General features: G+C 37.4%; 17 protein-coding genes and 1 pseudogene across 25 annotated transcripts in view; 12 read left to right on the top strand and 6 right to left on the bottom strand.

The window, feature by feature from the left end:
* The window catches only part of LOC137940396 (phosphatidylinositol 3-kinase, root isoform), a 10,622-nt gene extending 7,536 nt beyond the window's left edge, over window positions 1-3,086 (bottom strand). The window contains exons 1-6 of the mRNA XM_068785435.1: window positions 2,843-3,086; window positions 1,896-1,992; window positions 1,700-1,796; window positions 1,439-1,621; window positions 1,132-1,341; window positions 777-955 (exon numbers count right to left, since the gene is read on the bottom strand). Of these exons, the coding sequence (XP_068641536.1) occupies window positions 777-955; window positions 1,132-1,341; window positions 1,439-1,621; window positions 1,700-1,796; window positions 1,896-1,992; window positions 2,843-2,954 (878 nt within the window). The 5' untranslated portion in view covers window positions 2,955-3,086. The remainder of the gene's footprint in view (window positions 1-776; window positions 956-1,131; window positions 1,342-1,438; window positions 1,622-1,699; window positions 1,797-1,895; window positions 1,993-2,842) is intronic.
* Window positions 3,087-8,807: 5,721 nt separating this feature from the next.
* On the top strand, window positions 8,808-14,587 carry LOC137940393 (ADP-ribosylation factor 2). The gene is made up of 7 exons (XM_068785431.1): window positions 8,808-8,875; window positions 9,931-10,089; window positions 11,721-11,791; window positions 12,130-12,249; window positions 13,442-13,560; window positions 13,674-13,755; window positions 14,294-14,587. The coding sequence occupies exons 2-7, from the start codon at window positions 9,942-9,944 to the stop codon at window positions 14,297-14,299; spliced, it is 546 nt and encodes a 181-aa protein (XP_068641532.1). The 5' UTR covers window positions 8,808-8,875; window positions 9,931-9,941; the 3' UTR covers window positions 14,300-14,587.
* Window positions 14,588-16,091: 1,504 nt separating this feature from the next.
* LOC137941165 (iron-sulfur cluster assembly protein 1-like) lies at window positions 16,092-18,465 on the top strand. The gene is made up of 3 exons (XM_068786456.1): window positions 16,092-16,522; window positions 17,216-17,270; window positions 18,035-18,465. Exons 1-3 carry the CDS (start codon window positions 16,249-16,251, stop codon window positions 18,174-18,176), a joined length of 471 nt encoding a protein of 156 aa, XP_068642557.1. The 5' UTR covers window positions 16,092-16,248; the 3' UTR covers window positions 18,177-18,465.
* Window positions 18,466-19,585: 1,120 nt separating this feature from the next.
* On the top strand, window positions 19,586-27,374 carry LOC137941626 (shaggy-related protein kinase epsilon). Of its 2 annotated transcripts, none has more exons than XM_068787116.1 (14): window positions 19,586-19,788; window positions 21,372-21,577; window positions 21,700-21,792; window positions 21,870-21,929; window positions 22,022-22,294; window positions 22,824-22,898; window positions 22,981-23,037; window positions 24,754-24,894; window positions 25,007-25,057; window positions 25,157-25,252; window positions 25,347-25,430; window positions 25,617-25,719; window positions 26,294-26,401; window positions 27,050-27,374. In XM_068787116.1, exons 2-13 carry the CDS (start codon window positions 21,464-21,466, stop codon window positions 26,374-26,376), a joined length of 1,230 nt encoding a protein of 409 aa, XP_068643217.1. In that variant the 5' UTR covers window positions 19,586-19,788; window positions 21,372-21,463; the 3' UTR covers window positions 26,377-26,401; window positions 27,050-27,374. The 2 variants fall into 2 exon arrangements, with proteins under 2 accessions (XP_068643217.1, XP_068643216.1); XM_068787115.1 differs by having other exon boundaries at window positions 27,029-27,374.
* On the bottom strand, window positions 26,894-31,616 carry LOC137940894 (probable polygalacturonase At1g80170; annotated as a pseudogene).
* A 1,660-nt stretch (window positions 31,617-33,276) lies between these two features.
* LOC137940372 (coatomer subunit alpha-1-like) lies at window positions 33,277-39,664 on the top strand. Its single transcript, XM_068785404.1, has 4 exons — window positions 33,277-33,804; window positions 34,988-35,482; window positions 36,161-37,490; window positions 37,661-39,664. Exons 1-4 carry the CDS (start codon window positions 33,597-33,599, stop codon window positions 39,285-39,287), a joined length of 3,660 nt encoding a protein of 1,219 aa, XP_068641505.1. The 5' UTR covers window positions 33,277-33,596; the 3' UTR covers window positions 39,288-39,664.
* Window positions 39,665-41,892: 2,228 nt separating this feature from the next.
* On the bottom strand, window positions 41,893-44,876 carry LOC137941627 (uncharacterized). 2 transcript variants are annotated; one of them, XM_068787118.1, is made up of 5 exons: window positions 44,806-44,876; window positions 43,894-44,267; window positions 42,812-42,916; window positions 42,649-42,696; window positions 41,893-42,348 (listed from the first exon to the last, which is right to left on the bottom strand). In XM_068787118.1, the coding sequence occupies exons 2-5, from the start codon at window positions 44,158-44,160 to the stop codon at window positions 42,100-42,102; spliced, it is 669 nt and encodes a 222-aa protein (XP_068643219.1). In that variant the 5' UTR covers window positions 44,161-44,267; window positions 44,806-44,876; the 3' UTR covers window positions 41,893-42,099. The 2 variants fall into 2 exon arrangements, with proteins under 2 accessions (XP_068643219.1, XP_068643220.1); XM_068787119.1 differs by lacking the exon at window positions 44,806-44,876 and adding an exon at window positions 44,655-44,715.
* A 579-nt stretch (window positions 44,877-45,455) lies between these two features.
* On the top strand, window positions 45,456-54,637 carry LOC137941122 (DNA (cytosine-5)-methyltransferase DRM2-like). Of its 4 annotated transcripts, none has more exons than XM_068786389.1 (10): window positions 45,456-45,525; window positions 47,013-47,058; window positions 47,140-47,244; window positions 49,343-49,439; window positions 49,547-49,593; window positions 51,118-51,237; window positions 51,879-51,975; window positions 52,419-52,531; window positions 52,617-53,759; window positions 54,024-54,637. In XM_068786389.1, the coding sequence occupies exons 2-10, from the start codon at window positions 47,056-47,058 to the stop codon at window positions 54,123-54,125; spliced, it is 1,827 nt and encodes a 608-aa protein (XP_068642490.1). In that variant the 5' UTR covers window positions 45,456-45,525; window positions 47,013-47,055; the 3' UTR covers window positions 54,126-54,637. The 4 variants fall into 4 exon arrangements, with proteins under 4 accessions (XP_068642490.1, XP_068642489.1, XP_068642492.1 ...); XM_068786388.1 differs by having other exon boundaries at window positions 45,464-45,525; window positions 52,617-53,926; window positions 54,024-54,110; XM_068786391.1 differs by lacking the exons at window positions 45,456-45,525; window positions 47,013-47,058 and adding an exon at window positions 48,619-48,789 and having other exon boundaries at window positions 47,164-47,244; window positions 52,617-53,926; window positions 54,024-54,110.
* Window positions 54,638-57,228: 2,591 nt separating this feature from the next.
* Window positions 57,229-62,676, top strand: LOC137940285 (probable boron transporter 2). The gene is made up of 12 exons (XM_068785245.1): window positions 57,229-58,547; window positions 58,702-58,784; window positions 58,913-59,105; window positions 59,202-59,340; window positions 59,788-59,953; window positions 60,101-60,267; window positions 60,508-60,681; window positions 60,845-60,940; window positions 61,038-61,175; window positions 61,258-61,577; window positions 61,804-62,074; window positions 62,191-62,676. Exons 1-12 carry the CDS (start codon window positions 58,444-58,446, stop codon window positions 62,518-62,520), a joined length of 2,181 nt encoding a protein of 726 aa, XP_068641346.1. The 5' UTR covers window positions 57,229-58,443; the 3' UTR covers window positions 62,521-62,676.
* A 2,936-nt stretch (window positions 62,677-65,612) lies between these two features.
* Window positions 65,613-75,202, top strand: LOC137940158 (ATP-dependent RNA helicase-like protein DB10). The gene is made up of 9 exons (XM_068785092.1): window positions 65,613-65,722; window positions 66,760-67,378; window positions 68,416-68,601; window positions 69,361-69,429; window positions 70,002-70,271; window positions 70,994-71,344; window positions 71,455-71,732; window positions 73,912-74,313; window positions 74,431-75,202. The coding sequence occupies exons 2-9, from the start codon at window positions 67,031-67,033 to the stop codon at window positions 74,873-74,875; spliced, it is 2,349 nt and encodes a 782-aa protein (XP_068641193.1). The 5' UTR covers window positions 65,613-65,722; window positions 66,760-67,030; the 3' UTR covers window positions 74,876-75,202.
* A 1,947-nt stretch (window positions 75,203-77,149) lies between these two features.
* Window positions 77,150-80,209, top strand: LOC137940892 (uncharacterized). The gene is made up of 3 exons (XM_068786009.1): window positions 77,150-77,694; window positions 78,139-78,265; window positions 79,526-80,209. Exons 1-3 carry the CDS (start codon window positions 77,150-77,152, stop codon window positions 80,207-80,209), a joined length of 1,356 nt encoding a protein of 451 aa, XP_068642110.1.
* A 1,394-nt stretch (window positions 80,210-81,603) lies between these two features.
* On the bottom strand, window positions 81,604-87,849 carry LOC137940352 (triose phosphate/phosphate translocator, non-green plastid, chloroplastic-like). The gene is made up of 9 exons (XM_068785378.1): window positions 87,356-87,849; window positions 85,162-85,284; window positions 84,925-85,077; window positions 84,555-84,640; window positions 83,909-83,993; window positions 83,565-83,684; window positions 83,409-83,477; window positions 82,180-82,309; window positions 81,604-82,080 (listed from the first exon to the last, which is right to left on the bottom strand). The coding sequence occupies exons 1-9, from the start codon at window positions 87,737-87,739 to the stop codon at window positions 82,010-82,012; spliced, it is 1,221 nt and encodes a 406-aa protein (XP_068641479.1). The 5' UTR covers window positions 87,740-87,849; the 3' UTR covers window positions 81,604-82,009.
* A 1,463-nt stretch (window positions 87,850-89,312) lies between these two features.
* Window positions 89,313-93,003, bottom strand: LOC137941689 (probable BOI-related E3 ubiquitin-protein ligase 2). Of its 2 annotated transcripts, XM_068787210.1 has the most exons (5): window positions 92,764-93,003; window positions 91,592-91,653; window positions 91,211-91,320; window positions 90,474-90,826; window positions 89,313-89,943 (listed from the first exon to the last, which is right to left on the bottom strand). In XM_068787210.1, exons 3-5 carry the CDS (start codon window positions 91,314-91,316, stop codon window positions 89,407-89,409), a joined length of 996 nt encoding a protein of 331 aa, XP_068643311.1. In that variant the 5' UTR covers window positions 91,317-91,320; window positions 91,592-91,653; window positions 92,764-93,003; the 3' UTR covers window positions 89,313-89,406. The 2 variants fall into 2 exon arrangements, with proteins under 2 accessions (XP_068643311.1, XP_068643312.1); XM_068787211.1 differs by lacking the exons at window positions 91,211-91,320; window positions 91,592-91,653.
* A 4,697-nt stretch (window positions 93,004-97,700) lies between these two features.
* On the top strand, window positions 97,701-98,719 carry LOC137941379 (uncharacterized). Its single transcript, XM_068786761.1, has 4 exons — window positions 97,701-97,820; window positions 97,960-98,065; window positions 98,135-98,212; window positions 98,478-98,719. The coding sequence occupies exons 1-4, from the start codon at window positions 97,761-97,763 to the stop codon at window positions 98,561-98,563; spliced, it is 330 nt and encodes a 109-aa protein (XP_068642862.1). The 5' UTR covers window positions 97,701-97,760; the 3' UTR covers window positions 98,564-98,719.
* A 105-nt stretch (window positions 98,720-98,824) lies between these two features.
* Window positions 98,825-100,560, bottom strand: LOC137940891 (protein YABBY 7-like). The gene is made up of 6 exons (XM_068786008.1): window positions 100,396-100,560; window positions 99,963-100,080; window positions 99,816-99,864; window positions 99,533-99,608; window positions 99,308-99,397; window positions 98,825-99,005 (listed from the first exon to the last, which is right to left on the bottom strand). Exons 1-6 carry the CDS (start codon window positions 100,558-100,560, stop codon window positions 98,934-98,936), a joined length of 570 nt encoding a protein of 189 aa, XP_068642109.1. The 3' UTR covers window positions 98,825-98,933.
* A 3,801-nt stretch (window positions 100,561-104,361) lies between these two features.
* On the top strand, window positions 104,362-109,342 carry LOC137941961 (uncharacterized). Of its 2 annotated transcripts, XM_068787600.1 has the most exons (9): window positions 104,362-104,641; window positions 105,391-105,742; window positions 106,894-106,927; window positions 107,054-107,281; window positions 107,926-108,015; window positions 108,354-108,419; window positions 108,534-108,625; window positions 108,709-108,756; window positions 108,973-109,342. In XM_068787600.1, the coding sequence occupies exons 2-9, from the start codon at window positions 105,420-105,422 to the stop codon at window positions 109,088-109,090; spliced, it is 999 nt and encodes a 332-aa protein (XP_068643701.1). In that variant the 5' UTR covers window positions 104,362-104,641; window positions 105,391-105,419; the 3' UTR covers window positions 109,091-109,342. The 2 variants fall into 2 exon arrangements, with proteins under 2 accessions (XP_068643701.1, XP_068643700.1); XM_068787599.1 differs by lacking the exon at window positions 104,362-104,641 and having other exon boundaries at window positions 104,847-105,742.
* A 12,846-nt stretch (window positions 109,343-122,188) lies between these two features.
* Window positions 122,189-123,578, top strand: LOC137942244 (uncharacterized). The gene is made up of 3 exons (XM_068787969.1): window positions 122,189-123,178; window positions 123,267-123,335; window positions 123,434-123,578. Exons 1-3 carry the CDS (start codon window positions 122,368-122,370, stop codon window positions 123,460-123,462), a joined length of 909 nt encoding a protein of 302 aa, XP_068644070.1. The 5' UTR covers window positions 122,189-122,367; the 3' UTR covers window positions 123,463-123,578.
* A 1,350-nt stretch (window positions 123,579-124,928) lies between these two features.
* On the top strand, window positions 124,929-129,059 carry LOC137940509 (ATP-citrate synthase alpha chain protein 1-like). 2 transcript variants are annotated; one of them, XM_068785614.1, is made up of 13 exons: window positions 124,929-125,082; window positions 125,374-125,478; window positions 126,194-126,370; window positions 126,500-126,661; window positions 126,779-126,859; window positions 127,068-127,119; window positions 127,232-127,346; window positions 127,472-127,553; window positions 127,854-127,949; window positions 128,061-128,162; window positions 128,305-128,421; window positions 128,503-128,619; window positions 128,768-129,059. In XM_068785614.1, exons 2-13 carry the CDS (start codon window positions 125,380-125,382, stop codon window positions 128,837-128,839), a joined length of 1,272 nt encoding a protein of 423 aa, XP_068641715.1. In that variant the 5' UTR covers window positions 124,929-125,082; window positions 125,374-125,379; the 3' UTR covers window positions 128,840-129,059. The 2 variants fall into 2 exon arrangements, with proteins under 2 accessions (XP_068641715.1, XP_068641716.1); XM_068785615.1 differs by having other exon boundaries at window positions 125,068-125,082; window positions 125,359-125,478.
* The last annotated feature ends 8,602 nt before the right edge of the window (window positions 129,060-137,661 follow it).

The following is a 137,661-nucleotide window of genomic DNA, read 5'->3' as shown; positions in this document are numbered from 1 at the left end:
CTGATGGCGCACTTGAAGAGAAAACAAAGAAGGTTGCTATGATGAATAATACGACATAAAGCACTTGTACGAAGAATACGTGTAAAATGTTTCAGCAATTCACAAACCCTAAAGAATGAAGATTGATGCACAAATTAAAAGAAAAATGAAAAATGTCTGCCATCTGAAGAATCTCATACTTGGAAAAGTCTAGCTAAGAATGCATGATAGCCTAAACCTACGATAACCATTCAAAACAAGGAGGTCCAGGCTTCCTTCACAAACTTAACATGAAACTATGGAATGCCTAAAGCCATTTGAGTATCAGGATGTGAAAATTCCTGAATCGAAAAAGACCATGAGGTCTTAACTGTGCGATTTCAGATTCAAGGTAGCTGTTTTGTACACAAAAGAAACTATGACCTTCAATCATATGTAAATAAAACTAAATTATACAGAATGTCCTAAAAGATCGGAATATAACATTGTATAACTACACTCATAGTATTGATAGAAATACCAGTTGTGCTCTTGACATCACAGATCACGAAAAACATCTCCGAGAACACTATTATAAGCATGGCCCTTGAGCAAGAATGAGACGCATAAATCGAGAAAGAATTCAATTTTTTGTGTTATAACATGCATGTGTGCAAGCGCACACGTAAAAACATATAGGAGATTCTAACTGAATTAATATATGTAATTGGTAGCCACACGATGAATGAAAATGACCACCAAAAACAATCAAACTAGGACATCTAAATCCATATGAATAAAATAGAGATGCAGCTTACTTCCTCTCATTCGAACTTGGTTTAAGATCTCTGTCAATTATACCACGGGTCAAGCTCCTTGCTAGTCTCAGCTGCTTATGCTCGGAAGGATTTATCCTTCCAATTTCTGGGTCCCAGACTACCACAAGCTCATTGGTTGAAGACATTGGAGAGGGAGAGAAAAAGTTTGGTCCTGATTCCTACATGTTCACAGTAGAAATAGAAGAAAATAAAATGAGTCAGACCAAACAGCAGAATTGGAACTACCAATTTCCTAAACAATTTACTTAAATCTTGAATATGAAAGATGCTGAAACATCCTTTCGAGAACACTATGAAAAATAGATAAGTAGTAACAGTTACCACAGTAACTAACCTGAAAAACAACTCTGTGTTCAAAACTGCAGAAGTCAAGAATGAGGTTTAGGTGCGAATTCCCGCTTCTAGAGCTCTCCCTCTCCTTTATCTTCTCCATTGCTTTGAAACTTAGGCGGTCCAGCCAATCAATCTGTTGGATTTGTCCTCTTTCATACTTATTAAGAAGCCTTTCCAAACGTTCCATCTCTCCCCTTTCATGCCGGGGAACCTGTACGAAACTCAAAAATGGTCAGCATGTAAGCTGTAGGACTTAGAGGAATTTCATATCAAACTTCAGCATGCAAATTGAGAGATAAACTTTATACCTTTCCAGGGGTAGTCGTAGGAAATGACCCATCAGCCTCTATTCTCTTCCAAAGCCTAAGCTTTTGCTTTCCAGTTTTAAGTTGCTTTTGCTTTCCAGTTTTAAGTTGCTTTTTGCTACTAAAGAAAAGAATGGTTGCACCACCAATTAATGATTCTTCCTTCCTGCAAGATGCATCCCATACCTAGAAATCTTCAAGCATGTCAATTACCAATTATATTCAAAACAGAAAACTAAACAAATCTGCAGAAAAGGAACCCACAGTTACTGCAAGTTGTGCCTGAGAAGTTAAGTCTCGATATTTTGTACTCAGTGTGATTAGCTCGTTCCAGCAATAAGGAGGTTCTCCTGATTGCAAGCTATCAAATGGGCAAGTCCACAGAAAATTAGTGAAAATTTGAGCCAAAACATCCATGGGAAGTAATGGGTATAACAACATTTTATCTGTCAGAGTATACCTGGTTCTCATTGGAAGTCCAAATGGAGCACCGTCTATATATAGTGCACATTCAACAAATAGTTCTGCATATCTCGGCTCAATTGCAGGGTTATGTTCTATATAGTCATCAAAGCAATCTTACTAAGTTAACAGCCACATAGTTTATGGAATAATTTTGCTCTTATAGATGAGGATAAATTGAACAAACTTATGTGTCAGAACAGGGATCTTAAGTAGCAAAATTTTTGCTTTAACTCTAATTACTACAAATTTGTAGTTTCTCAGCACAGTTGCTTAAACAATAAATTGGAATTTATGGAAAAGGTAATAAAGAAAAAAAATCATGCAAAGAGATAATAAATGGAGCAATGAGAAGATATAAATTGCTCCTGGAGGACAATGGTAGATCATATTTATGTGCAAATACAACTTTTTTCTTTTAAGTGTTCAATGCCTTCTTTGGGAAGCAAAAAAAAAATCCAAATTTAATATAAACATAATAAATACGTACAAACTAATGCACACAAGTAATAAAATAAGACAAACAAAGAGAAAAACAATCTCAACTCCGTTCAGGATGACGCTAACTATTATTTGCTGAAAATAAAAAGGGTGATAAAATTCACATACGCGGGAAAGGATAACTGAGTAAACTTAAAACACTCGGCAGTTAATGGATCTAAGAAAATTGTATTTATAAAGACCCTTAGCTCGATAACACTTTCAGCTGCGTGGATAACTTCGGATTTTACAAGAGTGTATAACCCAGAGGCTACGAACGCGCCAAAAGCAGTGAATACTTCTTTCTAATTGGAACTACTAACTCACTTAAATGGTCGATAACCCTAAATTTCAAAATCCATACGTGAGTTACGACTCTTGGTTCTACATCTCACAGATATTGAACTCAAATCTTAGTTTATCATGTTGTTCAAACGATAGAAACTAAAATTTAAAATCAAGCACCTGCAACTTTCGTCACTGGAGGTAAATTCCCTTCCAATCGCACGACGCGAAAGGTCACAGGAAGGTTAATGTCGCAGGATAGGAAAAATCTGAACTCGTTGCTGCCCATCATGTCGCGAGATTATCCAACTACTATCTCCATGTGTGCTTTTCAGAAACTTTGAAAAGCTCTGAGAGTCGTAGGGACTGGAATTTTCAGGTATAGAAGAGTGGCGGGGAAGAAAACTGGAGATTGGAATCAGAAGGAAGAGGGAAAATACAAAAGAAAAGAGAATGCAAATTCAGTTGCTCCCTTGAAAAGATATATTCCTGCCCACCCCTTAAAAATAGTAAATTACTTATTAACCCTCAAATTTCAGAAAAATCCTTGCTCGACCCCTTATTTATGTATGCAACTAAAGGACCGTTTATGATGATGCTATAGAAAAATAAAAGGATGAAAATATTATTTTCTCTTACACTAATTTTTTATTAGAAAATTTTCTCTTTTATTGGTTTTCTTGTGTTTGTGCTGCCATAGAAAATAATGTAAAAATGTTATAATCCTGGGTTAAGTACTTGGCTTTCCGCTATCTACCAGGCCGATTTTTTGGGTAGTATTAGCTAGGTATTTAACATTTAGTTTATCTCTTATTGTATTTTCTCTTAATGCTTGTCTACTTTCATTGATTTATTCTTTTCTATAGCTTCGTATTGGAGCAATAGGAAACTTGATTTCCTATCTTTTCTAACATTTCTTAAAAGTAAAAGGGAAAAAAATGGCACAAATGCTATAAATTTTTGGTCAACAAGAAAATTTTCTTACGATATTTTTTTCCTATATTTTTCTACCAGCACAAACACACCCTAAAAAGGTAAAAATGCTTCTATAATTTTAGTTAATTCTAATTTTATTTATTAAAAAAAAGATTGTCAGGATGAGGTTGTTGTGGCACATATTAGTATGGGGCATCCTATTATAATATTTCATCTAAAGCATTATATTATATGTCCTATATGTGCTTATGTGTTGGGCAATAACACATATATATCATCTTTTAGAGTTACATTGGCCATATTAAAATCCGATAGGTATCGTTGTAACAAAACACAAGTATACCTGCATATAACATAGACAAAAAAGGACACATTTTATTTTCCGTTTTTCCTTGTCTAGAGTAGGACAAAGTTGACTCCATTCAATCTACCAATGTTGTCTCGTTCTTGTGGTATTTGCAGTTACTCCCAAGTGGTAGTAAAATTTTCCAAGCATTGGCTCGATACTATCAATAGATTGTTAGTTGAATCAACCAACGAGGTTTAAATGTTTTACTTTGTTTTGTACGTAAATGATGTATACATATATATATATAATTTAGGAAGGCTAGGAGGGTAAGGTATCAATTATCGGGTAATTGGGAAAAACAAAACGACAAAAGATTGATTAAAAAAAAGTTGAAACTGATGGCACACCATACAAAATAGTGAAGGAGTTTCTAGTATTTACTTAAAGTCACAAATTGTTATACACCTAAATTTTTTTGTTACTTGTATTTATCATCATTTCAAGTTGTCGATTTTTCCTCCAACGTGACAATATCATAAAATCAAGGTTAATTTATTTTCTAAAAGAGGTCTTCAAAATCTCAATTAGTTTTGACCTTTAGTCGAACAACAAAAAATAATGTTAAAAATACCATAATTTATACTTATTTAGAAAAATAGTTATGGATAGAATCACTGTTTTGATATCAATTCTAATAGTTTTTCACATAATTAAGGCAATGTTAGAAAGGAGTTCTTATTTCGCTAAAGAAACTTTAAAGACATGTTTGGAAACCTCATAAAATAAAATAAAACAAAGGCAACACATATGTTTGAAGAGCAAAGAAAAGATGAGATAAACTTATTTTGTCTATTATTTAATGGATTTTATCTTAAAAAATAGATATCAGAGAGGAAATAAAAGAAAGATAAATAAGAGAAAAAATTTTAATCATCGATAGATTAAAATAGTACTATATTTTATTTTATTTTATTGTTTATTTTCGCATGCATCCAAACAAGAAAAACTATGGTTGTTTTTGGAACACGAAAAATGGAGAGAAAATAAAAAGGGAGAAAAGGAAAGTGTAAAATAAAAGAAAATAAAAGAGAAGAAAAACAAATCTTTGATTTTGTTTGGATGCCCATGGAAAATGAGAGAGAAAATGGAAGAAAAATATAGTTTCTCTTGTTTGGATACACATGGAAAAAAATATAATAAATTTATTAATATTTTAAAATTTTTATTATTAAGATTTTCTATAAAGTTTATATTTATTTTTTTTTATCCCAAAATTTCATCATTTTGTAGGAAAAACAGTTATAAACAAAGAGAGAACTTGTCTTATTTTATCTCAATGATTATTTGTTGCCAAATAACCAAAAAATAATTTTCTCTCCTATTTTTTATTTATTTATTATTTTTTTGTGAGTTCCAAACAAACCCTATATTTTTCTTCCATTTTCCCTCTCATTTTATATGGGTGTCCAAACAAAGAAAATATGGGCCAATACTTATCTCAATGCCCAAAAAATTCCAATTGTCCTCAATAATGGAGGATTTTTTCAACCGCCTCAATTATAGAAGCATCTTTAGCACTTTCTATTGGTGGATTTTAAATGTTATCAAAATTCATCTTAGTCTTGCTCCTTCTATATAAGGAGTTGAGTATTATTTGGTAAGACATCACTTGGAGTTTGCGCTTGTTTTCACAGTTGCTCGTTGTTTGGATATTATTCAACGTGTTTCTTGATCTGTAAGTATTATATTTTAATTTAAAAATATTTCACATTTCCTCTATTCGATTCTATTCTGTTATATTTGGTACCAGAGCCATGAACGGCTAAGTGGAAAATGTCTTTATATGAATCTATGGTATTATAAGTTTTTCATATTTTAATCAGTAAATGGATAATACTTAATGATCCTTACTGTTAGGTTTTAGTATTCATTATGATTCTTGTGAAAGTATGGGACGCCAACCAAGTTGAGTCGAGTTAGGCCATGTAGTCGGGTAGACGTTGAAGGCCGAGCATACTCATAAATCATTGACAGACATGTATCGTAACAAGAATGAAAAGTAAAATCCCGACTAAATGGTTCATTTAGGTTTATTTTTTTCCTGATTCCTATATAATTTGCTTATAATAACACCAAGATTCATATAGGACATTCCACTTCATGTATGACAACCAACAGTAAAAGTACCGGTGGAGGAAGAACAGTTAAGAATTTTCAATCAGTTAGATATAAAGTTCAACAAAAATTAAATGATTTGATGATTCCGTCCATAAAACCAACTTCAATTTACAAGAACGAAACTTTTACCTTTTTTAGCACAATGGGAGTTAAGACCGTGAAACAAACAATTAATATTCAAAATTAATATTCAACTCTAAAATTGTTATTTCAAACCTGCTCCCATTTTTCAGTCAAGAGATAGATAAATAGACACATCACATTGCACTAATCAGGGGTGTTCGTAGTGACTGAGGGGGTCGAAGACCAAGAAGTGAGTTATTAATACCAAACATTCTTCTAATGGCATGATACAATCGAAAAAATTTTGAGTCCTTGTTCTCTCTCCTACAAGGTATTAATTCTATGCAATAGAGAAAAAATAAAAGAAAAAATGATTTAAATCAGTAGGTCTTGTCAATTTATTTACTACTACAATAATATGGACAATGGAAAATGATATTCTATTGAATCATGTAAACTTTAATGTAAATTTCTTTTTTCTTTTGTTAAATCTCAATTTGATATTAATCATGAAAGTAAGTTGTCCATTGTGTATTGAATGTTGTTTGTATCCCATTTTATTTTGAATCATGCTTGTGACATTAGACATGTTCTCTATTTTTTTTAGTTTTTATGTGAATGAGAGTATTAGAAACAAGGGTTGTACATAAATTAATGTGAAAACTTTATATAATTATTCTAATGAAGGAAAGATATAGTAACTAGTACTTGACTACTTTAGAATAGATTAGAATCCAATTTCAACATCATTTTAATAAAGAAATGTAAATGATCTATTTTATCTCTTACGCACCATTGTATGGATCAGTTCATGCTATCACATAGACCAGCAAATCCGTTCTTCAGTTAACCTTAAATTACGGCCTTAGTTAATTTTTAGACTTCTAAAGAAGTTAATTATTAGGATTTAGGAAACCAATAGAAAGTTTGCGTGCATTTTCCAAGTCCAAATAAGAGAAACTATGGCTGTGTTCGGAACACAAAAAATGGAGAGAAAATAAAAAGGGAGAAAAGGAAAGTGAAAAAGAAAAAAATAGAAAAGAGAAACAAAAAAAAGTCTTTTATCTTGTTTGGATACCCATGGAAAATGAGAGAGAAAATGGAAGAAAAATATAGTTTCTCTTGTTTGGATACATATGGAAAATAAAAATTAAATAATTTTTTTAATATTTTAAATTTCTGATTATTAAAATATTCTATAAAGTTTCTATTTATTTTGTTTTATCCAAAAATTTCATCATTTTGTAGAAAAAAAAATTATAAACAAAGAGAGAACTTGTCTTATTTTATCTCAATGATTCTCTGCTGCCAAACAACAAAAAAATAATTTTTTGCCTTTTTCCCTTTTTTTTTTTTTTTGTGAGTTCCAAACAAACTCTATATTTCTCTTCCATTTTCCTCTAATTTTCTATGTGCGTCCAAATAAGGAAAATAAACCTCTTTCATTTTCTTTTCTTTTATCTCTCTTTTTTTTCTTTTTTTTCCTTCACTTTATCAACCTAAATCTCTAAATTATGTTAGGTTGTGTTTGGAACACAACAAGTGGAGAGAAAAGAAAAGAAAAGGAAGAGAAGAGAAAGAGAAAGGGAAAGAGAAAAGAAAAGAAAATAATGAAAATAGGCTTCTTTTATCTTGTTTGGATGCCCATAGAAAACGAGAGAAAAGAAGGAAAGAAAAATGTAGTTTCTCTTGTTTGAATACATGTGGAAAAAAAAAAAATAGTAATATTTTAATTTTGTATTGATTAAAATTTTATCTTAATTTTCTATTTCCTTTATTTTCTCCCCAAATTCCATAGTTTTGTGAGTGAAAGATGTATTAACTCGATTTTCTCTCATATTTTTTTCTCAATGTTTCTCTATTGCCAAATAATAGAAAATACATTATTTTTCTATGAGTTCCGAATATGCCCTTAAAAGAATAAACCTTATCATTGATTAATGTTCAAAACTAAGATTGTAAAACTTAAGTTTGCGAGGTAATAAGCATGATCGAACACAGAGCAATCAAGTTTGGTTGTCGATTATGGTAATTTTTTGCTCTTGTTAGGATTATTTATATCGGAGTAAAACACTTGATTTGTAGGCCCTTTGTTCCTATTGGAGCACTGAAACTTCTCCCCCCCCTCACTTTGACTCACTCGTTACATACCAACACAACCTGGTCAACCGAGTCTTGGATAATTTTTAAGTCTTTGCCCCATCCGGATTTTATATCACTTTAAAAAAAATTAGTGTTGGAATTAGGTTTAAACTATCCATATTACTTTTTGTTCTTTTACCCTTTACATCTTAAATTTTGAGTTAACCGATTCTATCAAATAGTAGGAGTATGTGTACGATTTCGTAATTTTATAGGGGTATAAATCTCAAAGCCTAGGGATATATATATCTAATTAAGTCTTTCCTTCTATGGAAAGAGCTAGAGAAGCCAACGGATAATTACGACTTTTGGCAATTTTACAAGGGTATACTGGTACTAGTCTAGAAACTAAAGACTAAGGGCATGGAGATAATTACGGTCACCCTTCCTTTTTTCGGGAAGTGAGATCCATGGGCCCACACGTTCGTGCCTTCCCATCCAGCAGCACGAGGCCTGTCCCGGAGGGGTTTATTCATAATTTTAACAAAATGAAAGGGCAGTATGGTACTCGGTTTCCTTTTTATTCCGCCTTGTTGACAACATGTTACGCCATTTCTACTGGTGAAAAAGCAGCTCTCGTAGGCTTCCTATCTCTCGGCACCAAGGTACTCATTTCTTCTTCTTTCTTCCATTTCTTTTTGCAGGTTTTATCGTTTTCATCCCCTTCGCTCATTCTTTTTATAATATGTAATTCTCGATGATGTCTGGTTGAACATTTCATTATTATGGCTTTGTAATAGCTATTTTATGTATTTTTCTAGGGTTCTCAAGCGATAGTTTATTTGTTTGGAGCGGATTTCGAATTTTAAATTGACATTTTCATCGTTTAAACGTTATAATTTTGGAAACTAAAAACCTTCTACAGGACGTGCTGTTCGTCGGATCGTTTTGATCGGCGTTAAATTGTGGCTTTCTAATTAATATGATTTTGCGGCGCGTTTGAATTTGTTACTTTTTTTTATTTTAATTGGAAACGTAAACTTGAGATCTTTCGATTTGCGCTTCTCAAAGTATTTTTGTGTAAAATTTAATCATCGTTTGTTATGCCACTGGATTTGGTTCTGCTAATTCACGTTCGGGAAGATCTCTATCTAGTTGTGGATCTTTGGCATATTTTCGTCTTCGTCTTAGAAGTGCATGTTTTGATGTTTGAGAATTCTTAGAATAATTAAAATCTGCAATGAAATCGTGTAGATCTGTACTTAAAATTTCGTCTGCTCGAGAAATTTGATGTTTTCCTCTGAGAAGGTCAACACGTTCATTAGGTAGGTATAGCTCAATGTTGCACGTGGATCAAAGTCCAAAGTTTGTTGGATTTTTCATTATTTTATCTTGATTTACCATGTCATTTGTGGTTTGTCATATGGTGTCCCTTGTACAAAACGCTTCATGGCTACCACTTCTTATAGCATTGGTAATTAGTCACTCGTGTATTAAGATTTATTTAAGAGATTGTGTATTATGTATATCAGTTTTTATGTAACGGACTGTGTTTTCCAGACAGCTAAAACAAATGTGATGCTGAGCAGTTCTGGATCTTATTATTATAGTCATGTATCAGTTTTGTGGTGCTTTTGTTATTACTAGGTTTTATTTTGATATTCCTGCTCTTTAGTTTTCAGTCTTACATATTTTTTCTACCCCTTGGTTTGTTTTTCAGCCAGTCGCAAAATGGGACTAACTTTCACAAAGCTCTTTAGCCGGCTTTTTGCCAAGAAAGAGATGCGCATTCTGATGGTTGGTCTTGATGCTGCTGGTAAGACCACCATCCTTTACAAGCTTAAGCTGGGAGAGATTGTCACCACGATCCCCACCATTGGTAAGTATCTTATGTGAGATTACATTCTATACGAAAATAGTCATGAGAGAAAAATAAGTATAAACACATCATGGGGATTAAGTGGGCTATTACTTGTGATAATTGTTGCAGATAATTGAATTGTTAATTAAATTTCTTCTCAAGTATGATGGATTCATCTATCTATTGATGCACTAGATTTTTCTGGTAGAGCTGTCTATGTTGCTATATGCCCTTTGTGCTGGAAGAAGTATTTAATTGTGGGTTCTAATTAACTGTCAGAAGATAATTGAAGAATTCTTCATTTTTTATGGGATTTTTTGTCTTCCTCTTACTTTGTAACCTAATACTTTTCTGACAATCAATGTTGTTGTTTTTTTACTGTCATCAACGTAGTCATGATCAACAAATTTGTGTCCACATAAAGTTTTAATTTATTTAATATTTTGATTTGTACTGGGATACTATCGTTCGTTCTGCCCACACACAATTTTGCACCGGAATTAGTTTGCAATTATTGAAATGTAACTTCTTGGACATATATTCTAGACCTTTTTTTTTTTGCAAGAATCATGCACTTCTTGAGTAACCTTGTTGGTTGTTTCACCTCTTATTGCTGAAAATGACATCTCATCATCTTGGAAGCTGAATTAGAAAGCTAAAATTATTATAAGAATCGTTTCTTACAGTGATCAGCAGACATCGTAGTATCTGATTTTATTCAAATAGAATTAGTGCAGTCATTTCAAGTGATGATGGAAACCTGGGGAAATATGGTGTTGTCCAAAGAATGCATTTCTTGGTGTTGTGAAAATCTCAAGTTATGTGATATTGGCCGTTATTGGACAAACATAGCAAGATAAATTATCTTATTTTTTATTATAAAGTCTTATGTGATATTGGCTGTTATTGGGCAAAGGTATCAAGATCAATTATCTTATTTTTTATTTTTATATTTTATATGATTGTCAGATCTCCTTAACTTGACAGGGACCGTTCAAAAACATCATATTTAGGGTATTTTTAGGAGGTATACGGAAAGCGTTGAGTTCTCAAACACACAATAAAGTTATCAGCTGCGCTGCTACTAAGATGAATTGCATGCACTGCACCATTATTAGCACCATTATGAGTTGTTTGAATTATTTTGGTTGGCCTTGCAATGTAAAGCACCCGAACAATTATTCCACCTGAGGGATATTTTTGCAGCTTGCTAGGCTCACTAAATATCACAAAAAATTGTCATGTAGTGCTCTACTAATTTTAAATAAAGTTTGTGTTGGAAATTGTCATGTACTGTGCTACTAATTTTAAATAAAGTTTGTGTTGAAATTTGTCACGTAGTGCGCTACTAATTTTAAATAAAGTTTGTGTTGAAAATTGTCACGTAGTGTGCTACTAATTTTAAATAAAGTTTGTGTTGAGATCCCATAGGCATTTCTGTTTATTTTCTACGATTTTTAGAGGACTGATTGCCATAGATTTTGTTGGTTTTAGTTCCATAGAAAGCTATAGATGCCACAAGTTTGGAAATATAGCAAATGTAATATATTTCTTTTCTTTTAACCAGTGCAAACGATATGATCTTGTTCCATTATTTTGTTTTTGTTATCTGCCAATGCCCTACTGAAATGTATATATCATTTCTACAGGATTTAATGTGGAGACTGTAGAATATAAGAATATCAGTTTCACTGTGTGGGATGTTGGTGGTCAGGACAAGGTGATACATGTTCTTTTTTCCATTAATATCTTGTTCTAACTTTTTTAATGGTATTGTTAATTTGTAACAAGAACAAGAATACATACTTTTGCTGTGTGAGTTCTGGCTAGTTTTTATTTTTATTTTTTTGGTGGTGGTGGGGGGGGGAGTATAATTATAAACTTATCCCTTTCAGGCTTGTGGGAAAGCCACTCTTTTGGTCACTTCACTATTCTTTACTTTGATACTATAGAAGTTTTTGGTATATGGTGTTTTAGTTTTTGTCATGTTCATGAGGCTTTGGCAGAAACCTTGTAATTAATAAGTTAGTGACAAGGCCCATTTTAATACTTCTGCAGATCCGACCTTTGTGGAGACATTACTTCCAAAACACCCAGGGTCTCATATTTGTCGTTGATAGCAATGACAGGGATCGTGTTGTTGAAGCTAGAGATGAGTTGCATAGAATGTTGAATGAGGTATTTCTTTTTCCTTCTTTTTTTTTTCTTCTAATTTTTCTGGATTGTGGTATCCAGGTGTGGCTTCTAATTCTGGATATTGTAGTTTATTGTAGCTTGCCATGCTGGAATTTGTTAACCTTCTAATGCTGGCATGTATATAGGTGTCAATTTTGTCCAATTCTTTGTAATTAGCAGTATCATCATGTCATCTATGTCTAGTCAAACAAATGAAGCATTTGAAGCACTACTTTTAGAGTGCTTGTTGATACAATTTGGTTTTTCGTTTTTTGAAAAGCTATACACATTTTTTCTATATCCCTGGAAGAAAAAAGAAATTTGTATACCAATTTACTTATGGATGCATTCTTCATGTTGGCTGTCTATGGTCTTTACTATTAAAGGGTGGCACTATATTTTGATTATAATGAATATGTCTGTGACATCATAATCTGTTTAGGTTCATGAATACTGATCCATGCTTTTGTGGGGGATCCTACAGTAATGCTATCTACGTCTGGAACTAATATTTGCAGTGTTACCAGTGAATTGTTACATATTGAGCATTTGAGAATATAGGGATGTATATTCACACCTTATTTTAAAAAAAAAAGAATATAGGGATGCTAATTTATGGGTTTGGTCTCCTAACACATAGTGGTAAAGATCAAATGTTTGGGTAATCAATAGGGTATCTTATACTGGCTGATACGGCTAATAGTTCCTACTCTATTTATAGATGATTATGTTGTAATTTCTGGGATTTGAAGTTGGGTTTTCTTTTTTCTGCTTGAATCATTCAATTAAAAATTCAAATAAATTTCTTGGGTAGACTTGCTGTGACTAACATACTTCTTCATCCGGTGACAACATATTGAAAGCTTTGCATGGGTGTTTTACCATTTGTTTATTGGTCAACATAAGGAAGAGAGGAGAGAAAAAAGGGAGAGGGTTTAAGAGAGAAAACCAAATGTCCCATCATTTTCTTTTTGATAGTCTCAAATGTCCCAATTATGGGCTGCCGTGTTTGGTTTATCTGAAGAAAAAAGTAGATACTGTACCAAATATTCAATCATAGGCTTCCATGTTACACTAATTTGAAATAATAAGGAGTGGAGTATGCAGTTCCTGTCCTCTATCTACGTTTGGTTCATCAACACTTCACTTTCATTGAGATGAATTGTTTATAGACTTCATAATTGTGTAATGCTAGGATGAGCTGCGAGATGCGGTGCTGCTTGTTTTTGCTAACAAGCAAGATCTTCCAAATGCAATGAATGCTGCAGAGATAACAGACAAGCTGGGACTTCACTCTCTTCGCCAACGCCACTGGTGCATATTTGGATTTTTAAATAAAATCCTTTTAATTGTTCTTTATTTTAATCCATTCTTAGCTAGTCCTGACTTCCAATCTTTTGACTTCCCCCTCCTGCTGCGTTTTTCAGGTACATCCAGAGCACATGTGCAACTTCCGGGGAGGGTCTATATGAGGGTCTAGATTGGCTCTCTAACAACATTGCAAACAAGGCAAGTGTATGATGCCCCATCAGCTCTAGAATAAAGGCTTCACCTCAAATCCCATGTTGCCTGTGTTCTAAGATGGTGGGCGTAAGTGTTGATGGTTTTGAGTAACAAGAGGAAATTATGATCTGTATCGTGATTGACTAACAGAAAGCATGTATCCAACAAGCCAATTGCTTTTGGTGCATGTCATTTAAATTTTAAAAACTAGCAAATGGACCTTACCTATATTATAAAGCTTCTTTAAATTTACAAAGGATTAAAAAACAATGATAAAATCTAGTATTTTCAAAGTTAAGATCTTTAAGTAGGCATATAATTTTCATTTACATGTCATTTATCTTATCTTTGTACCTGTCTTTTTGAGATTTCGATTTTGCAACACTGAAAATTTTATTATGGATTTTTTTTATTGTACCATATCGTTATCCTTGTACCAAAGCCTTTATTTTGGTGTCCTACATATTTATCATAAAATGATTATTTGCTATCCTTATTATTATTGTTGATGTTGGTTTTTTTTTTTTTTTTTTTTGGTGAGCAGGCTTAAAGACTTCTGGAAGCAGTTTTTTCTGGATGCAGGGGTAAATATTATCTAGGTTTTCCATTTTGGGTTTGAAGTTTTAATGGCTTTCATGGAATTAAGAGGACCTTCCTATTTTCACCGTTGTAACTGGTAGTGCAAAACTGTATTAATCCAAAAGCTTAATATTACAATGTTTGTCTGGTAAAAGGTTTTGGCGATGTGGGGGTTGTGGCCAGGGAATGTTGTCGTCTCATTTGGTTCTTTGGAAAAAAACTATCTCGCCAGGTCGTGGGCGCTCCCGATCTTTTTCTATAGTTCACTCTTTGGCATTATGAGCACGAGCATTTTGAAATGTGAGAATCATTATTGAAAAAAGAAAAGTGGAATATGGTGTTTGAGCCTTTGTGCTACGAAGCATTTTTTTATAGACGAAGCGATTTCCGTTTTGATTTCGATGCATGTACACACATAACTATGGGAGCCTTTGTGATTTCGATGCATGAATATTTAGGATTGTGAAAATGTTGATATGATGCCTTGCCGTGTTACATATTGTATTGTTCCTTCTAATTTTATTCAATACTATACCGATTCTAGTAGATAAGGTCACATACAGAATCATGTTTAACGGCCTGTATTGTAATTTTTAAGGATCTGATGCGATACTGATACAGCCATCTTAAATGACAGCTTGTTTTCTTTTATTTCATGAACAGGAATATAATATCCAATTGTGGAGTGGGCTACTGATTTTTTTAGTTTGAGCATTAGATTAAGAATTAATCGATTACTCTAAAAATTGTGACTGCAAATTTTACATTTTAGTGGCTGAAGATCTCTCGAATTTTATGCATTTGAACTACATAAGTTCCGATAGTTATCGCGTTATTTCTTAAATTATTAGAGAATTTGGAATTTTTAATTAAAGTTTTATTTATAGATTTGTGTTTTACGTCGATTAGATGGAAAAGCGCTAACTATTGATAAGTGGACAAATAATGCATATCTGTCGATGTTAGAGAACTTGGATAATTTAATTAAAGCTTTTGTACAGAATTTTTTAAGTTCGATTAGACGGCTATTCGCAAGTTGAGAAATAATGCATACTGTGGATGATGTAACTGGTGGATCTTGAGAGGCATACATGGTATAGAGCTAAATTACCTTTTATTGATACGTATCAGGTTCTAAATAGCTTCTAAAGAGATTTGAATCAGATTAAAACGTAATAAACATGTGAAAGTGAAACAGTTAATAGGCAAGTACGCTACTAAATATGAATCTAGTGTTCTGGTTAAAACTTAGTTATCTAATTATACATTAATGTAGAGTGGCATCAGGTCAAGTTAAGCAGGGAACTTGTTCCAATGTGACCCAAAAAACCTGGGTTTACTTCATCACCTTCCAAGGTAAGGACAGTGTCGGGGAAAATCCAGCGGGCGGAGTGTGAAAGATGAGTTTTACAAAAATTAACGAAGATTTTTTTATTCAATTTATAAAATATAATAATAATTATATAGATTAATTTTTTGGAATTTTAGAATATAAAATGATTGCTAGATTGATTCATGAGTCGAAGAGAGGATGGTCAGGGATAGAGGGACAAGGTAGGGATGGGGTTTTGGGTATTTAGACCGAGTCGAGGTCGGGGTTCAGAATCGAGTCTGGGTTTTAAAAATCCGACCCCAACCTGAAATATATATTCATTTAATAAGTAACAAAATACAAGATAATAACATTGGTGAATAGATGCTCTAGTAAATAATATTAATTTCCTCATATATTATCGGTTAAGTATATCTCTTAGAGGTTGTTGCTATCAGCACCGCCTTCCAGCGTGATTGGTTAAGATTGAACGGAAGAATTCCTCAAGTAGGGAGGGCATCGATTATTGAAGAGAATCAAGAAGCCGAACAAGCCCTAATTACCGCTTCTTCAGCTTGTGTTTTCTTGCTCAGATAGGATTGATAAAGATGTTGAGCATCGGAGGCAGGAGAATTCTAGGGTTGGGACAGCGGACCTCAGTCCGTCTCTACCATGAGCGCGTGGTCGATCATTTTAACAACCCTCGAAACGTCGGATCCTTTGACAAGAATGATCCCTCGGTCGGGACGGGCCTCGTCGGGGCGCCTGCCTGTGGAGATGTCATGAAGCTGCAGATTAAGGTGGATGAGACCTCTGGTAAAATCGTTGACGCTTGCTTCAAGACCTTTGGCTGCGGATCTGCAATAGCATCGTCCTCTGTTGGTATCTTCTCAATCCTTTTAGAGTTAGTTAGTCCGTGATACCATCTGTATTTTATAGCAGTTGCAAATTTTTGGTTTGATTTGTCAGTTATTGGCCGCAAAAATTATTGTTATTTTAAATGCGTTGGTGTTCTTAAGCTCCTAGGGTTTCTGTGTTTTCCGTTCTATTTGATGAATAATATGTTTGATTTGATGGTGTCCTTTTGGTGGTGGTTTGGGGGTACCTGTTCTCTATACATAGTCCATCTGTATTTACCCGATTGATATAAGCTGACACCGAGAGCAACCATTTTATACTTGATGATTGGGTATTTCTAATACTTTTAAATGTTGTTCTATGAACTCCAAGGATGATTCTCACTCTTTATGAGATTATAACTGGTCAATTTTTTTTTTTTTTCATTGGTCACGCCCTAATCCGCTTGGTTACTGAATATAACATATATCTGGTTTGCTAGTTTCCGTGGATTCTACTGTGCTTGTAGGATGGATGATATTAGTGTAGACTGTAAGTATTTATCAGTTTATTGTGTTTAACCTCCTTCAGCATCTGTGGTTTCAATCTTTTGGTGGATTAGGCTTTTGGCTCAATGCTACATGGTGGCTGGATTGGGTTGTTGAGCCGCGATTGTGTGATTGTTAGACTCCTGCTGTTTGTTTGATAATTAACTGATTTCTGATTTTTTACGTGCAGCTACTGAATGGGTGAAGGGAAAGGCTATGGAGGAAGTAATGACTATAAAAAATACGTAAGTTGTATTCTTTAAATTTATTTTATTCTTCAAAAAACCAGTACATATGCTAGCTATTCACATCAATTAGAGGGTGGCTTTTTCATTTAGAACAGTTTACTCAATGAAATAATAGAATTTTCTATGAGAAGGAAGTGTGAACATTTGTGGATGGGAGCAAGGTGAATACATTTGTTCGCATGAAACTTTATCTAATCACATTCGCTACAAGGTTTAGAATTTTTTTTTCTTCATATTCTCTTTGATTAAAGCTGAGCTTTATTGTTCACCATATAAATGGTTGTTCTCTTGGCCATAAAATAGATGAGTAGCTATCTTTTCTGTACTCTCTCATCTCTTCAGGTTTTGAAAACGTTGCAGCAGTTATATTATAGGCAAACACAGAGCACTGTGTTAATGAAGATGGCTTTGTAATCCTTGTTATTGACATCAATGGTTTGGAGTTGTTAATTCCATGTTATAAGGTTCTATATGATCGCTTGGAACCAAAATGGAATGGTAATTTTTGGCATTTGTCATAGCTACTCAATTCCTGCAGCTTGTTTGAGGCGAGTCCTTCAAATTTTGCCTGTGTGGTCTGAATAGACAATTGTCTTTCTTAACTGCTCAGATGCCCTCATTCAGCAAATTTTGAAACATTAGCTGATATTTCTGTACGAGTATACCTTGTCTATGGGAGTGTGCCTAGGTGATTCGAACAAGTCAAGAAATAGGGTGCTCACTGCATACGTTCTTATGCTTGTTTCTCTTGTGCTTTGCAGAGAGATAGCGAAACATCTTTCACTTCCTCCAGTAAAACTCCATTGCAGCATGCTGGCTGAAGATGCAATCAAGGCAGCAATCAAAGACTACGAGGAGAAGAAGGGTAAAGGTATACCTGTTGAAAAAGCTGCGGAGGCTTGAGTGACCCTACGTGTAAGTGAAGCATGTCCCTGGCAGTATGATAGGATAGTGGGGACGTTTATCTGACGAGTGTAAACGAGCCATGTGAATATCTGTCTATTTATATTGCTCTATCATGGGAGGCTCACAAGAACACCCAGAATTTGAACTTGTGCTTTTCTCGTTTTTCGTTTTTGTTCGGTGAAGCCGAATGTCTGTCACTTAGCTGTGTTGTTCTTAACAAACGCTAGATTTGGTCGGCTGTATGACCTTTACTGATAATTTGTTTAATTTGGTAACAACCAATTCATTATTGGGGTATGCGTTAATACGTTGTTTCAGTAGATTTTACCCCTCCAATGTTTGGAGGTAGGAGGTCTCGGATGTTTTAGTAGAGGGAATATATTCTCTGGCAAAAGTAATTAAGAGTTGGTCTAGGTTTGGCCGACTTGGATCTAATCAGGTTAAATCGTGTTCAACTCTAGGTTGAACCAAAGTTGGATGTTATATATATTTTATTTAATTATTAATTTTATATAATTAATAGTTTGGTAAGTTAATATAATGTTTTCTATGTATATGATCTCGACTTCAGGTTTTCCTTTAATAAATGTTTTATATTAATTATTGAATCAAATCCGGTTCGATTGGCCAATTTATGGTTGAATCCACTGTATTGGACCAACCGGTTTACTCTGATTTTGACTCCATTCAAGGACACGTATATGTGTAAATTTATTTGTCGGCCGCCTCTTCTGGTGCTTATCTGCCTCTGTCGTTATCGCAACAGATGCAAGTACATAGTTTTTCATCATGTCACGTGATCTGAGATCTCTGCTCTACACTCTTTGTCTGAGATCCCGTCACCCTCACCACCGCTCGCTTTCTTTTGGGGCAAAAAAGTAAAAAACACGTAAACGTCCGGTCCCTACGCCAATTCCTCCCGTTTAATCGCCCTTCGCTTCCGCTTTATTGTATTAACTTTAATTAGATCTGAGAGAGCTCTGATTCAGCTGGTTCTCAGAGGACGTTCTTTGGCCCCTTTTGGGAATCGACGATCTTGATCTCCTGGTATGCGTGGCGGAAGGGAGGTTGACGTGGCATTAAAAGCGTCTGGTCCAATAAATCCTATTTATTAGGTCGTTATTGCCCTCATGATTGCGTAGAGTCTGAGGGCGTTTCCGTCCCCCTAAGTTCGTTCTACGTATGGGAAGAAGAAAATCAGTGCGACTGCGGCTCGACTCCCTTTGGTTAAAAAAGATGGAGAAGTCGGCGCCCAGTGTAGCGAGTCCGAATCAGTCATCACGAGTTGTTCTCTGCCACGTGTCATTAGCGGAGTTGTCGTCTGTCGTTTCCTGCCACCGGACGTCAAAACCACCTGCCAATCGGGTTTAATATGTCTTTCTCAAGTCCGACCTGCTCGAGCAGTGAGCATTAAACAAGGAAAAAGAGAGCTTTGGAGTACGAATTTTTGGTCAAAGCCTGGACGAAGGATCGTTGCGAAGAAGGCGGAGTTTGTCTCTGCAGGTGCTCTCCTTGTGCTGGAGGACTTTCTCTTGGATCGAGTTGGAATTGGATAGAAGCTCTTTTTCCTCTGTAATGGTGGCAAATACATAAAAATTTCCTATTCGAGGTACTGTATTTCGTTTTTCGTTTTTCGTTTTTATTAATTGCTGCTTTACTTTTGTTTTTACCTATTCGTTCCGTTTTGTTCGTTGTTTCTGTTTGTGCGCATTATTTGTTGAATTTCTTGTGCCCAAGCGGTCCCGCATTTTCGCTGATGTGCTAGATTCTGTCCATAAACTTGTTTCTGTGATGGACATTAGGGTTGTGACTTCGTTCTGCTTTTTTTTTTTTTTTTTTGGCTTGCTTCCTCTCGGTACGTTTTTTTCCATGGTTCTCTACATGTTAGCGATAAATCTAATTGAAGGTTGAGCTGCTTAACTTCAGCTGTATACTCTTTTCTACTGAACTTTGGATCTCATTATCAGAGAAGAAAAAGGATTTGTCATTGATGAGTTGTCAATTGTTGGCTTTCCGTTCGAACAATTATTTGTTGGTACCTGAGTCAATTTTAGTTATAGCTATGTGGAAAAGTTCAACGTTAAGAAAATAAGTAGTAGTACTGGTTTACGGCTTTTAACGGTTTTCATTGTTTGAAAATCAATTGTTTATTCTTCTGCAATATCAGAACCTCATAGCTGGTTAAAGATGGTGTTTTCCGAGTCTTTGTAATATTATATAGTAGTCCAAGAAACTGAAGTAGAGCATGGAAATAAACCGTTAAGAGCAAGGATTGAAGTGAACATTGGACATTGCTGCACTTACCAATCAATAAAACACTACCTGTAAAATAAAATCTTATTGCATGAGTTTGGGATAATGAAATTTCAACATTATCTCTTCATTGAAGTCTGAATTGCGGGATATCTTAGGGTTAGTGGCTGACATGGTTTCCTTCATATTACATGTTGTCTATGGTTTGAAGACTTGCATGCACAAGAGACCAAAATTAATGACTGGTCTTTGAAAGGGATAGCGGTCATTGTTCAATTTCTTTGCGGAGGTTGATGTACTTGCATGAGAATACTTGAAGGAGGTATTCGAGTACATCGGGGATGGTTACAATGGCAAAATGATGTTTGAGGTGGTCATTTCTCGGTTGCTTGGATGACACAGAGAACTGCTTTGTGTGAACCATTCACAACTAACACATATTAGATGGATGTTGTCTCTTTTATGCCTGGAGCTGCTGCTTGTCTTTGAAGAAAGCTACATTCTTACTTTATTTCGGCATGTTAATACGAGTCGGAAGCAGAGTGATGAACTTAATGACTTTTTAGTCTTACAATTTCGTTGACATTCATGTGTCTTTGATAACATATGCTGGAATCTTTTCCTAACAAATGTATGCCTGTAATTGGTGTCTTAGACGGAAAATTTTGATTTGCAGTTGATGTAGATAGTTGGTCACTAGTGAATGTTTATGTAGCTAGTCAATCTCATGTGAATGGCTGAAAATGTTTCTCGTGTCTATGATGACAACAATGTTGTGTGCTTAGCATAACTACATTTGTCCTATTATATCCATACCCACTTTAAGAAATTTCGTAAGGAAAATTCAAATGCCTGATTATTGATGAGGATATGACATTTGGATGCTTTAGTACACTGCAATTTTGATCTCATTTAGTACTTTCTTGGGATTTTGTATAGTTTCCTGTACAGGTTAGATTATTAATTTGCGATTGGGACTACGTGGCTGTGGTCTCTGAAAAGAAACTGGCTGTTTTGGCCTTTTGAAAGTTATGGCTTCTGCGGATATGGTGCCTCCTTCGACAGTCGTTAAAACTGGTGGAAACATGATGTCTGTTGATAAGTTGCCAGAGGAAATTAATGAGATGAAGATTAGGGATGATAAGGTTGGAGAGGCTTACATTTTTATCTAATCCTCTATGACTTTCCTCTAATTTTTTAATGTGAAATATTTACCTCTTTACTACATTGCTCCTTTTCTATTTTAAGTGTTGTATTGATTGGTTAGGAAATGGAAGCTACAGTTGTTGATGGAAATGGCACAGAGACAGGGCATATAATTGTGACAACAATTGGTGGAAGAAATGGTCAACCCAAGCAGGTAAATGTTGTTTAGATGGTTTTGATTTTTCAAAAATGTAGCAGGCCTTCTGAATAATCTCTGTTCATACACCTCAGACTATAAGTTACATGGCAGAGCGTGTGGTGGGACATGGATCATTTGGCATTGTATTTCAGGTAACTAATAGAATTGTGTATGTGTAATCTATTTACCGCATTGATAAACTGCCATGTAAGCATTGAGGCTTCCCCTTGTCTTCATATTACAGGCCAAGTGCTTAGAAACAGGGGAAACAGTTGCAATCAAAAAGGTTTTGCAGGATAAGAGGTATAAAAATCGAGAGCTACAAACAATGCGCCTTCTTGATCACCCCAATGTGGTATCACTGAAACATTGCTTCTTTTCAACAACCGAGAAGGATGAACTATATCTCAACTTAGTTCTTGAGTATGTACCTGAGACGGTTTACCGTGTAGCTAAACACTATAGCAGAGCAAATCAGAGGATGCCTATAATATATGTCAAACTTTATACTTATCAGGTTTGAAAACTTTTATGTGTGGTATTCTTTTTTTTATCATTGAAAAGAACAAATTTCATTTTGAATGGGTGATGACTTTGTCAAGGAGAACCAACCAATATAGAAGTACAACAACAGGAATGTCATTGTTAATGTTGTTCACGTGAGATGCAAATGAGGTTGTCGCATGTTTCATAATTGTCTGAGTTCTGTCAAAACATAGTGGTATTAATTTTTTTATATTTAAAATTTATTTCTTTATTATTTTACGTCTCTTTCTTGTGTTTTCCATGAGATGTCTGATTAATTGCTTCAGTGCAGAGTGTCTTGTGCTTGAGATACTTTTACCCTAAAAATAAACATTAGCAGCTTTCCTGCTCAGATAGCTCAATTACCATACCTGTTTTGTATGTCACCTTATTTACTGCAGATAACACTGCAACCCCTGCAAGTAAAAAACAGAAAGAAAAGACTTCTATAACAAATTTTAAATCACACTCAAAATATTGGGATATGAGGAATTTATCCAACTTCTGATAAACATTGGCAGATCTGCAGAGCATTAGCATATATCCATGGTGGTGTTGGAGTTTGTCATAGAGACATAAAGCCTCAAAATCTCTTGGTTTGTATCATATATTTCTTAGATTTTTGGCTGCTTCTTTATTTTTCATTTGTTTCCCTTCTTAGTCATCCATTTGTTTCAGGTTAATCCTCATACTCACCAGCTCAAACTATGTGATTTTGGAAGTGCAAAAGTTCTGGTAGGTTCTGATTGAAGTTGTTAACTTTTTTTATATTCCCCCCTCTCCCCAGAAAAAAAAAAAAAAAAAGTCTTAAAGAGCCCTAAATTTTCCTACATTTATATGGAATTATAGTCTTGGAGATTAGTTATTCTAATGTGTCTTATGGAATATTTTGAGATCATTTACCCATATCGCCTTTTTCTTTTGTTTTTTAGTTTCAATCCATGAAAACCTGGTCTAATATCCAGCTGTCAAGGTTTTTCCTTCAACTCAGTCGGTGTTTCGGTTTATTTAGGTACACGAACTTGTGTATGTCACTGTTGAGAGTTTTGACTGCATATTTCGTCTATGTATGCTCTCTGTGAATCAGTGATCTGTAAAATATGTTCCGTACATAAGCTTGGGCACCTGTGCAAGACATCTGCTATGGTTCCATTTGATTGCTTCTGTGATAAATAATATGGTGCCAGGCACAAGATTTCACTGATACAACTCAGCCAAATGAACTTCTCCATGGTCGTATCCTGGGGGTTTCTTAGAGTAAGGTCTCATGAGGATTCTTAGGGGAGTGAATGTGTATGGCCAATTTTTATTTTTAAATGGTAATAAATATTAAACCATTACCACTGAAATGTTTGTCCTTCTTCAATATAAAAGAAAAAGGAAACTCAAATGCATTCGAACTGCATGCTTAAGGTTTCTTCATAAAAAAGAAAAACGATTTTGCAAGAGAAATGAAATGATGTTTTAATGTCCTAATTGTTTTACAGCTGAAAATTCTCAAAACTCCTGAACTAGTACTTGATTTCACCGACATTTTGAGGCTTTCAACATATCCACTTTCCACAAAGTTTAAGATGCCAATTTGCCTATCTGACTGACAGTTTTCACAATGAAAATGGACTATATAGTGAGCATTTAGACAGACTGCAGTTGCTGGTTTGCTGTGCTTTCTTTGCAAACCTCCTCTCACTAGTCTTTTGATCTCCTCAGCTGTTTTTTATAGTTCGACTTTTGAACATGCTCATCAGCCTCTTCTAGTATCTATTTCTGTGAAGTTTGCCTAGTTTGTTGGGTTTTTTATGGGAAAAAACAATTGCAAGGGCATGCTTTTTGCTGATGTTTTCTATGCTGTATCAAATCTATTGGTAAATAGTATGAAATCTCAAGATTGACTGATAAGAAAAATGATGAGGGCTTTCATGTTCATTGTGAAGGCTGCTGGTGATAGTTGTCTAGTTTGTTAAAAAAAATTTAGCATGGCATCGGAGGGTACAATTTTTTAGTGTCAAGAGGTGTTTTGTGGATGTATGAAGGTTCTACTGATAACCTTTTTGTGAGGAAAAATTACTGTATACTATATTGCTTTTATGATGGTAGACTTGGTTTAAACGGAATTAATGTATACTCTTGTGGCTCTTAATTTTATGAGGCCATAAAGAATATTATTACTTAGCAAACTTTGGAGGTTAGTGAATACAACTTAATAAATTGATTTCTCAATATGTGAGCTATTTTTTCATGTTTTCCTCTGGTAAATATTATTTTAAATTGCAATATTATTTTATAGAGCCATTTAAAAAAAATAAAATTTAGAGAGTCCCAAAACTTATTTGAAAATGCATGGAAATTTGCATCAATTAACACTGGGCAGATTTGGTGCTTGTGCTTTGTCTTATTTCTCAAATTGTTTTTTGCATAATTTGATAAATTCATTCTGCTGTTCCATAATAGGTGAAGGGTGAGCCAAATATATCTTATATTTGCTCTCGTTATTATCGGGCACCTGAACTCATATTTGGAGCGACAGAGTATACAACAGCAATTGACATATGGTCTGTAGGCTGTGTCCTGGCTGAATTGCTCCTTGGACAGGTATACCATTTGCTATATACTAGAAATGCTGTTAGATGATGTCAACCGAATTGAGAAACATTTTTAAAGAGTTCATATTCCTTTTTCTTCTCTTGTGAAAAAATTGTGATAGCCGCTTTTCCCTGGCGAGAGTGGTGTGGACCAACTTGTAGAGATAATCAAGGTGGACTTTCTAAACTCCTTGAACAAAACAGAATGCTTCTAATGATTGACCTGTATTGTCAACTTAACCACTTGTGATGTCATATATTGTGTATTCAAGGTCCTTGGAACACCAACTCGAGAGGAAATAAAGTGTATGAATCCCAACTACACGGAATTCAAGTTCCCACAGATAAAAGCCCATCCATGGCACAAGGTTAACTCTCAATATCCTTGATCTGTGGCTCAGCTATGTTTTCTTATTTTAGTTGAGAGAAAGTATTAAGCTCTAGTGTTTATTCGGCACTCAGATATTTCATAAGCGCATGCCACCAGAAGCTGTAGATCTTGTCTCAAGACTTCTGCAGTACTCCCCAAATCTGCGGTGCACTGCTGTGAGTACTTTTGTTTCGTCGCTTTATTTTGCCAATGTTCTTTCGTCTACTTACACTGGTGTTTTTTTATCTGTAGATGGTTATGTTTATATTGTGTTTCATTTGTCTTTTGTTATTTTCACTTTCATGCCGTTATATTTTGGTGATTTTTTTTAGATGTCATTCATTGTTCTCTTTGACTTGCAGTTAGAAGCCTTGGTTCATCCATTTTTTGATGAACTTCGTGACCCAAATACACGGCTCCCTAATGGCCGACCCTTACCTCCTCTCTTCAACTTTAGGCCTCAAGGTTCGTACCCTTTGGAAGTCATACTCCTAATTGTTTTCTCTTGCTAGTCAGTTGCTAATGGCTAGTGAGTGGTTTGTGGTTGGGCTTGAGTGCTAACTTACTTAATATTTTTCATTCCTAGCGCTAACTTACTTAGTATTGCTGACATTGTATCTTCTACACATTGTAATTGGAATCTCATTCCTAGATCAGCCAACTCTTTGGCTGATAAATTGGCAAAATTTGGAACTTCCCAGCAATTTTTCATTGTTTGGGAAGGCTTCCCTCTCTTGTAATATGCTCTCTTGAGCTTTTGCTTTAATAAAAATCAGCATCATTTAAAAAAAAAAAACTTAATATTTTTGGAATGTTAAAACGTCATTCTTGTTGATTGGTCTCAACTGACATTGGTGAGAAGTACTCCTAAAAAGTAATTTGTTTGTGGCTACTATGATACAATTGGCCTTGGGTGTAGTGTTACTAACTTTCCATGCTTAGAGGTTCTCATTTATTGGTCCCATGGGAATGTCTATTGCTGTTCTTTTAAAAAGCTGGTTATACCATTTGGTTCATTATGATGGTCTCTTATTTGCAGAATTGAAAGGAGCATCCCTGGAGCTCCTGGCAAAGCTAATCCCAGAGCATGCACGGAAGCAGTGCCTCTTCCTTGGCTTCTAGGTTGTTTACACATTCCTAAACAAAGGTATGCCAGAGTGGTCATGCCAATTGTATCAATATGTCTTGTTTGCGTACCTTGTATCATGAAGACTTCGTGGATTGTTTATTTTCATGTACTTGGCTTCAGGTACTTCGAAACCTTCAACCTGTTGTTGTATTGTTGCTTCTGTCCTCTGAATTATTTGTTTAATCCAGTCATTGATGATATAAAAACATTAAAATTAGACACTGAAGCACATGAGTGCAGATGCAGGCAAAAGCTCCATATGGAGGGCTCATATCTTTAGAAGGTTACTGACATCGTATCAGGAAAAATCCAAAACAATTTTATTGACCTCATTACTAGTATAAAATGTTTAAGTGGTATGTTTTTCACCAAAAAAACGAAGTACTAGAGAAACAAACTCCTTTTTCTCTATGCTACTAGATGTGTGTATATCCTTTTGTAAACTTTAAGATTATCGCTAATTCTTTTATCCATCTGGGATTTTGAACCTGCACCCCTGGATCTCTCTCACGCAGCTCATTTAGCAATACATCTATCTGCCTTATAGTTATCTTCATATACTGCAAGTGGCCTGTGGTTGTGCCAGAAATCTATTTGCTCATTGACATTTGCCGTCTCACAATGGGAGTTCTTGTCATTGCTTAGGCAATCTGCTGTTGGCTGTAGAGTCCCATATGTGAACCTGGTGGCGCTGTTGCAGAAGGTTTCTGCCTTGCCATTCTCAGTTTCTAGGTTGATGTTAGACAACACAATGCTGCTGCAGGGGACAGCATCACTGCATGCAAATTTCATTGCCTTCTGAGTTTTTGAAGATCCATTGATGTTTCTGTACATCACCTGGCTTATCTTCACTGCTGATGTCTAATGAACAAAGGAAATTGTAACTAGTACATGTTAACATTGGGTTGGGTTTTGGAGAGTGGGTAAAAGACTAGAAATATTGTAGGCTTCTGTTTAATTTAGTTGAAGATTGCATACCTGGTTTTGACAAGTAGCTGGTGAATCACAGTAAAATTGGTCAATGATGACTGGATTGGCAACATTAATCATCTTCACATTTTCAAAACGTACTGCTCGAACTTAGCCAGAACCTCCCTGTTTGTAAAAGTCAGAAAGAGTATGAATTGGGTTGTGGAGTTGTTCGCTGCCTATGAGAACTATTCATTATGGATAAGCTAGCTGGTTTCCATGGAGATTGGTCAGTGTCAGAATGATAGATTTGGCTGTGCTGGAGTTGGAACCATACCTGCCAGGTCTTAATCCTCACTCCATTTGTAGTTTCCTGCATAGTGGCAGTGTTCAGAATCACCTTCGTCACTGTAGCTGTTGTGTTGTTCTTTCCCAGGCTCCCAATGCTAATCAACGTGAAACAGGAAGTACACTGAAGCAGTTGTTATCTTATCGTTCTTCTGGTATGTGTAATAACAATTATATAATTTGCTCTTACCTGATTCCATGCCCTGGCCCGCAATATATTCTCTTCATTTTTAAGTTTGAGGTGCCATTAACAATGGAGATGCAGTCATCCCCTGAAAACAAGGTGAATTATTCAGTCTCGTCGAAGATGTGCCAAAAGATAAACAAGTGTGGGTAAAATTTTTACAGGATTTAATTTTAAGTCGATCAAATACCATCTGGTCACTCTTCATGCATGGTTTGAAAACAATGAAAGCGGTACTCTTTACGGGTATTGAAAAATATTTCAGACTTGGAAAGGTATTTTGGATGAAATCTTGCTTGAGATTAGGGCATTGGGCAGGTTGGAAGATAGTTAATAGTTGAAACTAACCTGTACCTATCTTGGAATTCTCGATGACAACCTTAGTGGAGTCACTGATATGAATTCCATCAGTGTTTGGGCTGTCTGATGGTGCTTCAATTCGGGCCCCTGATACACGCACTTTACTGGATCTAGTGATTGTAAAGTGTATTTGCTGGCTATCCTTGAAGTTGAGGTTCTTTACCCTCACGGCAGAGCTCGAGTCAATTGTGAATGCCTGCATTTAAAAAATAAGAATGCATTTCAAAACGTTCCACCGCTCGGTGACCTTGTCTGAAAAACGGAACTGGAGTCTCTTCAGCTTGTAAGAGTGAACTCACCGTTGGAGCTGGTCTACATGGCTGTCAAGGTAAAATATACGAGTGATATCAGCATTTGTTTCTGAAGCAGCACTCCGGAGTAGGTTAAAGAAAAGAACTTACATTTGCTTTGTTCTTCCTGCAAGATGAAGCCCACCACTTGCTGCCGGAGCCGTTCAGAGTCCCTCCACCTTGGAAACTCACCCCTTGCAGTTTGGTAAAATAGAGCCAAACTCTTGGGTTATTTGGGGCCCAGGTGTTTGGTTCATCGGGCGCCATGATGGTTCCAGATATCTGCCCCAAAGGGTTCAACTTCATTACAACAACCTTGTGCAGTGCAATTACAGTATCTGATGCAGATGTAGACAATAGAAGGTAATCTCTCGCCGTAGGCCGGTTTCTGTTCAATGCACCCTTCGACTTATTATGCCCAGCCTTTGAGTCTTATCTTTCCTTTATACGTTAATGGGGAACAATAGAGACTCCAATCTCAACATATTAAAGTACTATCGGCTAAATTTCATAAGCTGCTTATGAAGCTGCAAATTCATTATTAGCCGTTCAAGCAGTAAAGCCTTGAAGCTAAAAATCGAGCAATTGGAGTACCTGGATGATTAACCTCTAAGCGCATGGCCCCTTGATTCTGGTCGCATTAACTAAATATTTACGACCCTCTGGCACAAGTAGTACTGACTTGGTAGTAGAGCAAGCTTTATCCCACGCGTTCAAGAAGGCCTTTCAGTCACAGAGCATGCCGGAAACAATAAGAGAGAGAAACCCAATACACAAAGAATCTAAATTGCCATAAAACAAAATAACGAAGCATTGAGACTAGGATTCGTAAAGATAAAAAACAAAAAAATACAGTTCATTAGAGAATCAGCTGAGTATCATCCGCGACACCATCACCCACTGCTCCAAAGCCATCGACATTCACAACGGTTCTCCCGCTATGCTCACCGCCCAGAGTGGGAAAAAAATTCAAAAACTTCATTGTCATCTTCCCATTCTTCCTCCGATTAGTCCCACTGTTGGCCATCGAATTCAGGCAGGAAAATGTCATAAATGAAGCTGCTTCCCTCGATTCCATGCAATGTGAGAAGTAGAACAACAAGGGAAACGCAGAGAATCTTCATTTTTCTTATGACAAGCATTTTATCTTGTTATTCGACGCTCTTGCTTGGTCTTTAACTGTAAATTTTGCTTTATAATAGGAGTGTCATCCGTAGATTAGCAGTGAATGTTCGCGAGCATATGGCTTGGCTTTAAAGTAGACGAAAGGGCGTAGTGGATTTTTTAAGCTTTTCTCCCTTCCATGTTTAGGCTTTTAGTTCAAGTAGGTTTTTGCTTCACTCTTCTTCTTTCTCCCATGGGAGCGACGGGACTACTTCAGTTCACTGCATGGTTGGAAATGGATTCTCGGCGTATTCTTTGCTTTACTCTTCCACAAGAGAGCGAGGGGCACTTCGACCGCGTGGTTGAGAAATGGGGTTTGTGTCTTGTCTGACACTGCCGGTACTATGTTTCGTCTTTCATGGTGGGTAGGCATGTTTAAGCAATTGTTCGCACAAATCATTATCCTCTCATGAAACAAGTGAAACCAATAATTTGCCAGTGAGAGACTGAGGTTCTGTTCTGGGCACACAGAAAGATAATCGAAGCCAGAGTTAAGCTAAAGTAATTGCTAGGTTGCGAGATGAATAAAATAGTTCTGACTCTTATGTTCTAAAGTTAATTCTTCTGTTCATATCAGCAACTAGGGGTGGCATCGAGCCAAGCCGAACCCGAACCTGCCTATGTTCGAGCCTAGTTTGATTTAAATATTTTGAAATCGAGCTTGAGCCGAGCCTAGCCTCGAGTCTAAAATTGTTATCGACCTCGAGCCCAATAATTTTAACCGAGTTCGAGCCGAACTTGAGCTTCAATATTTATTTAAAATTTTTCAAAAATTACATGTCTCAAGTTCGAGCTCTATCATACATTTAAAACTTTTCAAAAAATACATGTCAAATAAATTGTATATAAAATTAAACATATATTTTACATAAAATTGCCTTTACATAAAATTGGTCATGACCTCTACTTAAAATTGGGCATAAGGGTAACATCGAATCTAGTTGAGTCTGAACCTTCCTATGTTCAAGCCGAGCTTGATTTAAAGATTTCAAACTCGAGCTTAAGCCAACCTAACCTCAAGCCTAAAATTGTAATCGATCTCGAGCATAATAATTTTAACTAAGTTCGAGCTCGAGCACTAGCCAAGTTCGAGGTTAATTTACATTTAATACTCTAAATAAAATATATTTTAAATAATACATTTTTAAAAAAAGAATGATAGGGGAGGTTTGGGATTAAATCTCGATAATGGATTATAACCCACAAATATTAATCTTTTTTACCCCAAATTTTGTCTAGCTTATTTTGTAATTTTTGAATCTGGCCATAAATTTACTATGGCTTCGTTAGTGCCCTTGATTGAAAATTTATATTATTGGAAAACTAGAAATATTTTCCTAGGATACATATTTCCAAAAAACCTTTAAATAAAATCCCATTACTATTAAAGACTTACAAAAACTTACAAGAAATATTTTAAAATTTTCTTAGGAAAGTTAAATGCAAGAGTATTTCCGAAGAGGTCACCCATCTTAGAATTACTCTTGCCCAAACTTGCTTAACTTCGGAGTTCTGAGTCAGATACCTAGCCAATACAACCCGAAAAGACTAACCATTTAAGGTACGGAAAGCCAAGTACCTAACTCAGACCACAAACTCTAACAAGAGTAGACGGAACTACTCTGGCACCCACCCCGCCCATTCTGGAGCCGCTTCTCACGGGATACGAACGCGGGCCGTGGCGTGCCTAGCTCTGATACCATGTTAAAGTCCTAGGCAAGAGTATTTCCCAGGAGGTCACCCATCCTAGAATTACTCTCGCCCAGGTTCGCTTAACTTCGAAGTTCTGAGTCAGATACCTAGCCAATATAACCGGAAAAAACTAGCCATTTAAGGTGCGGAAAGCCAAGTACCTAACTCAGACCACAAACTCTACACAAGAGTGGACAGAACCACTCTGACACCCACCCCGCCTATTCTGGAGCTGCTTCTTACGAGATACGAACGCGGACCGTGGCGTGCCTAGCTCTGATACCATGTCAAAGTCCTAGGCAAGAGTACTTCCCAGGAGGTCACCCATCCTAGAATTACTCTTGCCCAAACTGGCTTAACTTCGGAGTTCTGAGTCAGATACCTAGCCAATACAACCCGAAAAGACTAGCTATTTAAGGTGCGGAAAGCCAAGTACCTAACTCAGACCACAAACTCTAACAAGAGTGGACGGAACCACTCTGACAAAATGGACCTCTTATTGCCTTTTATAGGGAAATAAATAAAAATTAATAATCAATCTAATATATTACTATACTTATCGATAAATTTTTAATCAAATAAAATATCAAACACAAAATTGCTATGAAAATTGTCTCATGCTAAAAGTATTATAGCATCAACTGTCAAATACTTATTCAAAAATTTTCTATTCAGTTTTCTAGCTCATCTTGATAAGAAAATATTACATAAAAAATTATATGATTTTTTAATAAGAATTTTTAATTAAAAAAATATTTCCAAAAAAACATGAGGCACTATAGTCCCTATATTTCTACTAAAAATGTATTTTCAATATTTATTGAAAAAACCACTAATAGTCTCTAGAAACATATTTCTACTAAAATATCTTTTCAATTTCTTCAAGAGCCATGAGGAAGGGACAATTTTTTTTTTTTACTTAATTATGTTCTTGCATGTGTGACTTTCATACGTGCGAAAATCGTCTTCGCACTGGTTTATGATCTCGCACGTGTGACTTTCACACGTGCAAAATCGTCTTCACGCGGGGGGGACGACGTGAAGCGAAGGCGAGGACCTGTCGTCGGCGATGAAGGCGGTGACAATCGTAGCGACGACAACGGAAACAAAGGCGAAGAAATCGGAGGAAGATGAAGAAATCAGAGGGAAGGGGATGTAGCGGCCAGTGAGGAGTTGTTGACGGCTATAGAGCCCCGCCCCCCCACCCCCCCCCCCCCCCCCCCCCCATTCCCACTTCCGATCCCGTGACTCACTAGCTTGTTAACGAGCCGGCTCGCGAGCTTTCAAGCCGAAACGAGTTCGGCTCATTAACTCAAACGAGCCGTAGCTAGATCTCGAACTCGGTTTATTACTAGAAAATAAAATAAAATAAAAATTTAACAATTATTATTCCCAAAAATAATTAATAACAAGGAGAATTTGAAAGTAATTAGGAATCCATAAGGTTAGTGTAAACAGGAGTTTAAGATCGTCCATGGATCCCCATTGCAAGGATTTTTGCTTTGCATGTGAGAGCAAGAGGATTGGATTAAATAAATAGAAGGTCAAGATTGTTCATGGTTCGATTTACGAACAATGGAAGCCTTGAAGAATCCCACCATATAGGAATCGGGTGTCCTCACATCGTCCTAGTTATTTATTGCAGATCAGGCCAGTTGGTTTTAACCAGAATCCGTTCTGTTTGATCTCAAATCACAAGATCGTGGTGAAAAAAAAAAAAAAAAAAACGATTCAATTGTTTAACGTGATTGAATTCTATACACGAGCTTGGGCTGGATTCACATACTTGAATACGAGCTTAGCTCACTTGTAAACTGAACCTGTCTCATGTGGTTTCCACCCCTACGAGAGCCCAGTCCATGTCTGATGCGCCTGACCATGCCCAATGCCACTTGTTTGTAGCTTTGGGTTCAATTCTGCCAGTTAATCTCTCCCGTAGCCCCGTGTAGAGCGGGCCGGCGCTCTAGTCTTCTTCTCGCGATGGGAGGAACTCGAACCAGTTTTAGAGAGCGCATTGAGACAGAGAAGGCTTTCTGCTGAAGAAATGCAACAAATTCTCCTGCAGGTCTCTCTCTCGACTGTCTCCCTCTAGATCTGCATCTATTTCCCGCCGTACTCTCGTGGTTGTGGACCTATCATTCATCAAAACCCCAAATTCGAATGCAAAGGAATCTAATGTGACATTGTTTCAGTTGGATTCTTTGTGCCTTTTGTTTGCTCTAGGGATTTCGAAGAGTATTTATATAGAGAGGAGTGAGAAAGAGAGATGTTGACGAAGTTTGAGACGAAGAGCAATAGGGTTAAGGGTCTGAGCTTTCACAACAAGCGGCCATGGATACTGGCAAGTCTACATACTGGGGTGATACAGCTCTGGGACTACAGAGTGGGAACTCTAATCGATCGATTTGATGAGCATGAGGGACCCGTCCGAGGGGTTCACTTCCATAATTCTCAGCCGCTTTTCGTTTCTGGAGGTATTTAAAGATCTCACTTCACCTGGTTGTTCTCCACTTTAACTTCGATTGTAGTGATCATGACTTCGCTACTGTGAAACATTTGTTGGGTTTCTCTTAATCTTTTCCCTGTTGAAGGTGTTGATTATTATGGAAACTGTTTTACTGCTAGAAAATCTGAACGGATGAACATTATGAGAGCCTTTTGGCAGTAAATATTGGTTACAAGAGTGCTGTTTGAGTTTTGTTTAAAAGTTGAATGCACTAATGTTGTATTTGTCCATTTTTCTCCTCCTAAGACAGCTGAACCCTTGTTTTAGCAGCAAAATATTAAGTTTTTTTTTTAACTGTTTTTTGGCTTGCAAAGCAGCTTAGAAAAATAACTCTGGGTTGAATATTTCACGGTTCCAATTGCCGAGCCTGTTGTACTGATATACCTTGATGCATTCCTAATACTTGCGTCCATAGTAGTTGAGCATCTTCCTTGTGAAACTATCAAACAGCTACTGGTGCCCAGTGTATAGCTTGTGGACATCACAGAACATGCAAGGAAAATGAAAATTTAGGGAATGGAAAAATTGGGTTGAAGAAGCTAGGATTATTGATTAAGAGAGAAAGGAGAAAGGGATGTTAAATAAATTTTGAGCTTCGTTACATGAAGTATGCAGAACCGTGTGAAAAATGAACCATGGAATTATCAGGTCCAAGTCATCTCATATGGTAGATTACATTCTTGTTAGTGCAGAAAGGTAGGATGTACTTACCAATCTGGTAGCATACAAGTGTCAGAAAATTTACCAGTTTCATTGTCACATTCTGACACTGGAGAGAATGGTCGATGAAGCAAGCATATATGATGCTTAGAATCAAAACAAACCAAGAAAACTATCAAATGTTAGTGGCACAAAGTTTTCTAATTTACATTTACAGTCTGATCAAAGGATAAAGAACAAAATATAACTCAATGGGTAATAGCTGCTTCAATTTTAATACTTCTTCTTCAAGATATATCAAAAAGTTCATGACAAAGACATAAAAACAAAAATTGCTAATGAGAAAAATACAAGTAACAAAATGTACTTCTAGAGAATAAGAATAATTCACAAGGAGAATGTATGTTGGTGAGAGAAGGAACTCCTGATTGCTATTGGCAGTCTATATGCTTATGGCTTTTTTTTTTTTTTTTTTTTTTTTTTTTTTGCAGGCGATGATTACAAGATCAAAGTCTGGAATTGTAAGCTGCATCGCTGTCTATTTACTCTGCTAGGGCACCTTGATTACATCCGCACTGTTCAATTTCATAATGAGTGCCCCTGGATAATTAGTGCAAGTGATGATCAAACTATTAGAATATGGAATTGGCAATCACGCACTTGCATTTCTGTTTTAACTGGTCACAATCATTATGTGATGTGTGCATCCTTTCATCCTAAAGAAGACCTAGTGGTATCAGCTTCACTGGACCAAGTAATCCGTGTTTGGGATATCAGTACCCTCAAAAAGAAGACTGTGGCTCCAGCTGATGATGTTCTTCCTTTCAGTCAAATGAACACAGAATTATTTGGAGGGGTTGATTGTGTTACTAAGTATGTCTTAGAAGGTCATGACCGTGGGGTCAATTGGGCTTCTTTTCATCCCAGCTTGCCTCTAATTGTGTCTGGAGCTGATGATCGCCAAGTTAAATTATGGAGGATGAATGGTAATGCTCGTGTACCCATTCTTTATGCTAGACCTATGCCTTTAACATTTGATTGGTGACTTGGGAAGATACCGAGATTTTTTTAGTTCTGTTGTAAAACTAAGTCAATAGTGGGAGAGAAGAAAACATTATCTGAAAAATAGCTTGACTAAGCAGAAATTTCATGTTACTTCAATTTCATCTATTTCAGATTTAAAAAAATCAAAATGTGGGATTTTATGTGATCTTGAATATATGGGAGGGTGGGAGGGGGGTGTTCATTTTGAAAATGGCTCTTAAGTTACCATAAACTTATTAATGTATCTACATGCTTTTGAACTCAGCATTTTCTTTAACCTGTTGCAAGATGTGGTGTCGAAATGTTTGCTTTTATTTTTCAATGATTTTCTGTGATAACCTGACCAAGTATTGATGGCAATAGTTTTCTTTCTTTTTTCATTCAGATACTAAGGCTTGGGAAATCAACATATTGAAAGGATACACGAATAATGTCTTGTTTACTGTTCCAGAAAAGCAGTAAACTTGTTATTGCATCTACATGCTTTTCAACTCAGCATTTCTTTAACCTCTTGGAAGATGCAATGTCAAAATGTCTGCTTTTATTTTTCAATGTTGTTCTGCAATAACCTGACCAAGTATTGATGGCAATTGTTTTCTCCCTTCATCTTTTTCATTCAGATACTAAGGCTTGGGAAGTAGACACAATGAGAGGGCACATGAATAACGTGTCTTGTGTACTGTTCCAACCAAAGCAGGACATTATTGTATCAAACTCGGAGGACAAGAGTATACGTGTATGGGATTTGACAAAGCGAACTGCTCTGCAGACATTCCGTAGGGATCATGACAGGTTTTGGATTCTTGCTGCCCATCCTGAAATGAACCTTTTTGCAGCTGGTCATGATAGTGGCATGGTTGTCTTCAAGTTGGAGCGCGAAAGGCCAGCTTTTTCGGTGAGTGGTGATTCATTATACTATGTCAAGGATCGATTTCTTCATTTCTTTGAGTTTTCTACCCAAAGAGATATACAGCTGATTCCAATCCGACGGCCTGGTTCCACCAGCTTGAATCAAGGACCAAGAACTCTCTCATTTAGTTCCACAGAGAATGCTGTCTTGATTTGTTCAGATCTGGACGGAGGGTCATATGAACTTTACAACATACCCCGTGAAAATGCTGGCAGAGGTGATAATTTGCAAGAATCAAAAAGAGGAGTTGGTAGTTCTGCCACTTTCGTGGCACGGAATAGGTTTGTCGTACTTGATAGGAGTAACAACCAAGCTCTTGTGAAGAACCTTCATAATGAGATCGTTAAGAAAAGCAATCTCCCGATTGTCTGTGATGGAATTTTCTATGCTGGTACGGGCAATTTGTTGTGCAGGGCGGAGGATAAGGTTGTTATCTTTGATCTCCAGCAGAGGACCATCATTGGGGAACTCCAGACCCCCTGTGTGAAGTATGTTATTTGGTCCAACGACTTGGAAAATGTTGCTTTGCTTAGCAAACATGCCATTGTTATTGCAAATAAAAGACTTGTGCATCGATGTACCCTTCATGAGACAACTCGGGTGAAAAGTGGTGGATGGGATGATAATGGTGTTTTCATATATACAACCCTTAACCATATTAAGTATTGTCTTCCAAATGGAGACAATGGAATTATCCGGACCCTTGATGATCCTATTTACATCACGAAGATTTTGGGGAGTACCATTTATTGCTTGGACCGAGATCGAAAGAACCAAATCATTTTAATTGATTCAACGGAGTACATTTTTAAGCTTTCCCTGCTAAAAAGGAGATATGATCACATTATGAGCATGATCCGGGGCTCACAGCTCTGTGGGCAGGCCATGATTGCTTATCTGCAGCAGAAGGGTTTTCCAGAAGTGGCTCTTCACCTTGTGAAAGATGAGAGAACTCGATTCAACTTGGCAATAGAAAGTGGTAACATCCAGACTGCAGTCGCTTCAGCAAAGGAGATCGATGGAACAGATCATTGGTACAGGTTAGGCATCACTAATGAGGATCACTAGGCTGAAGCTTTTCATTTCCCGTACTTTGTTTCCTCTTGCTAATCTGCCCTTCCACTTTTGGCAACTCTTTGAATGTTTTGGTTTTTGCAGCATTATTATATTTGCTCCCTCTAATACACTCTTCGTCATTTTCCACACACAGGTTAGGCATTGAGGCCCTCAGGCAAGGGAATGCTAGCTATGTGGAGTATGCATATCAGAGGACAAAGAACTTTGAGAGGCTGTCATTTCTGTATCTCATAACAGGCAACATAGAGAAACTATCAAAGATGTTGAAGATAGCAGAGATTAAAAACGATGTGATGGGTCAGTTCCATAATGCCCTGTACTTTGGTGACATTCGTGAGCGAGTCAAAATCCTAGAAAGTGCTGGTCATTTGCCTCTTGCTTATATTACAGCTGCAGTTCATGGGCTCACAGAAGAAGCTGAAAAGCTTTCAGCGGAGTTGGGAGGGAAAGTTCCATCTCTGCCAGAAAGAAAGGTTCCTATGCTACTCTTGCCACCTCAACCTATTCTCTCTGGTGGAGACTGGCCCCTGCTTAGAGTTGAGAGAGGTATTTTTGAAGGGGCGCTTGATGCTATCACTGGTGCAGGAGCTGAGGATGAAGAAGCTGCTGGTGCCAGCTGGGGTGAAGATTTGGACATAGATGAGCATGATGTGCAAAACGACAATGGTGCCTCAGTCATTGAAGATGGGGTACCCAAGGAAGAGGAAGATGGAGAAGGTGGATGGGACCTTGAGGACCTCAATGATTTAGGATTGCCTGCTGATGTTGATAGCCCAAAAACTATGGCCAGTTCTCATTCTTTTGTCTTTGTTGCTCCCATGCCTGGTAAATCTGTAAACCAGACCTGGATTGAAAGATCTTCTCTTGCAGGGGAGCATGTGGCCGCTGGCAATTTTGATACAGCAATGCGTTTATTGAGCCGGCAATTGGGCATTAAAAACTTTGCCCCTTTGAGGCCCTTGTTCTTAGAAATTCACACAGGTAGTCAGAGCTATCTTGGTGCATTTGCTTCAACTCCAGTGCTCCCTTTGGCTATTGGGAAAGAATTGATCGAGTCGAACTCTAATATGCAGACTGCACCTGCACTTGTGTACAGATTTTCTCAGTTAGATGAGAAACTCAAAAGTGCTTACAAGTTCACTACAGAGGGAAGGTTCGGTGAGGCATTGAGGCTTTTCCTCCAAATACTGCACACCATTCCATTAATTCGTGTTGATTCAAGGAGAGAGGTGGATGAAGTTAAGGAGTTGATCTCAATAGTGAAGGAATATGCGTTAGGCTTGAGGATGGAGGTCAGAAGGAAAGAGATCAAGGATGATCCAATACGTCAACAGGAATTGGCAGCCTACTTCACACACTGCAATCTTCAAAAAACACACCTGAGGCTGGTCTTGATGAATGCTATGGGCGTTTGCTACAAGGGTAAAAACTATAACTCAGCAGCTAGTTTTGCTAACAGGCTCTTGGAGACAAATCCTCCTAATGAGAACCAAGTCAAGAAGGCCCGACAAGTCCTGCAAGCTTGTGCCAAGGAAAACATGAAAGACACATATCAGCTAAACTATGATTTCAGGAATCCATTTGTGATCTGCGGTGCCACATTTGTGCCAATTTACCATGGTCAGAAAGATGTGGCATGTCCATATTGTGGGTCTCGATTTGTACCATACATTGAAGGGCAGATATGTTCCGTTTGTGATTTAGCTGTTGTCAATGCAGATGCATCAGGACTTTTCTGTTCACCTTCTCAGGTAAGATGATCCAAGACACTTTCCTGTTTCTGTTCTTTGGATAACTATCTCTGAGTAACAATAGGAAATAGCTGCTTGGTACGGATGATTCGGCTTCCATGTGGCATCCTCCACAAGAACATCATGAACTTAGCCAAACTAGTTTTATTGCTTGCCTTTTGTTTTCTAAATTTACTTTTGACCATTATTTACTGGTCATGCTCCGTTCTATAGATGTCTTTCCTGTTTTAGACAGCTTTTATCATCCGTTTTTGTGAGAAGAAACAGGATAGGTAGTTGAACTGAACAGTAGTATGTTCTCTATTTTAGGATACACCATGTTGTGGAGTTGGCTGTTCTCAGATCTGTTTATAGCTGCATTGATAATGAAAACCTTGATTGTGGAACTGATCTCTCTCTCTCTCTCTCTCTCTCTCTCGGTTTTGTTGTACCAGTATTGCGTGTGAGTTTCATTTGCCTATCACTTGACTTTGTTCCCTTTGAAAATGAATTGGTAAAAAATTGTTGACGGTCTAGGTGTCTCTGATATAGTAGCTCTAAAATTATCTGTAGTAAGTACAAGGATACAGCAAACGTGAAGCTGTAAATACTGCAATTACTACAATTCAACCTCCACCAAACTGTAGCTAGCGCCATCGCTTATTTTATTTGTCGCCATTGTGTCTCTAATTTCCTTGGAGTTTCTTGTATTCCCAGTCTCAGAATAAAAGCTTTTCCTCCTTCCATTAGTCCCGTATGATCACAACCTGCCATGACACTCAAGAATGTACCAGGTTTTAGACCCCTTTGGAAACGGGTTAGAAACGGATTTTCTTCATGGTTCTTGAAGAAATTGAAAATACATTTGAATAGAAACAAGTTTTTAGGGACTATTAGTGTCTCATGTTTTTTTTTTAAATATTTTTTTAATTAAAAATTTTTATTAAAAAAATCATATAATTTTCTAAATAAGATTTTTTTTCTAAGACGGGTTAGAAATCTATATAGAAATTTTTTGAATAAGTATTTAACAGTTGATGTTGTAATACTTTTAGTATGAGACATTTTTTATAGCAATTTTGTGTTTGACATTTTATTTGATTAAAAATTTATCGATAAGTATAGTAATATATTAGATTGATTATTAATTTTTATTTATTTCCCTAGAAGAGGCATTTAACTTTCCTAAGAAAATTTTAAAATATTTTTTTTAATTTTCTAATAAGTCACTAATAGTAATAGGATTTTATTTAAAGGTTTTTTTTGGAAATACGTATCATAGGAAAAACATTTCTAGTTTTTCCTAGAATATAAGTTTTCAACCAAGGGCACTAAGGAGGTCATAGTAAATTTATGGTTAGGTTCAATAATTACAAAACAAGTTAGACAACATTTGGAGTAAAAAAATTAATATTAGTGTATTTTAATCTATTATTGAAATTCAATCTTGAACCTCTCCTATCATTATTTTTTTAAAATGTATGCATAATATTTTATATGATTTATTTGACATATATTTTATATAGAGTATTAAATGTAGGTTAAGTTCAAACTCGGGAACTCGGCTAGAGCTAGAGTTCGAGTTCGAACTCGAGTTTAAAATATTTAAATCAAGTTCGGCTTGAATAAAGTTCAGACTCAGTTGGATTTGATATACCCTTATGCCTAATTTTAAATAGAGGTTATTCCCAATTTTATGTAAAATGTATGTATAATTTTATATATAATTTATTTGACATATATATTTTGAAAAGTTTTAAATGAATGTTGAACTTAGTTAAAATTATTAATCTCCAGTTTGATAACAATTTTAGGCTTAAGTCTAAGCTTGGCTCTAATTCGAGTTTGAAATATTTAAATAAAGTTCGGCTCGGGTGGATGCACCTCTGAGTCTCTAACAGTAATTTCGTCAAATATTTGCACTGAAACCTGAAACCTGAAACCTGAATGTCGCGGCATTGTCCTTACAAATCAATTCGCGCAGATCGGATGTAAACACTACTGCGGTCAAGTCCCACTTTAAGCACAAACGCATGTACCTGCTTCCCGAATGGGAGGTTTTGAGTCCTGCTCGATGATCTCAGGAACGCAGCAAACGAACTGAATGTTTCGTCCCCCATAATATCATTCTATTATTGAAAAACTTCAGAACTTCCTGCACGAGCCCATTGTCCTCGTGCAGTTGAAACAATGGAGTTCCGCGAGGTAACATCTTCAAATGAAATAACCTCAAATGAGTGTCTTGCATCCACCAAGCACCATGAGCAGAGTAGAAATCCACCAGGGCGTTGGTAATGAACAAACTCGCCGGCTGGCACCCAGCTTTAATCACTTGACAATGGAGAGTCCGACCCATTTGTTAAATAGCTATACGTGATGGAATTCGCCTCTGCACCCTCTGTTTTCATTTTAATAAATAGTTATAGCAATTCATCTGCAGAGCCCACGGAAAACAATAATCCAAAGTTGCTGTATTTCGATCCGGTAGCTCATGAAATAAACATAGCGCGTGATTCAGAAAACCGAGTTGCACGTAGAAATCTACGGACCGAACGGAAACTTTGTAATAAACTCAAGGAACTTCACCCTGGCGTGAAGTTGGAGACCTCCAGAAATAGTGACAGAACTCTGTGGGTTCTTGTGCACATACAAGACGATTATTACATCACACAGGTATCATCATAGTTACAGAAACTCACCACCCACATGCATTACATAAACTCCACGAAAGTCAAGAGTTCTAAATCTTGCCAAGAAAAGCTCCCCTGACACTGACTCCCCTTATATATATAAAAAAGAAATGCGAACAGGATGTTACAGATGAAATGTTTGCCTGAAAAGCTTATGATCCTTGGTGAATAGTGGCAAGAGCCTCCAAAAGAGTTGCAGCAAATTCCATCTGTGTATCTTCATCAATTCGTGAAAACAGAGGGACATGAACAAAGAGAGACTTGTGACCTTTCTGTTCCGCAAACCGAAGAGAGTGATAGTAGACATAGTTGCATACAAACCGGTCAGCATCATCGGAAATAACCACATCAAAATCCTTCTTTTTCAAGAATGCCGTGATCCAGTCAATGCAGCAAGTAGTCTACATAAACAAAGAAGAACACAGGAACAGGAAAAGAAGCACAAAACTAGGTTAAAGATCAAGGCTTTGATGCTTTGATTTTTTATTTTTTTATTTTTTTTTGAAGAAATGGAAGGATTTGGTTTTCAAACATAGAAGGAGCTAAGGACATTCAGCAATAACCCACAATTGATTTATACATATGTCTCTATTCATGGATAAAAGCCAGGTTTGATAGTTTTTGTGGTTACCTCAAAAGATTACAATCAAATGTTACTGATATATCTACAACAAAAAGAAGAAATAGATTGGGAATATTACTTCTTTTTTAAGGGAAATTCCACCATCCTCAGGAAATATGGGAAGTCGCTGACAACATCACGAAAACTAGATCAGTGAAAATAAAACCATCAAAGTCCCACCAAAAACCAAGAAACAGATTGATTTAAGCCCCAGCTGAGCTCAGAGAAACCAAGACATTCACCTGAGGTTGCCAACCAAGCTCATCAGGACAGCGAAAAGTAGCTTCATTTGATGCCTGCTTCTCAATGGCAAACTTCATTGCCCCACTGTTGGCTCCAAAGTGAAGCTGAAAATGACAAACATTCAAGTCATTAAGTTACCCAAGATCTATCTAAATGGAATATGTGACAGTAAGAAGATACAACAGATAATGCATACAGTAAAAGTCTACAGCAGGGAACCAATCTGCATTCTTGCATTAAAGCTTCTGAGAGAATGAAAAACATGATATTCATTGACAAGCAGCTGTAACAATCTGCTACTAGGGAAGTGCATAAGCCCCAGACTTGTCCTATAACATTCACACAATATTTTCAACTCTGAGATTACATTTTAACCATTTAACTGTACTTCATAACTGAAATGGTTAACCAAATGACTTGGCATGAGACGAGTAGATGTTTTTGTTTAAAGAAGAACTTAAAATATGGATATATTATTAGGTTGCCTGAACCATAGAAATAGCATATGAAAGGTAAAATAATAATAAAACGATAAAATTTAAAAAAATCTATGACTGGTAGAAACTTTTGCAACTTGGAAGCGGTCCTATTTTGGCATGTTAGTCTCGAAGTGAGAACTAAATGAAAACCCAACTGATGCTATGTTAAGCACAAAACTGAAATTGCTGTTCTACGTCCCACAGCATGGGTAAAGCTAGGAATTTGGAAAAAATATGTGTCTTCCAACGTCCAGGCTATGAATAGTACAGCAGGAGTAAAGCTACGAATTTGGAAAAAAAAAAAAAAAAACTTCTGGACGTTGGAAGAGATTCCCTTACAGAAAATTTTAAGTAGAAATATAAAAAAAATAGTTAACAGTAAGCAGGAATTTGCAGGCATATCAAGATTCATTAGACGGGAAAATAGATACTAAAATACTCATAGCAATATATCCTACCACAAAATTTTTTTAAAATATGCTGCTTATCTCTGCTCAAAGCCAATAGGAAATAATATCCCACCTCCCCCAATTTACTATTAGAAATCCAGTGTTTGCTTTATAGATTCAAAAGAAAATTAAAAAGAGGAATGATGAACTAACCCATACGATTTGCCCATTACTAGACGAGTCTGCAAGGGAATCAGGCAAAGATGATTCCATGAGTTTGTACAGCATTGGGAGGCCTCCATCTCCCGCAGCCTCAAGAACTGTGCAGCTCCCAAGAGTAATACCTCCTATCAATCCCCTTCTGCGAACAAACTCTTTCAAGTTGCTGACTAACGTTTCCGTGGGATTCTCGGGAACTCCTTGGAATTTCTTAAATCCTGTCACATGAACTGTAATAGGTGTGGGGCCTTCGGATCCCATCAGGTCAGCTGACTTCAATTCAATCCCCAGTATCTCGTTCTCGTGCTCGTAGAAGAAAAGTAAAAAACACTACAACCAAAGCATCGACCAAGTTCAAGGCCACTTCCCTGAATAACAGCGAGCGCACCAGTTAGAACATACGATAGGAGACATCCACAAGGGAGTCACCAGTCAAGTACTGACTATAATCTCCCTCAGTCAACAGAGTAACAATCCTTAGTCAATTGAACTGAATGAAAAACACTAACCTCCTTGAACTTAATCAAATACTATTCCCAAGGGAATTCAAAAGAAATATAAAGCAAATATATACTAAAAATCACGTGCCTCATGCAGTAAATTCAAGGGGAAAAAAAGAGGCTAACCTGAGTCCAACAATTTAACTCCAATCCACCAATACAAAGATGATACTTTCAAACAAAAGAAAACCCTCATACCCCCACAACTATAGCACCAAAACCAGAATAAAATAGAGTTTGGAAAACGAAAATTACGAATTTCATAAGAACTCCAACTTAAAAACAGCTCAGTGTCGAGTCTTCAAGAAGAGCAAACTGTAGTCCTGAACTGAAGCAAAATAGCTTGACCAAGATCAGAAACCCTAAAACAAGCTGAATCTCTTAAAGCAACACATGTAAAACTTACCTCGGGGAGCTACGCATGTAAGGTTTCTGTGCGGAGAATGGCCGCCGACGCCGGACAGCAAAGAATGAATCAGACAGCGCCTATTTTGTTTATTTATATCCATCTACAAACACTCCAGCAGTCAATTGTTTTTCTAGACCAAATTACCCTTGTCTATGCCATTTATTACACTTGAAATTATCCAGATTCTAGAGTCACGTGGTTTGAGTGGGTTTTTGCAACGCCTAGGTCTTCACGTGCGCCAGGCGCTGACTAAATGCTGACAGATTTAATCAGGTGAACGAGGATCAGAACCGTCCATTCTGGTGATTGATTTGTTAATCACCCATGGTCATGATTCCTGAATTATGATCGCACGTTTGACGCCGTAGACCATAGTTTTCGCACGTGCTCGTCGCCGGAACTGGTTACCGAAAGTTTAATTGGATTAAATATAGATTTTTTTTTCTTCCTGCAATCTGCAATCCCCTAGGAAAAGTATATAAGTATATTAAAGGAATTTTTTTATGAATAAAAGCAAATTAATTTCAAGAGTTTGTTATTTTTATTTTTTAATAAAATTAATATTTAATAATGGGTACGTATAAAAGGGCAGAACCAGAAATCGGGTAGAATGGCCCGCCCCAATTCTGTCCTATTACTTTCCTCACCGGAAAACTACATCCAAGTCAGTCGATCCTGTCAACATCCATGACTACGCACTGTTGCCGGTCATCGAAGGTGAAGGGGCCTTCTCCCGCTAAAATGATTTCAGTTTTTGTGTCTCAATCTTCTTTACGCAATGACATCTACTATTCCTGCATTAGTCTAAGTTTTGATGACAGTAATGCCTCCTTAAAATAAATTTCATCTATCAACTTTGTCACATGAAAGTATTTCTTATATCGTTTTGATTTCTGTTTCATCCTCAATTTGATGTTTTTCTTTACGCCATTTTCTTTTCGATGATAGCAGATGCCGCGAAATTGCATGGCATCAAATTTGAGTATAAAAATCGATTTGCATAGAGGGAGCTTGCAGCATTTCATTGTTCTGGGAAGAAGTTTTGCTGATTATACTGAGATGCTTAATCCTGGGATTTAGGCTTCTATTCATTTTATTATCGGGCGTGCTTTTGAGTGTCTTAGCCAGATTTAGTTTTCTACGTTCGTTTCTTTGGTTGTTTTTTTTTTTTTTTTTTTCCATTCAGTCTATCATATTTGTGCTTTTTAGGTGTCCTGGTCTAGAGGTTTCTATGCTGTTCCATTTTAATTGTTTGCACCTTCTTCAGTATTTTTCATTTTAATCGACGTTAATCAGAATGGGGTACCTCCTGGCCACGTAGTGCCTCAGTAGTTTGGTTGTTAGGTCCATAAAAAACGAGTATGCTTCAATAGGTGACCCCCGTTGCTATAGCGAGAGCATGACGAGCATAACCCCCTAAAAGGTTGGAAGGTTTCAGAATTATTTCTGGAATATATGTCGTGGAGCTCTATTTTAAGATACTGATTTTAATTTTTTTTCACTACATTACATAATTGTAGATTAATCTGCTCCCTGTGATTAATATTCACGACAGATAGGGGAAGAAGAGAAGAGGGAAGGAAAGAGGAGAAGAGAGAGGAGTGAAGACTTAGATTCCTTTAGTTTGGGAATAGTGGTAAAAAATTCTGCAAGGATCAGAAATAGATTTCACTTCCGAGTTCCAATTGCTGCAGTGATTGTATTGTCACTAAAACTGTACTGCTTTTCGAGTTATGAGTTCTAAAATTCTGATTCCAAACACAGTAATTACTTCCATCTTTTATTCGTTCATACATATATTCTATCCTATCCTGCAAGCTTTCACTGATCTGTCTATCTTTCTCTGACTGATTATACTTTGAAAACTTAAAAGTTTAGTATATGGCTAAATCTCTTGATACTGATACTTCATCTCTTATAGGGTAAATCTTTTTTCTTTTCTTTCGCTTCTTCTTTTTCGTTCTTTCTATTTCACATAGTAAAACAACTTGCATTGTGCTCCATGCCTTTTGAGTCATTGAAAGCTACCTATTACTTAGTTTTTTTTTAGGCTTTCTCTCTGATATTTGTAAGTTACTTTTGTGAATTGGTTGGTTTATAGTATTTATGTGATACTTTTTTGTTTATTTCATTTGAATTTTAGGTTTGTTTTTAACTGCACTTTTCAATGGCGCTTAACTATGTATTCTTCTGCCTCGTACCAGTTTTAAGGAACCCCTTCCAGTAGCAAATTGGAAATTTCTACAAATGGTAAATTTTATCATATTGGCAGATTTAGAAAGCCCTACTTGCTATTTTTATGTCTTTATTTTTTTACTGGTGCTTCTTTAGGGTACTGAAACCGACAGTGGAGAGGATGAGGATTTTAGTTGGAGTGAAGATGAAACTAGGACAGAGAAAATTGCCTATCCATCTTGCACCAGTGGTGTACAAGAGGTGAATATGGTTTCTTAAGTCCATGATAATTTGTTCTAATATTTTTTCCCAATAAAAAGAAAAATTGCTCTAGATGTCTGAGAGTAAGAGTCAAAAATTGACTACTTGGGATGTTTAGTATACTAGAAGATTCTATTTTCACACTTTCAAAAGGGGGATGCGGGAGTTACTGTATCATACAAAGATAAAGCCACTATCTGCAGCACTGTTGTAGTGAAAGCATACTCTTTTGGTGTTCTCTACTTGTTTGTTGTTGAGTCTTGAAACCTAGCCTTTGATTAAACACAAAGGAACAGAATGAGATTGACACTGCAATTGAATTGGTTGTGTTAGGTTGAACCATGATCAAAAAGCATATTTAGGGTAAGTATCTTGATGTATTTAGTACATTACGGTTAATATATTTAAAAATGATTTACTGGTGGTGTTGAATGCATCACTATATCTGAAGTACCTCCATTTATTGTGTTAATGTGGTTTAACTTCCTTTTACAGTGTATTAATTGTCATGGACAGCTGTGAAATCTACAAAACAAGTCAGACAGGGTTCATGAATCAGGAAACCCTCCAAATAGGCTGGTAGTGGAAAAGAGAGGAGAAAAAAGAAAAAAAGAGCAGCCTGATTATGACTTATGACATTCTATTCCTACTGAATGGCAATTTCATCTGGCCTGTTTTCAATTTGATTTGGGAGCATCATTTTGCCATTTCCCCTGGTGAATGATTGTGATTTGTGATTAAGTTTGGCTGGTGTAGTACATGGTTGACTTCTTCTGCCTTAAGCATTAGTTCGAAGTAAGGTGCTGATCATTTAGTTCTCTCCTTCTCTATTTTCTTCTTCTTCTTTTCCTCCACAGTGTCAGAGTGTTTGGAGCAGGAGGGGATAAGGCTACGATGATTTTGATAATAAACATTGCGTTCCTTTATTCATGTACCTTCCTTTCTTATTAGGTCAAGTTTATCAGATGGACTTAGACTTTCAGCTTGCACCTATCATGTTTAAGTCATGATCAGTCTTGGAGCTTTGGAGCTTTTAAAGTTTCATGTCTTTATGGATCTTCTTCTTTTTTTTGTTAATGATGTCCTTTATTTTTTGTATTATAGAGATGAAAAAGGGGGAAATATTCTTATTAGATCTTTTTTTATCAACAATTTTTAAGTGCTTTCCAGGCACTGTCCTTTAGTGCAAGCATTCCCTATGTTCAGCACATGGCATGTTACCAGCAACCAACAACAGGTTGGTATGCTAGGATTGAAGCCAGAAGATGATGGTTCCACTTGGTCGGTGCATGCAGACAGTGCTGAAGGAAATAGTTTCCAGCCAGTCTTTCACATGCATTGGGCAGCACTCTTATTTGTGTTTATCCATGCCAGGAACTCCTGCTCAATCAGCTGAACCGACTAGTGACATGCTGCAGTAGAGCATGGCGCATGACCAGAAGTGGGTGTGCAAGGAGCAGCACCTATGTACATAACCTAACTTGTCGAAGCTGAACGACATGGGGACCGCTGTCAATGCTCCAGCTGATGCTGTTTACAAATAAGGTTTCACTGTTACACCAACTCTATTTAAGTCTTGCTAAGGCTTGGAGTCTGGAAACTTGACAAACATGCGTTGAATGTTATGATACATATGAAAAAGTGTAGAAGTGAAGAGAATAAGGAGTGCAATAGGCCTCCTAAGTGGCTAATCATTTTCAATAGAACCCGACTCAACCCAAAAAGCTCCACAATATGTATGCTGCATATATGTGAATCAAGACTATGGGAAGAGGATCTCTTCCCTGATTGGAGTCAGGCATTGTGGTTGGAGGTTTTCTGGTTTGGTATGACTTTATGAGTGCCTAGATGGAGATGGGAATACATTTATAAGAATTGCAGGTTGAACAACTGCTCATCACGATCATTATTTTTACCAGCTTTTGGAAATTTATCTATCAGTTTGTGGTATGAACATGTGGTGCTCGGTTATGGTGTTCCCGTTGTATGTTATCTTATGTTTCTGAGTTTCATTATTTTTTATTTAGGAGTGTCATTAACTTGTATAAGCTTTTTTTTTCCTCCGTTGGTTTTCATTCTTTTGTTTTTCCTGTTTCAGGCAGGAGATCCGGGGTCCTCTTGTTCCAATTTTTTTTCTGAGTTCATTGGAATGGGATTCTCAGAAGACATGGTGGCTAAGGCAATTGAAGAAAATGGTATGGGTTAAAGGCTTGTATAGGCTAGCTTAAATGCAGCGTAACTGACTCTTGGTTGCCTTGCTTTGAAATAATTGAGATTACTATTGTCTCTTGCCAACATGCAGGCGAGGGGAATGCAAATGTGATACTGGAAACTCTGCTTACATATTCAGTAAGGAATATATAACTCCGTATTGATTTCTCTTCTTTCCTTTCAGTTGAATGTCTTAGCTACCTGTAGCTGGGCATTGCCTCTTCTTGCAGTTGTACTGTAGACATTGGGGTGACAGATTGCTTATGTGGTTGTTATTTGGATAAATGTCTTGAGATTTGGATGAGAGGGGCTGGCTTAAGCAGAATAGCCAAAGCCAAGTCTTGGAAGCCTGAGAAAATGCTGGAAAAAATCCAGTTTGATTAGTTCATCCTGTAACCTGGTCAGCTTAGTTGGATTTTTTAATTTTTAATACAACAAAGTTTAATTACCTACTTACTCATTAAATATGGCATAATACTTTTGTACCATTGGATTCCAAGTTAATAACTTTGTATCCCTGAAATATGTCTGCCATAAATTCTGTCATTAACTCTAATCTTTCAAAGATAAATGTACCCTCATAATCGTGGAAAGTTGATTTTGTCTTTAATTTAACTTGGACCAATCAATAAGTTTTCCTTTAAAATGACATCAATGATTATCCAAAAAAAAGGCCAACAGATGCCGGATCCACTCTCTTCCCTTTGGGTCTCTGCACCTTGCTTCTGGAGAGATGCAGGGGAAGGAAGGGAGCCTGCATGTTTTGTGAGAAAGTGACCTAACAAAACCCGAATTCCCACACCCCTGCCCCGCCCCCCCCCCCCCCCCCCCCCCCCCCCTTGGTTCCTTTCCCAGCTTGTGTGTCTCACCCTCTTGCCTGCAAGGAGCTGTTGGACCAGACCAGGGGGAGTCCATCAATGGAGGATGTAGGTCGATGTTAAGTAAATCACAATGTTATAACTCAATTATCTTGAGAGTAGTGTTGTCTTCTCACTTGGAAAAGTTACGGTTGATTGACTGGATTTAATGGCAGGTTTATATAAGTAATTTTGATGATATTATTGGGAAATGTAGGTATTAATTTGAAATACAGCATTTATGCCATATTTTAAGGATATGTAGGTGATTAACCCTTTAAATAAAATGGTGTTCGTGGAATTTAATTTTTAAGTCTTAAGTTTTTTTATTTTTTTATTTTATTAAACCATAACTGGTTGACCAGTTATTGACCTGATTGAATTTGTTTGACATGAGTTGACCAGTCTTTGAGATCAGTGGCTGGGGCAGGTTTGTGGGTTGGGCCTTCAGCTCAATGGACACCCTGGGGGGGGAGGGGGGGGTGTTCTGTTATGAGGTTGGGTTCATGTCTCTTCAGGGTTCAATTTTTTTGTTTAAAAAAGGCTGGGTCAGTTTTACAAATTGCTACATATTAATGATTAGCAGAAATTGTAAATGCCATTCTTCGAAATAAATATTGAATTCCTACTAAACATTCTAGGGCACTTCATTGCCCTTAAAAAAATTCAGATTTTGAATAGAATTCCTCATGCTGTGGATAAGAAATGCATGACCTTGATCAGACTGTATGTGGTTTATTTCTGGACATTGTTTGTTCCGTTAGTTGAAAATGTAATCTGATGATTATATTGCCTTACATGCCAGGCTCTTGAAAAGTCCCCTCAGGGATGTGAACAAGCTGTCAGTGATCCAAGTTCCACAGCAAGTGAAAGCGATTCACTAGGCGATGAGTTCTCTTCTGCAGATGGCGACATTGCAGATGAGGTTTGTCAGTTCACCTGGTAACTGTATAAATAGATCATGCAGGAAAGTAGCATGAGTTAGATCAACATGGTTAGTATTCATGTTTAGATTCTTACCTTAGTAGTTTTCTATGAGATACTGTCAAAACGTTTGCTTGTTAGTGCTTATCTGAAAAGCATTTCTAGTTTAAGCAGGAAGTTGATTCTGAAACTAATCTTTTTACTTCCGGTATTTGGCAGATCTATCTTTAGGATATTTCTCATCTCTGTGAAGGGTGACAGTCTCTGTTAAGTAGCAACAGTTTTTGCATCTTGTTATGTTTGTTGGTAGACATTTGAGTAGTTAAGGTCTTGCCAACTCGACATGGGCCTCCTAAAAACAGCATCATCTGCAGAAGATCTCCAGCTTTTCCAGAAGGAGCTGTTCTTTATCTGATCTGATAGGCATTTTTAGGCTACCACTGTGTCAACTGCTCTTGCTAAGTTATTTGTGTAGCATGATTGCATGTTATTTGGTTGAATGATTGCTCTGATTTCTTTCTTACATTTTTTTCATTCTTTCTTGCAATTTTTGTTCTTGTACTTGGATTCCAGAAGCAGTGACAGGGGGATTGTGAAGTTTGTAGTTTAGGACTTTTAAGTGATTCTTCTATGATGTTCTAGGAAAAGACTGAGGTGTCAGACAAGGAAAGGAATTGGAAGTTTTTGGTGGAAATGGGCTTCACTGAAGATGAGGCTACTGCAGCTATGGATAGATGTGGTGCGTATGGTTTTTTTTTTTATAGTGCTTGGGAAAGTTGAAATTAGGCTATGGCTTGTGAATTCGCTAATTTTTCTCCTGCAATGGATTAGTCTTATGTGAAGTAAATTCCCTTTTGGTTGAACATTTTATGAACCTACAGCATTTGAATATTGCTTCTCAAGACTTTCCTGGAATCTTGTACTTGCTGCCACTGGCTTAATTAGGTGGAACTTCTATTGTTTGGACACTTTGGCTCTTTACATGATGAAACTCTTTTTTCTATTTGTATTTAAGTGGTGGAGCAGGCTTCCAATTGGCTTTTTTTTTTTTTTTTTTATCATGATAGACGTCTTTTTAGATTCATCTGGGACATTATTGTATTTTCTTATAAAACTTTTTTTGGAGTATTTTCATCTTCTTTATTTTCTTGTTCATACTATTGGTGTTCTTCTTCCTTGAAGGTTCAAATACTTCTCTTATAGAACTACAAGATTTCATCTATGCTGCTCGGGTGGCTAGAGAATCTGATGCTCCGCTGGAGAAACCGTCTCAATCAGGTCCTAACGAATATGAGGTACTGAGCAACGATGATGAAGTGTATTAACAAATAAAAGAATCTTAAGTTCTATGATCGTACAACAATTTCTCTTATTTTACAGGAAGGACTGAGCCACTTAAGTGAGAGTTCTGGAATCACGAGAAAGAGGATGTCTGAAGACTGTACGAAATGGACAAGGACAATTCCTTCTCAAAGGAAAAAGGAAAAAAAGAAAAAACCCTCTTTCCACTGTAAAAATGATGAATTTCTCAATGATGATGACAATGACGATGACGAGGAACGTGCCACATTCACCATTCCAGGTTCTATGATGGGATTTGGGATTCCTGATATGCCAAATATTCAGACCTACAGGAAGATCCCTGAGGTAGCCATTGGACCGCCCTTCTTCTACTATGAGAATGTGGCATTAGCTCCCAAGGGGGTGTGGGAGACAATAAGCCGCTTCCTGTATGACATCGAGCCCGAATTTGTGGATTCTAAGCATTTTTGTGCTGCAGCAAGGAAAAGGGGTTACATCCACAACTTGCCCATTAACAACAGGTTTCCTCTAGAACCACGGCCACCACGCACCATCTTTGAAGCATTTCCACTAGTCCGGAAATGGTGGCCTTCATGGGACACAAGAACCCAACTCAACTGTTTGCAGACATGCATGGCGAGCGGCACTGTGACAGAGAGGATAAGAACAGCACTTTCCTGCTGTTCTGATCCACCTCCACCGAAAGTTCGGAAGTATGTGATGACACTCTGCCGAAAGTGGAAATTAGTGTGGGTTGGGGTTCATAAGGCTACTCCTCTGGAGCCACATGAGATGGAAATGTTACTAGGGTTCCCAAAGGATCATACTCAAGGAGGAGGTGCCAGCAAGACTTGTAGGTTTAAAGCACTAGGTAACTCATTTCAGGTGGACACAGTAGCCTACCACTTCTCTGTACTAAAAGATATGTTCCCAAACGGAATCAGAGTTTTATCTCTGTTTTCTGGCATAGGTGGAGCTGAAGTTGCATTGCACCGTCTTGGAATAACTTTAAAGGCTGTAGTTTCAGTTGAAAAATCAGAAATTAGCAGGAACATTTTTAGGAGTTGGTGGAAACAAACAAACCAGAGGGGAAATTTGATCCACTTGGATGATGTTCAGGACTTGACTGCTGATAGGCTGGAGCAATTGATCAAAAGAGTTGGCGGGTTTGATTTGGTTGTTGGTGGCAGCCCATGCAATAACCTTTCAGGTGGTAATCGGGTGAGTAGAGATGGACTTGTGGGCGAGCACTCATCTCTTTTTTATGATTATTTTCGAATCTTAGATCGTGTTAAGGGCATAATGGAGAAAAAGTGTGATTCTTGAGAAATATCACTCTCTTGACGAGTTACTATTTGGTTTCTGCAATACTTTCATTAATTCTAAGAGTAAGTTCTCTCTCTTGTGCCATGGAAGAGTTAAAGAGAATTGCGCGAAGTTGCTAATTCCTTCCCGTTAATTTTTTTACCTTGTATTGTATTACAGCATTTGATAGGGTACATGCCACGTCAAAATAGTGGAAACAGCAGCAAGCTGGAGGAGAGAGAAACCAGTATCAACTTAGAATTTCACACATTATTCAGGTGAAAAAATCATTACTCTTTGAACTCGTTTGCACTTTCCGGAGTCATCATATCTTGAGTTCTTCAGTGAGCTTCACAGTAACACAGGGAATAAGGTTAGGTGGTATAACGCCAAGCCCAGGGATCCATTATGCCTTTCCACTCGAGTGGGTATCGTATTTAGTCCGCTCATGAGAAGACACTTTTACTTGTCCCGCCCAACCCAACACTTGACTGGGCAACATGCTAGTTCTGGAAATCAAATTGGAACCTGTAATGACTGCAAATGTGTTCTCTGCAAATAAGCAGTGGGATAAGACAAGTCCGTGGCCTATTCTGGAATTCTCTGCTTTAGGTCGGTGGCGAACCGCATCTTAATGATGCAAAGTGACAAAATCATACCTAGAAGGAGAAGAAGAACTCGACAAAATCATACCTCGAAGCTTGATGGTGAGATTCTTTGATGGAAGAGAAGCCCAGAAATCTAAAGTCAGCTACTCTCTATTCGATTATCCAATGCCTACATACAGTGATGCTCTCTGTAGTGGGGATTAATCAAATCATACAAGCAAGCTTTATTTATTCGGTATGTTTACATCACTCTCTTTTCTTATAAGGTAGGTTTTGTCACTAGACTTCCATCACCCTTTCTGACAACGTAGGCTTAACTGTGGCTCATGCACAGAGCAGTTAGAACTTCCTCTATAATCAATTCCTAACGTTCCAAGTTGACCTAATTACAGTATTCCATACAATTTTAGGATTTCAGTGTGAAACTCGATCCAATACCTATCCCAAAATGATTAGTCATCTTAGTAAACTTTTTTTTCAAATAATAAACTTAACATATTTGTTGTCACTAATCCATGTAAGACTATTCCTTTAATACTCCCCGTCATATGTAGGCCCTCTAGGCTCTTACAAGTGGATAACTTGGGTGGAGGCCTACATATGAATACCTGTTCTGATACTAATGTGAAGTTGGGTCCTAGGCCTATCCCAAAATGACTAATCATCTTAGGAAACCTATTTTCCAACTAATAAACTCAACATATTTGCTCTCACTAATCTTTGTTTCTCTATCTCAACTCTCAAGCATATCCACAGATATTTTCTAGGCAAATTTTCATCATAGAATAATTTGCATGATAAAACAACCACCTTCGTTCCTTCTTTTTTCAATTGTCTATTTTTTTTCTTGCTTTTGTTAGTTTTCAAATCATGGGTTGGTGAATTATGCCAATGATAATATAAATTTCTCTCCCAATCTTAAAGAAAGACTTTTGATACTTAAAGTGCCGTGCATATTCTCCTCTTTATTTCTGCAACCAGGTGAATGATGTAATAGAGAATCTCCTTTTCTGAAGGCCTGATGGGATATGAATTGTCCTTTGCATCAAGTGAACTGGGTACCGTCTTTTCTGATCTTTTCAAGCTCCAACTTGAAACCGCCTCCAGTTGTATCCTCCCCCGTCTTTTTATCTCCAGTCACTGATCTCTTATCTCCATTCACTGATCTCCCATCAATCGCTTATCTCCTTCATTATATGTCTGCTTGAATTCCCTAAACAATTCAAAAAGTACATGAAGGGCGGAGGATGGGTTCAAATTGATTAATGAATTCAGAACGGTATCAATGTGAAGCTGAAAATCGACTATCGCATCACATTCTCAGTCATAAATATAGTAGCAGAAACGCCGTCGTTGGTAGTAGCAGATAAATTAATGGGCATTGGCCTGCAGGAGACTCACTCCGTCCCGGACGATTTACGACATCTGGCCAGATTATGATTGAACTGACCTATTGGGAGGATGATAGGATTTGGAGACGCAGTTAAGAGGAATTTATAAGAGAAGTACTGACAGGTGAAGCCGTTTTTCATTACAAAGACAAAAAAAATTGTAATAATTGAGCAAAAAGTGGGATTGCCTCCTCCAAACCCAATAATCGAACCCAATGGAATTAGGTTCAATTAGACAGGTTGCTTAGTCCAATAAGGGAGCGCGACAGTTGAAAAGGGCAGAAAGAAAAAGAGGAAAGAACTACTCTTTTTCGTCCGAAACAGAAAAAGTGTCACTTTCTGCACATCCTGCGTGCACTCTCATTAACCATGATGGACTCAGCGCGCATAACTGGCACATCTTTTGTCGCTATTTACCTTCTCTTTTTTGCCCTTACCCTCTTTTAAATGGACACGTGTCCTTTTCTGGTTTCGTCTTCGCGGAAAGGACCACCAGAGTGTAACAGACACGACGAAGGGCGTGGGGCTCCAACTTGGCCATGCTTTTAACGGGGAAAAATGACATGTTATATCGTTTTATATAGGTTAAGGTAATTTATATCTAATTATTCAAATAATTAGAGATAATTTTATAAAATTTACCTCTCTTATTTATAAGTATAAAAAAAATTAATTTGATCAATAAAAATGAGATAATGATCAAACTTTTTTTTTTCATTAACTATTTTTGGGAATAATAAAATTTAAATAAATTTATTAAAAAAATAAAATTTAATATATAAAAATACAAAATATTATTATTAATATATATAATATTGTACCTCAGAGGTAATTGACGTCATATTTTTGTTGGAGAAGTATGAGGAATATGGCTCGTGGTGAGTCAGGAGGAGGGTGGTCTCGCCGAGAATAGAAGAAATGAGTATAATCCTCCAATCTAACCCACCCCTCCTCGAAACCGAGTTAACCTGGCTGACTCGCCGGATCGGAACACACTCGTTTCTTATCACCAAGGAAGAGTAAAAATACCCTCCAAATTTCCAATTATTACAGCACTAAATGAAAAGCAAGGCAACCGCACAGAAATTCGCAAAGGGACAGACGGAGCATGCTGCTATATAGTAATTTACGAATAAAAGAGCAACAGTTGGACGAAGGAAAAGATCAAAAGTGGACATTTTCGGCAATGCATTTGTTCAAATCGTCCTTTTTCGAGTGTCTGATTTCCGTCAGTTTTTTTTGTAGTTGCCTCTGAAAAGGAAACTTTCTGTGCTTCACCTCTTTTGTCCTTCCCTCTCCCTCTGTGACTCTTTTCTCTGCAACTTTATTTCATCCAGGCACGTAAGTCGTGAGATATAACTGATTCAACAAATAAAAACTTCAATTTTTCCCTACAGTATCAGTTCTGACTGTTAGTGTTAGTGTTTTGCTTTTTATTGCTTTTCCTTTTTCCAGCCCATGGAAGGAATTATATATGCCAGTCTCACTGCCCCTTCTCCCACGCAGAGTTTCTTCCATTGCAGACTTGTCTTCTGGAGATCCCCCATTTTCTGTCGCCTACATTTTTTGCTTGCATTCCACTGATAAGTAACCCACTTTTGGCTTACCAGTTCGGAGTTTGAGTCTGCTCTTCTGCTGCTCAGTGTATCATGTAACTGAACTTCAGCTCTTGTTTTCGGTGTTGTAGTCTCAGAATTGCTGTAATTTGAAAAAGGGGTTTCGGTTTTGAATATGTAAGTCGCCTAGGAGCGTTGTTTGCTTGATTATGTTCTATTTTCCTGATACCCACTTCTGTTTGAGTACTAAAGCTTTTGTTCGTGTTTGAGACATGCACATTTGCTTTCATTTGTCGTAGAAGTCTTGAACATCCGTTGTAGGCCATGGATCTTCGCTAATTCTTCAGCCCCCGTTATCTGATATCTCGGCTTTTGCTGCTGGTTGGAGGAAGATTTTGTGTGTTGACCATGTAATTGGTTTCTTCTGTTTTTCAAGCATTGCTCTCTCCGTGGGGAGATTATTCCATTCTTTCTTTTCTCTGAAGAGTTGAAGAAATGGATGTGAGATTGGTTGGGATCATTCGTTAAATGGTAGCATCGGATCACATGGCGTCTGCTCGTTAATTATGTCAATTAGGATTAAAAGCTTTAGTCCGTAGTTGTACTGATTTTTCATCCATGGCCTTTAAGTAATCAAGCTCCAGTATCCTCATTTTTATTTTTATTTTACTTATAAAAAGTAATTCTTTTGGTGAAATCCTAAACTCATTCTTTGAATCTTTTGAGATATGTAGTATCCAAAAACTGTACAGAATAATTCATGGGCCACTTCACGTGTCCCTCATCTGGCATAGCCAATCTAACCACAATGCTGAGCTTTTTTTCATCTGATTGCCTGGAGTTTGAGTTAATCTGCCCATAGTGTTCAAAGATTTTATAGGAAATTATGCAAGTTTAAATGTCATGAAGACCTCTCGAGTTCTAGTATGTCTGCGTCCAAATTAGTGTTTGTTTTCCAGTGTGTCTTTTTTGTATCTTGATATCCTCTTGAAGTAATTAAATACAATACGAGCCCTTATTGGCTCAAGAAATAGAGCCAATCTTAATGGAGGAGACCTTTGTGCCATTTCATGGCATTAAGAATGACTTGGAGGGAAGGCTGCTTTGCTACAAACAAGACTGGACTGGTGGCTTTCGTGCAGGTTTCCGGTAAGGAATGATGAAATGCAAAATAATGTTAGACATTTATTCTCTAGGTTTGGAGTACCTTATATGAACTCAAAAACTCATTTTTGAATTTATAAGGTCAAAACAACACTTAGGGCTGTGTCACTGAAAAGAATTGCTTTGTTTGGATGGTCAGGATCCTTGCACCCACAACATACATATTCTTTGCTTCGGCTATTCCAGTCATTTCATTTGGGGAGCAATTGGAGAGAAACACAAGTATGACAACAATTTTTTGGCAATAATTTTACTTTCACCTTTAATCTTTGTTTAATTTATGTTTTTGATATGCTGAATGTCTTATATGGGTCAAGCTTATGGGATGCATTTCTTTTGGGTTGCTGCAGACGGGACATTAACTGCTGTGCAAACACTCGCTTCTACTTCATTATGTGGCATTATCCACTCCATTATTGGGGGGCAGCCACTACTGATCCTAGGTGTTGCAGAACCAACGGTTCTCATGTACACTTTTATGTTTAACTTCGCAAAGGATAGACAAGATTTGGGCCAAAAGCTATATCTGGCATGGACGGCATGGTATATTATGTGATATCTTAAGGACATTCTGGTGTGTTTTTTCTGTTTCTTGGAGTACCTCTTTTTTCTTCCTGAATGTTCTAATTTGGGTTTCAGGGTTTGTGTGTGGACAGCATTTCTTCTCTTCTTGCTCGCAGTTTTGGGTGCATGCTCCATTATTAATAGGTTTACTCGTGTTGCTGGTGAACTTTTTGGGCTGCTTATTGCAATTCTCTTCATGCAACAAGCTATTCGTGTGAGACCCCTTTATAGTCTTTAATATTGCATTAATAAAAAGTAGTTCAGTTCAGATTTTTTTTAGTTAATATTCATTTCATTTGAATTTTTGGTGTAGTCAGTGGGTCTATTTTTCTGGTGGATGGTTGTTTTCTTTCTAGAAACATCAGTTGCTAAGTTTTTCTTCTTCTTTTTAAACCATTTCTGTAAGATATTGGTTGTAGTATATTAAGCTTAAAATATGCACTTTTGGGAAAGCAAGAAAACAGAAAAAGTAAAAGACATACTAGAGCAAATTGATCGACAAGGTGAAATTAGTTCATTGTCATTTTTTTTTTCTTTTAAAAAAATTTATCTTTTTTTAGTGGCAGTATATGCTCTTTTTTTTATTCCCCATATGTTTTGTATAGCAGTATATGCATTCTACTTCATCAATTCTCTGATGCTAATCACTTGTATTCAATAGGGAATTGTTGATGAGTTTGGCATACCACAGAGAGAAAATCATAACCAAACTGCACTTCAACCAGCTTGGCGTTTTGGAAATGGAATGTTTGCTTTGGTTCTATCCTTTGGCCTTCTTCTTACTGCATTGAGGAGCCGAAAAGCACGAATGTGGAGATATGGAACAGGTACAATAGAACCCTTTGATTAATAACTATAACATGAGAACCAACCATTAAGTAGCAAATTTTAATCCTTTTGCATTTGTAAAGTGTGCTCTCATCTCCCTCCTTGACAGTTGGCTTTCTGATTGAATATGCACTTGAAATTCTCAGGGTGGCTACGGGGATTCATTGCTGACTATGGGGTCCCCTTAATGGTGCTTGTGTGGACTGCGATATCATATATACCAGCTAAGGATGTTCCAAGTGGGATCCCAAGGCGTCTTTTAAGCCCAAATCCATGGTCTCCAGGGGCTTACTCCAATTGGACTGTAATTGAGGTTCTGGAAATAACTCTTCCAGCAATTATATTTCCAAATACATATCTCTTACTTAGTCCAAATTTCTGATATATTTTTTTTACAATAAAAAAATAAATCAGAAACTTGGATACAATAAAAAAATAAGCGGGGAGTGGATGGTGGATGATCCAAGATGTCATAGATAAAACAACATTAAAAAGAGTAATATAAGTCTGCTGCGAAATTGTCTGGCAGATTCATTGTTTCTTGTTTTGGCAGGAAATGCTGAGCGTGCCACTGACTTATATATTTGGAGCTTTTATCCCAGCCACCATGATTGCTGTGCTCTATTATTTTGATCATAGTGTGGCATCACAACTAGCTCAACAAAAGGAGTTCAATCTTAAGAAGCCTCCTTCTTTTCATTATGACCTGCTTCTTCTTGGCTTCTTGGTAAGCTGTTATTGTTGGATTAAGTTTATTTTTTATTTTTCAGTTTTATAGTTTAAAGAGATAGATTGTAGAAATAAACTAGGATAGGTAATCATATTAAATTGATTTTTATTCTAGCAGTTCAGGATTAGTCATAAACCTTGGTAATTCTATGGTGACACAGGTAATACTTTGTGGTCTTATTGGTATTCCTCCTTCCAATGGTGTTATTCCACAATCTCCAATGCATACAAAAAACTTGGCTACACTTAAGCATCAGGTATCAAAAGAAGGGGAAAAACAAGAAACTCTATTGTTTTATTCACAACATTGTGTCATACTTGTGCAAACTGGTGGCTCACTTGCCTTTGCAACAGCTCTTGCGCAACAAGCTTGTAGCAACTGCCCGCAAAAGTATCAGCAAAAACGCAAGTTTGAGTCAATTGTATAGAAACATGCAAGAAACTTATGATCAGATCCAGACTCCACTGGTTTATCAGGCTCCCCCTGGTCTGGTAAATGAAGCATCTCTCTGTACCTCTCTTAGTTTCTCATAAAGGTTCAAAAATTAAGTTTAAAGACCTTGCTTTTAACCAGGGGCTAAGAGAGTTGAAAGAATCTACGATCCAAATGGCTTCAAGCACTGGTAGCATGGATGCCCCCGTTGATGAGGCTGTGTTTGATGTAGAGAAGGATATAGATGATCTTTTACCTGTTGAAGTCAAAGAACAAAGGCTTAGTAATTTGCTTCAGGCTACAATGGCTGGTGGTTGTGTTGCTGCTATGCCAGTTTTAAAGAAAATTCCCACCTCTGTGCTCTGGGGATACTTTGCCTTCATGGCTATCGAAAGCTTGCCTGGAAGCCAGTTCTGGGAGAGGATACTGTTGCTGTTCACAGCTCCCAGTCGAAGATATAAGTAAGTTCTATGGAATTAGAAAATTGAAGACAACTTCTTTAAATAATAGATTCCAAACTGAACAGGAACCAAGCTGTAATTGAAGTATTATCTTCCAAATTATTACTATACCCATGCATATGCTTCAAGTTGCTTCTAATATTTACACTGCTCAGCTGTATCATCTCTGCATGATTTTTTTTTTTTTTTTGGCTGATATGTCACTTTTTTTTCTAAATTTTAACAGAGTCCTCGAGGAGTACCATGCTACATTTGTTGAGACCGTTCCCTTCAAGGCCATTGCCATTTTCACATTGTTTCAAACAACTTACTTGCTTATGTGTTTTGGCCTAACATGGATTCCCCTTGCTGGAGTGCTCTTCCCGTTGCTTATCATGCTCTTGGTCCCAGTTCGACAATACATCCTCCCCAAATTTTTCAAAGCAGCACACCTTCAAGATTTGGATGCCGCAGAATATGAAGAAGCCCCAGCTTTGCCATACAGCATACCATTGAATGTAAGTCTACAATCTCGGTGCTCTATACAGGTCAAAATTTGAAGTTCCTTTGACACATTTGACTACTTAGACACAAAAATGAAAAAGAAATAAAAAAGGTGGTCACCCTGTAACAGGAGGGAGATCCCAGCATGATTGGAACAGGGAGAAGAAATGGCCATGTGGATTCAGGTGAAATTCTGGATGACATTGTTACTCGAAGTCGAGGAGAGATTCGCCGTATATGCAGTCCAAAAGTAACAAGTTCAACACTGGCTACTCCACGAGACGACTTAAAGGCCATATACAGTCCCCGGGCTTCCCAAAAGGCTTACAGCTCGCATCTGAGTGAGCTGAGAATGGAGAAGGGCCCGCATGTTAGTGGCACGGAGATCCTATCTAGGCATACTCCAAGCCCTCGTACTTCCACACTTGGACAAAGTTCTCAAACTTTGAAATCTGGTTGAAGTCTAACCACTATCTTATGTTATTTTTCTGTGTCACTCGAGGGGTCTTAGTTTAATTTTGTGTAAATTGTGTATGTTGCAAACTAAGTCAGTATGTCATACTTAAATTATGTATATGATGCTCTGGACTCATTTCACTTATCAGATTGGCAAAAATTGTTACTACGAAATCTTAACAAATATAACACAAGTTTGCATTATCATTAGATTTCTGGCAGAGTTTCTCCTTGCTCCTGCTTAAAGTTACTCTGTATGATCATTTGTGATATACACGGTAGTTTTTCCAAACTTCCACTGTAGGAAAAACTTGCTCACTGTGCAATGTGAGCTAGGAAGGATAAAGATTCACATAAACACAGAAGGAAACCACACCCAGACTGAGGTAAAGTTGTTTGTTTTGCTAGTCAGTAGTTCATCAGTACTTGGGCATGGCTCCTATCTTTTCAGCCATGTCATACATTTACTCAGCAGATAAAGTGCATGTCCATCAAGTCATTTCAAACTATGTCAAATCTTTTCTTGTTCAGCTCAAGGCTCTGGACTGTTGCTCTAATTTTGTGTCTAGAGGTGTTGCTTCAAACTTTATTTCAGTTTCTTTACCTTATCCGCTCATATGTGGTGGTTTAGATAAAGTTATGGTTGCATGAAGATAAGAAAGTGTGCCTTTGCTGTCTCCTCCTAATCCTAGAACTATGGTATCTAGGCACTCACATGATCCCATAGGCATTGTTGGATTCTATCTAGTTGGTACTCTTTAGTGGAAGAAGAATCCATGTCTGCCACTCAGTATCACTGCCATTTCAGTGACATAGGAAAAGCAGGACATGTGAAAGGTAGCCATTGAGTTGCATGGAATTGAAAGAGGTGGGAAGATCTCAATGGCTGATTTTATTTCCAAATCAATCACTAATTATCATTTCTCTCCTCTGTCTGTAGCTACAAGAGATACTTTTTCTTTTGCTTTGGGGAATCAACACAGCTTCATCTGCTTAAACACCACTGAATTTAACTAATTGAATCAGAAACTGCTATCTTCTGCTGGGTTATAGTGTAATTTAGGTAATTTTCTTTTTTATCTCTTGGCACTTGTTCGTGCTAAAGTTGTAATAGAGAAACATTATTTTGAACAAGATACTCAAGACCCAGAATGGAAAAATGTACTTTTGACATATGTGGGACAGGAAGAAGAAACTGTAACTAGCAAAGAAAGATAAGTGGTGATTTTGTGGCCTGTAGGTAATGTGAGTTTTGCATGCATTTGGTTGTTGCCATTGTTCTACCAGATTCAGCCGAGCATAATCTTTCAAACTCACTCTTGGAAGTTGGATCAGTTCAATGACTCATTGTCCACTATGCGTAACCAATTAGAAGAGTGGAAGATCTCTGAAACTTGTCTTTCTTGAGTTCATAATTTTCTCCAGCATGCATCCAGTTACATAACTTTTCTTTCAAGATTTTTGCACAGTTGCTTCCATGGATGGGCTTCCTGACCTCCTGAATGTGACTGGTAACCTCCCCTGCTGCAAAGATGTTAATTGCTTAGGGGAGGAGAGCCCCCAGGACGAGGAGCATTCTATTGCCATTTGGACGGGCTCTCACAACAGCTGATGCTGGCATGATTCTGTTGCCTTTTAACTTCTTTGTCTCTGAAACTAGCCCTTCTTGTTTTGTGGTCAGGAAAAATATTGTAAAAAATTACAGAGAAAGCTGTGTTCCAGTTTCAAAGTATCCCAGCCATATCTTTTCTGTCAGTAATGGGTGTGAGTAGGTCTCCACCACGGACCACATGAAGTTTTTTAAGTAGAAAGTGGCTAATGGGCACTTCAGTAGTTCAGAAGCCCCTAAAGCTTTATTTGATCCAAATTTTGGAAATTTGTCCGAATCTGGTACCAGAAAAAGCAAGATCACGGTGAGTACTCTCTTTGTTGCATAATGCGAGCTTCCTTTTGCCCAATAAAAAGAGGTAAAAAATTGAAATTTAAAATAAGAGAGCTGATCAGAGAGTAATTATTTACTGGAGTGAAAGTAATTAATCCTAATAGAAATAATTTGAATCTGTACTAATCAGTAATATTTTTCAAACAACGGTTTGGGCACTGCACAGGATTTTTTTTATTTTAAAAGTAAAATTTTATATGAATAACGCAGTTAGACATTTCGCCGTTTTGTTCACTTTTTGTTCATTCGAGTACCCTCGGTGAAGTCACATTTTCTGGCTTACATCTGAAGACACTGACGAAGCCGCTGAACTACCAGAGAGGACAAATGAGATTGGCAGCTGTTTATGCAGAAGCCTGTCGTCGGGTTGCTAAAGACTTGGATGTTCTCTCCATTGATCGCGTGGTCGAAGATGCAGGAGACCGAAGGATATTTACTGTGCCTCCTCCTTTATTTCATCTGTATGTTCAGTATATCACTTGGGAACCAATTGGACTTTTGGGGTCTTACTTAAGATGGGATGAAAGTCTTGAATCCTCCAAGATTTTGTGAAGTTTTTCATCAGTGAAAACCTGATGAAATGGCGTCTGAAAATTGTTTTGGATAAGATGCACAGGCAGGTTAGGGGTATCGGTTTGGAATACCCTTAGGTATTAGAAATGGCGGTGCTGTTGTTCAATGGTGTTCAGGAATGGGATTCAGGAAGATCAATGTCGATCAGTTGGAGTTGGCAAACGTCAAGCTCTCTTTGGTTTTATGCTCCATGGAAAGAGGAGATTGCACCCAAAAACACTGAATCTGCGGGAAGAATAGGAGCAGTACTTTAATTGAATTTGAGTTCTTGGAGTCAAAGACTTGATTTCATATTCTCTCGTTGAAAAAGAAGAAACGTGATGATCTAGTTTTCCTAGGTGATGAATTCCCCTCCGCATTACACGTACTGAATTTGAAAATTATTTTTATAACAATGTTATGCATCATGAAAAGGTGCGGACGTGGTCCGACCCGGTTGCGAAGGCGCAGCCGGTTCAATGTGATCATCCACTTGGATCACAACCGCGCGGCTCCCAACAGTGTAATGCCGAAAGGGACCAGGTTCTGTTACCTATAAAAGATACGAACTCTTATGGCTCTTCCTCTCTTTGACGCGCTTCTCGTCTTCCGTATACGCTCCTAACTTGCGGGCGGAAAACGAGAAGCCGAAAGTATTTTGCCCTTTTTCTCTTTGTCACCTCCGAGTCTAACGGTTTGCCGAACAGACAAGGTAATTTATCTCCTCTTTCTCTTACGCGTTGCAATGTTCGTTACTCATGGATCGAGAGCGGTCCGCATGCTAGAAACCCTAGATTTTTTCTTACTACCTAAATTATTAAATTTGTGGATCTCTTTCTGCTATTTAAATTTTAGGGATCTGAGAACCCTGAGTTTTTCAATTTATTCGCGTAGACGTCTTCAGATATCGAGGAAATTAATCGTAGGCAACCACTACAAACAAAAAGATAGGCGATCCTCCTTAGAAGATATCGTGGTTGTTTATATATCTGGTATAATTAGGGTTTTCGGTCAAGCATCTATAACACCGGGATTTGTTGTTTAATGGCGATGTGATGGATGGGAGGTGTACGCACGTGAATGTTACTCGTTTTTCTCATCTTTATCTCGTTTGAACACGGTTTACCTATACTGTTCTCTTGGAGTCTATGTACCTCGGAGCTGTTGGGAAGGCAAATTTCTCTTTGAATTTAGGTGCTTGATTTGATGAATGTTGATTCGGCATTTCGTGTTCTAGTTCTATCATTTATGCTGGAAAAGCTATTGAAATAATTTTTCTACAATACGATTGGCAGCTTGGATCTGGACCGTTTTTGAGTGTGGTCTCATTAGCTTATTTATCTGAACATAGCGGCTGGCACGATTTTTGGAAAACATTATATTAGTCAAAGATTAGCTCCTAATTGAAACTTGTTTCTCTTGTTTTGTAATGCCTTTCTCAAATTTTTTATAATCAGCTTCATGAACGCTTATTCCCTGGACTCATGTGATTAGATGTAGAGATTTGTCTAGTGGAGGCTTTCCTGCTAGATTTCTATGCAAGCTCCCCTTTTTCTGGCAAAGATTTTTCAGGCATTAGGTGTTACTCTTTCCAGTACTGTTATTTCTGTTGATTTTTGCAGTCACTATTATTTGTGTTCATTTTTTTTAATTAAATGTCCTTGCACTGGTTCTTTTGTATAATATTTGTCATTTCTCTGTGGTATGCTTGTCTCCAATGCTGAAATATTGTTGTGATGCTGGATGCAGTGTTCCTTACTGGTCACTCATGGTTGTTTCAAGAGCAGCACCTTGAGAAACTATCAAGAATCTTCTGTGTACAGAGGACTGTAAATTCTTCTGGACTGTCAAAATTACTACCTCGAGGGGCCTGACAACTTGCTGTCAGGAAGAATTGCCACTACTCTTCTAGTAGTAGTTGTTTTCAAATTGATTTCTCGGGTCTGTTCTTTATTACTGGAAAACACTTTACACATCCTTACGCTGTTCTCTACCTTTCACAAATCTTGTTGTTCTTTGCATGAGCATGGCTGCTACTGCATCTGCTAGCTCCGGTGGTCCACGATATGCACCACATGATCCGACACTTCCCAAGCCTTGGAAAGGTCTGGTTGATGGGAGCACAGGATACCTCTACTTTTGGAACCCAGAGACTAATGTTACCCAATATGAAAGACCTGGATCAAGTTCATTTTCTGGTCCTGCTGTTCCCAAGTCCGCATCCATTAGCTCATCTATTCATATTCAGCAGTCATCTGTCTCCTCAGCTCAAGCACTGCAGAAGCGTAATGACGAGGATAATCGGTACAATGGAGTTAGTAATGGCGGATCCAAGCTTGTGGCAGCTCCTGCATCTCGGAGCCATCAGGTTTTGATTCCCTTTATTATTGTTTTTTTGCATATGCTATAATTACTGTGGCTTGAATGGAGGTTATTTGATATCTTACTTCTTATTCCCAATAGACGTGCATGGAAACTCCCCCAACTTCTATTCTAGAGCTCTTATTATGATGTGTAGTTGTGGTTAAGCCTTGTGTCTGGGTTTTATGTATCACCTTTGCATCAAAAGTTGATTAGATTGTTCATAGACAAAGTTTCACTTTGTTTACTGGTGCTATGGAAGTCTCTCATTTTTGAATGTTTGCTTTATTTATTTTAATAATTTATGTACTTGAATTTGGTGAAACTTGACAATAAATCTTCTATCCATTTTTTTTCCTGATTTCCTTATTTCATTGGGGGTTGTGCAAATTTGATTTCTAGACTTTTATGCTTATTACTCTTCGAAGTGTCTAAAGTGCAAATTTGATTTCTAGACTTTTATGCTTATTACTCTTCGAAGTGTCTAAAGTGCAAATTTGTATGACAAATGGAGATCATTTCCTCTGATGAGATTCTGTATGCTACAACTGTGGTTGGTATATTCCAGCTATATCCTACTCTTATTCGAGCTTTTGAGCTTTTGTAAATTTTACTATTGAGTCAGGTAATATTGCCAGATCATAAGGATTTGTAGTATTAGTGTAAATAGGCCATTTAGTAGGAAAATATAGACTATTTCCTGTCATATAATTGTTTTGTAAACCAAAAATATATTAAAAATTACAGGGAATTCTAGTAAGCATAAAAATACTGTTAGTTGATAAGATCAGGTTATTGTTAATTTTCTAATAATATATTTTTTTGAACTTAAATTTAATAATATTAAAATTACTGTTTTTTTTTTTTTTTGAAGTGTTGAATTAATGTAGACAGACATAATTTTGAATGTTTGCCACATTCTCCTTGCTGAACTATGGTATTAACGTTTTGGAGATTTGATTGGGCTTGATTTTGTCACCATTTGAGATTTTTGGTACTGTATTTTCATTCTAATTATTCTTTTCCATTGCTGGAATGTATCAGGGTTCAAAGATCAATTCTCATTTACAGGATTTCCCAAATGGTTCAATCAGTGGAGGTTCTAACGTCTACAATTCTGGTTCCAGTGGACAGATCTCTAGGTCATCTGCTAGACAGCAAGGGCCAGCAGTTGTTGGCAGTGCTTCATCTATAGAGTCATATTGCCGTCAACATGAAATAACTGTTTCTGTATGTCTTTTGTAACTTATAGCACCAGACTTGATCCTGTACTAGTTGGTGTTTGAATTACATGCAGTGTTTGTATCTCTTTCAAGTTTTCCATACAAATGCATGGGATATTTATGTTTAAGGCCTGCTTCCTTGATGCTCGTGTAGATATTATTATTATGTTGTTCAAAATTAATTTTCTTGTGGTTAACTAGTCATGTAATATGGACTATACTTTATGTCTGTTTAGATCTTGGTTGAGTTCTTGTCCTGTTGAGTTAACTTGGTGGGAGTTAACTACCCAAATACTGAAGGAATTAGTTAATTATTTAAAACATCATTAGATTAATCATGGGTTCTGTAACAGTTATACTCAAGACTAGACTTTTACCAAATAATAAGGTAAGTGTATGGAGATTTTCAAAGCATGAATTTTCAAATTTCCCTGTCCAACAGTACTCTGTTTTATTTATTTATTTATTTTGGAAATAAGGATGTATATGTTTTATACTATTATTGATATTATATTTGGTTAAATGTAGCTGTTTCATCTAGACAGAGTGTTTTTTAGTAGTCTAGACTTAGCAAAGTTGTGTTTCTATTTTACCTGTGTTGTTCTTGCATTCTTGCTTTGCGGTTTTTAGATTTTTCAAAACTAAAGTTGTGTTTCTGTTTGACGTGTCTTTTCTGCATTCTTGCTTTGTGGATATTAGACCTTTTAAATGAAATTGATTGTTTTTGTTAATGGTTACTCATAGTGGTTATATATTGGCATCTCAGGAAGATGATGTACCGGCCCCATTCACAACATTTGAGTCAACAGGATTTCCCTCTGAGATTCTTAAGGAGGTATGATTCAGTTTACGGATTTGTGTATGTTTCTTTGTGCGCTTTGTGGTCTAAAGCCTGAGTGAGTTTTGCTCCACCCTGAGACTTTCCAGCAATCTCTGTATGCAAGTTATGTGATTATTAAGGGTTCCGGTTTGAATTTTCAACTCATGTCCATTTTTCCATCTGTACTTGTTTTTTTGTCGCAGGTGCGATATTCGCTCCTGGGAGGAGCTTATGTCGTACACTGTGCCCTGATGTTGTGCCCTCTTTCGGGGGCTTCGATGTAGTTGGAGTGCCTATTCGATGGACCCTATTTGAGAAGGGAAGGGCTTTCCAAATCACCAGTTCGTGGCCAAGGCTGCCCCTCCGATGATATGGTTCAGTCTGCCATTCGGTCCGAACGGAAGAAGGCCCCTTTCTCTCCTGCTCCAGCTTGCATCTGCAAGCAGCTTTCCACATGTGAGGGGGATTCGCTTCTGCTAGCGTTGTAGCTCATCCCTCCTCTTTAAAATCCCAAAGAAACAAATCGAAAGATAGTTTTTGATGCTGGTCATCCTCATGGGAGTCTCGCGATTTTGTTGCATTGTCAGGTACACCATGCTGGGTTCTCTGTGCCCACCCCAATCCAAGCTCAGACATGGCCAATTGCCTTACAGGGTCGTGACATTGTTGCCATTGCAAAGACAGGTTCTGGGAAAACTTTAGGTTATCTTATTCCTGCCTTTATTCACCTCAAGCGGTTGCGAAACAACAATCAAGTGGGTCCTACTGTCTTGATCCTGTCGCCTACAAGGGAATTAGCAACACAGATTCAAGATGAAGCTGTGAAATTTTGTAGATCATCAAGAATTTCATGCACGGTTGGTTTTCTCTATGAGCTTATATATATATATATATATATATATATATATATACTTATATATATATATATACTTATTACTAATTTGTTAGTTCTTTTTGCTGCTTATAGTAACCATAGCTCTACGAGCACTCTTTAATTATTTTGGATTACCTTACTTGCTCTTTTTGCTTCATTTAAAATTAACTGGACAAATTCATATCCCCATAAAAAATTGTGGTTCTTGTTGACTGATAAGCCATAAAGCAAAGTTTTTGAACAGGACTGCTGAGAAGGCTAAAATTGTAGATGTACTTTGTCATTCAACTGAAGAGCTTATTTTACAACAATTTAGGATTTTTGTACTTGAAAAGTGAGATATTTTATTATTTTAGTATATTTCTCAAGTAAGTGATCCAGAAAAGAGCATTTCAATATTATTGGTATTTTACCTTTTTCTGGAATGGGGGATATTGTTTAGACTTTTGGTGAGATTTGTAACCCTCTTTGTAGGAACTGAACCATTGATATTTATAGCGGTTTCAAGGATGAAGGTTGCGATGCTTTGTCTGTGGACTTCTAGTAGTACTTGAATTGGATGTTGTCTTTTCTTGTGTTTGAGCCTTAGTTCTGAATGCTTGACTAATGCATCCATAGCCAGCTTACCCTTTCTTGCTATTGAAAAAAATTGCCTGTTTTAGGACATGGTAAACTGGTTCTGACAAGATGTTTTGCATTTTTCAGTGTTTGTATGGAGGTGCGCCAAAAGGTCCTCAACTAAGAGATATAGACCGTGGAACAGACATTGTTGTTGCAACACCTGGACGACTAAATGATATTCTGGAGATGAGGAAAATTAGTCTTAGACAAGTTTCATACCTTGTGCTTGATGAGGCAGATCGCATGCTGGACATGGGTTTTGAGCCTCAGATAAGAAAAATTGTAAAGGAAATACCTACTCTTCGCCAGACTCTCATGTATACTGCCACATGGCCAAAAGAGGTCCGCAAGATTGCTGCAGATTTATTGGTTAATCCTGTGCAAGTTAACATTGGCAGCATAGATGAGCTTGTTGCAAATAAGTCTATAACTCAGGCGAGTCGGAGGGATTTGCAAGTGTTTGTTGTTTATTATGCAGTATTAGGATTTAAATTATGTCCATGAAAAGATTTATTAAGATTGACACCTTTTTGTCTACTTGACAGTATATTGAAATCATAACACCTATGGAGAAGCAGCGGAGGTTGGAACAGATCTTGCGATCTTTAGAACCTGGTTCCAAGGTCATTATTTTCTGCTCAACGAAGAGGATGTGTGACCAACTTGCACGTGCTCTCACAAGGCCATTTTGTGCAGCGGCTATTCATGGAGACAAATCTCAAGGTGAACGTGATTATGTTTTGAGCCAGTTTCGTACAGGGAGATCTCCAGTTCTTGTTGCTACTGATGTGGCTGCTCGAGGGCTTGATATTAAAGACATCCGGTACTTCTATTTTTATTTTTATTTTTATTTGTTATTAATAGAGTCTGTCTCTGAATTGAATGATAATTTGGTCTCTTTCGTACCCAAAAAAACTAAAATTTTGGTATTGCACTTTATAAACCTTAGGTTATGTTGCTATTTTCTATTGAGATCTTTAGATTTGAAATTAGATGATTATTCTATGGTTAAATTTAAATAAAAATTAAAGAATTGGCATCATGTTGTTAACAGTCATTTGAAATTTTCTGCTAGTCAGCAATTTTAGTTTTTTTTTTTTTTAGTTAATGCATCCCATAGATCTGGGACCTACAATGGGGTTTCATGGCTGCAGAAAAGCATATGGTGGAGTACTTAGACATTCAACTCGTAGTTGTTGAAGAGAAGTGCTTACCAGATGGTATAAATAGGAACCATAAAAAGCATGCTGACTTACAGCTCAGTCGAATCTGATTTTGTTTGTTGAAATATGAAATCAATATGAATTTACCAATCTATAGCTATGAAGATCATTTTATTATCTTAGCCGAATAATGCCAATGGGGAGATTGGATGCACTACATGTTAATTGCTGGAGTTCAGCATTTTTCTTGACATGCCATAGCAGGTGAAGGGAAAGTTCTTTAGTTGTCTTTAGGCCAATTAGTTTTTTTTTTTTTTTTAAAGGAACAGTTACATATTAATTAGAGGCCAAGCAACAATAGAGCCAAGTGATGATAGGGTTGAAGTACCTTGTGCAGAGGATTGGAGCAATGAAATGAGTTTTTGGGTGGATGTTGGGGAAAATTAGAAAAGCTGAATTAGAAATGCATGTTTAGTGAACAGCTAGGAGTAGCCACTGTAGACATGAAAAATGTTTGATCATCCTTTTAAAAAAAACTGAGAGATTAATATGGAAAAGAATTGGCATGTTTGTCAAAGATCTGGTACTGCACCTGGGTAGAAGTGTTTTGTTGATGCGGTTGAGAAATTGACATAGTAGCTAGCCACAATTAAGAACATATAGGAAAAGCTCCAGTATATACTATTTTTAAGCAAATGATGGAACAATTGATTTTTTTAAACCTTTTCAAGGCGGAAGGGTTTGGTGACACTATTCAGTAGTTCCAAAATTTACAAATCTTATAGGTATTATTTATGCATCATTATGATTCAGCGGTTAAATCAGCAGGCAACTTGGAGAACCAGTTAACCAATCACTGCAGCCAGGTTTTCTGCCCTTAAATTGCGTCATTGCACTAGGTATCTTGGATTGGACTACATTTCAGGGGGTTTGCCTTACTGGTCTTTTTCTGGTAAAATTGACTATGTTGTGGTCCAAAGTCAAGAATGAAAGAAACGGAAGATTAGGTATCAGATGTCATTTATGGAAATGATGCTATTTTTTAGTGATCTACTGAATATCAGATAAAAGTGCTCACAGTATTTCAGGTTATCTCTCTCTCTCTCTTTCTCTGTGTATTTGTTAGCCCAATTATTGAAGAAAGAACTAGAATTCGGTGAGAGTTTTAGAGGAGAGGACATGTGGAAGGATAACTTCGTGCACAAGAAACTTAGGTTTACGAAAAGTTTATTGTCTATATGGTACTTACATCTGTATTAAAGAACTAGTATTTGGTGAGAGTTTTAGAGGAGAACTTGTTGAAGGATAACTTCGTGCACAAGAAACTTAGGTTTTTATGAAAAGTTTATTGTCTATATGGTACTTACTTCTGTATTGCACATGCATAGCTTCCATGTTAGATTTCTGATGGGACTTGAGTGAGCTTGGCCAATCCTATCATAAAGGATTTAAATTTAATGGAATATTCTAATAATATCAAACATTCGGTCATAATCAATCATTAAAATACAAAAAGTTGACTCTCCCCTGATTTGCTTCTGGACGTTATGTGCATGATTAAGGCATGATTGTTCTTCTCCTTTTCTCGGGGGCGAGGGGCTCACATTCATGGGTGCATCAGAAACATTCACATTTTGTTGTGGAGGAGTCACTGAGGTTCTTTTCTCATCGTGCGAGTGTCTTTATCCGTTCCACTGTAGTTATGCATATTCTCTGATAACGTGCCTGTGATTTGAAAATGTTGCATAGAAATGGCTATATGGTGGAGCTTAGTTTTTTTGTGGGGACCATGGTGCATAAGAATGGTAGTTTTTAATACCTTTGCATATTATCTTCCAGGGTAGTAATCAACTATGATTTCCCAACTGGAATTGAAGACTATGTGCACAGAATTGGAAGGACTGGGAGAGCAGGTGCCACTGGTGTGGCCCATACTTTTTTCTGTGAACAGGATGCTAAATTTGCTTCAGATCTGATCAAGGTTCTAGAAGGAGCAGGACAGCGAGTTTCTCCAGAGTTGCGAGATATGGGGGGGCGAGGTGGTGGTGGCAGGCTACGCCGTCCCTGGGGTTCTGGTTCTGTTGGTGGTCGTGGTCGGGACGGGGGCCGACCTTATGGAGGTGGTCGCAGTGAATCTAGTTTTGGAGGAAGAGGTGGTCGGGGAGCACCTTTCTCTTCCGGAGGATGGTCAGATAGGGCCCTAGGTGGACGAGGACGCAATGATTGGAATGATCGTGGCAGGTACTCACCACCTTACAGTTCATTAATGTGGATTCTTGCAGTTTGTGTTACTAATTGTCCCCTTGTTAGTACCTCAATTGGAACTTTTAACTTGAGATTTTTCAAAAATGATGACAGGAATGATCGTGAAGGTTATTATGATGGTGCACGTGGAAGATTTGATATTAGTGAACGACAAACAGGTGAGAAGGTGGCCCACGTCCGCATTAGGAGCCGAAGTAGGAGCCGTAGTAGGAGCAGGAATAATGGCCATAGCAGAAGCAGAAGCCACAGCTTAGACAGGTTTGCTGGTGGTCCTCTGGTCCATGGGCGATCTACTGGTTCTGCGAGGGAAGTTCATTCCCCACTTGACAGTGAGGATGTGAGAGGAAATGAGCCCACACGAGCAAGCATACGGTCACCGATGCCATGGGGCCCATCTCCTCCACCTCGTCATGAGGAAGGGCTTGGTGGTGGTGTTGGTTCACCATCTGCAGTGAGGCTTGAATCTCATTATCGAGAGGATGAAGATGAGGAGGGCATGATTCCACCTGAGGATGGTGTAAAAGGTGTGATACCCTAAAACAAAGGGGTAGAGATTCAACCAGGGAACTGGTTCTCATATCTGATTTTTTAGTCGTTGCACAAGTGGAGACCCTTTTTTGGTTTTTTTATTTTGTAACCTATAAAGGCATCTCCTGTATGTTGTATTTCATAATTTACGAAGCACATCCTTAACCACTTGCAGGGTAAGCTAAAATATTGCCCGAGTAGTTAGATGGTTTACCTGAGGAGAAAAGATATGATCCGTTTTCTTTGATCTTTTGTTGCCAGTCTGTAACTGGATTATTGACTGTGGAAACTGTTAGCAAGGCTTCTGGTGAGTAATCAATTTTTTGGTTGTGGAAAATGTGCAGTGATATATTTTGCACCTTTCAGAATGGAGAAGGAGAAGCCTTCAACATACATATTGTCATTTGAAATTATCTATGTTCGATGATTGGCCTTATAGAAGGTTCACTCTCAAGCGGGTAATAATACTAGAAGATTACTAATCTCTCAAGGAGAGGAGAAGCTTGTTTGGAAAATAGAAAATTATCTATGCTCAAAGGTGTGGCCTTATAGAAGTACTAGACGTAGATGAAAATTGTTTTGTGGCATTTTGAAGTTTGCTGGTTGTGGTTCATTCTACGAGCGTTGACTGCGAGTGTTATCTAGTGAGGCCTGTCAGAGATGATTGAGAAAATACGAGCGTTGACTGCGAGTTTCGCGTCCGGTTAATCAGCCTTGTTTCAATCACGTTCAAGACGCCACTCGGCGAGGCACCGTTCCACCGGGCTAGCTATAACCATGTGGTCACCGTCCTTTTCTGGAGAGCGCGACGACATCATCTCTTTCAGTAATTTGAATCAGATGTGAGGCGTCGTTGGTAACCGTTGTGTCCGAAAGAGGGCAACTAAACCCAAGCTAACAAATCGCTTAATGAGAACTCAAGTTGCATACTGTGTGTCATCTCTCGTTGCCCCAGAAATTTAAAGACAACAAATAGCTGGTTTAAGCAGAGAAATTGAGTAAAAGAATTTAAACCACAACTAAATGACAACAAATTACCAAATTTAATTAAACGAAACACGTTAAAAAACTTGAAAGCTTCCGTTATAGAAAATTACTTTTGTTGAATTTAATCAGCAATTACAACCGTTAAGGCCTCTGGGATCAAATTTATTATGACAAACAATCGCCAACATACATAACTCGGCCTTAAAACTGCTTCCCCGACTACTCAAAACTCTCAAATACCCTTAAACCTGGATGGGTGGGATGAATAAGATCCATTCACGTGAACGGATAAGCGTGTTTAGATGATTAATCATCAGCCTCTATTTATTCTTTTAACGGACTTAAATTATATCGAGACCATTATTAACATAAGCTAAGCCCGGTAAATCGGAGTGAAGTTAAGTTCGATGAGAGATTTGGTCCCCTTTCTAACTGAATCATCAAGGTTTTTTCTCTAGGAAAATAGGAGTCGGTTTAGCGGATTCCAGACAAGCCAAAAATGAGTTAGTTAGAGCAGAAGGGTTGAGTTTCACCCTTTTGACTCCGCTTATTTAGTCCAAAATCCGAATGTGATTAGATTTCCCAAAACAAAAACCATCATCTTCATCTAGAGGTAACCGAGTTAACTCGGTAGGAGTATGTGTGTAATTTGGGCCCACCGTCTGGAGCGGGGATAGGATGGAAAAATACAGCGGCGGAGATTGCAGAGTCGCGCAAGTCCGGAGGCGAGGCACACGCGTATGGAGAGAACGAGGAAAGAGAAGAACGTGGGAGGAAGCGGGCCCAGCGCGAGTCCAAGTGTGGAAATAGCAGGGGTAATCGCGCATCGCTGACGGAAAATTAGTTGGCAGAGGTGTCGTGTACGGGGGGCGAGGGGGGCCCTCCCTTGACACGTTGTCGGAAGCCGCATTTACCCACTCACAAGGCCCCCTGCTTCTTCGCAACCCGGCCTTAACTTCAGCCCGCCCCCTTATCACCCCGACGCGTGTTGAGCCGGTTTGACCCAGGCCCCCGAGATGTTCCATTTCTGGTTCGAGTCTTATAAGAACGTAATCATTGCAGCCTTAATCTCCAGCTTCCTTCCCTAACTAAGGAAGCTTAACAGTCACAATGGCCTCGCTGTCCACGCCGTCAGATCTCCCCATCAATCGACGGTCTCCATCTCTCGGAGATCAATAGCATTAACACCCCCACTGCGCCCTTATTAAGATTCCCATAACAGACCTCTCTGGCTCTCTCTCTCAGTTCACTCCCTTCTCTTCCATTTTTCGTCTCTCTTGTCTCTGTCCGACCTTTCATGGAGATGCACAGGAAGTTCACTAAGGAACTGGCTTTCATGCCTTCACTTTTCTCTGAAAACTCTCCGAGATTCGACCAGTTCTCCATGGAGAGAACCCAGAATGATCTGTACTACAGCAGCGTGGAGGGGTTCGTGTCCGGCTTCAACGTGAGATATGGGTTCCCAGGAGGGCCATCTTACGACCCTTTTGATGGTTTTCAGAACTCCGTCTCCCCCACCCTCCTTGGCTCTGCGCCGCCCTCCTCCAGGCCCTTCGGGTTGATGGATTACGGGATAGGGATGCTGGACACGAGTCGGTTTCTTAACTTTCCCATGAGGCCAGCCCCGCAGATCAACCTGGGTCTCAATCGCTCCCCCCTGATTTTCACCACAATGGAGTCTGTCAATTTCGTTGTGCCCGATGAGGTTTCCAGCGTCACCGGCGAAAATGGATTTGAAGCTCGGGTTACTAAGACGAGGAGGATAGGCGTTAGGAAGACGATGGTCACTAAGCCGAAGAAGCAGAATCTGGTTAAGGGACAGTGGTCACTGGAGGAAGATAGGTAGAGATCGATTTAATCTGTTTCGTTTCTTTTCTTACTTTTCTCTCTCTCCCCCTCCCCCCCCTTTTTTGCATGAGATCGAATACTTGCCTCGATCGAACTGTTCTTTCTTTTATTTTTGCTTTTCAGATTTTTTCTATTTATCAATCATTTTCATTCGTCTGCATGCAGACGATACACAAATCTTTAGTGCCTGAAGCTTGCTGATGTTGTTTTATTTTCTTCTTCTCAGTCATTTCGATTTGCGTGTCAAAGATTCTTGCTCAGATGTTCATCGTTTCCGCCTTCCATTTGTTTTTTTCGATTCATCTCTCTCTTTTGACTCCCTATGCACGACATGTTCTTCATCTTTACGGAGTGATGAAATCCATCATACTTGTTTTCAGTTTCCCTTTCCGTAAATGGACTAAAAGTTTCTCCTTTTTTAACTTTTTGGCGTTGCAGGCTTTTAATCCGCTTGGTGGATCAACACGGAGTGAGAAAATGGTCTCATATTGCTCATCTCTTGAATGGAAGAATTGGAAAGCAATGTCGAGAAAGGTGGCACAATCATTTAAGACCCAACATCAAGGTTTCTTTCTCTTCTCTACTCTCTTGCTAACCACTTCCATCTCTTCTTCATCTTCTATATCTTCTTCTCTACTTTATTTTCCTTATTAAAGGTGTTCTACCTTGCATATTTGATTCTCAACAAAAGATTAAAAATATATATATATATATATATAAAAAATCACATGCATGTGTTGTTAAAGATTTTAGTTAGTTAAAAAGATTTTTTAAAATCATTCGACTACATCATCGTAGATTCTTATATTTCATGATAAAAAAAAATTCTATGTAAAAAATGTAAATTTAAAAATATATTTTGGTTCAAAAGATGTTTTTTCAAAATTTGAAAATACGCGTCTAGTTTCTAAAGAAACGTGGACATGGTTTATAGTGCATGTAACCAACATTAATTTGTGCTTATCCCATTTTCGGAAAAGGTGGTATTTGCCACCTGTAAATACATCAAAATGAAAATGACAAGTAATGCGCTTCAAGCGAAAAAAGCCAAAGGTATTAAGTTCAAACGATTTTTAAGATACTTTTTTTGTGTCGTATGTAATTAAGAGTATCCCAATATTCGTTGTAACGTGGCAAAATACACCCATTATGCGTTGTCCATAACTTAATTCTAGACACGGGCAACTTTGATAGTCTTCGCGCACCAAAAGACTCATTTCTCGATCTCATAGCTGTCATGGCTCTACTATTATCTTCCATGAGAGTAAGAAATTTAAGATACAATATTCTATATTTTTTATTTTTTTTATCTTTCTCTTCTATTTATGTCATTCCCGATCTTGTACATGATGTTGTTGATGCACATTGTGTTTTTTATGGAGTAGGTAACAAAATAGTTACAATGACACTAGAAAGTAAGGAAGAACTACTTAAGTCTTATAAGTTATGTGTTCTCATTGTTTATTTAATCTAGAATTAGTCTCATAATGTTTTTCCCTTCACGTTTGAAATTTTCTTATCCCATATAGAATTTTAAATTTATTTTTCAGTTTTTTTTAAATTTTTTTTGTTTTCCGTTTCTGAAAAATACATTTTTTTTTAACATAAGTTAGCCGGCCGTCATTGCTGCAGCCAAAGTCGATCCATGATCCTTCAGCATATATCACAGAGTTCAATTCAATTGAAGAGATGGTTTTATATAAGCCTAAAAGGAATTTAAAAGGATTTTTTTTTTTTGTATTTTGCATGTTTTGACGTACTTTCGCTGTAACAGATCTCAGTCTGGTCTGGGTTGTAATCTTCTACTGTTGCTCAAATTTTGCAGAAGGACGTGTGGACTGAGGAAGAAGACAGGATCTTAATCCAAGCGCACGCCGAGATCGGAAACCGATGGGCTGAAATAGCTAAGAGACTTCCCGGCCGCACTGAGAATTCCATCAAGAACCACTGGAACGCGACCAAGCGCCGCCAGTTCTCCCGCCGCAAGTGCCGCAGCTCCAAGTATCCTAGAACGAGCACTCTGCTGCAGAACTACATCAAGAGCCTCGGACTGGTGAACCCTACCCCTCCCAAATCCGAGATCGTGAGCCCAAAGACTCCTGCATTCACTCAAGCTGTAGCGCCCGCCACCATTACTCCGCCTCTTGTCTCCACCGTCGCTCCTCTCGGAGCAGTCTCCAAACCGGAGCCCGGAGGCACAATCGACGTCGACATCCCTACCTTCGAATTCAGCGACGTGTTGGATTCTCCTCTTTCTGGAGTGAATGGTAATGTTCCCAGCAGCGGGTCTATATTCGATGACATGATGATGATGTACTGCGGAGGGTCGGTGATGGAGGAAGAGAAGTGCATGGAGACTATGGAGATGGATGCGGGGATGGGGGTGGACCTCTCTGCTTCTTCTACTTTCATGCCGGCTGAGAATGTGAAGCAGGAGATGGATCTGATGGAAATGATAACTCAAAGCAGTGCCTCCAGCAGCAGCGTCGCGGAGGCCAGGTCTGAGTAAGGTAAACGACTTTCCTCTCTTCTTCTGTACTAAAGAAAGAAGACGTAGGGCACAGAAGTAGGAATCAGGGATGGGGTCTTCGACAGAGCTTAGTGATGATGAGGAGAGGAATATACTAATAAATGAATGCATGCATGTATACATATAGGAATAAAGGGAAAGGTTAGGGTTTCCCTGTTCGTGAAGAAACTGGACCGATCATGTTACAGTGTCTATTAATTAGTAGCTTTGTGTGTTGTGTGGAAGACGACAGAATAGTCTCTGTGTTGTATCAGAAAGAGAACAATAATAGTGTGTGTAATATGGTTCCATACTTCTAAACCTGTATGTCATGTTTATGTTTTATTAGTCTGTTCTTGGTTTGTCTTTGGAATTCGTTATGAGATGGGTCCTTCAATGGGTCCTTATGTATACATGGTGGAGCCTGGAGCCTGGTTTCATTCATTCCCTAGGGTTTCTTCCATCAATTGGTCTAATGACGCAAGCTTGGTAGTCAATCATGCAGGAGAGGAGAATGAATGAATGCGTCTCATTCCACTTCTCAGTTACTGCTCCATGCTACTAGTAAGTCCCATCTCGCTTCATTGTCAAGTATCCTAGTTGTTTTTTTAGTAAACTTTTGACATCAGGAGAGAACCGGTGATGAAGAAAAGATGAGGCTTCAAAAGGGAAACTGTTAAACCAATGAAACTGAAGTCCAACTGATTTGGTTTTTTGAACTTTGAGAATTTCTAGAGGGGAGTGGAGTAGGGCACAAAGGCATCCGTATTGCTAACACATCTCATTCTCCAATCTTCAATAAGGAGAGCTAATAGCTAATTTTTGGCATTTTAATATTTGAACTTTTACATAAAATGAAATTTTGGTTATGCGTAAGTTGGGAGACGCCAAGTTCTAAAAATGGGTAGTTATAGACTAGTTTTTTTAAATCGTGGGTGAGCTACAACCCCTTAGCCACCAAAGTAGCTAGTCTCCTGTTACGAACGAGTGACATTACAAGCCTACAGGCCCGATAGGCATGGGTACCGCATTGAGTGGAATTATCACGACCAAAATGGTGCAGCCGCTCTTCTAAATAGCTATGTTTAATTCAACGTACAAAATGTTTATCCTGTACGATTTTTCAAAATCAAAAGTTGCTTCATTTTCTCCATCGGCAAAATCAAAATACGAATTTATTTATTTATCGAAAGCAAAATACTCCTTCCACTACGGACAATGACCATGTCTTTTGAACGTCGGTATCCGCTGGGGCTTCTGCCCATTCAAGATGCTACTACGCCCAAGTACATCAAATTTAATTGCATATTATACCTACAAGCGGATAGACGAAATATGCAGACAGAGCATCCGCCAGGCTACACCAACACCAAATCTCGAGCCTTCGAATAAAATTCGCACCAAGCCTCGAAATATCCATCGAATTACTCAAATCGTTTTTTAAGTCCCAAACAAGATATACCAGGGGATAGGCCAAATTCCTTAAGATTCTGCAGCTTTAAGAAGCTTGAGCTCATCTTGACTTACGTGAAAATAGATGTAAAGCAAACTCCAAGAGTGAAAAAAAAGATAACACAAAAAGGACATTGTTGATTCAAAATCAGGTAGCAACGCCGCTGGAAAATTGAGGAAGATAAGCGGCAAAGAATCAGAAACTATTCCAATACCAATTGATTGATGTCCTCCCCCATACCATAACACTAAGATCTACTCCCCTGGAAAGAAGAAACGGTCGTCTTGGCAGCAGGTACGCTCACATCCAGCAACCTAAGCTATCTGACAGAAGTATTCATATGCTATCTAGGCAGCCTTTGGCTTAATCCTTTTCACCCTAGAGTAGAGAAAGACTCCAGCAAGTGCAATACCAGTTCCTACAGTCAGATGGATTAAGGTTAATGAAAACATAGCAAGATGAAATAATATATTACATTATGCTGAGACTGCTTCTCGATTAAACACGAATATGATACCTAGAGAGTTAGTTGATGACACTGGGGATTTGAAGAAGAGAACCGAGGTGACAATTACCACCACCCGCTTCACACAATTACCAACCGAGTGGGTAACAGGAGACACCCTTGCCAATATCATATATGAAACCTGCAAGTTTCAGAGATTGTGAACGTTTCTTGTAACAGGGAAGCTCAAAATATTACAAGGATAATGATTGCAAACACAACCAACAGCCTTCTGGGTTCCAATTAAAGCTAAGTCCACTCTCATATTCTTTTTAAGAATGTTGGAAAAGGTGACTGGATATTTTTTTTAACTTCAAAAATATAAGTTGCAAGATTAACTTCAAGTTAAAACTTTTGGAAGAACTTTTTGACATCCAAGCACCTTGCTGACTCTGAGCCTCTTGAATGGTAGGGAAGCCTTCCAGTCATTTCATATTTTATATATTTGTGTATGGAGAAAGGAAGGTCAATATGTCTAAAATTAATGTTTTTACATTAATATAATAGTGCCAAGAATTACATGAGAATCCCTTTATAGGTGCTATATGACAAATTCTAATTCATATATGGACCAAATACCCATCTGTTTGGCTTAAAGGTATCATTCAATTATCAATAAGTAATACCAAAACTAAAAAAAGTTTCTAATATTATTAAAAACTAAATGAATGTGTTAAATAGAAGAGAGTTAAATATTTCAAGCAATAATCAAAACAAAGCAAGACTGACACTAACCTTTAATTAGGTAGGTAAATAGCCAAATGCCAATCATGAACGATATTTAGGAATTTGGAAACATGATGGTGATATATCCAGATATGAAAAGGAAAAAGTCACACACTCACATGTTATCATCTACACATAAAATTTTCTTCTCTTGAATGAAACATTCAACTTTTATCACAAACTTTTCGGATTGGACACACATTCCATAACAAAAATGTAAAAATGCAACACACATTCTCATAAAAAAACTTTTTCATACCTGCCTGATGAATATGCTCATTTTATATCTGGATAGCAATTTCCAAATGCTGTATTTTATGAGCTGCTAGGGCACTAGTAAACCTAATTTGACCCTATCATTAGAATTCTCAATTTTGCCTAATGTAAGTTAGACAAGGTCATTGTTCCATTACTCAAATGATGTTCAGAGTTTGACATTTGAGTTGTGAACACAATCAACCCTTGAGAAATGAACATGGATAAGATGAAAAAACAATGAAAGCAGATGGACCAACCTGTTGATAGGCATGAAAACAGAGCCCAGCAATAAGGGCCCTCACGTATATCTCCTTAACATTCAAACCCTGCATCGACATAAGCAGAAAAGTAAAATTTATGTATATCCACAACAAGTGTTTGATGTCAAACTCAGGTAGTTCCACATTACTCACCGCAGACTGCAGATATAATGGGGTAACCTTGAAGCCTTCAACAAATAGGGTAACAGGAGCTAACATTAGGAATGACATGATTGTTATTATTGAAAAGAGATTTATGTTGTCCAGGGACTCCTGTTAAAAGCAGACAGTCAGTTTACTTCCAAGAGATCAGAGCGCTTTGGACAAGATATGAACTATTGTTGGTGGTTAAATATCTCTGCCAGAGTTCATGAAAAAGAAACTAAAAAAACATACACAATTTTTAATAGTTTCAAACATGGTTTTTTATCAGGAAAATATAAACAGGAAAAGAATAGAATTACAACGACATGCTTATCTCTGAATGAGTTCATTACCTCTTTCTTAATCATGAGTTTTTTGCTGAGAACATTACGAGATTGATTGGTCACGTTTGAAGCCATTGCACTCAAAAATCCAGCCCTGTTTTCAACATTACCAGTAAGAGAAGTCATGCACGAACTAGTCTTTAAGTGCTTTACTAGCGAATAACAGGAAATTTTCGATTAGAGCCTCCGTTAGATGACATATTTCTGAAACAGCCTCTTGAATGACTGCCAACAGATTGCTTATATAACCATTTAGTTCAGAGTATAATGGTCTTGAAAAATATTTAATAATTAAACAAAAACTATTTCTAAAGTAAAGAGGGGCCCTGGCTCTCTGACAACCTCTACGGGATGGGTAGAAGAGGTGAGAGTGAGGTACCATTCTTTCTCCATGTGAGAGAGGAAGAAGGTAGAGGGGGCATTTCCTTTCCCCATAGAAAAGTATACCTCTTGTCCTCTTCCTCATCTCATCACTGTGGTGAAGAGCACGGAGAGACATGCATAGAAAAAAAAGTGGTATACCCCTCGTCCACTCTCCCTCTCCCACATGAAGAAAGAGCAAAGTCACCTTTTCTTTAGGCAACAAAATATTCAAATGAGGATTTACAAATGTATTCTTGTTCTTGAATAAGTAACTTCACCAGAGTTTGCTTACCAATTAAAAGAAGCCTCTGTAAGTGAGGCCAATGCAACTCCTCCAACAATTGGCGCAAGCGAGGCAACCACCCAAAGGGTAGGCGTCTGTGCAAAGAGAGGCATTAAACTGGAGTCAGAAGAAACTAATGAATCACAGCAATTTAGTTGTTCAACCTAAGGAGTTTTATTTTATATATTTCTTATTATGAAAACTATGGATTTAATCAGACTAGACTTTTGAAAACAACAACAGCTGATACCTGAGAGAGTTATGAACTTGAAGAAACCAATTAGACAACATATTATCATTAAAGCAAAATATATTGAATATTTGAAAATCACCTGGCAGAAGCCAATATAAAGAAATTTACATGATGCAGAAAACTCACCTCTCCTAGGAACATGGCAGAAAGCACCACAGAGAAAAAGGGCTCCATGGCTTTGATTGTATGGGTGAAAGAAACAGCAACTTTTCCAAGACTCATATTAGTGAAGAGGTTTCCTAATGTGTGAACAAGAGCCAATGGGACAATTGGCAAAAGCTGTAAATAGGTATCAAGAATAAACTGTAAGTTTCATGGTACATGATGACAATAAGTAGAATGAACTTCAAAATCATGACATACCTGTGCAGAAGTAAGTTTAGGCTTCTTGTATAGATTAGCTGACCACATGAAAAGGACGAGTACAGTGCCAACAGCGAATTGAAATGTTGAGATGGTTATAGGATATGGGAAAACCTTCAGCACCTATAGAAAAGAAAAGAAGATGTGAAGAAAAACACTAATTGTCAGTGCCTTTTCTAGGAAACACATTTTTAGAAGAAGTATGTTCCTAGGGACAATCAGTACCTCATGTTTTTTGGAAACACTTTTCTAGCTGAAAATTCTTAACAGGAAAATCATATAATTTTCCAGGTAAGATTTTCTAGCAAGGATGGGCCGGAAAACAGTATGAATTTTTTTTGAATAAGTATTTGATAATTAATTATGTAATACTTTCAAAATGAGGCAATTTTGTATTTGCCAATTTATTTTACTGAAAATTTATTGGATAAGTATGGTAATGTAAGAGATTGATTATTAATTTCCATTTATTTCCCTGAAAAAGGCAGTAATAGGTCCATTTATTAATAGGATTTTATTAGAAGATTTCTTGGAAATGCGTATCCTAGAAAAAATATTTCTAGCTTTTCCTAGGATATAAATTTCCAACCAAGGACACTTAAGCTTGCATTCCTCTGTTTTCAGGCAAAGCACTCAAAAGTGTTTCCCTTTTAAGTAATGAGTTGGCATTCATCAGGTGAGAATCACATCATCAGTTAGTAAGAACAATATCCCTTTCTCCGTAGTGCACCTCAGGCAAAATTTGGAAGCAGAAATGATAGAAAAAGAAATGCTTCACTAAAGAAATCAAATGTTAAATTATGTGGTCCACTCTAGAATCAGCTGAGGCACACCTGAATAAGAGGAAAATATCTTCATGAAAGAATCACTATAATCAGTGAATGGAACCAATATTTAAGTAAAGAAAAAAAAAACAGAATATCATTATCTCATCAGAAGTTACTTAGCAGAATGTGTCACTTCCTCGTATAAGTTTTAAAGAGAGTAAATCCAACAGCCAAGAATCTTTGCTAAATAAATTGACATCTATGTTCTCCCTAAGTTTCAAAATATTCATCTCCAAGAGAGCAAATTTCAGGATTTTGTAGATGCAAATAGCACTCAAGTTGTAATGACTGTTCCCAGAAAAAAAAAAATGAAGGACGCTTGCACCAATATCAAACTGCCAACAGAAGGTTTTGTCAGATGCTTTAACTCCATTATAAACAGAGTCAGACACATGCTGCTTCCGGGTCATATAATATGTCTAATGCATTTCATCATATAAGTGGCACAGATATCACATCTTGCATATCCATTTAAATATTTCTTCACACTCACAAATCTCCCACAGCAAGTGTATCTAGGATAATACAATGATGCTATACTTATACCATGACTCAGAAAATTGCCTTTCCATAAGACGGAAGAAATGACAAGTACAAAGAGTAAAATGATGCTCAAAGAAGATCAAGCATAAAGGCCTAGAGTATGGTTAATAGCTGTAAGATCATAAAACGCACGTCTCTCCAACAGCCGCTAGGATCTGGATGAGATTGAACTATATAGTACATAAAATGGTGAAAATAGCACAGAATGGCATGAACGTGTACAAAAATGATGTTTAACAAACTGCTAACAAATGAACTTGGCATCATACGCGATAAGTCTAACCATCATGAACAGAGCAAATCTCAACCACGTAGGGTCTTCAGTGATCAACGCTTTCAAAAATTAAATCTGGTGTATTAGCAAACACATAGACCAACTTGCTATGTAGGAAAGTCGTTTTGGCTCGTGGCTCTACCCACGAAAGCAAAAATAATGATAAGCAAATCATTTTAGTCGCACATATCATCGCGACACGTTTCCGGTACATCGTTGCTCGACAACATAAGCATGTGAACTATAATTCGAAGATATGATGCATAGAACAAGTAATTCAGGTTGATTACCAACAAATACGCTCACATATACAAAATTTGAGTATCGAAGAACATGTATAACACCTGCGCAAAAAAAAAAAAAAAAAAAACATGCATAACAATTGCGCAATCAACAATTACGAAGTTTTTTTTTTTTATAAAAAAAGTAAACTCACAGGTCCATAGATCATTCAACGCAAACGACATTAAAAGACTAAGAACAGCTCGGATCGATGCGACGAGAAATACAAAAGCAACGAGAAATAAAAATGCATTCAGCAACAGATCACCTGCTTGTTGTAAATGTTGAAGTAGATATTAAACAGGTACCAAAGCCCAAATAACAAACCAAGCTCCAATGTTCGATTCAAACTACTCAACTTTGCGCTCTCGCCGGCACTCTCAGGTACGGAGGTCGCCTTGACACTAAAATCATTCTCTCTGCGTTCAGGATCGAGAGGAGGCGAAGAGATCCAGCTCCGGAAGCGAGCAGCTGGAGAAGGAAAAGAGGTAGGGCTTGAAGTGGCAGACAGTCCATGAATTGGCGGGAGACCGAACGATTTCGGAGAAGAAAGCGAAAGTGGAATGAATCTAGGGGCGGGGCTGCGCTTCGAAAGCGTTCTAGCTTTCAAAAGAGGATTGGAGGGAGCAAAAGCGAAGGCGCTGCTCTGCATTTTTTGGGAGAGATCAAAGAAGGTAACAAAGGAAGGGAGGCGTGGGAGGGAGCGACGAGAAGAGAGGACGAATTTCTGTTAAATGTTTAAACTAGTTTTGCATTTATTTGGATGAAAAAGATATTTGTCCTGTGTTCGTCATCGGTGGCTCCGCTGCTATAAGTGGGTGAGGGAGAGTTGGTGACCGCCGAGTAGTGAGAAGCGTTATTATCGCCATTTTATCGGTAAAATGTCGAGAAGTCATTCATCTCGCGTCGTTTCGGAATTTTTCATTTGTCAGGTACGAGGTTAACGTGCCTCGTATGTGACAAGTGAGTTACAAGTCGTGAGTCACGGGAATCGATCCAATTAAATACAAAGGCGCTCTCAGTTTTTTGTTCTAACTGATCCGTGCGCTCTAGACCATATTAAGAACAACCCGTATGTACCATATAATCGACCTTAACATAAGGTTTAGTTTTCCATGTAAACAAAAAGAAGATCTGGCTGTTAATAATCAATATTAATTCATTCTTTTCAATTTTGGATTTTCAAATGCAATTACCAGAATTTCGGTTCTCGTCTTCCCGTCTCGATTGTACTGAAGAGTTTCACGTAGAAAATTATTGCAAGCTCTACCTGAGATGATTTTTGATCAAGTAAAGATCGAATTGATTGATCACAAGCAGTGAGAAGGTGTCTTTTCTCATCTGCAAGCTGATTCAAACTATACCTGAACGACGATTTTGCTTCAGGAGCAACTAATTGTGAAATTAAACAAGAAACGAGTTAATTAATTAAAATCCTAGGATTGCACCTTGTGAACAGAAGTAAACAAACGCAGAAGAAGATCGTGGTTTTTACGAGTGCTAACCTTCTTTATGATGATGTTCCAGATGACATTAAAGAGATACCAGATCCCAAACATGGATCCGAGCTCCAACGTCCGCTGTAAGTTTCTCAATTTCGAGCTCCCGCTGCTGCCATCCGGGTCTGAAATCGCCTGGACGGTGAAACCTTCCCTCCGGCCAGCAGGATCACCGTGCGGTGACCGAATCAGTTGCCGGAAACAGATGAAGGACGAAGAAGCAGAGTTTGTAGTGTTTGAAAACACAGAACGTCCATGAGAGGGCGCGAAATGCTGCAGCGGAGCGACGGAGAGTGAACTGGATCGCCTAGGGACGTGTAGTCCCTGCTGTAGAGTGGATCGTGAGTGGGGGAAAGGAATGGAGGAAGCGAGAGCGAAGGCATGGCTCTGCATTGCTGCTCAAAGTGGGGAAACGTGTTCTGGTGAAGCCAATGATCATCCTCGTCTGCTGTTCTGCAGTTTTCTCCAGGATCACCTGCCTCCATTAGAAAAAACTAGGCGAAGCCCGCGAGATGCACGAGAAATTAAAAAAAACAAAAAAACAAAGAAATTGCATTTATTTTATTTTGTAAAATGATGAATATTTAATTACGTATTCAATGATGTCCATTGTCAAATTCATTTGCAATTTTAACGAAAACGTTTCGTATTATTTTAATTTAAAATTGACTATAGAAATACTATAGTCATATAAAATTGGATTGTGAACCGAACCCGAAACCCGATCTTTGCGGATTCTCAAATAGAGATACCATACCAGGAAGGCGACATAGCCGTTTATACCATGCAGTCAGGTCCAGAAATTTGGTTTCCTAGTCAACTAACACAAGTAAACCTGCACACTTGCAGTTTTCACACATTGACACAAGGGGCAGACTTCTATAAACCCCTCGCAATCTTTACATAAGCAGAGATGCCTGCAAGGCAACAACAGGACGCAGACCTCTTTACTCTTGCAAGCCCGGCACGTCATTTGCTCTTTCAGAGGCCCTGAAGTTTTACTTCTGCTGAGATTTCCAGGGACGGCATTGTAATCAAAGGATGATGCTGCATCATCGACTTCACTGTCCCCACAACCCTCTCTGCCTTGATTGGTACCCTGAGCAATAGCCTGCTTCAGATTGTTCCTGAGGACGTTGACCACCGATTCATTGTATCTGGCTCTGTAATGCCACGACTGGGCTTCAGTAGCCACTAGCTTTATCTTCTCGATTAGTTCACGGTTCTTCCTGTTCATGTTCTCAATTTCAAGTTCTCTATTGCGCACTTTTCTTCCTACTCCTTTCTCAATGGCACTTAAGAATGCAGCCATGTGCCTATGTCTCATCTCTCTAACGCCCTTCATAATGTGTTCTTCCTGGTTTTAGCATGATGCAACAAAATCGATTAATAAGCAACAACTTGAACTTATCATAATCTCTTCAGACAGCAAGTTGTGAAATACATATCACAAGACTCCATAAGCATAAATCTACAACCTGATCAAGTGCAGTCTTCTTGACTGGGGCATAAAAGTAACAAAAAACAACAAAGAAATGTTATTTCACTTCGATTGCATGCCTCTTGTCCTCTTGAGAGATAGTTCAACATCTCTCAGGTGAAAGGTGGATTAGGGAGGTGATATAAGTAGGAAGTCCCCCCACTATATGTGCATTTTACTAACCTTTTAAGTCCATTAAAGCTCATCATTTGAAATTTGCATGACTTCAACTCCCTTCACATTTTAAACCTGACCAATTAGTATGACCTTCTATCTGAAACCTTTCACAAGCACAAGAATTGGAACAGGTTTTATCCCCACTAAGGTATATGAGAAGAAGTAACAAAACGATGACCAGTTCATTGAGGACGCAGGACAAGCAGATTCAAATAGGAGAGGTTTAGTACCTGAACCCTTATATAATGATCAAATTCTGCCTTCTGGCCATCAATCTCAGTCCTTACATTGTCACCCAAGGACAGAATGACTGGAAGAGTATTCATACTGCCACTTGCAGATGTGACTGAAGAGTTTCGTTCATCATCATCATAAGACAGTCGTAGACCAGTTGACACAGCAGTTGGAGGAATACCAGCTGGCTGGTCAGTCTCATCTTGACAAAAATTAGGCAAGGAAATCTGAAGCTTTTGATGTCTGGAATTTTCTTCAGCTTCTCTGCTTCTTTTGTTTGGCCTATTTGTAGCAGAGACATGGTCATTATTATTAAAGTTCATCAGTTCAACATTACCGCCCGCTGTGACTGCATAAAACAGAACAAGAAAAATTAGGTTAATGCCTGTGGCACTTGAAAAGAAAACAAAATCGAGTAACTCTACTAGATGCATTGCGGCAGATGAAAATTCCAAAACAGGAGTAACCAAAAGGTCTGTAAACATAACCACAACTCCCTTTCAAACTACTCAGCCTTGTAGACTACAAAAATCCCCTTTTCCACTATACAGTTCAATGCATGCTCAAAAAACCTACTCATAAACAGCTATATAAACATAAATCACGCATCAATTCCATTTAAGTCAAAAAGTGGTTTTACTATAGAAAAGTAGAAAAATGAAAAATATAATAGATTCTGAAGGGCAGAAAAATAATTCAGAAAACAAGAGGTTGGGTCTTGAAGAAGTCTCACAGTTTCCAAATAACTGCAGCTGTGTTGAACCAGTTGAATCATATTGAAACTGATTTCCCTCCAGGAAAATGGGAAAGGTGGTATTATTATCATCACCTCCAAACATCTTCCTAAACATACAGTAAAATGCAAAAAACAAAATTAAACTAAAAGAATCATTTGAAGACTCAAAAGAAACATCGCATTATATGAAAGAAGCCGATAAGCTCAAAGTTAATTCCACAAAGAAAAAAAGATAAATCAATTAAAGCCCATCCTTGAGGTCCAATAGTTATAAATTGATGAGAGGTCATCTGGAGAACTTGGCTTTCTTATTACAGATGTGAGAACTGGCTCTGTTATTATAGTTATTATTTTAAATGTGAAAAACTGGCTTTATACCTTAATTTTGTGCCTCAAGAATGATAACTCAATTCCCCAAATGAATCTCAACCAAAATGAGCCTGTCAAGCAATGAATATCAAGATAAGAAATAAGAAATAGAGGTGGAACTTTTTGCATGTGAAATAGGAACTTCTTGGTTGCGTGTCCTCAGTTGAGAGAGGAAGTGAGGGGAATCATGTTAGCTTGCTCTAGTTGATTCATTACTATTACCGAGAGAAATACTAGCAGAAGGAAAATCCTGAACATGCGAACTTCATAATCTTGCTGCTCTTTAATAATTGGTCTAAATTAGCCTAACTTGATGGTCCACTCCTTTGCATATGTCCCAACCCCAAAGCATGACATACATACTAGTTTTTTTGCCATTGAGAGAAAACCAATATTACTTGGGGAATCAATGGCCCAGAAGAAAAAAAAAAAAATCGAATATTCCCTTCTGGAAGCAGACTAAATCAATAAATTCCTGGAACAGAACATATAGTCAGTCAAAATCCTGAAACTTAAACTCAATATGGGAAACTGTAAATGAAGTATCAAACAAATGGCCACTCTCCAGAACCAGATAAGCATGGCGAATGCTTACCAATCGATAACGAAAACGAAAGGGAAAGAAACTCCAACTTATTTTTTATTGGAAATACGCTCTTTATAACTATTGCCTATTGTCCTCCCAAAGGAAATCCAAAATTCAGTTAAAATCCAAAATGCAGTTTGTTCAAAACAAACTAAGGAAGACCTTCATCACCTCAAAAGTAATGAAACCAAAAGAATGTGTAAAATGAAGAATCGGAAAGAAGCCGAGCTATCGCCTCGTAAAATATAGACAAGAGAACGAAAAATAAATGAAAAATTCCATACGCAATCACCTTATGGTATTTATTTTTTTAACGAATAGTCAACAATATTTAACACGCCTCCGACCAGAAAATTAAGGATAATACACCCTGGAAACGAACAGATGCAAACAAGTACGCCAAAGAAAATATGAGATCGACGTCTGAAAATGCAGAAGTCTCAATGCAATTAAACATCACGAAAACACAACCAAAAGGCGGCAAGAGATACAAACAGACGACCCTACCTGTTCATGTCCCACCGATGCCATAAAACAACTAAAATTCATAAAATTCACTAAGCCATGACCGCCAACGAAACAGCACGAAATATACCTCAAAACGGTTTAGCCACATAATCAACGAAACCGATCGCACCCTGTCTCCTACAGACGATCAAATGGGATAGAATCCCAGTAAATTCTTTAATTTTTTTTAAAAAAATGGGTTCCTTCCCACCTCTTATGCTTCCTACCAAAAACGCGATCGAAACCTGCGTGCGATCGAGGACTTGATGGATTATCGACAGGCAATGAAATTTCGATCCAGTTGGTTGGAAAATTGGAGAAGGCAGCGTGTCTGCTTTTGCCTTTCCAAAAACCTGCAACTCATTTTTTATTTGATTTTAATTGATGGAACAAAAAGACATTAATACCTTCGAGAAGACAGACAGAACACAATGATATCATTTTCAATTAAAGGGTATAACAGTAATTCAGACGTCGCTACCCGTCCTTGACCGATTACGTTTAATTGAAAGGTACTGAGCGTCGGTCCGAGACGAATCCAGAGAAATAAGAAGAAACAAAGAAAAAGCGGGAAGAAATGAAGTTGCGGCGCTCGAATTCTGGCTCTCAGAATGGGCCGAGCCGGGCCGTTGAAGACCTGCTAGCAATGACCGTGCTGGCGGGAAGTTTTGGCGGGTGAAGAAGAAAAAGAAGCCCAGAGAAAGGACGAAGACCGTCCCGGGAATCACAGGACAGAAATTAACTGGGAGAAACATCGGACGGTTGATATTTATCCTTTGATTCCATCCACGTTGTGCAGGAAGCGTGTGATGTAGAGATGAAAATGTACGAAGAGAGTAATTTCGGACTAATATTATCCGTCCGATTAATTTCATCAGACGGATCAGGTTGCTAGCGTCATCCTATTGGCCTCCATTGTCTATATAAGCAAACCGATCGGGATGCCCTAACGCAAGTAATTTTTTCTCTCTGGTCGAGCTAGGGTTAGGAAGTTGGAGGTGGCGAGAGTGGTGTAGGCCGTGATGCTCCCGTTCGGGGTAGATGGGAAGGGAGCTAGAGCTCCCGCAAGTTAGGGAATAGGTCTCCTTTACCTTTTCTTAATGAGAACCTATTCCACTGATTTGCTGGTGTTTCTCCTTCCTCCGCTCACCTCCTTATCGCTGCGTGGTTCTGAGATTTGGATCTTTCAGAGGCCGATTACTGTGTAGGTGAGGATGCTACTCATACTGTTTAGTTGGTTGAGTTGATCTATTGGTACAAATGGTACAAAGAGTGAGATGGCCGTGGAGTTAGTTCTCCATGATTTGTGTGTTTTTATTTCTAAATCTGGGTCAATTTGTCTGTTGCGGTTTTTTTAATTCTTAGCACGAATAAGTTGTCTAATTAAAACACGTTTCTATTATTTGAGGAATAAGTAATGCGGAACTCTTTATTTAGAATTTAACGTTTACCTTTGCATGATTTATATGACAAGTTATTTTGCCTTTTTTTTTTTACAGAAATTTATCATTTTTTTTGTTTTTGATCTTAGGCGCAATTCGTCTCTTCATAGCATAATTGCTACCTCTATTCTTTCCACAATGTGAGCTATTGGTCGAAGTTTTACCGGCATTGTAAATGGTTTTTGTGTACTCTATCAGTGCCTGAGAATGCAAATTGGTTCATGTCTCCTCCCAAAATAAGAGCTTTTTATTTCATCTTTCTAATGTTTGATACCATCTTCTCTAACGCTCGGATGCTGATCCTATATTTATATGCATGTGAATTTCCATTTGAAGCTCAATAAGCAGCATATCTATGGTACTGCAAAACCTTAAAAACACATCGGTTGTCATTGAAGAAGTCGTTTTTGTTCGCCTGTTTGGTTGGGAGTACTCATCGTAACCTCTCTGCCATAAAAATGGCGAAGTGGTTGGTTATAGCTCCCTATATATGATTGACATCCTTCTACTTTGTCAGCTATGTTAATTAGTGTGTAGCTGATTTTCGTGGATGCGACATTATTGAGAATGGAAGAAAGCATTTGTAACCTAATACTATTCTTTTATTTTTGCAGGAGAGCTCGTCTAATACTTGTTTCTTTCCTGCACTGGCCATTGAAGGTCTCGTCTCAGTAATTTATACCCGAATCTGGCGGTTTTTAACCTGGATTTCATCATTCGACACCCACTTCTCCATCAGACTCCTGTAGCATTAAATGGAAATAATTTTGTTAAATATTATTAAAAATATTAAATGAGCTAATCTTTAACCGTATGAACAAAAATAAATTAATCCATTGTCATGTAATTCTACTAACAAACGATTTGATGATTCTAACTATAGAAGAGATTCGTCAATCGCATTAAATAAAGAAAGCTTTTTTAACGTATTAGACAATATATAATGAATTATTCATTGTATAACGCATTAACTGGTCCATGAAATAGATTTGAAAGTATTTTCACCAGTGAAAATAACCCAAAACCCTTTGTAAGTATTTTACAAAGTTAATAAAATATCATTGTTTATTTATATAAATTTAAATCTGTCAAATTAATTTCAATTAATAAAATATCAATTTCATGATATATATATATTATATTTGATTTTTAATTTAAGAGTTGAGAATTTAAATATTATAGAAGTAACTATTTGTTTGAATTTTTATTTTATAAATAATAAATTAATTTATTTTTTAAATTTGTATAAATTAAAATTAAGATCAAATTATCTGAAGTTTGGTTTAGGGTTGTAAACGGACCCTAAAACAAACTATAGATTAGGTAGGCCTTGAAATTGGGTTGGATTTGGGTTGGAGTAAATTGTAATAAGGGGGGGTTAGTGTACATGACTCAAGACATGATCTTCATGCATTATGCAGTTCATGTCTTGGTGTGGAGCGCCGAAATTCATGTCATGTACATGAACAAATATGACTCAGGAGTTCATGTCTCAAGAGTAAACGGCGGAAAGTGTTTTTCGCCCGATTTTGAGAATCATCTACATGACTCTTGCGCGGAGCTATCTCTCTCTCGGGGCTTTCTCTACTGCACACCCTGCCATTTCATTCCCGCAGCCCTCTCTCGTTCTCTGCTCCCTCTCTTGTCTCCACTGTCTTCTCCATCGTCCCTATCCGGTCTCCCTCCGTTGATATCTCGGACTCGCTCTCCCTCTGAACCTCCTGCTCGATTTCGACATTTGGGCTTCAATTTTTTTAATTTTTACTTCGATTCATCATCGATTTCCCTATTCGGCTTTGATTTCAGCCATCAGCTTCGGTTTAACAGCCATCCTCCCTCTCTTCTCCCTCTTGACCTCCGTCGCAGAGCATGGGAGGTCGAGCATCTGTTGCAGAGCTTCTCAGCCTCCCTCTCTTCTCCCTCCCGGCGTACCGTCGGAGCGTCGCCTTTGTTGGCATTGCCGGCCGCCGTCGCCTTTGCCTACTAGCCCGTCCCCGTTGCCATTGCCGTGCCCATTGGCTCGCTGTTGAGGAAGACAAAGATGGTTTAATTTTTCCTAAGTTAGGAAAAATTAAATTATCTTCATAAAAATCATTAATTTATAATTTTTATTTATAAAATAATTATTTTTATTTTACAATTACTATATTAAAATAGTGATTTAATAGTCATAATTAAAATATTGTTAAAATAAATATTTGATAAATTATTTTGACATAATTATCCGATTGCTATAGTTAATTAAACCAATGGTTTTAAATTTAATGATAATATATTATTAATTAATAATACATAAAATATATTATGTACAAATATATAGTGTGTTAAAGTTATGATTAAATCAATTTTTTCTCTTAAATTATTCATTTTTAGGTTAAAATATATTATATGTTATTATTAAATTAATAACTCAACGTATTACTTTCGTTTTTTTATTTATAATGTTATTTATTTATTATTTGTAATTAATCATATACGTATTTCATTGGCTCGTGTAATTACCATATTAATGCACAAAAAAATATCTAATTCAATTAATAAATATATTAATATATTTAATTATACATTAAATAACTTATTCGTGTAGTAATAATGGTTATTTTACCTAATTTAGGGTTTAAGGATTATGTTGTAATTAAGTGCACTGTAAAGGTTTAGAGATTCTCTTATTTTTTATGTTTTTCTCGTGTTGGGGCACTAACACTGGAAACTGTTTTCCAATGCACATGAAGTCGTCAACACTAACACCAAGTGCGAAGATGATCTTCATGTACATGACTGACACGATCTTCATGTTGGACATGAACTTGAACTAGAAAAATCTATTTGGGGGACTATCCCCCCCTCAGATTTGGATTCTATATTTTTTTATTTAAATAATATTTTAGAACATAATTTTGTTAACATCAAAATAAACAACAAGGAAAATAAAATAATAAATAAATAAAAATAGGGTTAGATTTGTTTTACATGTGAATAGAAAGTATGTTAAATTATTAAACAAATTAACAAGTTTGAATTTAATTAAAAAAGTAAAAAATAAAATGTATGCAATGATGTCATGACACCTCAAACTATCACTAACGATTTATCATCGACATTTAGTTTAGAATAGGGTTGGATTTGAATATGAATTTTCATTTTTAGACAATATAAAACAAGTTCATATCTGCCAAGTTTGCCTGTTGAATTAGGTTTAAAAAATTGGTTTGATTATAGCACGAGTTGGTACGCTTTCAAGGGGCCCCGCCCAGCTTATCGTCTTCATTCATCTGCAACCGAAACATTGATCGTGGGTCGTAGTCCGAGTGATAGCTTCGGCGTGCACTCAAATGGTTCCACTTTTGCCTCCAGTGCAGGCCAAGAATGCGCCACGAAGTCGCGCTGCTTTCCTCTTATCTGCTTCAACGGATGAGGCGAATCCTCCCTTGAGATTCCTATGCACTTTTGGCCCTTCGCTTGACATCTCTTTGGATAACAGCAAAAACAAAACAGTTCCAATCTCTCTTCTCCTTCCTGTACTATATACTATATTGCATAAAAATATCTCTCTCTCTCCCTCTCTCTCTGTCTCGCACTTTTTCTTGGTTTCGTTTCCAATTCTTTCTTTTGTTGTTTTGTCCAATTCAGCTGGAAGAAAAGAATGTGGCGCGACCCTCACCTACCTTGTTTGCATTGCCACCCTCATGCTTACATTAGAATGGTGAGTCTATTGTCACCTTCTTTCCAGATTCCCATCTCCTCCTCTTGTGGTCTCCCATTTGAGGAGATCTCTCACTGTCTGCCTGTGATTTCTAGCAATGTTTCCATTTATGAGAGCTTTAATGGGTTCACGCATGCAGGTTCAGAATCTGATTGAGAGGTGCTTGCTCCTCGGTATGAATCGAGACGACTGCGTTCTGGCCCTGGAACAGCACGCTCACATTCAGCCATTAATCACCCTCACAGGTCTTTCTCTCTCCTCTCTATTTCTCTCTCTCAAGTACTGTTTAATGAAAGATGTTGCGGCTGCTGCAGTTTGGAGGGAGCTTCTGAGAGAGAATAGGAGCTTCTTTAAAGCTTACTTCAAAGCGCTCTCCCTCATATCTTTCCCCCGTAAGTGTTTTCACAGTACCTAGTACTTTTTTTCTTTTTCTTTCAACAGCTCGAATGCTATTCTGGTGTTTCAAGAGGCCAGTCCTGGAACGAGAAACTAATCTGTATTCCGCGGGTAGTTCTTGTTAGATCGATCTCAGATAAAGCGCCCATTTTCTTTCCTCGTTAATTTCCTTTTAAGTTGTCGATGCATTTAACTCTTCGATGCGGAAGCAACACCGGGAGGTGACTCTGGATTAATTGATGGTTGTTTAATTTTTTTTAGATAGAGCAATAGCGACACAGAGGATGTCAAGCTGCAGAAGACGGAAGCAATGGAGGAGACGAATTACCCCGAAGTGTCATCAATAAACAAGAGCTGATGTTGCAGTAATCAGATCTTATCAAAGTACAGGACTAAATAAAATCCGTAGATATATTATGCGTGATGGAATTGGAAATGACGATACTACTTCGTTTAAAATGTACGGAGGATTTATTATTTATTCTTCGCTCTGCTCTCTGTCGATAAACGATCAATACCACGTCCATGGCTTTCACATCACAGGGAAACAAGCTCAAACTGCAAATAAGTTGAACAGAAAATGCGCCCTCAGAGAACTCAATGTTACATGTAGCAAACAGACAAGACGACACTTCCTCATACCTGACTGCATTGAATTCTGCAGGCAATGCTGTGACAAAATTAAACCCTGACCCTAAAACAGAAACCCAAGTTTCCTCATTTGGAGACTGCATGCTCAGTCGATTCAACGGGAGTCCTTGTCCATCTCGAGTAGTAAAAGCTTTTGTTCTGTACATCAACCTGACTTTTAGGATTTCACCATCTTAATGACATCAATGAAACAAGCAATGAAAGCGGGGAAAATGGAAGAAGCTCAAGCAGCTACGACAATGGCAGAAGATGAGTACTGCTTTCCGCAAAGAATATAAGTTTTTTACTCTTCAAATGGGTCGATTTTCAACAAAAATTTGCGTGCATTAGAATTGGGAAGATTTTTTTTTTGTGGGCTGTATCTTTAAATGATTTTATGAAGTAACACATTGATGCTATCAGAACCAACTATAAAACTCAGATTGCTTCTATTCCATTACCTCGTAGGCATCTACACTTCTTGCCAACTTTCCCTCTCCCTGACTGCAGCTTTCTCCTCCTTTGTACTGAATTCGAGGGAAATGAGCCCACTATAGACAGTAAAAGATGAATCAGACTTTAAAAGGAACAGTCTCTTTATATTCGACTTGAATCGACCATTTCCTTTTTCGCACGGTTTCTTTTTATAGTGAACAGAGCATCCAGCAACAGAAAAGAGAACTCACGTTTTTAGCTGCAGTAGTGAAGGCTTCCTTGTGGGTCATTCCGGGTTGTATTGTTTTGAGTCTTTGGATCTCTTCTCTGCAAGAAGAAAATACCCTTCTTAATCAACGTCGAATTTGCATAGTTCAGACAATGGAATTTCAGTCATAGTTTTGCCTAATACTTGTAAGCTGCATGAAAATGAGATATAATTTTAGTGGTTAATCTGAAATGGGTATAGTCTGTGATGGTAGTGTTTGGTTAATTAATTCAATGGTTAATGGGAGATCAAAGTGAGGAGGTTACTTCATGAAGCGATTATACGCTGAAGGAGCTCTTTGCCGCTTCTCTGGAGCTGTAGAAGATATTCCCAAAGTTAATGAACGTCCAGTTATGATGATCTTGATGACAGAGATAATATCTATTTTCACATTCAGCTGCAGATGAACTTACGTTTATTGACAGTAGGTGCTGCAGCTGTCTGATCTTCATTATCTTCGAAACAAGTTGCCGAAGAGTAGTTCTCATTACAGGCACTTGGAGATCCATCACCGCATAGTTCTTGCGTCTCCTGCATTACAAATGGAAAAAGAAAAAAAAAGAAGCATTCTTAGATGAGTCGGATAAAGAAGGATTTGATCAGTAGCACATCTGGTTCATTCTGATAGCTATGAAGTTGTAGTAGCAATCGACCATAGTTTCAGAACTGCTAGTTACATGAAAAAGGGAGAAGAAAGAAAGGAAGCAGTCCATATTACCGCATCATTTTTGAAGGGAGCAAGCAGGTGAAGAGGAACTCTCTCATCATATTTAGAGACAAAAGCCCAGAGCAATGACCACATCTAACGGTAACCATCTTCAACAGACTGCAACAAGGGACACTAACCTGCATTTTGTTCAAAATTTGGATATCAGAATCCAAGTATTCTATAAGTGTCAACTGGTGATAATAGAAAATTCGTTCAAAATGTGAAATGATTACCAGAAGAATGGTTGTGCAGAAGCTGCACTGAACATAACACAGCTGCTCAGAGGTTTCAAGCAAGTCCATGCATGAGGACATATTCCTCAAAAGAAAGGGTGTGAAATGAAAACGAAGAGATGACTTCAAGGGAAGAGAGACCCAGATTTTGATCTTCAGGGAGAGATTTATAGGATACAGCTGGTTGTTTATGATTTCCTTCTGGTTAAAAAAATCCAATGGCCGTGAAAGGACTAAGGAACTAACACTGAGAATATCCCAAGAACATCATCTAATTACCAAAAGATCCTTCTGTTTGGGTGAATATTACCAGCTCTGCTTTGGTGAAATACTGTAGCCACCATGAAATTTGTGGAAGTTGGAAAACCAGAGATGTTACAATATTATGAAAGCCTGGACTTTTAAATTTTGGGTAAAGGTTTTTCCTCTGATAACTGGATTCAGGCATCCATACACTAAAAGATGGTGTAATCAGACCCACTGAAGTAGGTGAGAGTTAGATTTTCATGGAAAAGGGACAAATGCTATTGCATCTGTTTCTAGTTCCATCTGTTGTTTTCTCATATTAACTGCCTGAGTCCAAATCTGACTGTCATCAACGAAGGGAACAGCATCTTTTTCTCAAGCTTCTCCAGCTCTCATGGTTCTTTCTCCTTGTCCATTCTCCCAAACAAGGAAACGGATTATGATTCCCTTCTTCTCGGCCATTTCTCAAACAGGTAAAGGTCACTTCTCCCACCCTAGTTCTTGAACCAGGATCTGCAACCAAGTAAGCTGTTCTCTTCCTGTAACATCATCTGTTAAAAGCTTTGGGTGGTGTGTGAGAGTTGAGGGTCCAGTCCATTTGCCATAAGTGAGACAAGTGTAGGGTTCTAGAAGACACTCTCAGGAGAGAAACAAGGGTCTTCTTTGGCTATCCCATTTCTCCAGTTTCCTGCAGAGTTTTAATTACATTGACTAGCTTCAGTTTCTGAAATTTTCTCTCCCATTCCCACTTGTTCAAAGTTAAAGTCTGTACCTACTCCATTACCTTTTCTGGGCCTGCAATTTTAGTGTTTGAGTTATTTCATTCAACTGTGTCTACACGTGGGCATCCATTCTCCTTGTCTTTGCTGCCAAGGCCTCCACAGTTTCATTTGTCTTCTCATCTCTCATTTCTCAGAAAATAAGGTTTCAAAAACCCTCATCTGATACAGATATTTTTTTTTTCTTTTTGCTGAAAGTATTACATGAACTGCTGCTACCTTTCAGATTTAAAACTGGGTACCTTCAAGATTAGCTCGAACCATTCGAGAAAAACGTTTCATAGGTTAAATTAATGCAAATCTCTCTCTTTCCTGCAATAATCAACCATTCATTTTAATCAAATACAGAGAAGATTACGAAGACAAAGAACAAGCTATAGAGGTAAAAAAAAGTATCTGAACAGAAGTAATTCACATAATCTATGCAATTCTATATTGAATTTTATGAGTCTCGATCGGATAATCCGATGCCAATATGGGAAAACCTGCACAAAATGTTGTTAAAAGGAAGGTTTCTTTTTCTTTTGAAGAAATGAATGCACATCAACATATCTACATGTCATAGAACTGCAAAGATACTTGTCATGGAAGGATGTCTTCTAGACAAAGATAGTGGCTATATGAACTAGATAAGGGAGGAATCATCACAGACAAAAACCTTGGGTTTAGGTGAATGATTAGTATTGAGTAGAACAAATATGAGTTTGTTCATGTTTTTGTGATGGTCCGGGTTAAATGGAAACCTGCATCTTTCTTTAGGATCGGTTTGGAACCCTTAGAAAAGAAAAGAAAAATGAGAATTTGACCATTATTATTCCTAAAAATAGTTAGTGAAAATGAGATAACGATCGACTTGTCCATTTCACTAACTATTTTTGGAAATAATAATGGTCAAATTTTTATTTTATTTTATTTTATTTTCCATGGGGTTCCAAACATACCCTTAGGGATGGTGTGGTTTAAAGACAAAACCAAAGTGTTTTCAATTCCTAATCCTTCTATCCAACATTTTATCTATAAATAAGTGAAGGTGGTAAAAAAATTCTTTTATTAGTGAAAGAATTTTGGAATGCCAAGGGTTAATTGGCAGGGCCAGACCCAGTCTATTACAAACCCTAATTCGAATCCTTGGAATGTTTATATTTGATACCAAAATTAAATTAATTGTATATACAATCCCTCCCCCTGTAAGTGATGATGTTCTTAAATGATAATCAGCATATAAGACATGTATCATTAAAAGTGATAAATTGAGTGTATACCAGATATGAATCCTCCCTCTCCGAGGATTACTATTTACTAATCTAAAAGCTTAGAGGAAGATGATGATACATCACTTTTGTTCTTATACTGTTCTTGATTCAAGCAACCCTCTTCCAAAAAAGAGATTCGAGCCTAAATAAAAATAACTCAAACAAATAATTTGAAATTTCTCGGGCTTCAATTGCTCAGTCTGTGTGATTTGGGGAATGGTCAAAACTCAACAAACCCTATTAGGTTTGTTAGTTTAACTAATGAAGAAAATGACCGAAGGTGAGGTTCCCCGAGCAAAAGGGAAGGCCAATGGTACAAATGGGGGTTAAAATAACAAGTCCATAGTTTATCTTGATTACTTTAAGTAATTAAAATTAATTAAAGAAAAAACAAAATAATTGAAAGCTGAAACTCATAGAAACTATAAATCCTCAAATGATACACCCATATGTACAATTATAATACATTATTACTCCATTGGCCTTTTTCATTATTCACCCTCGTGTGCACCCACTTGCAGCGTGTGGCTCTTGTACCACGTAGAAATCCGTGTAAATGACACGACGACGCCTTTTACGAGATTTTAATTAAAATCTACCAAGATTATTTATTGACTAACACGTGGATCCATTCGATTCCTGTCATGATTATGGCTTTTATTTCTCTCATCATTATGTGTCGGTTACCGCCGACACGCTATGTTACTGTTACTGGAATCTTCTTATCTCATTGGCCCTTCCTGTGGGTCCTTTATATTACTTAAAATGGAATTATTACCGTTTAATTCGGGCGTGCATGTCTTCTTCTTTTTACGCTTTCGTGGCTTTGTTGTAATTATAACGGAAATATAAAACGAAATGAACTCTTGTAATTTGTTAACTGAATTAGCGTAATTAACCTTACTCACTTCGTAAAAATTAATTAAAATGATTTAATAGAAACACAATGGGATGACCCAACAAGCAATTTGTATGTGATAACCGTTAGCTAATACATCCAAAAGACTGATCTGTTAAGTACGAAAAACTACCCCGCTTATTCTTGATTGCTTCTCGTGATATTCGAATGTGAGCCATGACATGCCTATGATACCATGACAGTGGCTAACCAATACATATAACATCACTTTGACATATGGTCCAATTGGATAATACCTGAAAGTGCCACGTGGTGGTGATCTTCGTTCCGAGCCTCAACGAATCCTCCTCCACTCTTCACAGTTACGCATCTTTCACGTTGGTTTCCGGTGTCTCCTTGCGGCCTTACGTGGCGTGCCTGTCTTTCTTCCTCTTACCAAAATTACGAAAAACGATTTTTTTTATTTATGTAACACACTATTTATTATTTTTTAATTATTAAAATTTTAAAAAAATACACTTATTTTTTGCTTCACGTAAACCAGTAAGGGTAGATTGGTCGGATGGTCGTCGAAGCGACTCCAGAATCCAGAGCGACACAGCATCTCCAAGCAATCTCGTAGAAAATGCATTCCCGAGAATCCTCCTTTGTCTCTCTTTTTCCATCTCTCCTCTGCAACAATCCCACGGGATATCTTTCCTTCTCTTTCTCTTCAAGGCAGGAAGGAGGAGAAGAGGAGATCACACAAAAGACCCCTGTCAGAGAAAAAGGTGTCTCAAACGTCTCGGATTTTCTTTCTTTCTTTCTTTCATTGTTTATCTCTGTATTCTGTAATGGAGGAGTGGAGAGAGGAGGGAAAACATGCATCTTTACGAGGAGAAGGATAATAAAGAACTGCTTGTTCTCAAAGCATACACCTTTTGTGTGTGTTTCCCTTTAATCTTTATTCATTCTTCAAAGGCAAGAAGCAACGCATCTCCTGTGAACCAGAAATAAGCATCTTTGTCCTCCCAGTAAGCATGCTCCTTCCCTTTTACTAAAATTGGTTCATACCCCGTCGTTTTAAACTCTTGCATTAATGCTATTCTTTTCGGACAATTAAAACATTTCCTAGTTTGGAATCCGTATTTAATCTCATTCGCAAATGAGACAAATTTTTGCTCTTGGGGTCGCTGAAATTTTGCTGGAATGAAATTCGTCATTTGTTACGTTTCCATTTCCCGGCTTTCTGGCCGACAGTTCTAAGTTCAGGAGGCCTAAGTCATTACAACCGTGTGGTTGAGCTGTGCTTTTAAGTAGCTTTGGTTTCTGGGTCTGGTGTTTTCTTTTCTCTTACTCCTGTTGGTGATGGTGGATTCTTTTGAATTTGGCCTTCCTTCTTCATGTGTGGATGGTTTTCGACTGAATGACAGCTTGTTGGTTCGGTCATTCGGGTCTCATCTGATTTTTTTCTTTTTAATTTCTGTAGTTTGTCATCTTCTTCTTTTAACCGGGGACATGAGATGTTGATTGTTATTCAACAATTAGCAGTGTTGCAAGTTTTCTTCTGCTACAAAAAGTTCTTCAGAATTTTTTTTTTTCCGCAAACATTTTCCAAAGCAAAATAGTTTTGTTTACATTGATCTTTAGAGCCTTCTAAATTTCTGCGTATGTTCGGGTCGACGAGCACCCATTATTGCTGAGTTAAGAAATTCTCAATAAGCAAACGATTAAACTAAGTGACAAGCTTCAAAGAAATAATTCTCCATGAATTGGGTAGCAGGATCTTCACAGCATTCCTGGGATCCAGTCATGACCGTGGATACAACCACTTCCAGTTACTGGCTGAACTGGAGAGTGTTGCTCTGTTCGATTTGGATCATTCTATCAATGTTTGCTGCATCATTCCTGGTTTGGAAATATGAAGGTCCCAGATGCAATAAGCACAGAAGAGGAGAGGACCAAGGAGAGACAAATTGCTCTCTGTATGAAGAGGAATCTTGGAGACCTTGTATTAAAGACATACACCCAGCCTGGCTACTGGCTTATCGTGTATTTGCATTTATTATAATGTTGGTGTTGCTGATTATCAACGTCATTGTTGATGGAGGGAGCATATTTTACTATTACACTCAGTAAGATGTCTACTTATCACGGTATCTTCTTTCTTAGCTATTGTGATTTATGTTTTACAGATGTTAGTGCCATAGTTTTTCTCCGAAGTTGCATATTCTGCCATTGATGAACTTCTCAAACAAGTATGGTGAAATCACAAAATAGTTGTGCTTTGTTAAACTTTCAAATGTGTGTGAATTTAAAATGGAACACTTACCAGGTGGTTATTATTCTTAAAAAGCCATGGCCTTGGATACCCGCTGTAAATTCTCTTCTGACCTTCACTGTTTTGAGAACTGTCCACTTTGGATATTTTTTCCTCCAGAGCATGAAGAGAAGATTTTTATAGTAGAACAAGTTATGACCCTCTGCTAATCCATGTAAACCCACACTAGGATGCTGGACACTTGAAGTTGACATCATTCTGTGCTGCAGATGCTGTAAACTCTGTTATCATCTTCTCTCAATTTTAGTTATGCTATCCTACCTTTGTAGAGTTGGATCAGCTTTGTACTGCCAACTCTTGTTTTCTTTTCCATAACAGAGTGTACGAGATAAGATGGAGGAGAGAATCAATGTATCAACAAAGGGATAACTCTGTTTTGAAGATAGATTGAATCTAAAAACTTATTTTTAAGAATGAGCATTATGTATTCTTAAACACAATGTTGCCATGTACATTTTTAATATGACAAATTTACCTTTAATATTTTCATTGATGAACTAAAAATTTGCAATTTTATTTTAGCAACCTACATTTGGATCCCGTTGGCCATATCTATTTTGCTCTTTGTTTTTCAGATATCAGTTAACAAGGGAGAGATTATGAACACAGAATGCCCTCTCTACCCATTAATTTAATTTATACTGTAAATAAAATAATTAAAGTTCTGTTCTTTCTCTAATATTAATTTCTTGATAGTGCTGGGTATTCTTTCTTGTGGCACATGATTGACTTTGTGAAGAATCATGATGAGTTTTGATGATGTTTTAATTTCTCCTTTTCTTAATTTTCATTTCCTACTTTGAGTTTTCATAATTGGCACCAATTGAGGAGTCTTCTGAATGCTTATGTGAAAGCTGCCGTCACTGGTTCCTTTTTATGCTGTTCAGCAAAACTTGCAATTGCGCTATCTTCTGATTTATTTTCTTTCTGCCTGGTCCCTTGCAGGTGGACGTTTACTCTGGTCACTGTTTATTTCGCGGTATGCATTTGATTTTGGAGTTACTTCTTCTATTGTTTGCTTTTGCATCTCTTTCTGAAATGCACTCAAGTTAAACAGCTTTTTCAATTAGATGAGCTGCTTACATTTTATGACATTCGTTTGTAGCTTGGTTCCTGTCTGTCCACCTATGGGTGCTATCAGTTTCTCAGAAAGGTGGGAGGTGAAAGGGCTGAAGAGACAAGGTTTGATGCAGAAAGAGGCTCTTATGTCGCCCCCAGACAAGGGGAGAATGCTGTCTCACTCAATGCAAGAAAAGACTTGCATCAGCAGGAAAGACAAAGCAACTGTCATGCTGCTGGGATTTGGGGTTATGTCTTTCAAATTATTTATCAGGTGAGGCAGTTGTCTTGAGAATTTTTAATAAATACTGTTGAGTGCAGTGCAGTATCTCTTAACTTAGATACTTTTGCTAGCACATTGTACAATGCAGAAGTTTTCAAACACTGAATTGGTGTATCTTCTCTAGATAATCTGGCCAAAGGGGTTGCTACATTTCAATCTGTGACATGTTTGTCAGCAACCGAAAGTTGAAAATTGATCATTGTAGTGCCCTGTTACAGATGCATAGTCCAAACTGTAGAGATTATTGAACCCACCCTTACAGTTGAAATTTATTTGATGGGTATAACTCTTCAAGAATCAAAATTTTGTTGAAAGAGCAGTGGATTCCTTCAATTGGTGGGAGGCTGATTGCAGCATACATCTTCCTTTCTTTTCCCAGTACATCTTTAGAGAGCTCTGCTGATATGCTTCACTTTAGAATTTTTGCCAAGATGCAAACTTTAACTTGAGCTAATGTTTCCGTTAAATTTTTTATTATAGTCTGGGTTGGTAATTGCTAATATGCTTTTAATATCAATCAACAGACTCTAAAAAATGGTTTCTATTGTAATAAAACACTACTCATGTCAATTGCTATGCTTATGTTTTTTAAGTTTTGAAGTGCCCATCAATGATATATCTTGTTGTCTGTGCAGACATCTGCTGGTGCTGTGATGCTAACAGATGTTGTATTTTGGCTCGTCATCTTTCCATTTCTTACCATTAGGGACTATAACCTAACTTTTGTAAGTTAATATCTCCTCTCCTGTTTATTATTTGTTTCAAGGTTTTGTCTTATGAGCACATATGACTGCAAAAAAGTATCTTTTGCTGACAGGTCAAACTGGGCCTGTAATATCTAAAAAGATTATGTAAGAAAACTTAGTTTGTTTATCTTACACTTAAATTAGGACCCAGTTGGGGGTGGGGAGGTGGTGTCCAAATATGTGCTTTGATTGCTTAGTGATTTCACCATTCCAAATCTCACTTTGTACTTCATAGTCTGTTGGAACTTCTGTATCAATGTCCAGAAAGCCAGGAAAGGCTCTGTTTCACTGAATGGTGTTATTTGGTTTTGTGACAGTTGTTGGTTGGCATGCATTCGGTCAATGCAGTCTTCCTCCTTGGCGATGCTGCATTGAATTGCCTGGTAAGTTACCTTTTCGTTGCTATATAGACAAAAAGAATGTTAGGGGCAACATGTTTGTATCCTTATTTTCCTTTTCCTTTGGTGAATCGTTGTTTATTAAGTTTTTTGTTACAGAGGTTCCCATGGTTTCGCTTTTCCTACTTTGTATTATGGACAGCAATGTATGTTGTTTTTCAATGGGTGATCCATGCCTGTGTCTCACTTTGGTAATAATTTATTACTTATTTTGTTTATTCTTTTGATATCAATCCAGTAACTGTTTGGAAGATTTAACTTCTCTCTCATGTAGGTGGCCCTACCCATTTCTCGATCTAGCATCTCCCCATGCTCCTGTCTGGTATGTAAGCTGACAGAGTTTATCTTTCATTCTTTCAACTCTCATCTCTACAGAGTTTTTACTGTCATAGCTATATCTTGTTGGGGTCCTTGGAGAGTTACAGTTCAAAGTTAACTTCACATTAGGAGGGATATGAAAAAAAACAAATGGGCATCCTAATACAATCTTGTCTATTACTAATCTTTTTCCCCTGTAAACTATTTTGGGACTTGGCAGGTACTTGTCAGTGGCTCTGTTGCACATACCGTGCTATGTCATATTTGCTCTGTTCATCAAAATGAAACACTACTTGCTATCAAAGTGGTTTCCTCACTCCCGTCAGTGCCTCAAGTGAGCTGCCTGAGCTCGTCATGTTTTCCAGAACCAAGCAAACAAAAGCTCCATATGGAGACTCCTTACACCTTCTCGGTATATAGACGCAAGGTGGCTTCCCCATTCAAGCCAAGCCAACATCCAGTGGAAGTTCTTCAGATCATTAATGTGGAGTGACAATGGAAAAGAAAAAAGAAGCGAGAACCAAATGTATTACAGTGTTGGTGTTACTCCAAAGGGAGGATCACTTTGAGTACTATGCATACATAAGGAAATGATAAAAAAATTTGGTTCTGTTTTGTTGGCGCTGGAAATTCTCATCTTGATGATTCGTAGGCGGGTTTGCGTTATGGTTTCATACTCGACTGTTATCATTGCAAATGGTTACTGAGATGGATTTTCAAAAGCAACGACAAGAGGACGCTGGGCTTAAACTACTCACATTGTTCTTTTTAGTATAATCTTTAAAGACTACTTCAATATGAAGTATAAACTCTCAATTTCTTTCCTAAAATACCATAAAACTCAATTAAGCTCACTTGAGGTAAAATTTTGAATCAACTTCAAGTCATTACCATAAAAATAGAGATAAATAGCACATAAAGTACAGGTAATACAGCAAGCACCATCAGAAATTATTTTCACAGAATCTCCGCACTTTACAAAAGGTCCCAAACCCCATTACAACCCTATTTCCCAAGCCAACGGTAACAACACAAACAGCATCAAATGGACTACAGAGAAGTGCTAGGTAAGGAACCCATGAGAATCACAGGGCTACTGTTTCTAGTCCTCCATGTCATTTCTCGCTTTGCCTTAGCGAACAAGTTGGAGAAAAAAACATTGTTGGTGTTAGAATCAGATCCATTTGCCACATCTTTCGTTCCTTGCGGCACCTGCACTGGAGGGCATGCTTGAAGATCCGACTCAGCAGGCTTGCCACATGGGAGAGTCTGCAAGCTTCGTATAACAACGCTTATGAAAGACTGCATTACAGGACCTGCACCGTTTAATTTCATCATCCTGAACGGAAATTTAACACAAGATTTTGTTAGTGGCCTATCAGAGTCTGAACTACTGCTAAGGTACTAAGAAGCACATACCTGGAAAGGAAAGATGAGTTAAGAAGGATCTTCACAAGCTTGACAAGCTCCGCATGCAATACCCACATCACAGCATCCAAGGCACTGCTGTGTAACGTGTTCAAGGACAGAGAATCTTAAAAATAAGAAAATAGAAGAAAATATATACACCATTGTTAAGGAATAGTCCTACATGGATTAGTGAGTATAATAAGATATTGAGTTTATTAGTTGGGAAAGAGGCTTCCAAAGGTTGCTAGTCATTTTGGATAGGCCTTGGACCCAACTTAACATGGTATCAGAACAGGTACTCATATGTCGGCCTACACTTAAAAACTATCTACTTGTAGAGCCACAAAAGAGGGCTTATACCTAAAACTATCCACTTGTAGAGCCACAAAAGAGAGCCTACACCTAAACTGCCTACTCTTAAATTATCCACTTGTAGAGCCACAAAAGATGGTCTACACGTGAGGGGGAATGTTGAGGAATAGTCCCACATGGATTAGTGAGTACAATAAGATCTTGAGTTTATTAGTTGGGAAAGAGGCTTCCTAAGGTGGCTAGTCATTTTGGGATAGGCCTTGGACCCAACTTAACAACCATAAATTAGAGTATAAAATTGATATTTGATTTAGATGAGATGAGTCGCAACTTGGCCAATTTGAAATTGGATGAAAACTGACAAGTTAATGTTTCCTGTTAAATATAATGTAAGGGGTATTTTGATCATTTTTTGAGGTGTGCATGTATTAGTGAGGGCACCAGTAGATTATCAATCTATGGTCCAATTTTCATAGTATTTTTACATGTAATTATGAAGATATAAGGAGTTCTTGTATGAGGAATAGAGAGGTCATTTCAATCTCTAGTCACTCAAATTAATAAAACAAGATGGAGCTCCTGATTTAACCCTATCCAGAGCTTCTTACTCTCTTTTCTCAAAACCTTTTTTCTTCTTCTCTTCACTTCTCTCTCTCAACTCTCTTTTCTTCACAATTTTACATGGCATCAAAATAGGTCATGTATGTGAGCCAAGGCCTAGTTTGTATTCCCTAAGTTATCTGTGTGTTGTGGACTCCATAAGGTAGGAGTCTATGTGTTTTGTGCTCCATGAAGTAGTCTATGTGTTGTGTGCTCCATGAAGGAGTCTGTGCGCCCCATTAGAGGGTTTGTCCACATCTCGAGCTCGTTATGTGTAAACCTAAATGTGAAGGGGAGTGTTGAGTGGGAAAAAATCCCACATTGAAAAATGACAAGAAAAATTAATGCATTAAAAGGTTGAGTAAAAGGCCTCCTAAGTGGCTAGTTATTTTGGGATAGAACCAAACTCAACCCAAGAATCCAACAACTGACGAAGGCAACCTGTTGATAAGAAAACAAGCAGTAAGCATTGTGTCGCCCCAATTGACTTAGGTACATATATATGAATAAGCATTGTTTGTGCCACTTTCTAACAAATGTTGATTCTCACGTTTAACTATTCCATTTTATTATAAAGTAAAAACACAATATGATTGATAAATTATACCATGATCCAAACAAAATGCAATAAACTTATGATTCATGAATTCCAATCCATTATCAGTACGTAGAATTGAAGAGATACACTAAATTAAGTTTTTATTTCATTATAAAGTTTTGATACACATCGAACACTTCAGACTTTTCTCATAGGAGATACACCTAGCTAGTGCGATTAACATCATCAATAAACGAAATAAAGTGTTTGTAGCCAAAAATACTAGAAACTGGATAAAGTCCATACATCAGAATAAACAATTTCAAACAACTTGCTCCTCTTTGACTAACTCAATTGGAAAACTATTTCAATGGTGTTTGCCCAGCTAACATGACTCCCACTAAAAAGACAAGCTTGAAGGAAGCATATGAAATAGCTTATCAATTTTGCTAGGGAAGGATGGCCAAGTCGTCGATGCCACTGGAAGGGTAAGATTCCTCTTCAACTGTTGAATCCTTCCACTACATTATTTCCACTGTCTCATTGTATTTTTAGGTGTGTTTGTTTTGCTCATGTTTTTTTTACCTCTTCAGATAAACTATCGCCACATGCCGTTAAGCGTGTTTCACTAGGATATCTCAAACACCCAAGGGATACAAATGTTATTGTCCTTCTCTTAGAAAAACATTTGTATCTGCTGATGTGACATTTTTTAGGATGTTCCCTTCTTTCCTACCTCAGATGCAATGTGTCCTCCATTTTTGTGTATCTGCTCTATATATTGTTGCTCCTCCTGTGGAAGACATATCTTGTCCACCACAATCTATCACTACGGAAAAGCTTTTGCAAGTATAACAACAATGGCAACATGATCAACAACAAGCCTCAATTCCCTCTCTCTTGCAGTTCCAGTATCTTCTTCGCCTTAAGATCTTGAGGTAACTGATTCACATCTCCCTATTGCTCTTCGTAAAGGAGTTCGTTTATCCATTCGTCATTCATTGTCCCACCTTTGACTCCTTATCTACATGATATATGCAATTTGCTTTGTCATTTACTTCATGTACTATTCCTTCTTCTATGCATGATGCACTCTTGTCTCTTCAATGGAAACAAGTTATGCATGTTGAAATGGAAGCGTTGACTAGTTAGGGTATGTGGACTTTATGTGAAGTTCCTTTTGATGCTACCATTATGAGCTGGCGTTGGGTCTATTGGACGATATAGTGAGCATATGGATCTATTGAGCGACATAAAGTTTTATTAGTTGCTAAAGGCTATACTCAGACATATGACATTGATGTTTTTCAGACATTTTTCCCAGTTGCACGATTGACATCTGTTCGTATTCTCGTCTTTAGAGAGGTTAACCAAAATTAGCCATTCTTCCAACTCGACATTAAAAATGTTTTCCTATATGGTGATTTAGCAAAGGAAGTTTATATGGAACAACCTACTGCGTATATTGCTCAGGGGGGATGGAAAAGGTATGTAAACTGAAGAAGGCAATCTATGGGCTTAAACAAAGTCCTAGAGCATCGTTTAAGAAGTTCAGCCAAGTGGTGATGTCCTTGGGGTTCTCGCAGAGCCACTATGACGAAAAGGTCATCTGCAAATGTACTTCTTCTTGTATATGTTGATGATATTATTTGTCAAGCAGTGATATGCAAGGTATTGAAGAAGTAAAACACCATCTAGCTAAACACTTCCAAACGATTTGGGTTACTTCGAAATACTTCCTTGAGATAGAAGTTACAAGAAGTAAGGTTGGCATTGTGTTAACACAGAGAAAATATGGTATTGACATGTTGCAAGATTATGGTCTTTTGGGTGCAAAGCCAATAGAAACACCCATGGAAGTTGGAAATGCCTACATGATGAGAAACCTAGTGAGCTAGAAAAGCAAGAAGCAAAATGTAGTGGCATGCTCTCGTAAACAAATTGAGTATAAAACTACGGCTCATACAATCAGTGAGTTGAAGTGGATTAAATCAGTTCTTCACGACTCTAGGGGTTCATGCACCTATGAGGATGTATTATGACAATCACGCTACCATTTTTATTACGAACAACCTAGTATTTCGTGAGAAGACCAAATCATAGAAGTGGAATGTCACTTTATTCAAGATGTTGTGATGAAAAAGGAAGTTAATCATTGGGTAGATGTGAATTTGGGACGTTTTATAACAAAAGGAGTCTTCTAGATATATATGCTCTAGTTTGAGGGGGAGTATTAAAAATAATGTAAGGGGAATTTTGGTTATTTTCCATGGTATATATGTATTAGTGAAAGCACTAGTAGATTCAGCATGTTTATATCAGTCTATGGTCCAATTTTCATAGTATTTGGACATATAATTATGAAGATATAAGGAGTACTTGTACGAAAGATAGAGAGGTCATTTCAATCTCTACTCACTTAAGTTTATAAAACCAAAATAAGGCTTGTAATTTAACCCCATCGAGAGCTGCTTAAGCCCTCCTCACAAACCCTGTTTTTTTTTCTCTTCAATTGTCTCCTCTTTCAACTCTCTTTTTGTCATAATTTTACATTTCCCATAAAAAGTAGAAGGCAGGCAGATATGTACCCCTTAAATGCATAATGGGGGTGCTTGGAAAGTGTCCAATTGCGTATGAATACAATGAACATAACGTAAAAGTGCATAACAGAATTTACCCGAAAATGCTCCTTTTGAGAGATCAACAAGGTCCCGGAGTGCAAAGAACTCATTACTTTCAAGAAGATATCTTCGCAAACCCAGGCCTCTTTGAATAGACCTCCTAAATGGACAATGAATTTAAGAAACCATAGCTCCTAACTTTTTCCTGATGCCCATAACATGTCGTAGAGCTGGGACTTTAGAAAATAAGAAAGGGTTGACTGCACTGATACAGAGCATTGGCTACAACAGGACAACGCCACAAAATAAGGCTACATTGACCACTAATACAAATAAGGAAATAATAGTGATAAAATACAAGTTCAGGGTATTTTGGTTATTTCCTCAAATTAGGATCATCAAACACTTCTAAATCCTAACAATCAATCAAATAGAAGTAGTAATCATTAGCCAATAGGCTAAGATAGGCAGAAAAAGGGGAAAATGGAATTTTTACCCTACCAGTCCAGAAATCTGAAAAAAAAAGACTTCAAGGAGATTGCTGAAAATGGAGAGAAGATCCACAAAATCGAAAGAAACTTGCCCAAGACTTGTGTTACTGTTCTAATATCATGAAAAATAGGTGATTTGGGGAGAAAATAGAAGAGAAAAAATATTTCTGGAAGAGGGGCAGCTTTGCTGCCTTGGAATTCAAGCCAAAAAGGCCCTTCTTCTTTATAATCAAGGTTTAAGTGAAAATTTACAAAAGGACAAAAATGCCCCTCAACACGCAAAATTACATATATCCTAAAATACATATCTAAATTGAATAAAAATTTAACTAGAGATAAAATAAGACATTCTCTATCTAATAGCCATACTATAAGAGAAAAATATAATATGGAAAATAAAGGAAATGACCAAAATACCCCTGAACTTATATTTTAACAAATAGAATAGGACTTCTAAAGCCAACTGATTCAGAAAAAAATATTAAAAGCACTACCAGCCATAAAAAGAATAGCAACCTAAGTTCCTAAGTTTTGTTTTCAATGATAAAATGGAAAGTTTTGGACTTAAAAAATCTCTTTTGCCACACACATTTCTATTTAACTACAACTTTATCTGCAAAATGTCATGGATTACCTTATCATATATAGATTCCAGATATGCTTTCGCTAACTGGGACACAGGATATCGAGATAAATCCGCAAAACTGCAGTGTCATTTGTATGATAAGATGCACAATACAATTGGTTGGTGTATTTGCAGAGCCGAGGCTTTCCCCTCATAAGTGTTTTCACAAATTCCTTCATTAGAGTGTCTGCATCTTCCAAGAGCTTGCAGCAACCAGCACACATAATTTTGAGTTTCAAGCAATTGTTTTGTAGATTTGTAGGGATGCATGTCAACAAGCAGCGATATGGTCTTCCCAAGCGTAGAAACAACGTCTGTACATATTTCCACATTTTCATAATGCAAACATTTCTGCAAATATTGTGGACCAGAAGTACTAAGGATAGATGATTTTGATAGGATAGGGGAAGAGGACAAAAAACAGACTAGACATCTAGTTGTGCCTAAAGAAGATTCAGGAAGCAGGATTGAACGAAGGCACTCTTGAATAAGGGAACTTCTCTCACTGACAACAACAGGTGAAACATTGCCAAAAAAAATTCTGGACTCCCTTTCCACACCGGACCAAGGAGAAGGAAGGCTTAAACCATGCTCTTTGAAAAGATTCTTAAGTTGCCGATAGAGGGAAAAGAAATCCCCATAACGGCGGTCAATTTCCCATTGGTCTTTACCACTCCAAACTCTTATTCTGTAAACGGTATATTCCTTGACACCAAGCAATCTTTCTCCAAAGGAAACATCTCCTTTTCTTTGTTGTGCCCCAATAACTTCAACCCAGTCAATTTTTGGAGAGTATCTCATTGATGAGTGGAGAAAAATATTTCTTCTCGCTTTGGCTAAATTTATGGACAAGAGATTCGGTTGAATCAAGTAAAACTCTCTCCATGTCGTGGACCATCTCCTCATAGAACTCATCCATATCAAGTTTATGAACCTGCAAAGTATGTCACACATGGATCAATGCCAAAACAAACAAACAAAAAAAAAAACAAAAAAAAAAAGGGAACAACGAAAGAAAAAGAAAAACTACAGTTCTTTGAAAAAGTTATTTTACATAAGAAATTAGCAACATAAAATAAACAGATTATCAGCTTTGGCATGTAGGCGAGCTGTTCTTGGAAGGGCTTCCTTCTCTTGTAGTATTTCCAAGGAGTGACACATGAGGATAATTTTACTAAATCCAACATAGTTTGCAAGTGCACCACAACAGTTGCAACAAAAGAATCTTAACTCAAACACCAATGAGTCCCACCATAAGAAAGAAATTGGATTTTTATTAGTTGACCAACAAGTTGGACCTGCAACCCTCTAGGTATGGACAAGGCTTTGTTCCTAAAAGAACTCTTAAAGGAACTTTATTTTAGAAGTTTAGCTTGTCAAGAATAAATAGTACAAGTTTTTATTTTTTTTGCTGATGAAAAATACAGCAGAAGTAAAGAAAGTTAAGTCCAACAAACTTAATTTTCTAAAACAATTTAAAGAAAAAAGATAACAACTTGAAAGAGATATCTTTGAACTTAACCAAATGAAACCAATCAGCCAGCAAGAGCATCAGAACAAGACAGAGACAAAGATTTTGCTTTCAAACAGTTAAACCAATCCTGCAGTAGAGAACGGTAATTGAAGGAAAGATATATATCTTGATTCTCATATCTGAACATGTACAAATAAAACAAATAACTGACCTCATGACATACAGCACAATCTTTAGGTAAAGCATTAGGAGCAGTGCAATCCATGACAGATTGCTTTAGGCCGATGGCATGGCCAGTCTCAGGCTTCAGTAGTTCATTAGATTTGTGATCTTCTAATCCCATCTCTTTAACTTCGAATGGTTCAGTTGTAAAAGATGGTGCCTGACCAAGCCTACTGTCAGAAAGTGGATAACTTAGGAACTCATCATCTGAAGCAGACAGTTCCTTGTTATTTACACATTGTAGTTCATGATCATCATCACTGCAGAGATGTTTATATAAATTTGAACCCTCCATGAAGCACAGTGCCTACGGCTTAAGCATCAACTGACTCTCCCCTACAGAATGGAAGCTCTCAACAGGACAACTATTTGAAGCTTCAGGAGAAATACCTATAGAATGGACAGACAATGTTGTTCCACTTATATCCTAGTGATTTTCTAGTTGCCCCAATTCTTGGATTGTAGTTAAATTCTCTAAAGTATCTCCTTTTGTTTCTAAGATTTCTTGCTGCTCATGGGATCCATCAAATACACAATTCACCTCTATGTTCTGTTCAAACTCATCCCAATCATTTGAACCAAAAACCACAGTAGACGTTATAAGAAGCGGGTTTTCATCCCTAACCTTAGTTTCTTTCAAATAACGTAAGTATCTCCTTTCATATTCATGACTTCTGTCTTCCTCATCTGTACCAGAGTCAATCACAGACTCATCATCAGGTTGTTCATGCTCACGTGGAGTTTCTCTGACTATCACAGGAACTGCTTTGGCTTCCTCACTTTGTAGTTGAACTTGATTATAGCTAACACCTTGCAAGCACATACTTAAATTATGACCATCTCTGTCAGGGACAGATTTAATATTCGCCTCACATGAATTGGTTATAGGGTGATAGTTTTCATCAACAACATATGACAAGTGGAATGGGTTTCCATCAGTAGGTGATAACAAAACTTTTCTGTCATATTCTGCACAAGGATTGTGACCCAACAAAGTATTTTCAGTCTTGATCTGCAAAAAGTGTAACTTAGTTTGAACATTTGATTTGATGAATTTCTCATCCAAACAATTTTCTTTAAGATCCTTTGTTAAGCACCTAGCCAATACTACCCAAAAGATCGGCCTGTTAGGAGCGGAAGACATAGGTACTTAACCCAGGCCCATAACTAGGATGTCCCATAACATCACACCCCCCCTTCGCGAGCCGACGACCACAGCGGCACAACGACACAGGCCCGACCCGGGTTTTTATCCTACGACCTACCTGTATTTTAATCCAGCCTTTGCGCGCGATGTAGCGACACTGGCCCGACCCGGGTTTTTATCCTACGGCCTACCAGTATTTAAATCCAGCCTCTGCAGCGTTGCTGGGAATCGAACTCGCGACCGAGGGTCGGCTCTGATACCAAATGTTAAGCACCTAGCCAATACTACCCAAAAGATCGGCCTGTTAGGAGCGGAAGACATAGGTACTTAACCCAGGCCCATAACTAGGATGTCCCATAACATCCTCACATAACAAATTATTGTCAGCGGAAGGCAATCTGTGACCAACTTTAGACATAATCAAGACATCATCGATTTTTTCTTCACTTGTAGGCTCACAAGATAAGCTTAACTGTGGGTTATACTCATTTCCAACACTATATTGTAGCTTCACTCCATCCAAAAGTGCTTCCAACATAGCTTCACCATCAGAAGATTCTGATCGAGATTCAATCCCATTGAATGAGTCATCAAAAAGACCTGCACTTGCATAACTTTTATTTCCAGCATTTCTGTCAATCTTTTGGAAGCCATTGCCATCCAAAAGATGATATTCTCTCCCACGACTAAAATTTTCAAGTGGAAGTGAATCATAACCTAAAAAATCATTATGATCGCCAATAGAACTGTACAAACTCGAAGAGCCTATAACTGAATTTGCACTGCAATACCTCTCAAATTTCGATTCTTCACAAGAAGAGTAATTTGAAAAGGTAGGTGAAACCTCATCATGGCCCACATCCAGTTTCTGACTTATCCAGGGTAAGAAATTGTCAAACTGATCATGAGAGCCAGACTCCAATGGTTCATAAAGTATTTCAGGTATTTCCTCCCCATTAATCATCTGAATTTCCAAAAGGGAGGGAGGGAGCTAAAACAGAAACTTCAGTAGACTCAAGGAAAATGCTACCTTATATTTGCAGATATTCAGTTATCAAAAAATATATTTAAAGATACTCAAAAGAATAAACCCATCACCTAAAAAGATGAAATAGGACCATTCGGAAAAAAGTCTCAGAGTCGGACAGCAACGACTTATATCCCACAAAAACTTACGATAAGTTTTCTTTGCCTGATACGATTAAGGTAAGCAAAACCCAAACAGTGACACAGGAAGTCAAAGGAAATTTTGGGCCCAATAGGAAGCTACTTCAACAACACAAAACCCTTCCCTGCTGATAATCTGTTACCTAAAATAGCTTAAAATTCTTTCAACTGATCCGATCAAATCCATAGAAGCCGGAGTTCCAAAAACATCTTCCAGAAAATACTCTTAAAAGTTAAAAGTACTGAGCTTAGAGGGTATCTAGAAGCTCGCTTTTCGAGTTTCCGTCGAGACTGATGAAACGAGATCAAATGAGATAGCTAAGTGATCTGATTCTGAAAATACCTAAAACTATAACAGGAACAGATTTGTAAGTACTGAATTTGCATGACTATTCGTTACAAGAGCTCCAGGAAGATGATTGTCGTAAAATCTCACGCTCGACTATTCTTGGAGGCAAGAGCCCCAATTCTGGTTTCTTTTGGAAAAATGAAATATGATTTTGCCATGCCTGCATTTTATGTGCCCGGCGAGCGACTACGGCTTTGCCTATTTGAAATTCGCTCGTAGATCTCTGCATTAGGAATTTAAGCGGTTAGGATTCAAAGACAAAAAGCAAATACCACTACTTTCATGTTAATATGGTCAATGTGAAGTATACCCCGAAAGTAACCAAATTGGAAAACACAGTGGAAACAAGAAAACGAGTTATTTTTATAATATACTAAAATAAATAATATATAATAAACCTAAATAAAGTTGGTTATTTTTATAATAAGTAATTTAATGTGATATTAAACTATATTAACATAAGAAAGATAAGGAAATTGAAACCGAATAAGGAGAAATTTTCCAGGGACTCAAGCCGAATAGGGGAAATCGAAGAAAGAGAGAGAAATCGAAGGGGGTTGAAAGGAAGAAGAATGAGAGGATTTGAGACAGTGATAGGTAGGGGTGGCTTCGAACCGAGCCGGCTTGCGAGCGGTTCGATTCCAGCTCGATTCGATTTAGTATACTCAAATCTCGAGCCAAGTTCGAGATCCGGGATTGGCTTGTTTAAATTAACGAGCGGCACAGGATTCGGGGGAGTCGAAACCGGAGCGCCAAGTGGAGCGGGAACGAGAGCGAAGGGAGAAAAATTCTTCCTCCCCTCGTCACCGCTGTTGTGGCTGCCTCTGTCGTCGTCAACGGCTGGTTCGCTAGCCGCCTTTTGCCTTTCCGTCATCGCTCGATTTCTACCCCCTCATCTGCCTTTGATTTTGTTTCCGTCGCCGCCGGCCAGCCGCTTCCGTAGCCACCACCTCCGTCGTAGTCGTTATCTCCGACGAAAGTTCCTCGCCGGCGACATTGGTTCCCTCGGCGTCATTCCTCATCTCGACGGAAAACCAGACTAGCAGAAGCAGAAAAATTGAAATTGAAAATACATTTTAGTAGAAATAAGTTTATAGGGACTATTAGTGTCTCATGTTTTTTTTTAAATATTTTTTAATTGAAAATTCTTATTAAAAAATCATATTATTTTCTGAGTAAGATTTTCTTATCGAGATGGGCAAGACAACCGTATAGAAAATTTTTAAATAAGTATTTGACAGTTGATGTTGTAATACTTTTAGCATGAGGCAATTTTCATAGCAATTTTGTGTTTGACATTTTATTTGATTAAAAATTATCAATAAGTATAGTAATATATTAGATTGATTGTTAATTTTTATTTATTTCCCTAAAATAAGAGGTCAATTTAACTTTCCTAAGAAAATTTTAAAATATTTCTTGTAATTTTCTAATAAGTCATTAATAGTAATAGGATTTTATTTAAAGTTTTTTTTTGAAATATGTATCATAAGAAAAACATTTTTAGTTTTTCCTAAAATATAAATTTTCAACTAGGGGCACTAAGGAGGCCATAGTAAATTTATGGCCAGACTCAAAATTACAAAATAAGCTAGACAACATTTGGAATAAAAAAGATTAATATTGGTGCGTTCTAATCTATTATTGAAATTCAATCTTGAACTTCTCCTATCATTTTTTTAAATGTATGCATAACTTTATATATAATTTATTTGACATATATTTTATATAGAGTATTAAATGTAGGTTAAGCTCGAACTTAGCTAGAGCTTGAGCTCGGACTCTTTTAAAATTATTAGGCTCGAGTTCGATTACAATTTTAAGTTTGAGGCTAGGGTCGATCGAGCTCAAGTTCAAAATATTTAAATCAAACTCAGCTTAAACAAGGTTCAGATTCAATTGGATTCGATGCCACCCTTATACCCAATTTTAAGTAGAGGTCATTCCCAATTTTATGTAAAATGTATGTATAATTTTATATATAATTTATTTGACATGTATTTTTTAAAATATTTTAAATATATATTGGAGCATGAAACTCTAGAATTATATTTTTTGAAAATTTTTAAATGAATATTGAAGTTTGAACTCGTTCGAGCTCAACTTGAACACGAGTTAAAATTATAGCTCGGAATATTTAAATCAAGCTCTCGGCTCAGCTCGGCTCAATGCCACCCCTTCCCGACGTCTAGTGCTATAGCAAGTTTTTACCAGATTCCTTAGTCTCGTGCTTCTTGACCTTCTTGACCTGTAGAGGCCTCCAGTAGAACTTGTTCAACGCTTTCATAGGAATTAATATAGAAGACAGTCTGCGTAATCACACAGAGCATCAGAAAAAGAATGAAAATAAAAGAAAAAGGAGTCACTAAAGGTGGTAAGGAACCAGCTTCATAAGCAAGTAAACGAATTACAAAAAAAAGCTATCAAACAACTAAATAGTAAAGTTAACAAAAACCTCCTAGACGCATGTGAAAAGAGAACCAAAAAGAAATTCCTTAACCAGTTAGAGAAAAGAAGTAGATTCTCTGAGCTTCCACCCTTACACCACTGCCACTTCTGATTGTCTTCCTCACTTGATTCACTGCAGCTACAAGAGCTGAAGCCCAATCTACCAGGAAAAAAAAAACAAAACCTCACTCGGTGTCGGTCTACGGTAATCATGGTTAATCATCTTCTCTGTCGAGTATTTTCCTTCTGGGTCATCTTTCATATTCAAGCAATTCCAATTGCCAGCGGCAGAGCTATCAACACTTGCAGATCTTACTGCGGAAATCTCACCATTGACTACCCATTTGGTCTTCAATACGGCTGCGGTCACGGCGGCTTCCGGGATCTCCTCTTCTGTGTCAACGATGTGCTGATGTTCCATATCAGCTCCGGCTCGTATCGGGTCATGGACATCGACTACGCCTTCCGAGCGCTGACCCTCCACGATTCCGACATGTCGACGTGCGACAGGATCGTGCGCGACAAGGGCAACGGCTTCGTGGTCGAGCCGTGGAGGGCCAACTACCTGTCGCCGACGCCGGACAACCTCTTCATGCTGCTCGGATGCCGGGCGGAGTCCCCTCTGTTCCAGGGCTTCCCCGGAAAGCACCTTCCCTGCCGGAACGTGTCCGGCCTGGCCTGCGACGACTACCTCGACTGCCCTGCCTGGGACGCCTGGCCCAAGCGCAACCCCGCGTACGGGTCCGGCCCCCCGGAGTGCTGCGGCGTCCCCTTCGAGGCCATCCGTGCGATCAATCTCACCCACCTCGAGTGCCGCGGATACAGCAGTGCGTACAGCGTTGCACCTGTGAAGGTGAAGGGTCCTGCCCAGTGGACGTACGGGATGCGGGTGAACTACAACGTGCCCGGAGAGTTGTGTCGAGACTGCGAAGCCACCGGCGGCACCTGCGGCTACGACGGGGTGGCTTACCAGGATTTATGTCTCTGCGATGGGTGGAATTCCACTTCAAATTGCGAAACAGGTTGAGCATTTTCCTAGCTGCAAGAGCTCCTCTATTGACACGATTAACACCAAAATAACAACAAATTCGAATCTTCTGTTACAAGCAGGAAGGTCGCCGGGCACTAGTATTCTGAATACGAATCGTTCTTTGTCCTCTCTGGTACAAACACTAGCAGGTACGTTTCTGCTTTAATCGACACTATCTATTATTTCTGAAAGAAAACCCAGAATGGGAATCCAGTTTTTGATGAATGGGAATTCGCACTGATTTCAGGACTGCTGTTCGCCTCTGTGATACTCTAGTGGATTACCGACGATTTTACCATGGAGTGTGCGAGAAGAAATGTAGTGGCTTCCTCGGGGTCGAGTCATTATTTTTGTTTCCCTTTTTTGTAACAGAAATGTGAGACATTTTTATATTTTGGTGCACCCTTTTTTTTTTTTTTTTCTATCAAATTTACCTTATTTATGACTTAAATTTTGATTTTTTTCTTATTCTATATTATTTATTATCATATGCATTCAAGTTGACAATATTTTATATTTATATTTTTACTAATTTTTAAGAATAAAAAATTACTATTATAAATATAATTAGATTGATAGCCTTTTTTGTAAGAAGGAAAGTTTATGTGCATCTTATCTTTAATAAAATTTAAAATTCAGAAAATTTTAAAATAATGATTTAAAAAAGTATTTTTTTTCAGTAAAAGCAGTGATTTTGACAAAAAAAATTTAAAGCATAAATTTTATTATTATTATTATAAATATAATTAGATTGATAGCCTTTTTTGTAAGGAGGAAAGTTTATGTGCGTATGATCTTTCCTGCCGATTACAAATCTAGATATAACATTGTTGTTTGAATGTCTGAATAACAAATAAATATGGGCACGTAATTACTTATTCAACGGGGGATGAAAAGTAATTAAAACTATTGTGGTTTCCATTCTTTCTCAACGGTCATCTTAAAAAAAAAACATGTGATTTAAAAAAAAGCGTTTATAATAAAAATAAAATTTAAAAACAGTAAATTTAAAAATAATGATTTAAAAAAGTTTTTTTTTTGCAATAAAAGCAGTGATTTGAAAAAAAATAAAAGCAATTTTTGTAATAAAAAATAAATAATAAAAGTTGTGATTTTAGAAAATAGGGAATTTAAAAATTTGTGATATGAAAAAATAATTCTTTTGTAGTAAAAAATAGTGATTTTTAAAAATCAGCGATTTTATAATAAAAAGTATTGTTTTATAATAAAATTAATGATTTAAAAAAATACTTTTTATAATAAAAATACTAATTTAACTATAAAAACCAACGATTTTCTTGAAAATTCATTGTTTGTAAAAAGAAAAAAAAAGTAGTGAATCAAGTGTTAAAAAAAACTTTTGGTCTTGTCCAAAGGAATCGATCAATTAATAAAAAATTTATTATTTTTCACATAAAATCACTATTTTAGGAATATAAAATCGTTGTTCATGATTTAAAAAAAGAAAAGTGCTGTGTGTCGAACCCGACCAACAATGAGGTTCGGATATGATCCGATTACCCTCGTTTCCATTTTCATCTCACAACATATTTAATAAATTATTAAAGAGGACAACGATACTTACGGTTATAAACGGTAACCGACTCCGGCCACATTTATCAGGGGCTACGTGCAGCAGAATCCTGAATCCCGAATAATCCGGGAGAGTCTCGGGTCCAATGGTCGTGTCCGAAGTCCGAACACCAACAGATGCGAGAGGTATAAGGTTCGAGAATCGAGACTCTCTCGCCTGCATTAACTAACCTTCCTCTGTTCCCTCCTCCCATTAACTAACCTTCACACCACCTCTCAAGGACATTGTTCTTCACCATAAATAGAGGAACCTTTCGCTCTTCCTCCACCCACAGCTCTTCGCAGTCTAGCACATTTCTGCAGGTTTGCTTTTTCTCATCCATCTCCTGCATTTCTAGCAACTTCGGTCTTCGTAACCGTAACAGTACTCTTATTTCGTCATCTTGGATTTTTTTTTTTTTGGTTTTAAATCTTCTAAATTTTCGACTTCTCAGATCAAAAGCAAAAATTGTTTCTTTATTTTAAAATATTGTGTTTTGGACTGTATATTTATGATTTTTATTTACTTATTTATTTTTTTGGTTGGCCATGCTTCTTGGAAGTGTTTGTAATGGATCTAAGGTGTATTTTGAATGAAAGCATTGCTTGAAGCAGGTGAAGATGGCGAGGAAGAAGATCAGAGAGTATGACTCGAAACGATTATTAAAGGAGCATTTGAAGAGGCTTTCAGACATCCAACTTGACTTCAAATCAGCCCAAGTATGTTATTTTTTTTTTCTTCCAGATCTATTTTGAAGTTTTAGGCACTCCGATTATCGTTTTCACGGAATGATTTGATAGTGGTAAATTACCAAACTATCTATCTTGATAATCTAATAGATGTCATGAAGCCTGTGTAATCGTCAGCTGTTCTATCAGTTACTTTTTTGACGCAAAAATGCATTGGAAGCATATATGCAATGTTTTAGTGAACTTTCTGGGAATCGTTTTGGTCTACATCATGTCCATATTATTGGAATGGGCCATGTACATTTTCGTTTAATATCTATTATGAGCCCAGGATATTTTCTTTCAAACTCTCGCAGGTTATAGCTATACGAAGTTATTAGTGTATCGATTTTTATTATTCTACTGCTCAGGCATTTTATCTCCTGAAACGTGCAGTCTGCCTAGTTATAAAAATGTCAATTATGAGTGGATTGTCTCTGCAATATTTTTTAACAACAAGATGATAACTCTTTGTAAGTAAATAAACTCTCCGTAAGTAAATGAAAACCGAGTGAAATAGCTCTTAAAGATTATTTTTATTCTTGGTTTGGTTTCTGAGATTCCTAAACAATGCACAAGTAGGAAATGTAATGTCTAAGCTTTTGGGTTATTATCAAAAGCACAAATATTTTGGAACTCTCCATTTAACTCTTAAAAAGATATTGATTAACTCAATTTCATGATTTTATTTGATACAACCTCTTAGGTCACAGAATCAACAGACTTCAATGAGCTAGCTGATAAAGAACCGTGGCTTTCGTCTGAGAGACTTGTTGTGAAGCCTGACATGCTGTTTGGTAAGCGAGGAAAGAGCGGCTTGGTGAGCTTAAATATGGATTTGTCTGAGGTTACCAACTTTGTGAAGGAGCGTCTTGGGAAAGAGGTACTCCGGGCTTAACAGCTAGTTGATTTTCACAAGTTGTATGTGTTGTATGTTGTAAAAATCATTATCAGAATCTTGGTACCATGAGATTTATTTCTTATTTCTTTTTTTCTTTTGGCGAGTTCACAGGTAGAGATGGGGGGTTTGAGGGGACCCATCACCACATTCATTGTTGAACCATTTGTTCCTCACACCGAGGAATTTTACCTTTCTGTTGTTTCAGAGAGACTTGGGAATAGCATCAGCTTTTCTGATTCTGGCGGCATTGAGATTGAAGAGAATTGGGATAAGGCACTCTATCTCTAGTTCCCTCTTTCTGAGAGATGCAATTCTCTTTGTTGGACATAGAGTCTTGACCCAAAATGAGCTTTCTTATCCAGATACTGAATAGTTTCTTACTACGTTCAGGTAAAAACCATATTTGTTCCAACTGAGGTGTCTTTTACATCAGAAGTCTGTGCTCCTCTAGTTGCAACACTTGCTTTGGAGGTAACCTATACTGTGTCAGAACAACTCAACTAGCTTGCTCCAAATTTTAGAGAAAGCAGATACGGAGAATATATAAACTCATCATTCTCATTTTTGTTTATTCACCATTCAAAAAAAGAAAGATACAGTTTTGTTGTTCTCCCCTTTGCTCCTAGTGACATTCAAGACATTGAAGATTAAATTTTGGTAATGCTTATTTCTATTTCAGGTTAAAGAAGTAGTCAAGGAATTCATCATAGCAGTTTATGCTCTGTTTTTAGGTATCTGAGACCCCTGGATGTGATAGTTTTACTTGTTTTCAGAGTTTAATTTCCTGAACTTTCTATGCTCTATGCTACAGTCTTTAACCTCAAGTGTTGCTTCCTGCCCCAGATCTTGACTTCACTTTCTTAGAGATGAATCCTTTTACCCTGGTCAACGGGAAGCCATATCCTCTGGATATGAGAGGGGAGCTAGATGACACTGCTGCATTCAAGAACTTTAAGAAGTATTATTTCTTATAAACGAGTGACAGCTATTTCTTTCACTGCTAAGTTACAACCGCAGTATTTGTTCCATTCATATTCTTTAACTATGATTATTTTTGTTTGTCCAAATGATTTATTACTGTAGGTGGGGTAATGTTGACTTCCCCCTGCCATTTGGTAGAGTTATGAGTTCTTCAGAAAGTTTTATCCATCAACTGGATGAGAAGGTATGTGTTTTTCTTGGCTATTTTGAGTTCACTCAATGACTTTGGAATATGAGAAGAAATGGTTGCTTTGGATACAACTCTTGAATGTATACTAAGGAACATGGACATGCTAGAGCATTAGCTTAATTAAGCAGTTATATTGATCTATGCTAGTTACCATTTTGCAAGTGGAACCCTCTTTGCAAAAAATTGATTGAACAACTGTCAGATCAAAAATTTAGCTTTTGTTGTGTTATATTTCATAATGATTTGGCTGTCATCATGGATTGTTCCAACGGTTTCTAATCTCTTTCTTCGTAGACAAGTGCATCTCTGAAGTTTACCGTTTTGAACCCAAAAGGACGGATTTGGACAATGGTAGCTGGAGGTGGCGCAAGTGTCATTTATGCAGATACAGTATATTGCTTGCTTGTCTTCACATCCTTCTACTCTTTTAATTTCATTAATCATGTGGTTGCTAATCACTTGCATGACTTGTAACATGTGGCAATGCTGTGCTATTATCAGGTGGGAGATCTTGGCTTTGCTTCTGAGCTTGGCAACTATGCAGAATATAGTGGAGCTCCAAAAGAAGAAGAGGTGTTAAACTATGCTAGAGTTGTATTGGATGTGAGAACCCTTCCTCGCCTCTTTCTTGTTAGCTATGTCTCGTGAATTTATTTTGTCAAACTCGGATCACCTCCTGCTGTACTGGGTTCTTTTACAAATTTCTCTCACTGAATAGATACCTTTGAAATCATTAATTTGACAGTGTGCAACTGCAAATCCTGACGGGCAGAAAAGAGCTCTTGTGATTGGAGGGGGAATAGCCAACTTCACTGATGTTGCTGCTACATTTAGTGGAATCATTCGAGCATTAAAAGAGAAGGTACATGTGCATTTTTTAAAATTAGCTTCTCATTTCTTGCCTCCCAAAGTTTCTCATTCGCCTTGACATTGTTTATGGCAGGAGGCAAAGCTTAAAGCAGCACAAATGCACATATATGTACGAAGAGGCGGTCCAAATTATCAAAGGGGACTCGCCAAAATGAGAGTTCTTGGTGAGGAAATTGGGATTCCTCTCGAGGTGAGAACCAATCTTCCTCAAAATAGGTTGACACGAAATCATGCCCTTCCCAATGCCACTTTCCCCAAGTCCACACTCTTATTTCGGTTGCCTGAACCCTTGATTGCTGTCCTTCCTCTCCTTCACTTTGAAAACGTCTCTTTTGCAGGTTTACGGACCTGAAGCGACAATGACTGGTATCTGCAAGCAGGCAATTGATTGCATAACAGCCAGCGCGTAGGTCCAGCCTCCAGGACAATGATTAATTATTCCTGAATTACCGAATAAAATGGCAACAGCCAGATCCTTTGTTGCCAGTTCTAATTTATATCTGCCAACTTTCTGTATACCTTTTTAAGTCCGTAATTGCTTAAGCCATAATTTGTAGTATTTTAACAGAAGTTTTATGCCCATATATGGATCTATACTTTAATTGTCACCATAAACAAATTTTATGGATAATCAAGGGGTAATGTAAGTATTAAATTATTTTTAAATATTATTTTATGTTTAATAAAATTTTATTTATTTAAAGATAGAGAGGCCTACCACCTTCCCTTATCTCTTCACATCTTTGGAGAAGTGGACCCTCTCAGTTCAAATGTTTTGTAAGACCAAGAAGACCCACAATTCACCACCTTATTTTTTTCCATTTTGTTATTAACAATTGTAATGGAAAATATACATTGGTAAGGCAGGCTCGCTCCGTTGACGTTACTAGAAGGCATTTAGTGCTGAAGTTTTAGGTCTTGTGAGTAATTAGTCTTTAATTCTATTTGTTTGTACACGCTTTCAAATATTCATCTGTGTCATGCAAATTTAACAATCCAAACACACTCACAAATAACAAAGTGTACATGGAGCAGTGGACCATTTGGACAACCTTTGGCCGGTTGAATAGTTATACTCCTAGAATTTTCCTTTGGAGCTTTTAGAGTTGTAAGACATTCTAAATGTATATCATTAATATATCATAGAACTCAATGGTAGGGGTGGTATCGAATCAAGCCAGTTTGCAAGCGGCTCAAGCTCGACTTGATTTTATTTGGTTTATCTGGATTTCGAACCCAAATCTGACTCGTTTAAGTTAACGATTCGGGCTCGACCGAACCATCGTTCGGTTCCAAAGCTCGTGAGCCGGCTCGTTAACTTAATGAGGGCCCGAGCGCTGAGGCGGGAGGTGTCGTCGACTCTTCGAGTTCGAGACTTTGACTCTTCGTCTTTCGTTCTCTACTTCTCAGGAATCAGGGAGCAAAAATGGGGATTTGGGGGGAAGATTGATTTCGCCTTCTTATTTTTCATTCTTCTTCTTCGATTTTTTATTCTCAGTCTCTGATTTCTTACTCACAATCTCGGATTTCTTCTTCTTCAATTTTTTCCGTCATGTTGCTGTGATTTTCGAAGAAGAAAGCAAACAAGACACAAGAATGTCCTTATCTCCTTCTCTTGGAAATGAAAGGTCCACACCACCTCTTCATAGATGAACTTATCCCAAGACCATCTCATCAAATTTAGATTAATCTTTATTTTTTAAAAGTAGTACAAAACCATTCTTAAATCAACAATATTTTTTTACTTGAAACAAATTATTTAACTCAAGAATATAAAAATATTTCTATCTTTTCCATGATAAAAGTAATTGCAATTTCAAATTAGATACTATTGCAATATCTTTTATTTTTTATTTTTGTTGAATCCATGTAATATATGGGGGCGTTTGCCAATAAATATTATTATTAATTTAAACTTATTATCTATCTATTATTGATTATCGATCCATCAAACACGACTACAAAGTTTAGGGTGATAAAAATCCAAAATTAATACACGTTATAAAAAATAGGTCTAGTTACACAATAATAATTATAAAGGGTAGGTACAACATTTAATCATTAGTTCTTATGATTAATCAAAGTTATGTCACATTGTCGCCCTCCCCACGCCCTGTCCTGCATAGCATGTGAACTTACATGTGCAAATTTTTTTATTATAAATACTATCATAACATGATTCAAAGAAAAAACGAAAAAAATGGGCATGCGATTAAGTCATCCAGAATCATTTTTCTTAAATTTTTTCTTTGTCTCGATGATTTGGTTTTTCGATCATTGAATCAAAACGATATGATTGAATACAAATGGATAAAACTAATGTTGCTTTTCAAATGAGTGTTTTTGTGTTTGATTATTGAATAAAGTTTATACATAATTATGCAGCTTTTATGAATAGTTTTATGCAAGGTTAATAAACAGATGTTATGCCCAATTTTATGTAAAATGTATATGCATAATTTTATATATAATTTATCTGATATGTATTTTACGTAAAATTTTAAATATAAGTTGGAGCTCGAACTCGGTTAAAATAATTTGGTCTCAAACTAAGTTGGAGCTCGAACTCAGTTAAAATAATTGGGCTTAGCTCAAACTCAAGTTTTTTTTATGCCCAATGCAACTTCATGGATCATGAGTTCATCTATTGTGGAAGAAGAAACTCTAGAAAGAATTTTGAAGGAAGAGAAGCGATGAACCGACAAATAAAGGGGCTGTTGTCAATGCTGGAAGATTGAATTATGGTTGTGAATGAAGAGTATGAAAAAGAAGAACAGATCATAATCGAAAATTTGTCATGTTACCGAATTAATTATTTATCAGTGGCTAATTACATAATATAATTTATATTTACCAAACTATCTCATTCAACTCTCCGTCAAAGATCAAATATCATTCGATCACAATCAACTACCAACCTGGTACAGACCATATTCATGGTTCAGAAGAACTCAAGCGATGCACAAGTGAGTAGACGAAACGATAATATCCTGCTTCGTGATTCTGAGATCTGCACAAGTGGCGAGGGTTTCCTGTTCCAGTCTCTTTCGACAAGGCGATATCGTGAAGAAGAACAGATCATTTCTTTAAAATCTCGTTTTCGAAGCTCAGTCGCGTACCCAGAAATTTCCTACATTTATGTTTACGTTCTTTTCAATCCATTTCACTTAGCTATCATCGTCAAAGTCTTCAAATCAAGTGGCCTTAGTGATGGGTCTGCTGTACTTGTTCTTCAGATTCAGTGTTCTTCGATCATATAATCGGTTCTTTGAGAAAATTGGATAATGGAATTGACAACTTGGAGAGAATTATAAGCTTCACCTCAGGTACCGTTAGTGCACCCCGAGGGAAAGTGAATGATTCTTTTGAGAAAATTGGATCACTCTGGTCTTCCTAAATTTGATATATGATACTTTGAGATATCAAATATGATCCACTAAATTTTTAATTTACGTGGAGGTGGTAGATTCAATCAAAGTTAATAATTAGGTTTAAATAAATCTTAGTTATTGACAAAAAATATGTTAAATTATTTTAAAAATAATAATGAAATACAATCATGTAATATGAATTCCAATGTTAACTATTACATAGATATGCCATGAATAAGAGTTTAGACATCGTTACTAGCTTTTATTCTGTATCAAGACCCTTGCATATTCCAATGTGAATATCTCCTTAAATATCGATCAGATTGATATGAATTTTTTTTCCTTCTAAAACTAGACTTCAATACTATTCACATAGGTATAATTTATGTTTATAAAATATACTTCTAAAAAGAATCAAATAGGTTTTGGAATCTATAATCTGGCCGAACTAAGTATTTTTTCTACTTTGGGCAGCGACCATTGACTCTTCCAAGATCGATGTCTCCCTCTAGAAAACTCAGATCGAGAATTAGTTGAATAATTAAGAATAGACTTACATATTTTTTTTTTGAATTTATAATTCACCCTGTAAGGTCTCCTTCTTGATGACATAAGCCAGCTCGAAAGTTGATGCTGCTCAAACCTCTCTTACAATCCGACCTTTGCTGCTTCAAATATTAATTTATATTTATAGAAAACTCCGATTACTAAAATTCATTTTGCGTTAGAAAGTGGACTCGAATATATTTCCTTAAATATATATTACGCAATATTAAAAGCTCGTTATAAATGTGAAAATGTAAAGCAAACTACAAGTATATGGACTAAAAAGAGAAAAAAAATATAGATACGAACCTAAACTACTAGAGATAATATATCAGAAAAAGATCACATCATCTTTGTGGGTGGACCGAGTCAACTCACAAAACCTTCTTTGATAATATGTTGAATTTTTTAAAAAGAGAAAAATTTCATTGACTTAATGTAATATGAAAATATGATCCCCTATTTATAATAAAGAAAAGTAGGAAAGTCCAATTACAATTAAACTAACTTTGTCCCAAACTCTAACACTTAAATATAAGTCATAGTATAATTAAATAGTTCAACATAAATAGAGGACATATATAAGTACAACACCTTTAAATTGAGACTTTTCTGTGAGACTCCTATAAAACTCCACCATATTATTTCTAGTTCTGTGAGACTTCTCTTAAACACTTTTCTTTCTATTTAGTAACACCAAAACCAGTATAAGGTGCCTTTTCTTTTTATTTAATGATCAAGAGAAATTTGGATTCAGAATGAGATATAGACTACGATTTTATGGAGTGTATGGCCTGAAGAAGGGTAAGCAAAAGCAACCCAGTTGCTGCTAAAAATGATATCCACTACCAAGGGATTCCAAAATAATTGCGCAACAGCTTAACCTCCCATTGACGCTAATCAGTATTGTAGTACCTAATTAGGTCATTCGTCACCTGAGAAAACCAGCCACTATGAAATGAGATGAAGACTCCCCTGCTCATCTGGTTGAAGAGCTCTACAACTTCCTCATTGCTCCCCTGCCCTTGCGCAAGAATCCCCTCCTTGTGCAGCACCTCGACGTCCTCTGATGTGTTCACTAGATAATCTATGAAGGTTGCGTAGACCGTGAAGTTTATCCCATTTGTAGGACGACTTTGTTCAAACGCGATAAGGTTTCAGAACACGATATCGATCAAGTCACCAATGAACAAATAGGAAATTTTCATCTTTCCCTTGCTGAATTTAATGTCGAGAGAGTTTGCCCCTTGTTTTTTTTTTAACTTAACACCGACTTCTTGGAGTCATTTTGTGGGACCATTTTCACGGGATTCAGCTTGACATTTTTGGTTTTGTAACAGATTGGAAGCAACGGGCCGGAGGATAATAGTTCCATATCCTTGATGACATGTGTTGAACATATAACTCATATAATATAAGGTTGGGAGGACATTAATGTACATAGGTATTTATATCTTTTTTATATAAATACTTATAGGGTTTAATATTATATAAAGATTATGTAACCCTGATTATCATTAGTGAAAGATTTATCCCTGTCGCTCAAGTGGATATAGAATCAACTAGACCACCGTAAATTGGTCTATCTGTCATTAAATTTTTTTTAACTCCGTCAACAATTGGTATCAAAGTATCAAGAGGTTTTCCGGATTAACTTTCTGTTTCTGAACTACAGAAACGTAAAAAAAATTAGCTCACGCAAAGGAAGGCCTCGACCTCGCTCTTGGACGAGGTTCACAGAAGCGGTGGGGTCGCAATGAGACGAGGCGGGGCCGCAAGGAGACGAGGTCGCAGTGAGGCTCGGCAACAATCTACGACGCTGCTGCCAGGGACGATGACGGAACGAGGAGAGGGATCGTTGCGCAGGAGAGGGACTGTCGGCAGGAGAGGGAACGTCGTGCGGGATCTCTGTGGCTCGGCGACAGAAAAAAAAAAACCTCTACGACATCACTAACGGAGATGGGTCGCCAGAGACTACGGGAGGCATAGGGCCTGTTAGAATTATGGTTTCAAATAGATAATTTATAAAATAAATTAACATGATATTAAAGGCGTGGGGCCCACTTCTAGATGTTGTCATTGGATGTTCAGTACAGGGAATAATGGCCAGCACATCCCCCTGTAGAGGTAGATTAAATGGGTACATTGACTTAGTGGACACATCCCTTGGGACTAAGGAGATATGTCTCTCTTGAGGGGATGTATCCCTCCTGAGAGGATATATCTCTTCTAAGAGGATGTGTCCTTATGAAAAGTCATTAGTGCACCCTTTGAAATTCTATATAAACCTCCATGGTCTTACAAGTGAGGCTAAGGCTATATGCACACCCAGTCTGGCTGAAAGGGAGCAAGCTTATCACTTGTAAACGAAGTATAAAAGATTATCTTGTGCACTTCAAGTTCTGTTTATATTCTTCAAGATGAAAGGTACGCTCTCTTTATTCTTCTTATTTCAATTCTATGATATATGTATGGTTTTTATGATAATGAAATTATGGATGATTTAATATCTATTTTCTATGATGTTTATATTATTATTAGACATCAAGTCTAACAAATACAAGTGTATAATGCCTCTGCTGGTATCATAGAGATAGATTATAGGTTTCTATATTTTTCCATAATTTTTTTGGAATTTTTGGCTATTTATTAGTGAATGAAAATAAGCCTAATTTAGGCTTATTAGGTTCTGGCGCCGTAGGCGGGCTTGCTGCTGCACGGGCTACTGTGCGCGGGCCTGCTGCACGGGCTAATGTGCGCGGGCCTTGCTATGTGCGGGTTACTGTGCGTGGGCTGCTGGCCACGGGCCTGCTGGTGCAGGCTTGTGCGGTCCGGGTCGGTGATGACCCAGAATCATGAACCAAACCGGGTTTTTACTAATATAATGAACCAGAATGTGTTTTAAGGGTTTATTATTACCCAGAATTGTATTTTGAATAGGATTTCCATGTTATTTGGCTATTTGAAGTATTTATAATTAGTGTTATTGCATGTCTTGTTATATATTTATGTATTTGTATGTGAAAATTAACTTAATTATATAATTTGCAAAATCCCCAAAGGGTAATGCATTTTGTATAAATTAAATTAATTTTATTTGTGTTTATTTTGGGTATAATTTGTTTTATGAGTTATACTAATTTTATTATATGATTAGCAAAATCCCCAAAGGGTAATGCGAATTGTATAATTAGATTTGTATGTTGTAAATTAATTCATATGAATCCCCAAAGGGTAAGTATGAATTAATTTATTTGCTTGTTTGTTGGTTTGTGATTATTGGTTGTTTATCATGTGTGGAATGATTTGCCTAGTAACTCTCATGAATCCCCAAAGGGTAAATGGGAGTACTAGATGGTTGAAATGATTCTATAATTATGTATGTTCTCCCAAATATTGAAATATTTTCTGGATGACAGGAATATCCAGTAGTGGACATAATTTTGCTGAGTCCCTAAAGAAAAATGTACTTGATGGGACTAATTATGTGAACTGGTCACAACGGGTTGACTTAATGCTACGAGGCTATAGGTTTGATAAGATTATCAAAGTGGATACTCCTCCTCAAAGACCTTCCCAAATAAACTACCCTGATAATCTGAAACAGTATAGGAAGGACCTTAGAAAATTCAAGGAATGGGATAATGCTAATGAAATTTCTAGGTCACATATTCTTGGGGCTCTAAGTGAAACTCTCTTGATGACTTATTTTCATGTCCCCACTACAAAAGAGATTCTCGACCAGATTGAGGCTAAATATGGTAAAAAGTCGTCTACTCACATCAATAACTTATGGCAAAAGTTCACTCGTGCCAAATGGGAAGAAAATGCTGATGTGAGAAAACATGTAAAATGACATGCTTGCCATGGCAGATGAGTTACAATATCATGGTAGACCAATGGATGAAGAAACTAAAGTGGTCACCATTATCAACTCTTTACCCAAATCTCTCAAATATATTCAAGACTTTTATTCTTTGTCCAAGACAAAGTGGACTATATTTGATTTGGTTAATATGATCGACCACCAGTCCGAAAGACTCAATCCAAGTATTGAGTTAAATAAACCTTCACCTAGTGCTAACGTAGTTTTGAAGCCGAAGAAAAAGAATTTTAAGAAGAAGGGAAAGAACTTTCAATTTCAAAACTTCAAGGACAAAAAGGTCAATCAACAAAGGGTTGAAGTACATGCAAATCAACGTGTTTGCTTCTTCTGCAATAAGCCAGGACATATAAAGAAGTATTGTAGGGCTTTGAAAACCATGCAAGAAGGGCAACAGGAGAACACCAGTGAGTCCTTATCTCTTGAAACTTGTACTATTTATATCAAGCCTTTTAGTTGGTGGGCTGATTCTGGTGCAACTGTTCATGTATCGAATGAGTTGCAGGGTTTCAAGGAGCTAAGAAAGATTGAGGACAAAACAAGCTTTATTTACATGGGAAATGATGAAAAGGCCATTGTGGAAGGCGTGGGCACTTACCAGCTAAAGCTTGTTGATAATAAGTTTTTTGATTTAGAAGATTGTCTTTATGCTCCTTCTATGAGAAGAAGTCTATTATCTGTATCTTATCTTGAGAAACTTGGATTTACATTTTACTTTGGCAATGGAAAGTTTCTTATGTTACAAGATGATAAAGTTATTTTGAGAGGTTTTCGAAATTCTGGTCTATATCAATTGCAACTTAGTGGAAATATGGTGTTCAATGTTTCTACTTCTTTGGATATTAAAGAAAATGAATTGTATTTGTGGCATTTACGACTAGGGCATATAAACAAGGATAGAATTACAAAACTTGTGACACAAGGATTATTGAAAAATCTTTCACATAATGATTTTCCTATTTGTGAGTGTTGTATATATGGGAAAATGACAAAGATACCCTTTCCATCCAAAGGCTCAAGAAGTTCTCATGTTTTGGATATTATTCATTCTGATATATGTGGACCTATGAATGTGAAAACTCGTAATGGTCATTCGTATTTTATCACATTTATAGATGATTTCTCAAGATATGGAAGAGTATATTTACTGCATAGAAAAAATGAGGCCTTAGATTATTTCAAAACCTTCAAATTGGAGGTAGAAAATGCCACAGGAAACAAGATCAAAACATTGCACACCGACAGAGGTGGAGAGTATTGTTCGGAGTTATTCTCTGAATTTTGCAAGTCAAACGGGATTATCCATATGTTTAGCATGCCTTATACACCTGAACAGAATAGTATTGCTGAAAGGAGAAATCGAACCTTACTAGAGATGGTAAGATCTATGATGGCACTTGCAAATTTGCCAATATCCTTTTGGGGCGAAGCA

This window comes from Aristolochia californica, unplaced genomic scaffold (assembly GCF_029961685.1).
Source record: "Aristolochia californica isolate CCGP_79_NKW_82.1479 unplaced genomic scaffold, dmAriCali1.0.hap1 SCAF_9, whole genome shotgun sequence".
Taxonomy (NCBI): Eukaryota; Viridiplantae; Streptophyta; class Magnoliopsida; order Piperales; family Aristolochiaceae; genus Aristolochia; species Aristolochia californica.
Note: the sequence above shows the minus strand (reverse complement) of the source record. Positions and strands in the feature narration are given on the sequence as shown.

Coding starts and splice junctions, on each gene's coding strand:
- LOC137940158 (XM_068785092.1), top strand. CDS start 67,031: ATGAGCATGGCTGCTACTGCATCTGCTAGCTCCGGTGGTCCACGATAT. Junction 69,430..70,001: donor CCTCTGAGATTCTTAAGGAG/GTATGATTCAGT, acceptor TTGCATTGTCAG/GTACACCATGCTGGGTTCTC. Junction 71,345..71,454: donor CAAATAAGTCTATAACTCAG/GCGAGTCGGAGG, acceptor TCTACTTGACAG/TATATTGAAATCATAACACC.
- LOC137941689 (XM_068787210.1), bottom strand. CDS start 91,316: ATGTTTGGAGGTGATGATAATAATACCACCTTTCCCATTTTCCTGGAG. Junction 90,827..91,210: donor GCTGCAGTTATTTGGAAACT/GTGAGACTTCTT, acceptor TGTTTTATGCAG/TCACAGCGGGCGGTAATGTT. Junction 89,944..90,473: donor ATCATTATATAAGGGTTCAG/GTACTAAACCTC, acceptor TGCTAAAACCAG/GAAGAACACATTATGAAGGG.
- LOC137940285 (XM_068785245.1), top strand. CDS start 58,444: ATGGAGGAGACCTTTGTGCCATTTCATGGCATTAAGAATGACTTGGAG. Junction 60,268..60,507: donor CCAATTGGACTGTAATTGAG/GTTCTGGAAATA, acceptor TTGTTTTGGCAG/GAAATGCTGAGCGTGCCACT. Junction 60,682..60,844: donor TGCTTCTTCTTGGCTTCTTG/GTAAGCTGTTAT, acceptor ATGGTGACACAG/GTAATACTTTGTGGTCTTAT.
- LOC137941379 (XM_068786761.1), top strand. CDS start 97,761: ATGTGGCGCGACCCTCACCTACCTTGTTTGCATTGCCACCCTCATGCT. Junction 98,066..98,134: donor GCCATTAATCACCCTCACAG/GTCTTTCTCTCT, acceptor CGGCTGCTGCAG/TTTGGAGGGAGCTTCTGAGA. Junction 98,213..98,477: donor CTCCCTCATATCTTTCCCCC/GTAAGTGTTTTC, acceptor AATTTTTTTTAG/ATAGAGCAATAGCGACACAG.
- LOC137941626 (XM_068787116.1), top strand. CDS start 21,464: ATGGCTTCTGCGGATATGGTGCCTCCTTCGACAGTCGTTAAAACTGGT. Junction 21,930..22,021: donor CATTTGGCATTGTATTTCAG/GTAACTAATAGA, acceptor TTCATATTACAG/GCCAAGTGCTTAGAAACAGG. Junction 24,895..25,006: donor CTGAATTGCTCCTTGGACAG/GTATACCATTTG, acceptor AAATTGTGATAG/CCGCTTTTCCCTGGCGAGAG.
- LOC137940393 (XM_068785431.1), top strand. CDS start 9,942: ATGGGACTAACTTTCACAAAGCTCTTTAGCCGGCTTTTTGCCAAGAAA. Junction 10,090..11,720: donor CACCACGATCCCCACCATTG/GTAAGTATCTTA, acceptor TCATTTCTACAG/GATTTAATGTGGAGACTGTA. Junction 11,792..12,129: donor ATGTTGGTGGTCAGGACAAG/GTGATACATGTT, acceptor ATACTTCTGCAG/ATCCGACCTTTGTGGAGACA.
- LOC137940891 (XM_068786008.1), bottom strand. CDS start 100,560: ATGGACTTGCTTGAAACCTCTGAGCAGCTGTGTTATGTTCAGTGCAGC. Junction 100,081..100,395: donor AAATTTTGAACAAAATGCAG/GTTAGTGTCCCT, acceptor TTTGTAATGCAG/GAGACGCAAGAACTATGCGG. Junction 99,609..99,815: donor GCGTATAATCGCTTCATGAA/GTAACCTCCTCA, acceptor TTCTTCTTGCAG/AGAAGAGATCCAAAGACTCA.
- LOC137941165 (XM_068786456.1), top strand. CDS start 16,249: ATGTTGAGCATCGGAGGCAGGAGAATTCTAGGGTTGGGACAGCGGACC. Junction 16,523..17,215: donor AATAGCATCGTCCTCTGTTG/GTATCTTCTCAA, acceptor TTTTACGTGCAG/CTACTGAATGGGTGAAGGGA. Junction 17,271..18,034: donor GTAATGACTATAAAAAATAC/GTAAGTTGTATT, acceptor TGTGCTTTGCAG/AGAGATAGCGAAACATCTTT.
- LOC137940892 (XM_068786009.1), top strand. CDS start 77,150: ATGGAGATGCACAGGAAGTTCACTAAGGAACTGGCTTTCATGCCTTCA. Junction 77,695..78,138: donor TGGTCACTGGAGGAAGATAG/GTAGAGATCGAT, acceptor TTGGCGTTGCAG/GCTTTTAATCCGCTTGGTGG. Junction 78,266..79,525: donor ATTTAAGACCCAACATCAAG/GTTTCTTTCTCT, acceptor CAAATTTTGCAG/AAGGACGTGTGGACTGAGGA.
- LOC137941122 (XM_068786388.1), top strand. Junction 51,238..51,878: donor ATGGCGACATTGCAGATGAG/GTTTGTCAGTTC, acceptor ATGATGTTCTAG/GAAAAGACTGAGGTGTCAGA. Junction 51,976..52,418: donor TGCAGCTATGGATAGATGTG/GTGCGTATGGTT, acceptor TCTTCCTTGAAG/GTTCAAATACTTCTCTTATA.
- LOC137942244 (XM_068787969.1), top strand. CDS start 122,368: ATGGTTAATCATCTTCTCTGTCGAGTATTTTCCTTCTGGGTCATCTTT. Junction 123,179..123,266: donor CACTTCAAATTGCGAAACAG/GTTGAGCATTTT, acceptor TGTTACAAGCAG/GAAGGTCGCCGGGCACTAGT. Junction 123,336..123,433: donor TCTGGTACAAACACTAGCAG/GTACGTTTCTGC, acceptor CACTGATTTCAG/GACTGCTGTTCGCCTCTGTG.
- LOC137940509 (XM_068785614.1), top strand. CDS start 125,380: ATGGCGAGGAAGAAGATCAGAGAGTATGACTCGAAACGATTATTAAAG. Junction 126,371..126,499: donor AGGAGCGTCTTGGGAAAGAG/GTACTCCGGGCT, acceptor GCGAGTTCACAG/GTAGAGATGGGGGGTTTGAG. Junction 128,422..128,502: donor TTCGAGCATTAAAAGAGAAG/GTACATGTGCAT, acceptor TGTTTATGGCAG/GAGGCAAAGCTTAAAGCAGC.
- LOC137941961 (XM_068787599.1), top strand. CDS start 105,375: ATGAATTGGGTAGCAGGATCTTCACAGCATTCCTGGGATCCAGTCATG. Junction 107,282..107,925: donor TCTTTCAAATTATTTATCAG/GTGAGGCAGTTG, acceptor TTGTCTGTGCAG/ACATCTGCTGGTGCTGTGAT. Junction 108,626..108,708: donor CATGCCTGTGTCTCACTTTG/GTAATAATTTAT, acceptor TCTCTCATGTAG/GTGGCCCTACCCATTTCTCG.
- LOC137941627 (XM_068787118.1), bottom strand. CDS start 44,160: ATGGGATCCGAAGGCCCCACACCTATTACAGTTCATGTGACAGGATTT. Junction 42,917..43,893: donor GTAATGGGCAAATCGTATGG/GTTAGTTCATCA, acceptor TGTCATTTTCAG/CTTCACTTTGGAGCCAACAG. Junction 42,697..42,811: donor AGCTTGGTTGGCAACCTCAG/GTGAATGTCTTG, acceptor TGATGTTGTCAG/CGACTTCCCATATTTCCTGA.
- LOC137940372 (XM_068785404.1), top strand. CDS start 33,597: ATGTTGACGAAGTTTGAGACGAAGAGCAATAGGGTTAAGGGTCTGAGC. Junction 33,805..34,987: donor GCCGCTTTTCGTTTCTGGAG/GTATTTAAAGAT, acceptor TTTTTTTTGCAG/GCGATGATTACAAGATCAAA. Junction 37,491..37,660: donor GGAACAGATCATTGGTACAG/GTTAGGCATCAC, acceptor TTCCACACACAG/GTTAGGCATTGAGGCCCTCA.
- LOC137940352 (XM_068785378.1), bottom strand. CDS start 87,739: ATGCAGAGCAGCGCCTTCGCTTTTGCTCCCTCCAATCCTCTTTTGAAA. Junction 85,078..85,161: donor CTAAACTTACTTCTGCACAG/GTATGTCATGAT, acceptor ACCTATTTACAG/CTTTTGCCAATTGTCCCATT. Junction 82,310..83,408: donor GTTTTCATGCCTATCAACAG/GTTGGTCCATCT, acceptor TGAAACTTGCAG/GTTTCATATATGATATTGGC.